The sequence below is a fragment of the Topomyia yanbarensis genome, chromosome 2, assembly GCF_030247195.1.
Source record: "Topomyia yanbarensis strain Yona2022 chromosome 2, ASM3024719v1, whole genome shotgun sequence".
Taxonomy (NCBI): Eukaryota; Metazoa; Arthropoda; class Insecta; order Diptera; family Culicidae; genus Topomyia; species Topomyia yanbarensis.
The window spans coordinates 399,536,114-399,649,549 of NC_080671.1; the positions used below are offsets into that span (position 1 = coordinate 399,536,114).

Here is a 113,436-nt window from a genome sequence, read left to right on the forward strand (position 1 = left end):
GCTGCTATCGCTGGGAAAACGGATGACATCTGTGCTCAACTAAAGATCGAGTTATCCAAAAATAACCAGCAAATTTCGCGCCTCGCTAGAAATGTTTCAACAGCTACTCCAGTCCGGCCAAACTCCGGTACCTCTCGACCACCTCAGAAACGTCGTCGCGAGGATGGCCCTGATCCGATGCTGGTGGTCGAAAGCTAGTCGATAATAGCAACATTGTTACGGTTCCACCTCCCGCACCGTTGCTCTGGATGTATCTTTCCCGCTTTCATCCTAGCGTTAGGAAAGAGACTGTCGAAAAAATGTCTAAAGAAGGGCTAAATTGTAACGAGGAGATAAAGGTTATTCCGCTTGTTAAAAAAGGCATAGACGACTTTGAACTTCATATCCTTCAAAGTTGGAGTTCACCCAAAGTACCGTGATGCAGCTCTTAACCCTGACACATGGCCGCAAGGCATACTGTTCAGAGAATTTGAGGACAGCCGTACCCAGAATATTTGGAGCCCGCCAACTGATATTCCACCGCCTCCAGAAGAAGCATGAACTTCTCTAATGCAACCCGGTCCATCAATGGTTCTGCAGAGGACTCTGCAATGATTGGCCATGCCACTATACCAAGCTACACCGCCCTTGTGAAGGGGTATCGATGCCGATCGCATACTGGGATGCAACGCAGTTGGTACTATGCAAGCCCTCGATCCCCCCGCTACAGTCGAGCCCTTGCCGCCAGCGTTCAGCAGTTGTCCCGGTCCTGCGTGTGTGGGTAGAGAAAGAGTCTTCCAAGCCGCCTTTCTCGGCAAGTATTATACAAATTGTAACGATACAACGGTTGAATCGAATCACGCTTCTAGCTCATCGTACGACTCTCGCCGTAAGCTGCTACCATCCCGTTCCTGCTCTCCGCATCGCGCCATCTGGTTTCAACGCATACTGGGGCGCACCGCAGTTGGTACTGTGGAAGCCCTCGATCCCCTCGCCACAGTGGAGCAATTGCAGCCAGCGATCATCAGTCGTCCCGGTCCTGTGTGTGGGATGAGTGAAAGGGTCTTCCAACCTGCCGTAAATGGCAAGTATACATCTGTTCCGAACACTTCAAGCGCTGATATATTCTTCGCTTACAGTTTCTTGCCTTTTGATCTGATATCTTGTTATCAGATGCCAACCATTTCTCTCGCTGACGACTATAGTCGTATTTTGGGGCGCGACGCAGTTGATTCGGGATGGCTCGAATCCCTCACCACGATACTGTTCGTGCGATTGACGAAAGGATCTTCCTACACGGCAACATGGCTTCTGCTGTACCTAATTCGTCCTCCAACAACATCGAGGTTTACTACCAGAATGTTGGTGGCTTAAATTCATCAACGGACTGCTATTTGATTGCGACCGCGGGTTGCTGTTACGACGTTATCGCCTTGACAGAGACGTGGCTCTACAACCGTATCCAAGTAACAATTGAAGTTTTATAGCACGCTACAAGTGTGTAACCGCTGGTTACAATATTGATTGTTGGCTTCGCCAAAATGAAAAAAAATACTCTAGAGTTCATACTATGTTGCGTTTCGGCTTCGCCTCATCAGAAACCGACACTAACATATTGTCGGAATAGATTAGCGCCGGCTTGACGCAAATCCCTTAAAACTAAAACACACTATGTATTTCAATCAAACGACTGATCAAACGTGATGTCCCGTTAGAGCAGAAGTTCTGTTTATGCCGATGAGACACAAGTGAAGCCGTAACTTGTCTAACGGGACATCACGTTTGATAAGTCGTTTGATTGAAACACATAGTGTGTTTTAGTTTTAAGGGATTTGCGTCAAGCCGGCGCTAATCTATTCCGACAATATGTTAGTGTCGGTTTCTGATGAGGCGAAGCCGAAACGCAACATAGTATGAAATAAGGATTTGTGCCCTCCTGTACAAAGACTGGTTTATACCAACAAATTTTCACCCTAGTGAGAAATTTTGGTTTTTACCAAATTTTCCTCCTTAGGGTGAAATATAGCATAGTACTCTAGAGTTGCTCAATTAGTTCCACCAATCCATCCTAAGTCCTACCCTAGCTATACAGTACTGTCAACTGTGTGAGTGGTAGTCCTCCAAGTCTGACGTTTACGTCTGGGACGGAGGAGTCACTCCTGCAGGAACACTCTCAGTAGTGTACTCAATCACAACGGTGTGATCAAGTAATGTCGCGCAACATGTCATTCATCGATGTTGCAGTCATGGGAAGGGCTGCCAAAAGTGGACAAGGTAAATGTCAGATCGGGTGACATCGCGAAAATTTAGGTTTACTCGGTATCATCCGGCCTTAGCCACACTCAGCTACCGCCAAGAACATTCTTTCTGCTCCCAACGCCCGAAGAAATCAGAAGTGCGCGCGGTTTTACTGAAATTAATGTAGTCCTTTTGTATTTTTGTTAAGTGGTGTCAAATGTTCTTATGATGTTTTTGTTGTAGATCAGATTAGCAGATTAAAAATGAGGCGAGTATACATAGTGATAATTAAATCGGGTCAAGTGAATTAAAAGGTGTTAGTACGGTTAGTTGTCATAAAATTATTAAAATGTATTATCTTAGGGCTAATCGTTAAAATTAAATATATTGTTAAACAGTGTTCCCAATACGAAAAGCATGACATGGAAAGCACGGAGCATACAATTTAAAAAAGAGTCAAAAAGGTAAAATTCTAAAATGAAACGGGTAAAACGTTGGTGTAGGTTTAGGTTGTAAAAACACGTGACACATACGCTAATTTCTACTGGGCAGGTCCCCAGTGGACCTTTTTGTTTCCGGCTTCGGACTTCGTCCGAAGAATATTTTCACAGGAGAGATTCCTCGACCGCCTACTACGCAGCGGACAGATCACGATCGGGAGTGCCGTGAGTCCCTGCAACCAGAACCGAAGGTTGGACGTGCTAGACAATCCGTCACCATATTGTCGTCAGCATCTTCAACGAAGATCGGTAACCAGTTCGTTTCCGGTCAATACCACAACCACGATAATCGACACCCCGGAAGGATCGAAGCGTCCACTATAAGCGGTCACAGATCCGCCATTGCTGTTCTCGTCGGCTATACGCTATGCCGCCATCGCATACCCTACACCAACAAATAAAATCCGCAAGTAAAAATAGGATAATGTGACGTCACTTAGATTTAAGGAAATGTGTTAGGGTAAAATAAATTGTACATATAATTAAGAATTGAGCTTCGTTCAAGATTAACATTGTCCGTATATTTACACCACAATTTGATTCGAGCTCCGGACTCGAAAGGAGTCGTCAGCCCTCGTCTTCAGGTGTTCTATTTGAAAGAAGGTTCAAGGTTTCGCTGGTGTGATCTGTTATGTATAGCGCGTACCTTTTGGGTCTTCACCTTGGTTGCCTGCAGCAATGAATGGTCCGTTTTCCCATAGTTCCCAACGTGAATGAGTCCCGTGGTGAGTATGTGTACGCACAAAACGAGTACCAGCATAATTCCCCTCCAACCACCTACTGAGCTGGTCTAGAGGTTACAAGTGCAATCTAAGTTTTATCAGTGGCTATAAAACTATTATAAAACCACAATTGTTACTAGGGTACTCTGTCTCGCCAGGTCTTTGGTTCAACATTCGATGTCTACCGCTGTGACCGCAATGCCCTCAACAGCCACAAGACATCAGGCGGTGGTGTGCTTATCGCCGTTCGCCATGGTATAAAAGCCCGAATGATCAACGATGACCGGTGGGCGAGCAAGTGTGGATTTCAGTGAAACTTGCCGATCGCAATCTGTTCCTGTGTGTTGTGTATTTTCCACCTGACAGAATTCGTGATTCCTGCCTGATTGATGTACGTCTTTCCTCCGTTTCTTTTATCGCCTCGATCGCTGCTCTGTCTGATGATATTGTTATACTGGGCGACTTCAACTTACCTGACTTGACATGGTGCCAGGCAAGTAATAGTTTTCTACAATTGGATATCGAAAAATCTGCGCTTATTGACAATGCCAGTTGTATTTTGGACAACTACAGCAGCGCAACTCTTCGGCAAATTAATAATGTCACCAACGAGAATGGACTACATTGTACCTCTGCTTTGTAAGTGCCCGGGACTACGCTCCGTACTGCTGCACTGCACCGACTCCTTTAGTCAAGCAGGTGCGCCATCATCCCCCATTACATCTTGTATTCGCTGGTAAACTAGGAGTCAATTTTGAAGACGTCTGTCGTCTACGATTTTAACAACGCTGACTACGACAGCATCGTTAGCACGCTGTTGGATATAAACTGGGACGAAAATCTTAACAATGACGACGTGAACGAAGCAGCAATGACGTTTTCTAGTATTCATAACTACCTTATCGACTGCCATGTGCCAAAACGAACAATTAGTACTGATCAACACCCTCCCTGGCAATCAACCGTCTTTAGACGATTAAAATCTGCCAAACGAGCTGCATTTAAAAAATTCTCGAAGCATAAGACACTTGCATTACGAAATGACTACTTTCAACTCAACCACGAATAGAAACAGCAAAGCAGACGCGCCTTTTTTAGACACCAGCAAAACGTCGAGCGCCAACTGAAATCCAAGCCCAAGTCGTTCTGGAAGTATGTTAACGAGCAGCGAAAAGAATCCGGTTTACCATCTTGTATGTCGTTTAATGGAGTTTTACTGTATCGATTTTGTTGGTTATTTTCGGCAAATTTGAGACTAAGAGAAACGAAAGCAATGAAATTGAAAGACGGATAGGTATTCTAGAGCGAATCAGTTATAAACTTAGAACGGAAAACTAGGACTAGGCAGGCTCATATGGACATGATCGAAAGGAAACGTGAAGAATTCTTTGCCTTATGCTAAGTAGGAGTTGGGCGTTGCACCCAAGTCTACCGCATGGTCTATGGTAGAACATAACTCATCATCATGTTCTACCGCCGACGCCGCAAAAAATTCTTCACAAATCCTCGCCTAGCACGACCATGGTCATTCTTCTCCCTTTCGGAGTTTTAGGCACCGACACTAAGGAAATTTGCAAACTGTTTCCCGACAAATTTTCAAGCGTTTTTTCCAACGAGCGCCTTCCATCACAAGTTGCTGCCGCCGCCAATTTAACTCCTTCTCTAGGACGAACCATCAACCGAATTTGTGTCGATAATGCTGCCATTCTTGCAGCAAATGTCAAACTGAAAGCATCTTGTTCCCCGGGTCCAGATGGCGTTCCCTCGATTTTTGTCAAAAAGCGCATAAGCGGGCTTCTTGAACCACTTCGGCGAGTCTTCGAGCTATCACTCACTACTGGAACATTTCTTTCCAGCTGGAAAGCAGCTCACATGTTTCCAATTCATAAAAAAGGAAACAAATCGAACATTGACAATTATAGGGGAATCTCGTGTTTAAGCTTAAGTATCAAAACTATTCGAGCTGGTTGTTTAAGACCCTATTTTCTTTCACTGCAAACATTACATTGCATATGACCAACACGGTTTTATGCCTAAACGATCGACAACGACAAACCTGCTCTCGTTCACAACATATGTAATGGATGGATTCGCTGACGGATTGCAAACCGATGCTATTTACGTGGATCTATCTGCGGCCTTCGACAAAATCAACCATGATATCGCAATAGCGAAGCTGGACAAACTCGGCATTCATGGACAACTTCTGCGCTGATTTCGTTCCTACCTCGATGGAAGGCAACTCCAAATCATCATTAAGGACTGTCTATCTGCACCATTCTTCGTTACATCCGGCATACCACAAGGAAGCCATCTCAGTTCAGTAATATTCCTCCTCTACTTTAACGACATCAATATCACATTAAAAGGACCCCGCTTTTCTTTCGCTGACGACATGAAAATTTTTCGACAAAACTGATGCCGAGCTTCTTCAGAGGGAACTGAACAGCTTCAGTACGTGGTGTGATCTAAACAGAACGTAACGATTGAGCAAATGCTCAATCGTTACGTTCACGCGGAAACACCATCAGTTTAACTACCATTTCTTCGGCTCGAGCATTCTAAGACACTCTCACATCAAGGATCTCGGAGTCATCATAGATTCGGCACTAACGTTCAAACCACATACTTCATACATCGTGGAAAAGGCATCACTACAGCTTGGGTTCATCTTCCGAATAGCAAACAACTTCAGGGACGTATACTGTCTTAAATCGCTTTACTGCGCGTTGGTCCGCTCAACGTTAGAATATTGTTCTGCTGTTTGGAATCCGTACTACTAAAACGGGATTGACAGAATCGAGGCTGTCCAACGCCGGTTCATACGCTTCGCCCTTCGGCGTCTCCAATGGCGAAACAGATTTCAGCTGCCGAGCTATGAAAACCGTTGCCAGCTAATACACCTCGATATTTACACTCAGCATTCAGAGGGACTGTTCTCGAGCCCTGTTCGTCTCGGACTTACTCTCTGCCAGAGTGGATAGCCCTACAATCCACGGACGTCTGGATCTTCAAGCCCGCGTTCGAGCTCTACGTAATAACTCTCTTCTGCCTGTTCCGTTCAGGAGAACCAACTATGGTCGCCAGAGCGCTCTTACCGGACTCCGGCGAATTGTCAACAGTGTGGCCTTTGACAACCGGACGCGGAATGCGATAAAAGCGAAAATATTGACTATTGTAAAATGTAATTAGTTTAAGCATGGTGATTGGGGCCAAGGGGCCTGTTGGTGAAGGTAATAAACATAAACATAAAACAGATCGATCGCAATGCTGAGAGGCAGTTCTATTTTCCGAGCACTTTTTTGGATCAGATTTAAAACAGCTCGACTATTCTGTTTTAAATTTTCCACAATTTAAAACACGAATAGAACACTGTTCTAAATTTTTTCATTAGTATGTGTGACGACTGACAGCAGAAAAAACAATATGTGTCACATAGGACACAAACAATAACAAAATCAAATAAACAACATTTAGAACAGGTGGCTAAATCATCGCATTGGGAACACCGTGTACTAGATGTATTTTAACAGATTCAAATTATCCGACGGCTTGTCATTTTGAAACAAATTTACATCATAGCATTGCGAACAGCCTAAAGTGTTCTTAAATTGAGAAAATTTAAAACAGAATAGTCGAGCTGTTTTAAAACAGATTAAAAAAGTACTCCAAATACTGCATCTCAGCATTGCGATCGATCTGTTTTAGTTGGTGATGTAAAATAGAACAGCCCATATAGAAAACATCAGCGTTGCGAACAGTCTTAGATGCTTTTCCGAGTTTTTGAAGACGATAATTTTCTTCTAATACATCAAAACTCTAGCTTCTATTGCTGAAAAGTAAAATGTACTTATAATATTAAAAATTTATTTTTTGAAATATCACATTCGCCATTTTTACTCAACTATACCTCGAATCATGACCTCAAATGTGGTTGAAAAAAGATGGGTGGGTAATGTCGAGGTCTAGGACATAACCAGAGTGTCGTGACTACTCGTTTGACTTGTAATTCAAATCGAATGATACTCAATGAAATATGTGGGAATGTTTCAAGTTATTCTTTATAATAATTATGGTGTTTCTAAAAAGAACCTTTGTTGTTGGCGTCTGCGTTGATAGGGGATGCGCTGGATTCTAAGCTCGTTGAGACATTCATTCATGAAATGAACAAATTTCATATTTTCTTGCTTTGAAATATCAATGTAAAAACTAAAAATCGCTCGAAACGACCATCGGAATCTTTTTCCTAGCGTACAGAAATGAACACGCTTAGCGAAAAACTAGGGGCGGGTAATGTCCGGGACATAACCACGATGATCATATTCTTAAAATTCTGCTTGTATCTCTTTCAAATGGCTAAATTTTACGCATTAAGTTCGATTCACCGGGCTCAGCGAAATTTTCCTGGGGATCCCGTTCGTAAGTATATTCAGCAAAACAATTTTATTACCGAGTTCTCCGCATTGAATACAGGTCAATAATTTCATATAATGATTTCAACAAGCAGACAATGTACATGTATAACAGGTGGGAGTGTTCTGAAGTGTTTTAGTGGAGGTAACAACATAAAATCGTGTATTGGACATTTTACAATGATTCTCCTTAACCCTGCAAAACCACGGGGTTGGCAGCAGAGGTTTAAGTTGTTTGGAAGAGATGACAGTTAATATATGATAACTAAAAATATAAAATTGTTCTATAAATTGCAAAGTTATTGCCGCGTTGACCTGAAAATTTGCCATTTCATTCATATAGGAACAATCATTGAAATTATGTCAATTTATGCTTTGCAAGATTTGAAATAAATTCGAAGTGTGGTCACGACACCCCTGTTATGTCATATACATTACCAACCCATCTTTTTCTATTTTTCATTCGTCCTAATAAGGACGGTTTGTAGATAACTATGTTGATACAAGACGAGAATCTTTTGAAACAATTCAAACCTTGCCGACGATTGTTTTTACTGCGTACACGCATATGATCATTCCCCTTTCGCAGCTCACACCGAATGAGCACGCTTTGCATCAAGGCGTTCCTATTTATAAACTTTTCGATGCAGATGAAAGGCCATCCTTTTGTGCGATAAATGAAAATATTTTCATCATTCGTTTTGGTGTAGCTGTCGCTTAGTGGTAGAGTTGCCACATTCACTGATTTTCTTGGAAGGATTTTCAAAAACCTGTTATTAAGGTTCAAAATGTACGTAACACTTTCACTAATATGCACTACTATCGCTTTCTCGCTCGTTCTCGTGCCATGCATGAGCCTCTCCTTTGCGTCCGGTTTCTAATGGCATAGCCAAAACGAATATGCCAGCTTTCCCCCACCAACTACTCTCGTCAAGCAACCCAGTACGAATAATCATAGGAACAAACATGTAGTGGACCTATATTTAAAACTTTTCTTTATTTTATTGTTCGGTTGGTGCACCATATTGCCGGCTCTGTGCGGGATGTGCTGAAAATTTTCACTTTTCCGAGTCGTTTTCGAAAGATTTTTCAAAACACTTTTTTCCGTTGATAATGAATGTCCTACATATTCCAAAATTTAATACAACATTGGTACAAATATTTTCGACAAAATGCCGAAGAAATTGATTAAATCCATTCAGTACAACAAAAGATATAAGCGTTGAAAATCTTACATCATTTTTCTTTCGAAATTTTGAAAAGGGGCCTCTATATTGAAAGGTAAGTCGTTAGTCACGACAAAAGAGTTACATTTGTTTGCCCCAATGAGTGATATTGGTATTACGAAGAACCACATTTTAGGCTAGAAAGTAATTATAACTTTTGAACGATAATAGTTAGATATGTGATGCAATAAAACAAATTGTTTGCCTTAAAGCAAAGTTGTCTGAAGTCTACTTCAGTTTTAAATCAATTCCGTTCAAGTCATTTAAATAAAACAGTTTACTCAAAAAACCCCTTTGCCTTTGATTTTAAATTTGTTGTAAAATTGATAGTTTGACAGATAGGCCTTTCCTACAACTTCAGTGAAGGTCCTATGGCTCTATCAAGAATGATTAAAAAGTTATTTTTTTTTTATCTTGGTAAAATTAGAACCATCCTAACTGTTGTTATGACAAAAACAAGGGACTCACAAAGTACGAAAACTTGTCCAAAGACAAAATAATGTTGTTTAGTTTAAGTAAAAACTCAAAATTCCTGCTAAATTTTCATTCTGGACCACTGTGCACTGATACAAGTCACATCAAAATATTGCCATTTTCACTGTTTCATTGAATTTACAAAGTTTTATTTCGATAAATACAAAAAAAGTTGTATTTGTTGTTTTTTGCATTCAGTTTTATTTGTTTAAACTTTGTTTAGAAAATGTATGTGCAGGAGTGCCTGGTAAAACGTTTGTTGCCTCTCGTCTAGAAACGCAATTGTTCTGTTTTGTTTTTTTTTCCTTTTTTATTTCGACTTTGTTAGTCACATTTTCTTTTTTACATTTTAACGACATTCAATTAGCTATAGATTACTGGGTAGGGAAAGTTATGAAAATTAGAGCCATAGTACTCAAGTGAGAGCAAGGATGTGAAGTAAATAGATCGGAAAACTTGAAGTGGCAGGGTCATTAGAACAGGCTTAATATCGTACGGGCTTAATTTTTGTCTTCTGCTAATGAGGGTCGAGCTTAGGCAGCATAACTACGAATCACTCGAGTTTATAGCATGTGTATAGATAGACATGTCCATCTTTACCGTGACAACCGACAAAAATTAAGCCATGCAAGATCACCACTGAAAACCTGTCGACGATTAGCATCAATCAATGATGATTGCTGCTGTTCATCTCTGCTTGCCTTTCGAATGCCGGGATAGATATTAAGCATGTACTAATGACCCTGCCACTTCTAGTTTTCCGATCTGTTTGCTTCATATCCTTGCTCTCACTTGAGTACTATGGCTCTAATTTTCATAACTTTCCCTATCCAGTAATCTCTAGCTAATTGAATGTCGTTAAAGCTTAGTATGCACCTCTTGCGAAATGAGGTCGCGAAATATTTTTCCTTCTTCCGTGCGGAATTTTGACATTTGCTCGCGAAAACTAGTCTGTGTGTTTGCTGTTAGATGTCGCTTTTGATAACTGGAAAACGACATCAGCTGTTGTTTGTTTATTTCTTTTTTATATTTCTGTTGTCATTTAAATGTTTTAAATGATGTATTTTATTAATTCATCACGGATGTGTATGAAATCGGTAACAATTGTAAACCTATTTGCCATTCATGAAGCTCTCAGGGAAGTGACGTACTCAGCGTGAATCATATTTCGAGAATGATTAATCATAATGCTTATTTGTGACGGTTCCGGATGTCTCGGGGAAGTTCAGTCTGACCAATTTAGACAGCACAATTCCTGCAATCGGAAATTTAAATCATTGGCTGGCCAATTTCTATCTAAATTGGCTGCTTCTACCGGTTCTAGAAGACCCAGGGAAATGATCGAAATTCGCTCAAACCAAATCTATTGTAATTGTCCGAATCGTAAGTCTAAATCGGCGTTTGACCATTAAGAAGCAAATCTGATTGCCTTTACCGCTTTCACAAGTCTCGGGGAAACTACCTTTCGAAACACGTTTCGGAATCCGGAAATATAACGCAAATATAACAACCGACTCCGACTCAACCGGTTTCAGGTCGAACCAAACCCTAGGCTTTAAACTACGTTAAAAATCGATTATGATAACAATGGCTACTACTAAAGGTTCCGGAAGTCTCAGGGAATGCTACCAATAATCAGTACGGATACAAACCTATTTTTGGTATAACAATTGTGAGAATCGTAATTGAAATTTATTGCCATAAGTAATTCGTGGTAATTCTTATTGCATGAAACACTAAGGAATTGCGCATATTGCTACTACTTGTATTACTACCGCCAGAAGCATAATTGTCCCATGTGTATAGGGATTCCCATAGAACATGGGACAGTTTTGCTTCTAGCGGCAGAATACCTCACACAAAAAATGCTGTTCAAGTCTGATATTACACCGAAAGTTAGACGAATTAACTGAATTCTAATTTGATGGTCAAATTGACCCTGTATGTAAATTATGGAAAAGATGTTATAAGCCTTTTACAATCAGACATAATCCAATAATACGTTATAATCCATTTAAAACGAGTGTATTGCTAGTTAGGCACTTTTCAATTAGTTAGGTCTTTTCATAATCAGTTCGGTCATAAAAATCAATTAGGCCCTTTTATAAATTGTTGTAAAATCGCTATCAAAATTCTTCATAATCAAATGTTGCGTTATGTACGTGCTCGGGTAGATATTTGTTAATGGAAAACATGAAATTTCAATTTGTTACATTTTGTGGTTAGGCCCTTTTCAAATGTTTGGATAGAACTGGGTAGATTGTAATTGTAATTGTAAATTTATTAGCTTGCGATACCCTGTTGGTTACATTTGTAAATTAAAAAAATATAAAATTATAAATTCAGAATCAAAACAAGTATGACCAGTAGCTGGTCGAAAACACTTTACGGTGCGATCTTTTCAATTTCGTCCGAGTTCTCCGCGCAACTGAATCTTTTTCCGGAAGTGTTTTTTGATTGATCTGCAAATCATCATGTTTCGATCACTGCCCACTAGGTTGATGGTGATTCCGTTCTGTTAAAGAAGTGGGAAGAAATACAATCTATAGGATCACAAGAATGAGTCACACTTACCGAATCTACCGGTGCGTCTAATTCGATGTAGATACGTTTCGCAATCGGCTCGTCCCTGCTAATCCATCGGCAGGTCGAAGTTGACGACAATGGTCACCTGTTCGACGTCGATACCTAAGACGAAAGAATCTCTCCGTAACCTGGTGCTGTAGCCAGAATCAAGTGGTGGAACTTACCCCTGGACAAAACGTTCGTTCCAACCGTTGCTCCACCGTTAGATTACCGGACAGTACCGCTACCGAGTGACCATCCTGGGACATCCTGCAGGTCAACCAACCGGCCGTTTTTCGTACCTGTTTCGATCGATTAACAGTTCTGAAAATAAGTTTACTTGGACGTTTACAACTGTCCTATACATCATATGACAGAAAATGATCGCTTGTCCGACGGTAATCACACAATTTCTCGTCCTGGTTGCGGAACTTGACGTAGTACTGTTTGATGTTATCGAGTGATTCTTGCTCCCGCGCCTGCCGAATGACGATCGGATTGGGTACGATGTACTCGGCAAACTCCATTACCTCGCGCTCGTACGTGGCCAAGAAGAACACCGACCATAACACCCGCCTCGTCCAGTACAAGAAGGAAAAACTAGGTCGTACGTCCTGAACTTTATACCCCAGTCAATTAGCTTGCCGGGTGTTCCGATGATGATATGATTAGTCAGCTTCGCCCCTTTGACGGTCTCCTCACCGCGAACGGCGTATAGAAGTTTGATTTCCGGACAAAACTTTGCCATTTTGGCAGCTACTTCCCCCTTCTGAATTGCCAGCTCATACGTGGGGGAAAGGCAAATCACCTGCAGATAGTTTTTTAACTGATGGACTCAACTGTGCATTGCCAGCACAAAGGCAGCGGTTTTTTCCTGTTCCCGACTGACTCTGGGCGATTATATTCCGTGGCGGACCGGCCAACAGAGTAGGTAGAGCCATCTCCTGAATCTTGGAAGGGCGTTGAAACCCATCGCATAGACTCCCTGAAGTAATCCCGGCTTCACGTGCAAAACTTCGAAAGTTTTAACCAACCAACCGGCGAAGAAGAATCCTTTCGCTGCACCTTCAGATCCAGCTTTGATTCTACTAGACCTTAGTGAACATCTTTCATTAGCAAACTTGCATCCGCCGGGCTAAAAGATTAGTCACGGATAATTTTAAAGCTGATACTAAATATTTCGGGAGAAAATTTAGAATAGGACGTAAGCAACAATGAGATTCTCTTTGGGGTCTTTCTCTTCTGTTTGTTACTCGGTCGTTTCAATATTTAGTACTCAACTCTTTGCCTAATATTTTAGTAAAAACCATCGGCTATGTACTGGAAAATTAGTGCAAAGTGTTATAGTGACGTCATAATCGAAAGAGAAAGTAAACAAAGAGAGGCTGTCAATGTTCCTTATGTCCTAATCAAAATTTTCTGCAGATTTCGACTTACTTGAATGCCTCTGCATCTTCCGCGGAGGAAGGTGTTTCTCCATTTTCTCTTGCAGCTTGTTTTTCTTCTAGAGCTGCTAGAGTCAGAATTTCCGTAGCTACCGAACTCCAAACATCAGGTGCAGCTTTGGTTCTACTGCCGGTGGACTAGGTTTTTCCGCATTCTTTTTCTCTGGACTGCCAGCCGCCGGCTCTGAATCCTTATCCTTGGTGATATGTACTCAGTTCGCTAACCTATTTGTATTGAAAAGAAAAATTCAAATCCCATCCCAATGATCGCTTCAAAAATAGGTTATAACAAAAAAAAACACTTACCGAGTGCAGAAATTTCTTGATCCGTCATCTTTCTGACCCAGTTATCGGCAGCGCTTGCCATCGTTTCGATCGGGTATTAAAATTCAATAGCAAGGTACAAAGTATGGGAAATCGTCCTGAATCAGCACGGGTACTGTCCCTCGGGTGGTTTATTCCTTGCAATTCGCTGAAATTTTGACCAGAGCGACCTTGCGGAAAAAACGATGCCTTCTTTTGCCTGCTCACTTCCCTGCCATGAAACCGATGATGAGCGCTTATTCCAAACGGTTAGCCGATTGAAGATGACGTGCCATTATGTTTGTTCTGTGAATTGATAAGGACATTTAGATATACAAAGGAATGTTTGGAGGAGGGATGCTACTGGTAAATACATACCGAAAGAGAAAGTCCTTTCCGAGCATCTTGATGTTGTGTTTTCTGTTGGCCCATTATCACTGCGTTTTCTTGCTGGGTGATTACCATGATATTATGTTGTTGGTGTTCGATCTGAAAAAAATCATAATAAAAAAATATCCGTAAATGAGTGAACTCGAGCTTTTTAAAGAAGAATAGGGTATTACATTACAATGTACTAAACACGGTACTGATCCTTTCGAAATAAAAAAGGTAATAAAAATGTCTCACCTTGCCGCACCAACTGAATAAAAAAGTCCTGCACACCGCATGGTACAGTATAGTATGCTGCTGCTACTGTGTTTTTTGCAGTTGGTAAATCTACATTTGGGTTGGATCTATTGCACTAATTGCGGTTGCTGACCAGGTTGTACCGTCGGTTGAACGTTATTGCTACCGACCTTTAGGATGATGGTCATGGTCTGGAAGAAATCTTAATTTTCTGATGTTGTGGTTGAAGGTGGTTCTGCTGCTGAGCTTGCTGTGAAATGTTGGCGATAAGCACTCGAATAGTGATTGCTTGCTGCTGCTGGAATGGAATCACGAGCACTGTGTAGGCAGTGATATTTTCAAAAATAGTGGCAGACATGTTTTAAGGCAGAATGTGCCGATGAAATGTTTTCCGATGTGTCCATCATTCGTAAACTCCTGTTGTTCGTTTGAGCAGTAATTGCTATGTGGTCCTTTTTTGAGGGGCTGTTGCTGGATTTGGAGTAGTTGGTACTGCTGCGGTTGTATCGATTTAATGTTGGTTGGCTGATTGCCAGATCCAGGATGTTGAGACAAGATTAGTTGAGCTGATTTGCTTTGTTTGGGTGTGCTGCAAATAATATTAATTATTTAAATTTAATTGTTTAAAACTAGAAACAATCACTTCCAGTAATATTTTTAAACTTACCATTCAAATTCGAAATATTGAATTTCTAAACCACGAAATTTTGACAGGTTGCGATGAAAAAAATTGCCAATCTTGTGTTTTCTTATATTTTTTCATTGCAACCTGTCAAAATTTCGCGAGCCTCCGTGCGAAATAATACCGCTGACCATTATTTCGCAAGGAAAAAGTTTGCCTTGGTGACAGCGCATAGAAAGCAGCGCTGTCTCGCGGAACTATTATGAAACTTATCGTTTGTCGAACCCAAAGAGAATAGGGAAAGAGACGAATAGTGTGAAGCCAAAAATACCTTATTGAGCAGACCAATCGTGCAATGTAAATAAACATTACTCATGCCTGAGTTGGAGGAGATAAGTATTGTACTTCTATCAAAAAAGAAATTTGAATTTTCGTTAGAATTTAGTTCAATCGTGATTGTAAGGTGCATTCTAGAGTATATGTATGAGTAAAAATAAGCTTTAGAATTATTTCATCTCTTTGTTTCGAAATGCACATCGTTTGATAAACAAATCCATCGATCGACATACGGTTTGTTTTCAAAATATAATAGGAGTCATTTAAAGTGCTGCCTATAGAAGCGGTTGCCAAAATTCTAGTGTTGAAATCATCATAAAGGGCGTGTTGCCGTTTTGACTGATTTTCACTCTTCGTCTCTTTCCCTATTCTCTTTGGTCGAACCGTGTCTCAGCTAACTTCATTTTTCGTTATCGTTTTCGCGAGAGCTGCGTACCGCTTACGAAATGGAAACGAAATTTTTTTTCGCGAACATTTCGCGACGTTTTTTATGCATAGGTTTTGTATAGGAAATTTCATTTCGCAAGAGGTGCATACTTAGCTTAAAATGTAAAAAAGTTCTGTTTTGTTTTGGCCGAATTTGGCATCTTGCCATGACGTAAAAAAGGCCATGGAGTGGTATGCCGCGAACATCATCCATCTTGGCTCCAAGGACATGAACCCCGTCCAACAAGCCAGAGCTCCACTCAATAGAAAAACATATTACACAATCGTCAAGCGGAACCTCAAGAAGGCGTGAAAGACAGTTGTCAGCGAGATGCAGCTCACGGCAAACTGGCGTTCTGCAACGAAGAAAGTGGCCAAGGAGACTATGCAAAACTTGGTGGAAGGAGTCAAACGGAAGGCCCAGAAATTTGCATTTGCTAGAAAGGTAGCTCGAGTGAATATTTTTTCTTTATTCTGTATGAATTGACCTAACAAAAGAAACATGATTTGCTTTTTATAAAAAGTTTAACCGACCTACACGCATTTTTGTTTGACCAATTTTTGATCGTAACACCCTTTATTTGCTGTGCTACAATGTATGTTCCTCTAGGAAATCTACTGTTTGTTTACACGTGGTTCCGTTTACTGTAGAATCCAATCACCCAGATATATGGGTGTTTATAATGATGGTGGTATGATGCTAGACGATCAGCTGTACTGACTGTGAGCAATATCGATCATTCTTGTTGACTTTTTCCAACCCCAATCAAGGGGTGCTAATTGGTTAACAAGCTAGATTCAACGTACATGCACTTATCGCAATCGAAAGTTTTTAACGTTGGATTCAATCGAAGTAAACGACATGAGCATTGTAATTTACATGAATCATAATTTATATTCATCTGAACATCGATCATGCCGGACGTGGTTCAGTGAGATCTGTAGTTTTAGATTTCTGTAGAGGTGCTTTGTGTCAGCATGAGAATCCAACATGATTCAAGCTTTATTCGTTGTACTGGTTATCTTATCCTCTCCCGTTTTCGGTGATGATCACATCACCACCAGTGGTGCGGACGGTATTTTGCATCGTGAGAAACGGATCGTATATACGTTCAACAGTGCCACCGGTGTAAGTTGCTTGAAGCCGTGATGTGACCAGATAACTTGTGTTTTATAGTACTCTTTTCGCTAGGTTTTGGTCGCCCTTTCGATTCCGTTGATCATTCCGGGAAGAAATATTTTTGTTTCGTACAACTTTGAAATGAACTACAATATGCCAACGGATTCGACGGATTACACGCAGGGTGCTTTGAAACGAGTGGATACTCCGGAAATCAACACACGTGATTTGAAAGACCAGGTACAACTAGTGCGAAGAAGTGCCACGTTCACAAGGAAGAAGGCGTACAGATCGCTTGAAATACAACTGAACAAGTAAGTAATGCTAACATCGCTCTTGATTTAATGTAACTAACCACTTTTTTGCTTTTGACTACATTGATTTAGTTAGATATTACTAAATATGAATAGTTTAGAGCCTTGGTACTCAAGTGAATGCAAGCATTTGAACTATACAGATCGGAAAACTAGACGTTGCAGGGTCATTAGGAATAGGCTTAACATCTAACGGACTAATCCTTTGCCTTCTGCTGATAGGAGTCGCGCTTAGATAGTTACTACTAATCTCACGAGTCGCTTGAGAACTGATAGCCCTGCCACTTCTGTGCAAATCCTTATTCTTTCTTAGCTATTAAGGCTCTAAAATTTTCGTAACTTTCCCTAATTAATAAGCTCTAGCGAATTGAAGGTTGTTAAAAGAAAAATGTAATTAAATATTAGTCGAAATAAAAATTGTATATAACTACCACTGATTTTATTAGGATGGGCTTGAACGGTAAACGATGCGTTTTAAGAGCGATTTGTGAAGCCTCAGATGTGCCAATGTACGAACACAATGGAATCTTGGGAGATTTACTTCAAATATTGCTGACGTAGGTTGAAACATTTTGGTTTAAATATTCCGGATGAAAACATTATCACTATTTTATTTCAGTCCATCCCATTCGGCGAACGAAAACCTTCCGGCGGAGTTTTATCGAGCAGAGGAGTTGGGCCACAAACACGACTGCAGTAAATATCGTAGACATTGTCCCAAAAGTATATTAGATGTGATAAGTGTGTTGTTGTGAGATTTTTCTCAATTGTTAGATTAATGATGGAAGTCTCCTGACATTTGGACTATGAATTAAGGTCATTCGTTTAAGTAATGTCATTTATTCGTATTGTAATAAATACATAGAATATCGTTTAAATATTTGGTATCTTAGAAAGGATATATTCCGACAAAGTCTAGAATGTAGGAGTATGTATTAAAAAATATGTATCACCAAGTTTTTTTTGTTTAGATTCTTCAGCTTCTGTGACCAAACGTGTCTAAATACTGATTAATATAAATACTATTTTAGTAAACTGCCCGAATAAATTCAGTTTCTTGATTTGATCATATAAAGATATACATTGTGTATATTCGCCTCTCCGATCATCGGAGAAATGTTTGTAAAATCTATCATCAATCCTTTAAAATTTTACTTATCCATGTCCTCCTGCCCGAGCTGTTTCAGCTCTTCTTCGGGCTGCGTCGGTGAAAACACCGACCCGATTTCCTCCGTACTGGTTGGGTTCAAATTAGCACACTTGAACAGAAACTGTTCCTCTTCCTTTGGATCTCCGTTTCCGATGGGTTCCTGACCAGCATTCTCTTCAAGCTCTTCGGCGTCGTAAATTTCCTCGGTCGTATAGATGTCATAACCGAACTCGTCCAAATAGTGCCCATCGTCGATGAACTCCACCAGTTCCATGTTGGCACCCAGATTCAGCCCCTGGTAGAAATCGTCGTCAATATATAGGTCCTCGGTTGATTTTGCGTTCTGTGAAAGAAAGTGGAATTAGTTCCAAAATTATTTTGATCAAACTGGAGTGTTTTTCGTACCGGGATCGCTGCGAGGGCTTGTCGTGACATTGGGGTGCCAGGGACTGGTTGCTGGATGAATCCTAGGTTGTCCTCGAACATGGATGCTAAACTTTCACGAGGAAAATTCAAATCACCGAATGCGGCCGATACTCCGATGCGACTTCCGGTAGGTACTTGATAGAAAAAAATAAAGAAAGAGAAAATCAATTCTAGTTTTCATAATAAATATGCCATAGTATGCGCCTTACAACCATGATTTGACTAAATTTTGCCGATTATTCAAGTTTCGTTTTGGATTAATAAACAAAACTTATTTCTTTCAATTGAGGCGTAAGTAATCAGTATTTAGTTTGCTCCATTAGTTATTATCAGCTGCATATTCGTTGTTGTTGTTTATATTGGGCTTTAGAGAATAAAGTTATTTGCTTACACTACAGATACTTCATACCCGCAACCATAGAATAACCTACAGAATAAGTTCTTTTAACTTAAATTTAGATACTTTTGAGCTGTGCGTCGCTTTCGCACTTATTACTGTTGTCACAAACAAAACAAGAGATTCGACTCAGTCGAGGTCTTCCGTGCAGTAAGGTACTTTTGAGTTGTTTGAGGTATACTTAAAATTAGGTAAATTCAACTTAAATTTAAGTAAATTAAACTCAAGGTTGAGTTGTTATTTTTGCCGTAGTTAAATGGAAACTACCTTCAACACGGTTTACCTAGTTTTACCGTCCTGCACGATACCACGAGATTGAGTCAAAAGTACTGAATTTTAGGTAGTTTTCCGGTGGCGTGTACACAGACTAGCGAAATGTCAAAAATGCAGCCAAACGAGCATGAAGGTATTGAGAGGGAAAGTAAAGAGGGAAACCCTTGCAAAGCTTGTGGAATCTTCCGTGATGCCAGTAAATATTCAGGGTTGCTAGTTTTACTGTTTTTCTCTCCGCAAGTCTATTTATAAAGTGTCTGTAAGCTTACACTATTGACTAATCTATGTGGAGTTGTGTTAGTGCGAGATTGAGGTTAAATCGGGTAGTTTTTTGCCAAATGAGGTTAAATCAGATGGCGAATTGAAAACATAGCTTTATATGTATGTTGTCTATACACATTGCAACTGTGTTGGTGTCCTAGACGTCAAATAAGTCAATTCATCTCACTTTCTATGTCAATGGTTTTGAACCTTCTTCATCCCACGTCCCCCGTTTCGAAACATTCTCATTTGGCCATATTCTATTTTTGATTTTTGCCGATGCAGGTGACGTTAAAGAGTGACAGTTAAAGATACGCAATTTATTAAATGCGGTTATTGCGTATTACGTAATCTGTTCATTTCAAAATTCAAGTTTATTCTAGAGGCACTAGGAAAGTTTACTGGGGGGGGGGGGCTTGATGCGAGGGGACTTGAGGGGGGAAGGGGGGGTTTAGGGAAGGGAGGTATGTAATGTGTGTGGGGGGTGTAACCCCTCACCGCATACCCCTAGCTCGCCCCTGTCAAAATACAGAAAACCTATATTAGTCAAAAAAAAAAAATGGCTGGGATTAAGTTGACGATGTTTAGAGTGATTGCATAACCTTTCTATAGGACAAAGGCAAAAATGTAAATTTGCTGTGTGACTGCACTCTTCAACCCGTAACTCCGGAACCGGAAGTCGGAGTTAAATGTAATTCAATAGCAGCCTATGGGAGCGTTGTATCTTTCATTTAATACAAAGTTTGGGAAAATCGGTGCGGCCATCTGCGAGTAACCGATATAAATGCACATCGGTCACATACATACACACACACATACATACGCATACACACCCAACTGGAGTACCAACCGGCACATTAGAATCGTAACCAGTACGATCCTAATTACGGCTTACTGGCGGCAGAACACGGATGTGAATAAGGATTTTATCGAAATTTATCCACGGACCGACAGCCACGCCATTCCACTACCACTAGTAAGGATGGGTTACACTTCCCCGAAACGGCGAGAGGGCTAATGGTACTGGCTGCCCCCCGTCCCAATAAAACTTTGGTAGGTCTGTCGCCAAGTACGTTCAAAACCCGACATCTTAGCCGGTGGAAGTAGGCTCAGTTGAAGGCTCCTGACTAGCGCCGATCCGGCTCTGAATACGGTAGCCCATGAATGACCGCGTCAACCCTTGCATGCGACCTCACTGCTCGCAAAGGTAACCATGGGATCATGTGAGGCGACTACTTATTACGGATCTACGCCCGGCTTGGAGTTGGGACCCAAAAAGCATTCAAGAAGACAAAAACAACAAAAATAAGAAAAATTCTAACGGAGCAACTGTGGTGAACCCGTTCGCCAAAGGTGGGCTAGCGAGGTCGCCGACCCAGCATAACGAACAAGTGCAACAGCAAGTGTAACCGCAATAGCATCAGCAGCAGCGAGAGCAGCCTAGAGAGGCTATACCGAGCACGAGCGGCGACAAACGATCTGGACGCCAAGGAAAGCTAGGATTTCAGATGCGCATGCCGAAACCAAGCATTACCTGAGAAGACCAGCAGTAACCCAGACTGCTGGTCTTCTTAGGTACACACTTAATTTGAATTACTGGGTACAGTAAAATTTTGCTGGGGTTTTGAACAGCAAACCGTTCGGTAATCAATTCAGTAAAACAATTCGGTTACCGAACTCTCCGCAATCCGTTCTCTCCAAACGTCAAAAAATACTGGTCAGTCAGCAGTTTCCTCTGAAAATGGCGACTTGACAGATGATTTGCTGTACCTGTTTTGTAAGTTTTTGACGAGGTTCGGTAATGTTGGTACAATTTTGCCGAACAATCAGTCAGTATTTTACTGGATAATGTTTATGTACCGAAAAAACAGAAGTACTGATAAATTCAGTGAAAAATATTGCGGGTTTCAGCAAATTATTCGAAAAATTACTGAAAATCGCTAAAAAGTGAAAACTTTACCGCAATTTTTTAAACAACTTGCTGATAGCTCCGTAAAAATATCACTTTACTGTTCATGTCGTCAAAAGAAATTACTGAACAACTTTTGGCTGGTTTAGTGTGTAAGGAGACAGTTGAGACAACAAATCGAAGAACTCTACGAATTCGTGAAAAGCAAGAGCAACGTGCACGGACAGATCAAGGATCTAGTGATTTGCATCAAAACCGCCGTAGCGGCAGCCAAATGCAAACAGATGGCGTTATTACTAGAGCTAGCTGAAAACTTCGAAAGGGCGCTGAAGATCACAGAAATATCGGAAGCAGAAGCCTATGAGACGCCGAAGGGTGACCGGTCTTCTCGTTCTGGGAAAAGAATAAGGGAAACGCGAAGAGAGGAGGAGGAACTGATGAAGCCCAAGAAGGTCGGTGAAGGACAGCGACACAGGTGAAAATCGCAGAGGGAATGGTGAACCGTAGAAACCGCAGAAGAGCGGAGGAAAAACAGAAAGAAGATCAGGAAAAGAAGAAATAAGACCTTCGGCCACGCCTGCAGAAGCATAGGAGAGACGTTCTTGTCGTCAAAGCAAACGACGGCGTGATGAACGCTGCGATCCTCAAAAGGGTGAGAAAGGATCCCAAGTTGAAGGAGCTGGGGGAAAACGTTATAAGAACCAGGCGTACTCAGAAAGGCGAAATGCTGTTCGAGGTGAAGATAGATCCATTGAGTAAGAGCTCGGCCTATCGGGAACTCGTAACAGATGCGGTGGGAGGAGAAGCAAATATGAGAGCTTTACTTCAGGTCGAGTGCATCTGGACGAGATTACAACGGAAGACGAAGTGAGAAGCGTGCTAATAGAGCAATGTAACTTGGGGAAAGAGCAGATATCAATCAGGTTGAGGCAGGCGCACAGTGGCACACAGACAGCAGTGATACGCTTATCGCCAGCCGCAGCCAACAAGCTTATGTCGACCGGCGAAATCAAAATCGGATGGTCGATGCTCGTTGCGATTGATACCTAGAGCCACTAAACAAATGGAGACATGTTTCAGGTGCCTGGATCTCGGCCACCAGACAAGAAACTGTAGAGCCCCGGACAGATCTGATCTGTGCAGAAAACGACTTCGACAAGAACCTTTACGTGGAAGCACTTCGTGCTGACAGCATCACTCCAATTCCAAGCTACGATGAGCTGTCGGAAACAGTAGCGAGGGCATGTGATGTAACAATGCCGAGGAAAATGCAGCCGTAGAACTACCGGCGTCCGGCGTACTGGTGCAACGAAAAGCTCAGCATCCTCCGGGTTACCTGTCCAAAAATCAGAAGACGCGCAAGATCTGAGGCAATCAAAGAAGAGTGTAAGGTAACATTTCGGGCCGCCACGGTTGCTTTTAAATGCGAGATAGTGCTAAGCAAGTCCACCTGCTACTAGGAGCTGTGCAGAGAAGTAGACGCTAGCCTCTGGGGCAATGCTTACCGTGTCGTTATGGCCAGGATCAAGAGTCCAATGACGCCAGTCGAAATGTGCGCTGACAAATTGAAAATTATCGTGGAGGGTCTTTTCCCGAAGCACGATCTAACCGCATGGCCACCTACACCGTACGTTGATGCAGACGGTGGAAATGCTGGTGACAATCGAGTCTCCAACGTCGAACACCTTATATTGATGAAAAGGGCTGAAAGCGAAGAAAGCTCCCGGACCGGATGGTATCCCCAACGTGACACTGAAGATCGCAATCCGGCGTTTCCGGATATTTTCAAGATGGCCTTACAGAAATTCCTGGACGATGGCTACATCCCGGATAGCTGGAAGATCCAGAAGCTGGTGTTGGTGCTAAAAACAGGGAAACCAGCAGGAGATCCAGCATCATATCGCTGGATCCTATATGCCTGCTGGATACTCTTGGTAAACTTCTGGAAAGGGTCATCCTCAACAGGCCGACGACATACGCTGAAAATGAGAACGGACTATTGCAGAGGCAGTTCGGATTCCGCAAAAGCATATCGACGATGGGGACGCCATCCGCACAGTCATCGCGAGCGCGAAGAAAGTATCGAAGCAAAAGAGAAGGGGTAATCGCTACTGCGCCGTGGTTACAATCGATGTGAATAACGCGTTCAAAAGTGCCTGGGGTTCTGTGCAAGGTTCTGAAAGTTAATTCCGGAACCGAGTACTGGCCTACGAAACGAACATGGGGAAGAGGTCGATTAGGGTCACGGCGGGAGTACCTCAGGGCTCTATACTCGGCCCAAGGCTCTGGAATATAATGTACAACGGAGTGTTAACACTGAAACTGCCCAGGGGACTTCAGATCGTCGGCTTTATAGATGATGTTGTCCTGACGATACGGCGGCTCCCTTGAGGCGAGACCCCTGAGGAGGTTGAGATGTTGACGGCATAGACAATATGCATCGTGGAACCGGGGCGGCTTTCGTCAAGTTGCAGCTGGCTCACCACAAAACGAAGGTAGTGCTGCTCAGAAACCTTAAAAAAATCGTGTCGTGATTAGCGTCGGAGAAATCCTTCCCATCGAAGCGTACGCTGAAGCACTTGGGTGTGGTGGTCGACGATCGGTTAAATTACAACAGTCATATCGACTATGTATGTAAGAAGGCTGCGATGACAACTAACGCATTGGCAAGGATCTTGCCGAACAACGGAGGAGTAAGATGCAGCAGATATCTCCTGGCGGGTATCTCATCCTCAATAATAAGGGCTGGGCTACTACGCTGAACTCAAAGCGGAACTGGACGAAGTTGACAACCACGTGATGCCTAATGGATGCTCCTGTCGCGAGAGCGCACAGAACGATATCGTAATTGCCTGGACAGTCCCCATTCGCATCACTCTGGCTAAGGACGTGAAATGCTACCAGCGGAGAAATGCACGAAATGCAAGGAGACTGGTCAGAGTGGACTCGTTGGCTAAGTGGCAGCAACCGACAAATCCCATATGTGCCGGCGTGGGTGCATAGGAAACATGGAGAGGTGAACTTCCATTTGACGCATTTGTCCGGGTACGGATGCTTCCTGAAGTACCTGCATCGGTTTGGACATGCTTCGTCACACCTTTGCCCGGAGTATGTGAACGTGCAAGAGACACCGGAACACGGGGTCTTCGGATGCCCCAGATTCGAAGAAGTTCGAAGGGGTTTGCCTGGTGTGACAGTGGACAGTATCATCGAAGAGATGTGCCACGACGAGCATATCTGGGACGCGTCAACAGAGTGGTACGCTGCAGAGGAAGTGGCGAAGGGACCAACAAAGTGGCGCCATTGGCTAGAACGTCACCGTGAAAGCACAAATTGGGTTTCGGGAGAAATTCTGCCGCCGGGGAACTCTCCGTCGGCGTGGACTAGATGCACCGCCAGGGACCAGTTGAGTATTACGTGAAGTAGCGCCAGGTTCGGGCACCAGCGAACCGGACGTCAGACTTCATCAGAATCGCCAAACGGAACCTATCTCGACACCCTACCAAGTAGCTCGTGAGTAGGCTAGATCCACCGTCGGGGATTAGACCAAGTAGACCGCGTTGAATAGCTAGTAGTGGGTCTTTGGACCTCAGAACTTATTGGCTGGCCTGTCGAGTTGGCTAGGTCCATCGCCGGGGACTAGATCGAGTAGATCGAGTCGTAGCGTAGCTCCCCGCCAACGAATATCAGTATCGGGAGAAATCTATCGCCGGGGAATTAACGGTAGGGTAGATTCACCGCCGTGGACTACCTGTCAGAATCGTGGTGAAAAGGGGTGCTAATTGGTTAACGAAACAAACACCGGTACCGAGTGAAACTACGTTGCCGGGGAACTCTCAGTCGGAGTAGGGTAGTTCACCGCCGGATTATATCCGTGTAGATACCGATAAAACTGGGAGCGGAATGGCTCAAGGAAGCGGGTATCGGTGTCGGTAGAAATTGCTCCGTCGGGAAACTATCGGGCGGATTAGGGTGAGTTCACGTTATGGGACTAACCGAGTAGATCGTAATAAGGCCGGGAGCTGAATGACTCATAGAAACGGGAGCTAAGTGGCTCATGGAATTAGCATCTAAACGGCTCACGGGAACGAGAGCTAAAATGGTAATGTAATAGATGGAGGCAGAAGCAAGAGAGGAGTGGACAGTTAAATAAAGGCTCAAAGGTCGAGCCATTTCATGAACCAAGTGAGGTTCCGAGATATCGCAGGAAAAAGAGGTGCGACGAATCAGCTGAAAAAGCTCTTCAGGAAGCTGCAGAAAACGCATCGGCCGAAATTAAGGAGACACTGAGGAGTCATTGTAATACTCACTCGGAGAAAAGAGATACGCCGGGGGTGTAAGAGCACGCTAATAGGCAGAAGAGCAAGTTGGAGTCTACCAGCGATTAGCGTTGGGATGTTGGATGTTGACCGTGGCTGGTGGATCGTGAAAAGCCAATAGGTGAACCGGAAAAACGGTAGCAGAAGTAAGCAACGGAGAAGGTAGAGAAGAAAATAGAAAAACGGCAACCTCCTCGGGAGATGTACAAAGGCAATGCACTGACAGTCGATGCGAACGATATAACATCGTACGCAGTTCTTCTCCAGAGAGTGAGAGAGGAATTGTGAGAGCATGTCGTTAAAAACGAGATGAACTCAGCAATGCGATCTTCGAGTAGACGAAGGATCCTTCCATCAATAGCTCGGCCCACTGCGAACAGTGAGGCGAATGCGAAAGTTCTGTCATTGGAAGCCGTGGTCGAGTGCAAGGGGATCACAACCGACGAATAACTGATCGAGCAGTAACCTAGATGTAACAATGACAATCCGGATTAGGAAGTCGTATAGAGGCACTCAAACGGCGGCGATTCGAATACCTGTTGACGGTGGTAACAGGCCGGCGGAAACTGGCTAGAATGGCCACATTGCAAGAGGCTGTATGGAGCAATCAATGTTCTGCGTATAGAAATGCGAAGGCAGGCTAACAATGATGAATTTCATCTTAATCATTGTGACATTCCACAGTAACTGTTGATGCAATCGACAACAGAAACGAAGTGCGACATTGCAATTATTGCAGAGGCGTTACGGGTAACTGGATGGTGAATAGTTCAGGGATGGTGACAATCAAAGTGATGGGTGTCTTCGCTGTTCAAGAGATGGTGGATAGCAAACACGAAGGCTTCGTGATCGCCAAGCTGAAGACGGAGACATATGTGAAAGTGATGAAGAAAGAGGAACTTATGAAGGCGATGATCGTCGAGGTGAAGAAAGTGATATACGCCCCATTTATGCGATAAGCAATCCGGAAGATAGACCCTACGGTCAACACCTTCAAGATGTTCATCGAAAAGTCACTAGGTAAGCAAGCAACCGTATAAGCATGGTATTAGTACTTTTTACAGAGAAGAAGGGGAATCACCGGTGGCAAACATGAATTGGAGAGTTGAAGAAGACTACATGCTTAGTAACACCTGTCAATATGGAACAGCATCGGCTGACGAAATCATGCAGTAAAACGGATGGCAACAATCGGCAAGGGTTGCGTAAACAGTGTCAAGGATCTCTTTGTTGAAGGACTGTCCTCTGGACAATGGTGGAAGAGAACAGCAGGGGGATTGCGACAAAATCACGCCAAGAACAGTGGAGCTACGAAATATGTAGCAATCAATTTACTGGTGGAACAAGATTATCGGCGCCTTTTGCGCTAGGTGTTTTGAACCCAGAAGATACTTTCAGAGAGTGAGTACAGAGGTAGTCAGAGGTGACATAAAACGAGAGATAAACATCATTTTCATCCCTTCCAAAGTAAGAAGTGATCATCTCAGAAAACTCCAATGACCTCAGCTAGGATTGAACACAGACACCTTGGGGTAAGAAACGGTCATGCTTGTCTCCCAACCACTGCCGTGAACCGGGGCTGTTTACGCGTTAAGAGTTGTGATAGACAAAAACAGAGTTCGAGAGCCCCCTACGGAAAATTAAAAGAATTTAAACGAATCAAGCAACAAAGGAGATATTGGTTAGGTGTTATTATGACAATAGTCGGGCAGTCATCGCGGTAGCGCTGCATATTAGAAGGGTGCCTGATTACCTATAAAGGATCTCGATGATCTACTTCCAGAACCGAATTGTGGTGTATGACAAAGGAAACTATCAAATGACGCCCAGTTTTATTGCAAGTGTTCTGCAAAGCTGCATCCCGTGTTCCACACTGGGAAATGGGGTGTAGGATTGTGTGTGTCCATTAAGGATATCTAGCGTACAGTACATGGTAGAGCTAATTATTAAACGATTAAGATCACTTACCATTCAAACTATCAGCTGGCACCATGGAGCTCCCGCAGTTGCAGCACACAAACTTTTCCGTCCGACCGCTCCCGGTTGACTTCACCGGGGTACACATACTTCTCCGTTCGACGCCACGATCCTCGTTAACGCTGACAGATCTTGACCCGCCGGATTCCTCGTTACTTTGCACCAGACGCAGCTTGGTGAATGCTTTCAGCAAATCGTTTCCGCAGGAATGTCGCACCGGGGCCGTTCCATTCGTTGGCGTCAAACATCCGGACGGGGGTAGATCCTCGTCTAAATTGAGTGAACTGGGTCGCGAACTGGCCGGACTGGTTCCGATGTCCGAGGCGCGACGGGAAATCTTCCGCATGTTTACGGTTACTCGAGTCGTGAGTTTCTTTTTGCGTGCACTTCCCGCAGGAAGTGCCGTGCTGGATGCTTGTGAAGTATTGGTCGTGTCTAGTCCGGGTAGATCGGAACTAGAGACGATGCTTTCCCGGTAAACGGTGCGCTGGATGACGCTTGCGGCGTTGTTGGCTTTGCGGCGAATGAATAGCTGTGAGTTTGGGTTGAACACGGGTGTTTCTGGCAGTACCGTTTGCTGCTGATACTGTAGTAGTTCTTCCTTCTTGTTCAACGTATTGTTAGTGAGCACAACGTCCAATCGAGTTACCGCTCGCGGCGGTTCGCTCTCTAGCGGATGCTGCTCGATTGTTTTCTCAAGCTCAAGAACTTTCGTTGGAATGAGGAGATTTTCCTCAACAACAACAGACTCTTCGGAGATTACTTTTCCTTCTGGTGGTTTTTTGGAACAATCCAGTTTTCTGTTAGGGCTGTAGTCGTAGCCGGTATCTTCGAAAGTAGTCTCTATCTTACGTATTGCATCGCGAACTGAAGTTAAATGCGCTGTTATCACAGTGGCCGAAGTATCTGCCTGTCCTTCGTCAAGACTGTCAGCCGAGTGGTGAAGTTTTGAACGCTCGCAAATCTCCTTTTCTTTTTTCCACAGGGTACCTTCAAAAACATTATGAACGGATTCCGCTTTATTGTTAACTTCCCGGGCAGCTGGTTCGTCAAGATCAATGTCCACGATTGTCGGTGTTGTTTTGTTAAACTCTTGGCTGTGCGCTTTTAGTTTTTCTCCCATCTCTGGCGTTCGGATAACATTCACACTAATATTAATTCTCCTCGGTTTGATTTCCTGCATCGACGAGGAAATGTTCAAGTTCAGTGGATTACTCAAACCACCATGGGACCGACTGTCCCGGCCTACCTGGGAGCTCAAATCGTTGAAGAACGAGCAAGTTCTTCGACCTTGCGGTGAAACCGGTGTTGAAGTGTTCTCATCGGAAATGACCAGTTTTTGATCGGAAAGCCAAGCGTGTTTTCGAATCTTGTTCTTCCTAGCGATCGGGGTATCGGGCAGCGTGAAATCTCCGATGGTGAATCGCATTGAGTTGGAAAGTTTCGAACAGAGACTCTTTCGTTTGGTTCCCGGTGAACTGTCGCAGGATACCGCCTGTTGATTTTCGTTTGTGCAGTCGTACGCCGGAGGTTCATCCACTATGATTTCCTTCAAAAATTTGGATTTTTCGCTGTTGATATTCGTTTTTGCTGGACTTTCCTTACAGTAAACTTCCAACGGTCCAATGGTTTCTGGCTCGTTCTGTTTAGTTTGTTGTATGTTTGCAATAGGGACCTTGTCTGGATTGTTATCTGATTCTGTTGTGCTTAGTCTGTGGAAGCTACCAGTTTGGTTGTCGAAGGTTGTTGGCTCGAAAAGTTCCTTAGCTGCACGCTTGCTAGATCTGTCGGGTTTCTTGTGTTTCTTCACCGTACTGGTTCGTCCGTAGACAACCTGCTTCGAAGATCGAGGTGACAGGAATTTGTTGTTGAAATCGAATATCGATTGATAGATAGCCGAATGGGACAGATTGAAGCTTGAACCGAACGGAGACTTCTTCGGTTTGGACTCATCTACTGCTTCCTTTTGCACTGGTGTTTTGTTTATCTTGCGAGAAGGTTTCTTCGGTTGCGGCTTCGTTCGTTTCGGTACGGCACTATCAGCTGAACCGTTCGTCGTTTTGTTGACGTAATCTGGTTGCGTATTGGTGGATTGGAAATATATTTTATCCGTCTTTTCCATTGCATTTTGCTTCCGAATGTCGTTCAGCTCGTTCTTTTTTCTTATCTCCGAAGCGTTCAATTGTTCTTCGTAGTCCTCGGCAAACTCATTTGCCTGGAAGTTCTTATTCAAGCCGTTCTCTATCAGTAAACATTCCAAGGTATCCAATATATCCGTTACAGTTAGTTTTCGCCCGTTGAGATAGGCTAGTCCGTTTTCGAAAACTTGTCGGAAGCGATCACATCGTTCTTTCTCGAACATTGGTAACTGCAGACTGGCAGAAGCCTGTAATTTCTCCAACTCTTGTCGACTGTACACCACAAATGGAACGTAGCCATTTAGGATCTCCCACAGAAGCAATGTAAGCGAATACACATCCGTATTCTTGCTCGGGAAGACGAAGTTGGATTTCGGGACCAGTAGCTCAGGAGCGACGTAGTAGAAGAGGGAAAACTTTTCTCGGTATTCTTTACAGTACGGCAAGTAGCGACTAGTTCGGCAATCGTACGCACCAGTGTCACCTAAAGGACTAATCTGACCTTTTCTGCTTTCGGAAACTTGCTTGGACAGTTTACGATACTTATCCCGTAGAAACTGTTCATCATTCTTTATCAACCGCGAGTAGGTGGTGATCTTCTTAAGTTCTTCGTGTTGCGAAGAGGTCATGGAATTTCGCGAAGATGAGGTACTGCCGTAGCGTTCTTCAATCTCTTTACGAATCGAATCGGAAGCCTCGGTGGTCAACTCAAATGATGTCAGTTTTACTGTGTACGGATACCTTCTCATCAGAATGCAGCCACTGGATATGTTGGAATGAATGTAACCGCACTCCTGCAGGTAGGATACAGCCAGCGAGATCTGTTGCACAACAGTAATGGCGTGTAGTAAGGACAGCCGCTTGTTCTGAAAGAAACAATTTTTTCTAACATTCTGATTAATGTCTAAAATAGAGCGGTCACTTACCATTTTATGAATGTAGTCAAACAGAGTAAAATCGAACGGTTCGAACACCAGGGTAGCCTGGTTAAGACCGGCATCGTAACAAACCGCCATCAGCGTAGCGATTGCGTAGTGCTTGATCTGATTCAGCAGTTCGAAATCTTTTTTGCAAGCTTCCTCGGCAAAGTACAAACTACGTTCCACACTGAGCGAGTATTTCCGCAACGTCACCGGAGTGTTGCGAAACATTCCACAAGAGAATTCCAACGGGGCCATAAAGCTGCTTCGTAGCGCTCCAACTCGGTAGTGAACCTCTTTAGGCCAACAGATCAGCAGCTGGCTGGAGGATCGCTGGAAGTATTCTAGCAACCCCTTCTCGGTAAATTGTTTCTGCAGAAAGTCGTCCGATAGCTGAATACTTTTGCTCCACTTTTCCAGCGAATCCAGTTCCAGTAGAATATCCTGTGGTTCGTGGATTACTAGATCAACTTCATCGAACAGGCCAACTTCTTCGCCCTTAACTGTGCTTTGATTGGATCGATCCAGGTCGGTTACGATTTGAGGTGCTCGTTCCTTCAGGACGCTGATTGGTTCGTGGATCATGCTGGTACTGTCATCGATTACCACGGTGGAACGCTGAATGTCACTGTTCAGGAAGCGGAAATTTTCATTGATGACCTCTTCGCAAGCTCGGATATCGTTGGTGCAGTTCAGTTCCGACTGAGTATCGGTTGTATCACTGAATGGAAGAGCATAGTCCACCAGATCGCCGTGTTTGTTAATGACCGTTTGGTAGGAAGGTGACTTTCGTCGTTCCTTGCTGGCAGGACTGTTGGCAGTTGAATTGAGAGGTTTCATGTCTCCCCGATAGGCGCGTGATGAGATGATGTGCTCGTCGTAGATTGACGACGAGTTGAGGTCGTACTTGCGATAGGAACCAGCGAACGGAGATTCCGAACCGCTACCGATGGTACGGTTGTGCTTCTTTTCCACTAGAACGGGCGGATCGGACGATGGCATCGGCGGTGGAGGGGCTGGTTTGTCCTTGAAGCTGCGGGAGCGAGCTGACTTCTGCAATAAGTTCACTGCTTTTTTCGATGTAGAATCAACAACCGCTGGACTTGTGCGACAGGCCAAACTATTTTTCGAATACGGGCTTGAATTTTCTTTATAAAATCTGCTTGGAGGGCTTTCTACAGCGTAGGTGTCTCCGATTGTATCGTTTGTACGCATCTGTTCAAACTCTTCACGTTCGTTTTCATAGATCGTGTTATTGTTGGTTTTGGAAACGTTGAATTTGATTCTTCCGGGTGTTGCCGAAGCCATCACGGACGGAAGCGAAAATCTCTCGTGAACATTATTATTTTTACCATTGTTTAAACTATGCTCGCCATTCTCCGGAATCCTGTTAATATTTCTATAGAATTCAACTGACCGCTTAGGTTTCTTGGGTACACCTGCGTCCTGACGATGTCTGGTATATCGAGGACTTTTTGGGATATCAAGCCTCCGGTTCAAAACCCTACGTTCCTCGCTGTTGATGTCAATGTCCGAACTGAAGTCACTGACCTCGCCACCTTCGGAGTCCTTTTCCTCCTCAATAACACTCGGAATCCTACGGTCGGGTGACACCAGCGTACATCCCTCACTAATTCTTTCAAGTCTTTGTTTCGCGCGCCATTCGTTGAATTTGTTCAGCTTGTCGATGTACGCCTGGTCCCGGTTGGCGCTGGCACCGCTTTCGGTTATGTTCTTGGTAACCGGTGGTGCACTCTCGCGGCGTCGGTGCAGGTTAGTGTCCCTGGAAAGAAATTCGAACGACACTATTAGGTATGACATTTGTACAAGTGACCAACTAATCTACGATTGCTAGATCTCCGTTCCCATACTTGATAGGGCGTGAACACAAAGCCCAAAGAAAGCTATCCCACGACTGCTACGATCAACTGGAATGTACAACCCAACTTGGGTTAGTTGGTCAGATTCCGTTTTCAACCATTGTTTTCCCATTTTAAATTCCTCATTCGCCTACAACCCGGAGACGTTAACTAGATACGAGTGTGATAATTTTTCTTCGTTCATTAACAAATTACGGCGTACATGTGAAAAACAAAAGACACGTTTTCCACTGCTTCGGAGACATACGTATGTATTTCCATTTTGCGGGGTCAACTATTTCTATCCCATCGCCGGAAGAAGATCGGCAAACAGACAATGGTTCGCTTTGCTGTGCAGCAATCTCGCATAGAAAGCGGACGGAAAATGGCGAGGTTTTCACACTTTCATTTGGCTTTCCCGTCCGCCCGCTTTAATGTCATGATTAATTGGATTGGTTTTTCGCAAAGCGCTTGCTTTGTTCTGTATATTGCTTGCTGCGGCGCTACGCGATCGTCTGTTCGTTGCGTCCAACGAGTCACGCCAAGTCCCGCTGTACGATATGGACCGAATGAAAAAGATATGGAAGGGTGTCTCCTACATTTAAAAACCCGCAGGAAAAAGATTTCTTTTCACATAGGCGAATTCAGACTGGTTGAAAACAAAATACTTATTGTGTGTTCTAAACAATGTCATGACGATTGTATTAAAAAAACAGCTGAGACACCCTAATCAGCATCGTCAGGCAATCGGTAAACATAGTCTCATTAATCGATTTGTTTACCGTCTGCGGCGCAGGTTCACGGGAGCTAATCCTAGCAAAAGCCACTTTACCGAAAACCAACAGTGCGTAGAGTAGAGAAAAAAACGCGTCACTATAAACCTAGCGGAATGTCTCGCAACCGGAGCCTGCCGCACGCAGCAGGCATGGTTCGTCACTTCTGCCGGGCCGGCCGGTACAAATCTCTTGTTTGGTCGACGCGTCGAGCTATTGGGCTCGGTTGTAATCGAATTATCCGATCAATTTGCATTTTTCCTCGGAAGAAAGTGAAATGATACGGGTGTGGAAAAATTGGTTTGCCATGATCTTCGAAATCATGCTCGAATTTGCGGAATTATAATCCGTCCACTCATGTAATCAATTACATGTGCAGTCGCTCGGTCTAAATACGGGCGTCTTATTTAGAGCGTTAGCGAATCTATTTAAAATTAATTGATGTGGTTCGATTCACGGGTAATTGAGAACGCCCACTGTGGTAAGTCAGTCAACAGTTGGATAATGTTTGAAATAATTTTGTATGAGAAATATTTGAATGTTATGTATTAATAAAATAAGCGTTTCATCCAGTATCTGTATTGACAGAAAGATATTGATAAAGATGTTTCAACTTTTTCCTACTGTAAAGTACAAAATCCGGTCACGCAACATGGCTCACCTATTGCAGCAGACTACGAAGCCAAGGCCAGCGTCTCACCTTGGTATAGGCGATCCACGAGATCACAGCATAATACAAGCTACCTTCTAATTAATCACATTTCGCGTATAGTATCAGGGATGGCCACATACCACAGAAAGAGGCCTTTCTTTCAATCTTGCCGACCGACCGGATGCAAGTGATTATCAAAGTCAACATGGGACGGGATCGGTAAATTGGCTTTTTCCGCCAGGGGCGTTGTTAGGTGAATGGAATAGATGCGGTATCAGTCGGTTCAGAGGACGGACGAGCAAGAGTAAATTAATTTCAAGTCAAGATTTGATCCGAATTCGCCAATGGCAAAACAAATAAATTATATAAAGAGAGCTTATTTTGGCATAACACTATTTTATTAATTATTCGGCCTACAATCGATAAAATGCGTATAAAATGGCATCAATATTTGAATGGCTGGCGTCCAAAAGGGGGTAATCCACATTTTTTACAACAATCGGAAAAAACTTTCGCATTTCCAAATTTACAATTTTTTATTCTAAAACACATTTTTTATTAGTAGTTCATAGATTCAAGTTGTTTAGGAAAAATAAAATCATTACATTTACATACTACTTTTCAATTTCCGAGCATTTTCTTAATTCGTGGGGGAGGGGGGTTCCTTATCTTTCTTTTTAGAGTTATATGTCTATGGAAAAGTTGTTGTATAGCAACCAGCGATTTATTTGATCGCACCATATTACTTCTAAATTCAGTCACTAGGGCGGCGCAGTTATCAAGATTTTAATGGAACTAGGTAGAAAGATAGTGTCTACGACGAAGTTGTATGTTGGGTAAATGTAAGTATATCTTCTGAAAATACAAACTTTTATGGTCCTACATCCTAATTTATTCTTGTTTAATTGTTCAGCGTTTTGCTACACTACATAATTTGGGTCTACTATGAGGAGAAAACCACAATGAGTACACAATCAGTTGCGTAGCTAGAAATTCGGTTTGGTGGGGGTTTTGATAAAAATCGATTATTTGTTGAAAATACTAGAATTTGATGACCCCCTCGTAAACGTGCACAGGCGCATTAAAAAAATAACAGTAGAACCCTATTAGTTGTGTTGTGTTGTAATAATTGTAGTTTTTAGTACTAGTGTACAACTGTGTGCTAGTCGTGTGTCTATCTGTGCATGTGGGCGTCTGAGTGTTTGTGACATATGGACCAGAGAATGGATGCAGAACTGGCTTATATGATGGAATAGTGGGTGATCCTTCTTGGGATTCGTTGGTCACTTTTTAATGGTGTTCAATTCGTGCATTTGATTCGATTCATTCGGATTGGATAAATGAAGGTACGATTAATTTACCGACGCACGTCAATCATCCATTCCCGTCCATCATAGCATGAGAAACTTCTAACGGAATGCAATTGTCGTTAATGGTAAATATATAACATTTTCTGGCATTTAGACGATTCCAAGTAGTTTAATTGCATGGTACATGTGTGTGGTTCAATTTATATTCAATAACAGTACTAACTCTATGCTTTATTTCATTTTATTTTATTTATTTTCGGTCTCATGCGTCATATTCCTCTGATGACTTCTCCGAGTTAATTTAACATAAAAGGGCAACATTGCTGTCAACAATGACTATTCGCTGCCATCAGACGTCGCCATGTTTTAGAAAAATTGAGATGTACTTTCATACTAAATTGAATCAGATAAGTAGGAACGAACAACAAACTGCAAGTAGAATATTACACATGTCTTATTTTAACATCATGCATATTTGTATTAACATATTATTTACAGAGTTTTAGGCATTTTTCAATGCACGGCTAGTGACCTCAAAAAATACAAGAAATCCGCTTCAAGATGTTGATTACAATACGCCTCGATAGTGGTGTATCGAGGAGGCCGGGAGGGCTGATATGAGCCTTTTTTTCTGTTCTATACCTTTCCTCTATTTACCCTCTCATAGCCGACAAATAACCAGTAACAAATAGATAATTGAGAAAGGATGTGCTATGTGTGGTGGTGGGCTATTTAAGTATTGGTAGAGTTTGAAGTACTAATGTATGTCTTTCATGTGATGATCATGAATTCAGCTATATCCTGTACCTATCTAATCTATTACGTCTCTCATATGTTGTCCCTTATTTCTTCTTTTCGAGTCCTATACTGCCATCCTACAACCGCCTTCAGCTGGGTCAGCAAAGATGGTGATAATGAACGTCTTAACACTCACACATTCTCAAACGCGGTCTGAAGCGGGAACCTACAAAAATGCCCTCGCGCACGCGATTACGAATCGATCACGTCCGGAAGTCTATCCTTGATCCTAGATCCTGCCTTCAGCTGGACCAATTAAGAAAATACGCTCATACCTATTAGACAACACGTCTCATGGCGACATGACCGGGAACCCTATCGATATAAACGATCCCACTCTCTGCCAGAATTCTAACCGCGCACCGAAAATTTAATATCAGACTCACGGTTCGCGCGACCATTCAAGAACACACGTTATAAAATCACGTTAGCGCACAAACGTTAGAGCCCCTCGCGATTTTCCAAGCAACCTACGCCCACGAACTCGCAAACATGATTACACCCCGGTGATAAGGTGAAAATTTCAGCACTCATAAACTTACCAACGCGATCTCAAGCGTCAACCTACAAACTCCCGCGCTCGCGCCATCATGAATCGGGATCGTCCGGAAGTCTCTATCCTCGGTACCAACAATCTAGGTCCTTGTTAATTATTAAAAAAAATAATAAAATTTAAAAATAACTCCCATATCCACTAGACAAAGCGTTCCATGGCGACATGACCGGAAACTCTAGTGATATGGGGTAACTATCTCCCTGTCAGAATGTGATCCGTACACCGAAAACTAAAGATCAGAATGACGGTCCGCGAATATATGAATGGCCGCAGGGTTTCAAAATCGAACTTATACACGCGAAGTCACATACACGCGAGCACACGCGACAAACCATCAACATACGAACGCTTAAGCTCTTCGCGATCATCTACGTACACCTATGCCCGCGATCGCGTAAACTTGATAACACTCCGGCAATTGTGTAAACGTTTTAGTACTTACGAAGTTCCAAACGCGGTCTCAAACGCGAACCCGCAAACGCGCGCGAACATGAATCGGTCACGTTTGGAAATCTTTAGCCTTCATTCTAGCAATTTAGGTCCATACATTCAGTTGGGCCAATAAAAAAAAATAAAGCTCATATCCACTAGACCACGCGTTCTACGGCGACATGATTGGGAACTCTAATGATATGGAAGAAGCCACTTTCTTCTGGAATCTGAAGCGTACACAAAAAAAATTAAGTATCAGATTCACGGCCCGCGCGCGATCATTCTAGAACACACGCGAATGTGCGAAAGGCACACGGTTATGAAATAGAATTTATACACGCGAAGTTACATACACGTTAGCACACGCGACATACAAACGCACACGCGATCGAGCACGTTAACGTACAAATGTTCGAGACCTTCGCGATGATACACGCGATCGCGAGTCCCTGCGCCCGCACATACCTGAACCGTACAATGAATATCACATTCAGAATCACGGCCCGCTACAATTGGCCTAATGCAGTGTTTTATTGGGCGACATTGCCTGTCTCGTCTGCAAATTGTAGTATGTGATTCTGACGGGGAGCCCTTCCGAGAACCTAGCTCTACAGCTCCAGTAGGACAACTCTCGAAAAAAAATGCTAGAATTTGATGCCCCTTTCCTATGTTGAGGGGTTTGACGGTATTGCAAACATCATCAAGCATATTGCGTACATTAGTGCTACAGACCCTCTGACAGACAATTGCTTACGCCTCGATAGTGGCGCAGGAGACCGAGAGGGCTTATGGGCCTTTTTTATGTTTTGTGTTTCGTCATACTCTGTGCCAGACCATACTAACGCCCAACCACTAGTCTGTGCGCCGCACAGTGTCGCCTAGCCGGACAAAACCTCAACATTTTATTTTAGATTTTTCGTGATTTAACATTTTTCTCTGCTTCTTAACAGGTTGAATAGAGTCATCTCAAAATATTAAGTCCCGAAGACGAGAGTTCAATTTTTACATAACTTCGAAGGTGAAATAGATGATGAATTCTGAGGAAAACTCTTTTCAAACCTAAGTTATTCAAATGAATATATCTTTTTAGTTAAGATTCCGATTGGGGTCAAACTGATTTCATTTTAAGGGTTATTCGCTGGATTTATAGCTGCCATTCGATTTAGTCGATACAAGCCTTTCTTCTCGCTCAGTCATGAAAAAAAATAATAAATCGAGCAATAGTTGAAGGTTATAATGTTCAAAGTGGCTGTACTTTTTTTTGAAACGGTTCGGAAAGATCGCTTGTTGTTCATTATATTTGAAAATTAGTGTACTTTTCGAAAATGAATATCCTGTTTTGCCCCTTTCTGCCCCGAGGTATGAAAAAAGGTGATTTTTCATGATACGTCTGAAGGAGACGCATGGTAGCCTTTGACTACCCAGGGTTCGCAATATAATTTATAGATGTGTCTTATCATTATCAACAATTGAAAAAATGTGTATTCTGCTAAAAAATTCACCGAACCTAATTTTTGAAAACAAATTTTCGGAAATATTGCACTTTAAATTCGTAAATGTTGAATTTTCGAACCACCCTAAGTGCCAAAATTTTGAAGATTTAAAAAACAAAAAATATACATCAAATATGAATTCAGCGTCACAAAATTACCCTAATGTGAAGTTTTCATCAAATTCGGGCCACTTTTGAGGTTTTGTCAGACTTTTGTATGGAAGGTGATCACTGTGCGCCGTGGTGTGGCCGACTGGCGGGTCGACGTAGATTGACTTTTTCTGTGAGCCGTGTTTTATGACATTGTTGCATAGTTTAATGGCAGTGTTGGTGGATGGGGCTCACAGTGTGTCCATTTATCGGTCGACTTCGTCTTCGTGCACAGCCTAATTAAATTAATTTAATGAATACCTAATAGTTATCGTTTTGTAATAATTGTAGTTTTTAGTACTAGTGTACAATTGTTATTACGATTGTACGTCTATTTGTGTATGTGTTCGTCTGAGTGTTTGTTACAGTTGGGTCAGGTAATGGATGCAGAACTGGCATATATGATAGAATAGTGGCTAATTCTATTAATTCGGGAAAGTCGGATTGGATAAATTAAGGTACAATTAATTTACCGGCGCACGTGTATCATCCATTCCCAGTCACCACAGCATGATGCAATTCTAACGAAATGCAATTGTCGTTAATGGTAAATAAACAACATTTCCTGCATTTAGACGAGTTAAAGTAGTTTAAGCGCATGTTAATATGTTTTTCTATTCTTCTTTATTAGTCTGTTTCTTTTGTACTTCTATTAGTTCGCTTTTCCTTTAGTCATGTATACCAAAATAGTATCGGTCAGTGTATACACTTCTAATCAATCTCTTTGAGTCTTTCTTTTTCTTTATTCGGCATGTTATGATTTCTTTTATTACTATATCTCTATACTATACTCTATCTATACTCATATATATACAAACGTACAAACGCCCGCGACGTTCGCAATAATACAAACCTGGTCACAAACGCGACCATGCAATTGCAATCATCTACACATACTTACGCTCGCGATTCTGCCAACATTAAAACACCACGGTAGTTAAGTAAACGTTATAGCACCTATAAACCTACGAATGCGGTCTTGAGCATTAACCCACCGTAACATCCGGAAGTCTAACCTCGGTCTTAGCAGCCGAGACTCATGCCTTCAGTTGGACCAATAATAAAATCTAAAAACTCTCGAGCTCGCACGATCATGAATCGGTCACTTCCGAAAGTTTCTATCCTTGGAATAGACAAACTAGGTCCATGCCATTAACTGGACCAATTAAAAAAAGAAAGCTCTTATATCCACTGAACAACACGTTCCATGGCGATATAACCGGGAACTCTAGTGATATGGGGTAACTCATTCCCTGTCAGAATGTGAATTGTACACCGAAAACTAAATATCAGAATGACGGTCCGCGTGACCATCCAAGAACGCACGCGAATATGTGAATGGCCACACGTTTACAAAATCGAGTTTTGTACACGCGAAGTCACATGCATGCGAGCACACGTGACGAACACGTTAACATACGAACGCTTAAGCCCTTTGCGATCAACAATGCACACCTACGCCCGCTATCGCGCAAACTTGATAACACCACGGTAATAAGATAATCGTTTTAGTACTTACGAAATTTCAAACGCAGTCTCAAACGCGAACCTACAAACGTCCGTATTCACGCGGTCATGAATCGGTAATGTTCGGAAACCATTACCCTCTGTCCTAGAAACTTAGGTCCATACATTCAGTTGGACAAATCAAAAAATAAAGCTCATATCCCCTAGACAACACGTTTCATGGCGACATGACCGGGAACTCTGGAATATGGAAGATATATGGAAGATATGAAGATCTTACTTTCTTCTAGCATCTAAACCGTACACCGAAAATTAAGTATCAGATTCACGGTTCGCGCGCGATCATCCAAGAACACACGCGAATATGCGAAAGGCACACGGTTTTTTTATTTGGATTATACAAGCCTTATAGTCATTCGCCTCTATTCGGGTTAGACAAATCTCTTTAGAAAAATTTATATCCCTATGTGCGAGTTTGGGAATCGAGCCCAGGTGAGGTGCGTACAAGGCAATCGATTTACCAACTGCGCTATGCCCGTCCCCAGGCACACGGTTATAAAATTGAATTTATACACGCGAATACATACACGTTAGCACACGCGACCTACAAACGCACACGCGATTGAACATGTTGACATACAAATGCTCGAGCCATTCGTGATGATACACTCGTTCGCGCAGTTTCTACTCCGGCACATATCTGAATCGTACAATGAATATCCCATTCAGAATCACGGCCTGCTGCAATTGGCTGTAAGCAGTGTTGTAGTGAGTGACATTGCCTGTCACGTCTGCAATTGTAGTATGTGATTCTGACGGGGAGCCCTTCCGAGAACCTAGCTCTACAGCTCCAGTAGGACAACAATCGAAAAATTTTTTTTATCGGTGTTCAGTACCATTCTATTTGTTGCTTAATTTAAAACACGTTTAGAGCTGTTTTTTTATAAATAGAGTGGGACAGATACTCAGAGTAAACTGGAGAAACATAATTTTGAGTTCAGCAACGCTTAAGATATGGCATGCATTTTAAATACATATGAATTTTAAACTAAAAAGAACAAACTACTGCCAAGAGAGTAAGTTCTAGTTTAAAAATGTTCAGTTTTATATTATGGAACTGTCAAAATTATGAATCTAGTACTGAATCACTCTCGGAAGTGTCCTTAGGTTGTTACTTGACTCGAACATATTTTTCTTAATCTATAGATCCTGAGTGTATATGCTGAATATTCTCTATGTATTCAAAACAGTTTCAAGCATATTTCAAATTAAGCAACAAAGAGAACGGCAACATAGACCAGTTATACAATTCGAAACAAAATTGTTCAAAATAATAGATCAAAAAGCTCTGTTGGGAATGTAATTGTTGTTGAAGCTCCCATATAAATTCCATTTCGAAACTCCCATATAAAATTCCACGCTGCTGAACGTACCCTAGGGAATTTGATCGATATGAAATAATAATGTAAACCTGATAAAATCAATCAGTGTTTTCACTTGCTAAGATGGTATTACTTTTGAGTTAACTACCAAGAATCGCTATAGCTCTCGCATTTTTTGTAAACAAATCAAAAGTAAAACTGCTCTGACATAACTCAGTCTACTCGCCCAGCAAAATCTCCAAGTAACCCCTGCCTTTACCTGTAGGCGCAAATTTAGTTAGGTTTGTCCGTTCTTTAGAGATAACTACAGAAGCATGTTTTCAGATGATGAAAAACGTATCACATATATCCGAAATATAAAACGTATGTGCCAATAGACTCATTATCCTACATTCCTGCAAACCGCCGAAAACATCGTCAATCTAACGCATAAAAAAGCATAAAAATATATTGTTTTTCTTAAAACGCAAACTCTCATCTTGCCCACCAACTTAGCAAATCATACTGTGGCACTATACACTACTAGATGACATTGTCGGAAAATTAAAATCACCCCCAATCTCCCACACTCATTTTGTAGCCAGCGGTGATGCGGGTCATACAACTCTAAACATACTATCGAGCTGGATGAACTTCGTAGATTCCACGACGCCCTGTCTAATGATTCGGTACGACAGGTAACTCTTCTCAACTTTCTCAAGGATGCCGTTTTACTTAACTAGATTTGAACTATACCTAATGTATTCTAACCTGGACGATCTTCCTGCGCGTTACATTAGTACAACCTTATCCGCTACACTGATAAAATGAATTCGTAAATTGAACGAAAATATACAATGCACGCATTCATTCGTCGTTTTCAACAACGAAGTATTCTCGTGCATTGTAAATAGTTGGTCTCTAGGAACGTGTCCAATTTCAAATAGACAGAGAAAGAATGAACAGAACGGTTACAATTAGTTTCGTTTTCGACGACAAATTTCGTGAATCGAACACTAAATATTTAAAATTACTAAATAGTTCGTTTTTTAAGTCGCGATTTTTTGCAGCTCGTGAAATGAACAAAACCAACTACATATATTTCATGTTTTGACGTGAGTTATCTATTTTTTTCCTTTTTGCAGGATTTTTAGAACAGACAGAGAAAGAATGACCGGTGACAATTCACCGTTTATTGGACAAACTGGAAAAAGATATGCCCTCAAGCAGTAATCGAACTTGTGATCTCCCAGTCTCTAGTGGGGTGCGTTAAACACTCCGCCATCGAGGAATTGTGATGATGTCATCGCCGCCTCAGACACAATACCTCCCGGTGAACCCATCGAGCTCTGCCTATTACTGGTCGCTAGCAACTGGATACAAATATACGATAATTCATGAAAAAGTGCATGCAAATGTAACAAAAATGATTCCATACATAACATTCCAAATCTTATGAATTTTCATGAAATTTTATGACCATGTACAGAGTAGCATGATCTTGAAAATGATAAGGTATATTTTTTAAATATCACAAGCACGCAAGGTAGTTCTGAATCTACTAGGAATCATGAACCAGTTCACAAATCCTTGAATAATATTTAACGATTTTTTTAGCTATTTCACTGGCACGCATGACCAGTCGTGACTATTATACCAGGAGTTGTGAACCAGTTAACGGATACATAAATAATATTTCATGATTTTGTGAACTATTTCCCAGCACTGATACTATGGGAATCGTGAATTAGCTCGCAAGAATTAAAAGAATTCATGAATTATGTTCCGAATTATGTGAAATAGTTCACGTAAAAATAGCCAGACTGTTCTAATTTTGTGAGCTAATTCAAAACCACGAAAAGCAGGTCCTGGTTAAGGTGTAATAAACCATTAATCATTTTACGTCGTATAGTCGGACTCTAAAAAATGTTCCTGAATCTATACATAAGATCACGAGTCAACTTTTGATTTATGAATATTGTTCATAAAGTTGTGAACTAGCTCACGTACAGAAAATCGGTTTGGTAATGACATGGCGGAAACCGTGGCAGAAGTTCACAAAACAAAAACAATTATCTCCACTAATAAAAGCGTTATGCGGGCGTTACTGAAGGGAAATTGAACATAAATCTAACACACATGACTTTCGTTAATCGTACTGTTTTCGTACAATAAAAACGGGCTTGTTCAAAAATTCATGGCACTTTATCCACGATTTTGGGAACAATTGGTCGGTGTTAAGTCAGATCGGATTAAGTGACAAAATGTTGATTTTGAGAAAAACGATTTTAAAGCTTGAATCTTTACGTTATGATTGGAAGTTAATTTTTGTCATAATTCTTGTTTATTGTTACATATGAGTAAAGCCATGTCAAGTGATCCTCGAATTTTTCGCAAAATCACCGATTTTCATGAGGTATATTTTATTGTATAGGGATTATGGTGAATAGCTTTTGATATAAATATTTCGTTAAAACTCCCTTTTTTCTTTGAGATATTAACCCTTAAACTTTCTTGTATAATAAAATTGTACATTTTATATCTCAAAAACTACTGAAGATAATTGAATGAATTTTTGTACACTTATAGAATGATATTAACACTATCTCACAAAAATATATCTATTGTATAATTGAGTAAATAACGGTACTTTGCATCTATTTAAAAATTTCAATAGCATTTTTTCTAGTGTTCTTCACGCTAAAAATTTTCAGGAAGTATATCAAATTACGCAGCAATCTTTCACCTTCAAAAATCTGTAGTGATAATTTATCATTTTTGTTCCTATCGAAAGTTATGGATGATTTTGTAACGGTGTGTTCCTTCAACGCATGGCCCACTTTGATGCAGCCCGCGAACACTTACATATTGGCAACGCCGCACGTCGCCATGTCCTAATGCGCATCGCTTTGGAAAAGTGTATCTCATGTCCAAAATTGCCATCTCTGATATTAGAGTAAAAATACAAGCTTTTCTTTACGGATTATTGAGGGTAAATGTTTTTCGAGTGATTTGCATATTTTTTAGCGTTATTATATTTTTTGCGAGTTATTGAGCAGTGGACATGTTTGAACCTGCATGGACACGATTTTTTGCAAAGTGACATATTTCACCACTTTTTTGTTAGTTGGTTCTGTCTGAGTGGTAGCACGGTATGTTTGCTCGCATTGTTGTTTATAATGTCGTTTTCGATTGAGAACCGAGACACTAACCCGGGTTAGTTGCTTCAAACAAACGTTTTTAATGGAACTGAGTTGGGTTCTCGCAAAACAGCGGTGGTGTGAGCGAACCCGAAATATTTTTCAGGTTGGAACCCAACTCGGTTTTCAGTTCAGTGACCATTCATAAATTACGTAACTCAAAAATTGCCCAAAATTGACTCTGCCTCTCCCCATGTAACAAATTGTCACAAATTTCTCCACTCCCCCTCTCGTATTACGCAACAAATTCCTAGAAATTTTTTTCTTCTTCGGTGAAAACATGTTACGTAACGATCTAGCTAACTCCCCCCTATGTCATAACATGTCACAACTTGTTGTATCCCCTCCCCCTAAAAGCGTTACGTAATTCATGAATGGTCCCTCAGTGGTGCATAACCTAGGTTCGACACTGGCATCAAACAAACGCTTTAACAGCAGTTAGGTCTGAAACTGAGTTAGTTTGCCTCAAGCAAAAACGACATAAGTAAGATCATTCAGTAAACAAAAACATGTGAAGTAAAATACTGTTGTCCTAATTTGTTCCACTTTCCTGTATAATATTGTAGACAAATAATGAATTTGAATAAAACATAGACGTACTTTGACTTACAAAAGTGTCTTTGAAGATAGCAATAACATAAACTCATTACATAAGTTAAGTTTCGGTTATTTGCGATACAGTTTAATTGTAACGATAAATTATAATAAGAAAGTATTTATTAAACTACTATGATTATTGTTGTGCACTTCGGTCAAAAAAATATAAAATGATCTCAAAATATCCGGAAAACATTCATCTTCGTTAATCCCTATAGAAAAGTTTGTTCTTTTGCAGCAACCGAGAGAGGTAGCTTCTGTTAGTCATGCGATGCACACTTCCAACGCGATGCGCATTAGAACGTCGCGATGTAGGGGAATTATGGTTAAAACCGACACCTTAAGCTTAACACTTTTTCTAAGTTGCCACAAAACCAATAAAATTATAATTTTTATGCAGAATTCTTCTTCAGAAAATTCTTAACTAGACTTAATTTTTTCAGCGCTTCAAAAAATTAATTTCATTAAAAAATATTGGTTGTAAAACTTGGAAAACAAAGTGACTTTTTGTAAGCACTGCGGGTAAAACCGACACCCCATAGGGGTAAGATCGACACCCCCTTTAATTTATTTTCTCTCCACTTTATTAAAATCTTTATCTTTATTAAACATGAGATATATGCGTGATTAATAAAGTGTGAGTATGTATGATGCAAATATGTGCTTTTTATTGCTTCATCATGTAGTGAGGGGAAGAAAGTTCGAAAGCGTAGTACTATAAAAAAGAGTATTTTATGCTATAGGATTATTTATTGATATGAGTATTTCCAAATAATCCTTGCGCACATCATTGCAACCTCCAGTGTCATTTTATTTCATAAGAGAAGATTTTCAAGCGTTCTACGTTCTGCTAATTGGATTCATTCACTTATAAGTGACACACACACACTTCTTAGTAAAACTATCTTTTTCAGATTTGATTTTTCGGACTCTGATCATCAACGATCTATTGGAGTATACATAATATCATTGTCTCATTGTGATAAAATTCGTCTATCACAAACCAAGAGAACACTATAAATTCGGTTTGATGACCTTTTGGCAGAAATAGCAAAAGCTTCGTTAGAATCAGATAAGCAAAAATTCCAATTTTATGATTTTTAAAGAGACTTACAAGAAATAAACACAATAAAAGTATTTCTGTGTGTTTCTGCTAATACTATAGTGTTCTAATAGGCTAATTGAAGTGTCACAAAGATCCCCAGTATTTTGAAATGAATCGCAACTATACACAACCATCTTAACAGGGTGTCGGTTTTACCCTAACCATAGGGTGTCGGTTTTACCCCAACAGTGCACATTTTTTTATAAAAGCAATTAAAAATATTGAATTTTTCAAACTCGTCTTCAATGCACCTAGTTGATCATAGGACAGGCCGATAATAATAGGTACTGAAAAATGGGGTGATTTGAAAAGCTTTCGTTCGGTTAAAACCTTAAAATCTACCAACGAAATTTTACATCCAGACGAGTATGAACGCTGCTGTCGAATGTTTTGTTAATTTTTATGACATTCGGCGCACTAACGTAAATCCAATTTTTCTTCAAATGCTCTAAATAAACGTACTAATAATATTGTATCATAATGAAATGAATAAAAATTTGATTTCTAGGAAAAGTTGTGGGGTGTCGGTTTTACCCACAGTGTCGGTTTTTCCCACAATTCCCCTACGGCGTTGCCAATATGTAAGTCGTCGCGGGTTGCATTAAAGTGGGCCATGCGTTGAAGGAACACACCGTTACTAAATCATCCATAACTTTGGATAGGAACAAAAATGAAAAATTCTCAATACAGATTATTGAAGGTGAAGGATTGCTGCGTAATTTGACATACTTCCTGAAAATTTTTAGCGTGAAGAACACAAGAAAAAATGTAATTGAAATTTTTAAATAGATGCAAAGTACCGTTATTTACTCAATTATACAATAGATATATTTTTGTGAGAAAGTGTTAATATCATTCTATAAGTGTACAAAAATTCATTCAATTATCTTCAGTAGTTTTTGAGATATAAAATTTAGAATTTTATTATACAAGAAAGTTTAAGGGTTAATATCTCAAAGAAAAAAGGGAGTTTTAATGAAATATTTATACCAAAAGCTATTCACCATAATCCCTATACAATAAAATATACCTCATGAAAATCGGTGATTTTGCGAAAAATTCCAGGATCACTTGACATGGCTTTACTCATATTTCAAATCTTGTAAAAGTCGAATGTAGCTGTCGAAATTCTTTATCCAGTGCTATCATTATCTCATTTTTTGATGTTTTGCGGCTTAGTCCGGTTAGACTTAACACCGACCAATTGTATTCGTGGCTGATTAGAAACATCTAATGGACTGTCTAATTTCTATTTGTGTTGGCTAGTAACCCGATCAGAATGCAATAACAAGATTATAACAGAATACAATTTTCGTTGTAGTCTGTGTTATAAATTTGGTCTCGTTAGTAGTTAAAATAACAGAAAATTATAACAAGTAACAACATGAGATGCAGTTTTGAAATATTTTTGTTATGTGTTTCTGATCGGGAACGGTTCGTCCGAAATTTCTTAAGGCTATGGACAATTTGAGTAATTTTTTACACTATTGGTTAAAAATTAGCAGTAGGATAGTTATTTTCCCTTGATAGTTATTTGAAATTGATAAAGTCATGAATTTGTCGAAATTTAAATACTATTTTTTTTTGCTTTTAAAATTAAATATGACAGACGTAACGTTGAAATATAAACAATTTCATCATTAAATATCGCAAACAAAGCTACACGCCACATGTTTTTATTTTCATCTTTCCACTTCATTTTCTTTTGATAAAGAAGAATTAAGAACAGAAAAACGACTATTTAAGCATTTATTAGTATTTTTAGAGAGCGAGTTACTTATTCGTACGAATTAGAGATGGGCGAATGAATCACGAATCGATCAAAAGAATCGACTCTTCAAAAAGAATGAATGAGCCGCGATTCATTTTCAAAGAACTGCCATTCTCTGAAAAAGGGACTAATTATTATGAGCCCAATGAGATCCAACAAGAACCGAATGAGTCGATTTCACAGTTTGCCATGATTATGCATCTTTAGAGCGAATGAAACAAAATGAATGACAAGTATTAAATACTGTTTGTCTACACGGAATAAAACATCAACAAAACAGCTGTTATATCCGACATAATTGTCAAATGTTTGTTTCAATTCAATTAACCGAAGGTGAAGTAAACTCCTCTCATGGTTTCCAAATTGGCACAGCTACTGCTAGATGGAGCATTTAAAAAGATTTTGACAAAATCGTGTTTAAATGGGAAGTCTCGCCAAATCCAACGGTTACAGTTAAATTTGAGATTGTCAAATAATAGCATAACCTATTCTCACACTCCCATGTGATCTAACTATTTGATGTAAGGAAAGAAAATTTGTTTACCCTACTCTTTCTCAAATTATGCTAAAATACTTATACGTACCTTTAACGTTAACATTCTCTCTAATAGTATTCGAGAAACAAAATGAATTGACTTCATCATTGAAAATGGAACTATGATAGAAAATTACTTGAAATATGTGTAGCACGAAAGCGTTTCTTAAAGCCTTGGATTTTTTCTCGTTTTATCTCAAACAATCATTTTTCAAAGTACTCAAACAAGTCACCGAATCGAAAAAAATGGTGATTCATTTTAGCGAATGAATCGGGTACGGTTCACTCTCCAAACTGAATCGGTTTACCCATTTCTAGTTCGAATGCACATGATAATAGTGAAGCTGTTATTTACATGTGTACTAGTGTCCTCCGAGGGGCAGACTAATACCAATACTCAGATAACATTGATTTCACCCATTTCTATTCCCAAGTTTGGCATAGTGTGAGTTTCTACGGCACAATCGCAGTGTCATACGTTTTCGTCCGGGACCAATATCGCATTATATGCATTTTACCGTTTATAATTCAAAATTTGCATTAGAATCATGCTTATTTGCATGTAAATCATACGATTCGTGTTTTGGGTAGAGTTTTGTTGGCTTTGCCCGACAATATGACTTGTTTATCGCTGCTTTGGTGGTAATAATAATTTCGTTCGTTGGCTTGATGATTCTTTCTTATATAACAAGATATCGAGTTCAATTCCCGATCAATCTAGGATGTTCCCAGATAAGAATATCTCTGATTGTCTTGGGTTAGTGTGAGATAGCAATCAGTGAAGAAGTCGAATGTTGATGATAGAACTCGAATTGGATCTACACTGCCACTAGGCTCGTTACTTTCCACTGATGCAGCCCCCGTTTTTGTTTGCCCCCGATTTTGTCCACTTTTCGACCCGATTTTACCAGCCACATATCAAAATATGCTTGGTGGGCTCTGGCAGGCGCATCAAGTCAAATCCGAGTAAACCCTTTCTTGATTATGTTTTTCTTATCTTAAAGATGCAAAATATGGAAAAAATACCAACATTTTAATTTTTTTCCAATTTTGCATTGGTGGAAGGAAAATTTATTCTAAAATAATCAGAAAGAGTTCTAATACTATGTCTAGGGACTAAACAAGAAACAGCTTCGGTTTATTAAAAAGAAAGTAGACGATATGTCCCGATTTAGTCAATGTCCCCTTTTTTCACCCTAAATTAAACCAAGGAGCTGATAAAAAAGGAACTTCACTGTACTACACCAGGCAACAGCCAAACATGACTAACAAACGAAAAGGAAAGAAGTCCCGTTTCAAAAGTGAACTACTTACATACACGGGAAATGGCATTCGATGACAGCTAATGTTTAGTTCAGCCGTAGAACATACGGCAAAACTGGGGCGTGCTACAGAATATAATTATTACAAAATCATTTTCTTCAATGATAATGGCAGACATCATTTGACATGCTTTCCGACTTCTGCATCTGCTATAGTGAACACATTTCTCTGTTTTATTTTTTCTCACTTGCGCTTGAATGCCAAGCCCCAAAACCGTAACAGCGGAGATTTTTTAAATAGATTAACTTGTTATTATGACGCTCCAGTAGGATTTATCGTTGTTTTTGCAAAATAAACATTTTTTCCCTAATCGATGCAGTCGTGGGACCCCAGGGAGCTGCACAATTTCAGTGATTTGTGAGGAAACTTTTTACTCGACAAAACGGAAAACGAACCCGGCGATTCCAGCAACCTGTGCTAGTGATCCACGGACCAAATGGGAACCATGCCGAAAAAAAAGAGTAATCATAAGAAAGGCTTATTAATCTAAATTGCATTACAAACACTTGCGCAGCATAAATACAATTTCCAAAGTGTTATGGAAGCTTAATTTCTTTTGTTTTGATTCTTCACGCCCATTCCACTCTAGACAGGTATTTCCGATGCGGCAACGCCCGGTGGATTGATGGTACCGGGAGAACGAGAGCAATTTTACCACCCCTGGCAACCCCGCCTATACGTATACATAGGAGAAGTTAAAATGCCGAAGTCGAAGAATGCCTGCATGGTATAGGTATAAAAGGCATTTCGCGCTCTGCGATGTGATGAAAACTAGGTGAAAAAAAAATTAATTATGGTTGTTTATTGCTTCTACTAGTACTGTTAGGTATGCGAAATTGCGGAGCTATTGGATAGGTTTGGCCTGAGTGCATATAAGGAGAGTGACGACACTGTCAAAATTGGAACAATTATTATTTGTCAGTGTCATTCCAAACGAGTCAAATTCATGTATTTTGACAGGTCGTTTGTTCGTTTGGAATATCACTGACGGATAATCATGACAGTTGTCTTCACTCTCCTTACATACACTCTGGGTTTGGCACAAAGAACTATAAACTAAAAACTATAAAGGAAATGCTCAACCTACCAACGGGTTGTGGAGTATGATGGTGATACATCACCGACCGTATCAGCAATCGACTAGATGGTCAGCAACGCCGACGTTATGTAAATAAGTCATAAAGCGATTAATTTTTGTATAATATGTCGATACTCATATCATTTTTCAAAGAGGGTGTAATTCCGATTGTATTGATACTGGCGCGGTGTATCTACCGACACTGACCTTCGATCGGTCTAAAGACGTAGGATTATCATTGATATGAGCAGTTTTGTGGACATTATAATGGAATTTTGCTTGAACCCGAAACTGAGCCAGGTTCTAACCCCAACCGCTGTCAGTTCATACATTTTGACAGCAATTGGGGTTAAAAACTGACTCAGTTTCGCTTCAACCAAAAATGACATAAGAAAATAGTGAAAGTTAGATTTTAAACTATGATAAATACGTAATGAAACGGCACCAAAAAGTATACCCACCCTAAGGATCAATAGTACAATTAATTCGAGAATGATTAAAATAGGAACGCCCTAAAATGTGCTATCAAATCATGGGAGCTAATCTACATCATAGTTTGACCTCTAAAACATCGAATATAACCTATCTTTCCGGATGGACGATCCCGTTTCTCGCCTCTGGAATACTCCACAAAACCAAAATTTGACCGCCAAATCCAGCCATTCACGATACGCGCCACACAAACCAACCGCCAGTCTAAGCGTATACACATAATTGAATCAATCGGCCGCGTCTGAACGATAATTCGTTTCAAATCACCCACTGCAACCAGAAACATCGGAACGGCACAGCCGAGCTTAATCAGTGGACGATCGAATTTCCGTTCCCCATCAGATTCCCAGATAAAGTAACTATACACATACAGAGGTACTCAAATGGGCCTGGCGCAGCGTTCTTCCGCTGGTTGAAAAACCATCTCAAATTATAGACTTCGGTGGAGCTCTGCCAGTACGATGGGAACTCGATAAGCACATATGGGTTAGATGAGATTTATTGTATTTGGGTCTCAGGAAGGGAACCATTTCACAGGTAATTGACGAAAATGCGTAGTTATTGTTGTAGAGTTGATTAGTTAAATTTTGGTGTTTTACTGATTGAAGATTGTATTCAGTTGGCATTCGATATTACTAAAAAGTAAATCGATGCGTAACCAAACATATATTTTTAAATGGCTGTAATTTGCAGACAAGCAAATTTTCAGAAAAAAAATTTCTTGAAATATTTCAAATGGTTTTGCTACTCAGGTCAGGCAATTATTGTATATTTATTATGCTGAAATAAACTTATTATTGCATCTAACTGCTGTCAAAAGGTACGTGTACCAAAATCCTTGTATAGTTGTGTTTTTAACAAAAATTAAATAAGATAGCAAATTCTTCTCCCGGTAAGAACACGAAAACAGTAGCTCTAACCATTGATACAGTGTACATTGTATCAGTTTGACATTGTACTTGTCAATTTAGAAACGAACAACCTAAACGTTCAGCCGTGTAATGTATTTAACCGGTAGATCACCACATAAAACAATATACGGAAAATGGAAGTGCACAAGGCAAAAAAGTGAAATTCGCTTCTCACACTTCGCATCCATGCCTTAAGGCACGAACAGCGGCCCAACCATGAGCTTCAGGGCTTCTGCTTCTGCGGCCGCCTGCGCACTTTCGGTGCTTTGGACGAAATGTGTAATGCGATGTTGTATAAATGTACGTACATCATCAATGGGCTTAGGCATAAGTAATAAACCATCTTCTGCACGAATTTGCCGTGGTAGCTAAATCTGTTGGATATTTAACACTTAGTTACCAGAGTCTATAGTAAACTGGGCGATGCCGTGCTGGGAAATGGGTTTATTGTGGAAAATTGTAACAGCTCAAGCGATGAGGCTCGTTAACGGAGAAATGGCAAACGGCGGCGCAGCTCTGTCGAAGTGGTTTCACCGATGGTCATTTTCGGATGAGCATCCGTATTAATCACTTAACTGCGGTACCTGGCATGTCTGACTGGATGACTGAGTGACTAACAACCATCACGATGCTGTTCGCGCTTGCTCGGCAGGGTGGACACCGTATATTGACTAAGTGGGTAATGCACAGGTGGTCTCAATTCGTTCGAGAGCTTTGTTCAAAAATATCGGAACACAAAAGATTGTCTCCATCTTCATATAGAGGTAGCGTTGCATTGCTCAACACATCAAAGCTGTTCGAAGTTACCTGTCCAATTTGGTGATTGTATTGTTTTTGCATTAACTGAACAATGTGAAATTAGGGTGGACATTCATTAGCCCTTGAATTTTATGCCATTTTATGTTTGAAGCGAAACTGAGTGAAGTTCTAATCCCAATTTCTGTCAAAATGTATGAACTGGCAGTAGTTGGAGTTGCAACCTGACTCAATTTCTGGGTGAAGCAAAAACGGCCTCAGACTGTGTGCATATAATAAATGTCAAGCAGCGAATATCGAAACAAATCCACAGAAACGATTGCACTAGTTTACAAATTTTGGGTTAATTGCATGAAGTTAAGAAAAAAGGTGTTTTCTAAGTCAATTTTGGGTCACTGAGCACGAAAATCATATCCATTTTCTTTTTCAAAGAACCGTTTTTGTGATTTTTTGAAAAAGGTGTTTTTGAGCACTTTTTGCAGTTTTTGGTCAATATATCAGAAACAAGTCTTCCGATTAACACAAATGACTCACCATTCGAAAGGTATTGATGTACCCATTCCAAAAATGTGTAACATGTTAGGATAAAATATCAACAATTTAGGGTTAAGAGCAACCAAAGTCACAAAAAGTAGTGTTTGTTAAAATTACTAATTTTTAGTTGATTTTTCATAAAAAAAATAAATCAGCAAAAAAATCTTTTAAAATCTTATGTGACAGTCAAACTTCTCACGTGAATTTCAAGCCTAAGATCACGAAAATCCGACAAAAACTGGTGATGTTATTAAGCACCGAGTGAAAATTTCTCTGTTTTTCACATATCTCTTTTGGTCTAATCTATTCCGACAATAAGTTAGTGTTGGTTTCTGATGAGGCGAAGCCGAAACGCAACACAGTATGAAATGAGGATTTGTGCCCTCCTGTACAAAGACTGGTTTTTACCAACAAATTTTCACCCTAGCGAGAAATTTTGCACTATGCTATATTTTTACCAAATTTTCCTCCTTAGGGTGAAATACAGCATAGAGATTACACTAGTTTACAAGAAAAATGAAGTTACGAGAAAAATTGTTTTCTAGATTAATTTTGGGTCGCTGAATACGAAAATAATACTATATTTCTCTTTCAAAGAAGTTCGAGTTTAAAAAACCTGGGTTAATCCACCTAGCGGCGCCTTTCTCATTTCTCTAAACTATGGCACGGAGGCTTTTTATGTTCAACATAATTGTGGAAATGTCCATTACATTCTTAGTCCACTTTGCACTTATACACAATGGCATGTCAGCCACGAACTTGATGAGCTACGTGTCGACGGTGAAACACTTGAAACAAAAAAATATCATACTTCATTAGCCTAATCAGCATTAGATCAATGTTATCTGCTTGCTAACTCATTTTGTCATGCGGGGGTGGGTATGTGAGGAGGGCGAAAGTCCCATGAACGAACGACTCCCCAGCTTAAATTGGTATGCTTTGTGATATAGTGGTGGTTTAAAGATGATGGGGTTGAAAGGTAGGGGTATGAGGGCTGGATGGGGTGGTGGTCTGAGGGGTGATTTAAGGAGATTTTTAAGGGAGGGGAGTGAACAGTAGAGGGGGGGTGTAACTCCTCTCCGTAAACCATCAACTACGCCCCTGTTAAAATCCAGAAACCTTATGCGAGTCGAAAAAAATTAGGATTAGGTTGACGTTTTTCAGAAGGATTGCATAACCTTTCTATATAAGAAAGGCAAAAATGTGCCAAAATCCAAAAAAGTGAATCGTCGTCAATTTTTTTTTTCGAGTTTGCATCAAATCTCGACGTTTCATGCACCTTGAACACATTTAGCATCAAAAATAAAAATTCTATTTTTAATTTTTCCTATAGTTTATATGATAAATTTCTGTGTGGCCGCACTCTGAAACCCGTAATTCCCGAACCAGAATTCCGATCGATCCAAAATTCAATAGCAGCCGATGGGAAGGTTGCACCTTTCATTTGAGACTAAGTTTGGGCAAATCGGTCCAGCCATCTCTGAGAAAAATGAGTGACATTATTTGACACATTCGCACATACATACACACACATACACACACATACAGACTTTTTCCGATCTCGACGAACTGAATCGAATAGGATATGACACTCGGCCCTCCGGGCCGGGATTAGGTTGACGTTTTTCAGAGTGATTGCATAACCTTTCTATATGAGAAAGGCAAAAACGTTTTTCTTTTGCTTTCGCTTTTTTATTTTGGCTCTATTTTTTATTACAGAAAAATAATTTTTCATATTTTCAACAGATTTTAACAATTTTAAGGTAATCGCGATAAGCTAAGAAGAAATGTGTTTCCTCAGTTAATTTTGGATCGCTGAATACGAAAACCAAGTTCATTTTTTTTTTCAAAGAAGCATTTTCAAGATTTCTTTGAAAAAGGTGTTTTGGGCACTATTTTAGTTATTTTAGATCTTGTTCAAATAGGATCCGATCGAAACAGTTCGAAAGGTATTGATGTGTCCTTTCCGAAAATGTATAATATGCGTAGATCAAATCTCGACAAACATATGATTACGGCTTAAAAGCCAACTGTCAAAATTCGCTTTGAAAGGAAATTGTCACAGATGTTTATAGTAAACAAAAGAAAAAAGTTTTCTCTTGCATTAACTGCTATGAACTGCGTTTAGCCAGTAACGGTTTGCCCGGAATTTCCTTTCAAAGAGAATTTTGACAGTTGGCTTTTAAGCTGTAATCGTATGTTTGTCGAGAAATGTACATTTATTATGATTACAACCGACCAAAGTAAAAAAACCTGTTTTAATCCACCTAGCGGTGCAATTGTGCCTTTCTCATTTCTCTAAACTATGGCACGGAGGCTTTTTATGTTCAACATAATTGTGGAAATGTCCATTACATTCTTAGTACAATTTGCACTTATACACAATGGCATGCCAGCCACGAACTTGATGAGCTACTTATCGACGGTGAAACACTTGAAACAAAAAAATATCATACTCCATTAGCCTAATCAGCATTAGATCAATGTTATCTGCTTGCTAACTCATTTTGTCATGCGGGGGTGGGTATGTGAGGAGGGCGAAAGTCCCATGAACGAACGACTCCCCAGCTTAAATTGGTATGCTTTGTGATATAGTGGTGGTTTAAAGATGATGGGGTTGAAAGGTAGGGGTATGAGGGCTGGATGGGGTGGTGGTCTGAGGGGTGATTTAAGGAGATCTTTAAAGGAGGGGAGTGAACAGAAGAGGGGGGGGAAGTGTAACCCCTCTCCGTAAACCATCAACTACGCCCCTGTTAAAATCCAGAAACCTTATGCGAGTCGAAAAAAAATCCGGGCCGGGATTAGGTTGACGTTTTTCAGAGTGATTGCATAACCTTTCTATATGAGAAAGGCAAAAATGTGCCAAAATCCAAAAAAGTGAATCGTCGTCAATTTTTTTTCGAGTTTGCATCAAATCTCGACGTTTCATGCACCTTGAACACATTTAGCATCAAAAATAAAAATTCTATTTTTAATTTTTCCTATAGTTTATATGAGAAATTTCTGTGTGGCCGCACTCTGAAACCCGTAATTCCGGAACCAGAATTCCGATCGATCCAAAATTCAATAGCAGCTGATGGGAAGGTTGCACCTTTCATTTGAGACTTAGTTTAGGCAAGTCGGTCGAGCCACCTCTGAGAAAAATGAGTGACATTATTTGACACATACGCACATACATACACACACATACACACACATACACACACATACACACACATACATACACACACATACAGACTTTTTCCGATCTCGACGAACTGAATCGAATGGGATATGAGAATCGGCCCTCCGGGCCGGGATTAGGTTGACGTTTTTCAGAGTGATTGCATAACCTTTCTATATGAGAAAGGTAAAAAATCTAATGTTCGACATATTTGCATATTTCTAGTAAATTTTTTATAATAAATGAAGGACAGAAGAAAATTCTTTTAGAATCTAATGAAATACATATTCTTTTCGCATAAATTTTAAGACAATGGTCACAAAAATCGAATGAAAATGTGGATGGTATGAAGCACTGAGTGAAAATTGTAACTATTTATTTTTCGCGCTATCATACTTTCGGCTGAAGCATCCTTCTATACTTGATAGTTATTGTTTGTGTTGGGTACCGTCTTCTCGAGCTTGCATCCATCCATCCTGCGGCATTTGAATGGTATTGGATATTTCATTGTACAACCAAGTGCTCTTTTTAAAATGTGGAAATATCGTTGGAAAAGTTTTGTTTTGTCTGTGGTGAGTACATATTTAACAAATTAAAGGAATTTTCGCCTTCTGTTTCAGCAGGCTTCACAGCAGATTCTCAGTTCACAGAATATTACGTGGCTAGTGCTTCGATCCCACTGATACTCCTTCCCGATAGGGACTCGAATATTTGACTGGCTTCTGAGACCAGTGCTACATCCTCTAAACCGCCGCACCATATCCGCTAAAAATAAAAATTTCCATTCCGCTCAATATGCCATAGCATCAACATTTTCCATCCGATGTTAGTGATAAGGCTTAAAATTAACGTAAACATATTATCTGTCATCTAAAATTCTAAAAGGTCCGAAAGAAAAATTTGTTTTTCGGTAAAAAAATCATTTAAAAATGATTAACTTTTAAAAATGGTCAAAAATGCACTTTTTTTAAACTTTGGTCGCTTGCAGCACTAATTATATGTTTTTGGAAAGGGCATCTCGGAACCTTTAAACCTGCATATCGACTAAATTAATTGAATGATTTTGACACGAAATATTGACTAAAAACTACAAAAACGATTTTTTTTGAGAAAATCACAAAATCGCTTCTTTGAACAAAAAAATGAATATTGTTTTCGTGTTAAGCGACCCGAAATTAGTCTAAAAAATACTTTTTCTTGAAGCTTCATTTTTCTTGTAAACTAGTGTTGTGAATGGCCACCGCCAATTTGGATCACATAAAATATGGGATTCGGTATCGAGTGAGATCGCTTTTAATGTTTTGTCAGATCAATTATAGCAAAAGAATCGATTATCTTGGGCTACAAGTGCTGTCAAAATGGCATCTAAATAAAGAAAGTACAGCAGAGGAACAATGCAGATAGCAGGTTCAGACTTGCGGGTCCCTTGTATATAACACAGTTATAGCTATCAATCACCTATTATAATATTTAATTTCAATTCAAATCCTCTAATAATAATACGTTTTGGTCATCAATTTTTTCTTTAAATAAAAAAGTTAAACATTTTAATGACAATGATATTTTTTTCGCCCTGTAAGGTTTCGGAAACGTTAGCTACTTAAGACCGGTGACCTTTAAGTTTGTGCTCTTTTCTAGAAATCTTCTTCTTACGAAATAAACCATTTTTTTCTCATGTAAACACGTTAAACTTTCCTAGCCATTACAAACACACGAATATTGTGTTTGAAACAAAGTTACAAAAATTCTAAACACTTTCGGGACAGCATGTTTTCCGAGGTCGATCAACAATAAATTCGCATTTAAGGTAGCAACATCCATCGCAACTGGTGTGAAAATGGCAAATTGTTTATAAAACCCGAACTCGTCTGCGGAACTGACATCCACGCAGCTTGGTTATTACACTACATTTTATATCATCCGCCGATAGGCTAAAGTATTACACTAACCAACTGCTGGCAGGTCGGGCTGGGCTTCATTTGAACCGCGTGGTAACGTTTTAATAAGTGCGTCGATGAAATTTACTCATTGGGCTTACAGGCTTATTCGTGAAGGAAAGCTTTCATTTCAATTTATAATTTGTAACCGGTCGGCTACGTTTCTGGTCTATGGCACATGAACTGGGATGGGCACGCGGATGTTGCGCAGCTTATGATGATGGACTCTTTCTCCTGCAAAGTTCCCATAACACACGTGATGTTTTGGAAAACGTGATCATCGTTTGAAAATGGGCATATAATGAAAGCTCTAGTTATGGCATATGTAAGTAGTGAACTTTTTTTCGGTTTGATCGTAAAATGGACCTGTCCGTCGTCTTTGGTATACACACAATGCATTGAGTTAAAAGCAAGGCTCGTTCCCAATATGTCGTAATGAAATTTACTCATATGAACTATTGCCCAAACATGGATTTCCTTTTTTGAAACTAGCTTAACGGGCATTGCGTTAATGCTAATTGCAAGGGTAAACTCTTCTTCAAGCTCAGAGCTAGAGCTGGATGTTATGTAACGTCTAATTATGGGTAAATGTTTTACATAAAAAAATCGGCATATTTACAGTCTATTACGAAGCGTACATTGCAATACTGGCGCTTATGATACAAAATAGTCAGCACATTATCGGTAAGTAAAAGTTCTATTAGCTTTTAATTTAATTAGATTATTTTTTTCCTTTTAATCCTGAAGTTTGAAAGTTGCACTGAGAACAATTTTGTCGTTAAGTTGGATAAAGCACAAGATTAGTTTTTGGGCTGCATCCGAACATGCCAATCATTGGCATAGCTTGCTTCTTTCAAACAAAAACTCTTTTACCGGATGTGATTCCGAATTTGTTGTATTTTTCCAAGCACAATTGCAGTACTCTGCACACTCCACTGAGCTCGGCAATTTCCCAACAGTTGTGAAGTCAGCAAATCTGCAAACTGATATGTCAGCAAAGTGATATTTGTTTACTGATTTTCGGTGAAATATTTTTCGAGTCTCAGCAACCAAATGTCACATTTACTGAGATCTCAGCAAAAAAATATGTTAGCTGAGATCTCAGCTGTTGAGATTTCGGTAAGCTTTAAAAAAACTGAGATTCGGTAGAAAAATTAAGTGTGTAGTCAGGGCACTGACTGACTGGGCATTGCAAACTCAATTATCACATGACTACTATACAGCGTGCTAAGTATTCTTCGTGTGATCTTTGTGAATCCGATTACGGAACTTCATATCAATTGATATGTAACTGCCCTGTAGTAATGCAATTGCGTATCCGGATTTTTGGTTCTCCATACATAGATAAACCTATGTACAGGGAGCTAAAATTCAAGCACATGCTATTGCTTCTAAGTTAGTTTGTAAAAGAGCAATAAACTTTATCAGTAGGGTTCGTTAGTCCTTCGGGAGTGAATCCAGTCTATTTACTGTTTTGAGTTATGATTATGTTGTGTCATCATTTTTCATTTCCCTACCTTTTTTTTCTTTTACCTCCCTTTCCTTTCGCACCAATAATGTGATGAGGCAACATGGCAAGGAGCAAATCTCCGAATAATATAGGTAACGTGCCAATCGAACCAATATATTCTGATTCCTGATCCTCTCGCCATACCCGTATTAAGGCTGTCTGTATAATACAAATTACTGTTTTTACATGCCATCGAAAATTGTTCAGAAGGTATAGTTTTTTATACCCGTTTGCATCAATTCGTTACGTAAGCAGGAGTGCATCCGTTATACGGTAAACAGAAATCGTAAGCCACAAGTGAATGCTGTTGTGATTCCTTTGGATTTACTCCAGTTAAGCGGTGTAGCGTATCAATTAGCATCTAGCTCAATTTTCAAATTATCTTTGTTTTACTATGTAGGTTGATGAAAAATGCATTTTCCCGTTTTCTGTTTTAGTGCTCACATAGACAATATTAAATATAGTACGCAATTTAAATTTATACCACATAGTGAAGAATGATGAACACGAGATAGCTCTAGAAACTAACGAAGTCCGCTCGCTCCAATTCCTAGAACCAATTGCGCTTATTTTATGTTCAAAATAAGCATTAGATTTTTTAAATCGCATTGATCAACTCAGATGTCAATTTTGCCATATACATGAAATGCATGATAGTCAAACTGTATCTAAACCGTTCACCATCATACCTGTACTGATGTATCGGTTGTTTAATTGAAATTTATTACGGTTTTCTTACCGTTCGATAGTGATCTGATATCTTTATTTACGACCTATGCTGCTTGTCGAGTAAGTTTGGCCTTTCCGTTGCGAAATTTCCGTTAACCGAAAAGATTAATCTACTGATAGCGTAAGTATAAACTCTAGACGTCTTCCATGAAATGTGACCGCCCTACAATCTGTTCCTGTCGGAAGAGCCATAAGCAGCATCTTCGTATGTTCTTTGTTGCTACTTACGTGTGCAAAGGTATTACTTATTTCGTCACGCAATCTCCGGCACATTTTGAGCTCATATGTAATATACTTCAATACGCTCGTTGGATGTTTGGTTTCGAACGGACCAATAGACCACCGACCGGGAGCTCCGATTCAAACGGCAAAACAGTAATTATACTCCAATCATCGGAGTACATCATCGATGACTACAGCTTAATCCCTTATTGAGACCTTCACGACAAGTCAGAGCAACGCAACAACTGCGAATCAGCCAAACAGAAATTACACGCGGAACAAAAGTAAAAGTTTCTTCCACTGCAAGGTCCAACAAATATGTAGATGAACGTACCTCGAAAAGCCCCCAAAAAAATTGAAGCAATCAAAGGCACCAAAAAACCATTTCACTTTTGTTCCGCCCGGTGATTCCGCCGTGCCTATGACCCAGAGCAGCCATCATCCGCCGAACCGAAATAGATTCCGGTACAGAGCGGCGGTGGCGACGGTTCAGCTATTTCAGTTTGGTGGCAGCAACAAGATTGCAGTGCCGGCTTCTTCTGGCATTGTCGTAATTGAATAAATGTAATAATTCGCCCAAAACTGACTTTCGATTCCGCCATGGCTGACGCGGTGGTTGTGATCCGATTCTCCGATGATGGGTGGCCCATCAGGTTGGGTTTTTTTTGGCGCATTAGAGAGGATTCGGTCGACAGACTGATGGTTTCGAGCGAACCCTGCGTGCCAACAACTCATCGGTGAAACTAAATGGCAAGTGCATCATCAATCAGGCAGCTGACGATCGATGATTGTGGGGCGATACAGGGCGATGCTAGCGCATAGTGGGACGTTCCGCAAGAGATTCGGAAATATTCGAATAACTGAATGAAAAAAATGTGTTTCTTTCCTTGGATAACTCACCATGATTTCGGGAACTGTCATATTTCTATTTTATGAAGAAAGAAACAAATTTTGTGAAACAGGATCGCGAACAAAACTCATATTTGGGATAACTTTTTCTTTCATATCGCCTGCATATCGCTTTTTTGACGAAACCTATGTGTTAAAACATATATCGTCATAAAAGTATAATGCAGAAAAAATGCTATATCACATCAAACTATTAAATCTATAAGATGTTGAAATTTTAAATAAAATAAGTATTCCTTTTGATACCTTGCCAAAAAAATAAAACATAAAAAGTCTTCCAAAAAACGTAAAGTATGTAAGAACATCAGAATAAAATCCATATTCTTGGTGGTTTCGAGATACTAAACGCAGCAATTATTGATTGGGTGGCTATCTGAGGTTTGGCAGCTGGTGTCGGTGACTGTTTTCATGTTGATTGTAGTAAGTAAGTCTTTGGTTGGTTCAGCGTATGGTTACAGAAGGAGTCTCACTGGGATAAAGATGCTTGCTTGTTTACGGATTTCACAGTCAAATGTTGGAAATAGCTGGGAAAAAGTACCTCGAAGTGCAATCCCTAACGTTGTTGCTCGGGTAGTATCGAAATACTGAAAAAGCTAATTTCAGTGAATAGGCCAAAATGTTCACATATTACATCCGGCGTTCTGCGTTTCATTTTTTAGTTTTTGGACCAAAATCAAGATAAAAAGTAGCCATGTCGAACCAAATAGAATGAATTGAAATACAATTTTTGCCTTCAATCGAATAGAAAATCTGTATGCGTCAAAAGTTATAAATTTCAGAAATAAGTAACGCTTCATATCAGCCACCCTGTCTACTGTTTATCTGAGGAATTTATTTGCCGAAAATAGCCAACAAAATCTATAGAAGATAATACCAAATTCATGCGAGACATTTAACAGTTCATGACAAGGCCTCAAATAATCGTCCGACAGACACACGAGCTTTCAGTTTAAATCCAGAATCAGCTATCTTAAACGATTCGATTCAAAATTACTTGTACGAAATTGTACGACGAACATCTAAATTCGGCACAAATTATACTGGGAACGCCAAAGTTAGTTGCGTTAATCAGGAAAAATCACCTCTTATCTATCGTCATTGCAAGTGACCAACAAACTAAGTTGAATAAGTTGTCCCACTGTGCAAAACAGCGAAAAGATCCATCATCGTGATTTCGCTGTTTCCGCGCAAAAAATCGTATACGTTTGAATCGTGTGAAATGCGTTGCCGGTGGAAATTGCGCTAAATGCGCGAAGGTCGATCTTCTGCCATAGAGTAGTACAAAAACCCTACCTACCGATATAAAGAGAAATTCGTTGATAGCACTCGACTATCGCACAATTAAGTCATTTACTATATTGATAGTAATAGAAAGCCAAATATCTTAAATTCCTTCTAAGAAGAAAACGGCGAAGAAGAAGAAACGAAAGAAGATACATTCAAATGATCAGCATAAAATGTGATACACCGCACCATTTTGCTCCACTCAGTTCAATTCAAATTGAATTTTTAACCAAAAATATATCATAGACGAGTTTTATTTTTTATGCTTAAATCGTTTTTATGATTTTTTGAATATAATATTTTTCAACTATGCTATATTTCTCCTAGGTGGAGAAAAAGTTTTGGGTAAAAAACTATTTTTTTCTCTACTAAGGAGAAAATTGGTTTAAACCACTTTGGTTTGCACGCAAAGGACACAAAACCTATAACTAAACTAGTTATTGGAGGCATTGACAGGAACTCGAAAAACGCGTGGAGAAAAAATAGTTTACCACCCAAAATTTTTTCTCCATCTAGGAGAAATATAGCATAGTGCTTACTGCATTGGCCTGCTAAGCTGCTTCTCATCAGCTTAAAAAGAACTTCTTTTCTTACGGGATAGTTGGACTAGAGGTTTGCTCAGAATCACAGAATCGTGTTTTCATTTTTTGGAGCTAGCGTCAATCTGGCGCTAGCTTAGTCCGTTAACTAAGTTAGTGACGGATTCTGATGAGAGGAACTCGAAACGCCTCCAATAACTAATTTATAATATTTTTCTAGATCATTAATTAGTGGAGAAATTTTATGCTTATGTCGAATCGGTGGGTAATTGATATCCGGGGATAATAAGTCAACTTACTTTTTAATTAGTTAAGGTGTTTGTTCTTCAGAACCAACTATAATTAGTCAATTACATTTTAATGTTTTATTTCTACGTATTGTTAGTAAAATCGTTGCACAATTTAGGCATACAGCTTTCCCATTAAATGCTATGTTGAGTAGTCTGTTGCAATAGGAGGTCAAGACTCACAACGGTTTCTAGTTGAAAGGTATTGTTTTACCATGCTACTATGTAGGTTACTTGCGAAGCATAGTGCCCCTTATTTCATTATATTTAATAGGAATCTTAAGTGCAAATTATGTGAGTAATCATATTTTGGTGCACTTCAAGTTACGGTTAGAATGCTTAAACCAAGTCTGCGCTACTAACTAATGGTGGGATTCTTGTTTTGTACAGTTTGTTGAACTTGCAATCTTTCTGACCCAAGGCAACTTATTTTTATATTAATTTAGAGCACAAAGCAAACGTCAGTGAGTAGGAAAGTAATTAAATGAGGCCCTCCACCGGCGTACAAACACGGCAAAACACGGCCATCGCCAATTTTTCACCATCATCATCCGATATGTGTGTTCCACCTCATGGCAAAAAAACTTGATTCGCGTTTTTCGTAACAAGGTACTGCTATGAACCATGCCCACCATGTTCACTCGGTCAGTTGGCCCCAGTTTACCTTTGCTCTATTTAACGGCTTCTGTACCTAGCAGCGGTAGGCATTCTGGCATCCGGGAACCGTTATACAAATAGGCATATGAGAATTATTCAATTGGAGTACTTTATTTTTGGAACATGAGCTATTTTTTGATCTGACGAATTACAAAGGCTAAAACTCGGTCGAAACAATTCCCAAAAATCAGCAACACGTTGTGAATTTTCATTCTTCGGCTTCTAAAGACTAAAGCATTTAGAACGTTTCTACGAACACCCCAGCTATTGTTATTGTACATAGATACCTTCTACATTGTAGAGGTTCACAAAAAGCAAAAACGACAGATCCGAATCGGATAGCTGGACTCATCTGTATATAGCAACAGAACGAACAGAACGATTCAGCATTGTGACGAGCGTTAGTTAGTCACTCCATTCTCGAATCACTTGAGAAGATGGCGTAAATTTTTGCACCGTTATTTGACGCTTTTACCGTGTTTTTTTGTGCTGAAAGAATGATGGAATTCAGTTTTAACAGCCAATTAAAGCGAACGGGCATATAATTGAAAAGTATTATGGCATAGATGATTCCCGCTGAAGAATGAAATTATATATCAAATTAAACAAGTGAAAGCCGTTCTCGAGAGCCCATCACGGGTTCTGAAAAAGTTTAGGAAAGCTCGGAACGGCAAATGGCACTGCTTTCAATGGGTCTGCTAGAGATTGCTATCTGATACATGTCGAAAGAAATAAACAAGGCGTCGGTACGTGCTTGACACACACAGAGTGCACAGCTTCTGCAAGAATTATATCTGAAACATAGATGAGCACGTCATGAAGTACATTAACGGCTTAATTGTCCGTCTAGTTTACCCTAGCGTGCCTTTTTTATTTGGTTAATAACTGTGGCACTGTGCCAATTTTATTTTTATGCCAGATGAAAACATCAATTTTCGCCATCCAGGGCCTGGCTTAATATCTCTAACATAATCCCTACATAATAAATTAATTTTCTCCCTTCCCTGGGTCCCAGGATATCGTGGGCGTGGCCTTAGGATTAATGTAAAATCATACTTTAAGTTAATATTTAGCGTTTCGGATTATCCTCATCAGTAACTGGCACCATCTTGGTACCAATTAGAGGCCAAATTTAAGCTAACGCCAAAAATTGGCAATAGTTTAGCATCTAACTGGTGCCAAGATAATGCTAGTTACTGATAAGGAGAATCCGAAACGCCAAATACTAACTTTACGTTAAGTATTGTGCCCTTAAGCACTAAAAAACTTTGGTCATTAAAAACATTTTTTTCATTAAATCATGCTGGCTACCAGGAATGACAGCGCTAAGTAAACTATGAAAAAGGTGTGCTTATGTTCTTTTTGTCATGAAAAAATGGATAGGTGCAAGGTCGTAGCGTGGTCTTCTGGCATCCTTGGCAGAGTCCCAGTTTTGCGCCCGTTTGGAGATTACTTTGGCTTTCTTTTTTAGTTTGATTTTCGAACCATAATTTAGTATGTACATGAAAATGGCACACTTATCCTAACTCATTTCATGATTTATCCTTACTTAGTTTAGTTCACTGCAGATTTGTCTGTAATACCGTCGAAGGCAGGTGTTTGAAGATGACGGATGGAGAATTTTCTCTGGAGACTTTGTAAAATCAGTTGACACTAAATTTATTTTCGTTGGTTCGAAATCCGATTTCCAAAAGATTCGACCGAAGTTTGCTCATATTTGACTATCGCTGCTTTCATCATTAATTTCAAATTCCAGCCTCAAATCTAAAACTGATCTATTGCTGATAACATATTCTTCGAGCCAGTTTCTCAGGAAAAGTGTGGCATCTTGTCATACATAGAGTGAAGATAGGTGACAACATTTTTGCTTTTGTATGCTCTGGCTTGCTTTGCAATTTATTATATGTTCAGTAACTATGTAGTCTTCAAAAACTCACTTGGCACCGCCGGTCTCAAAGCCTGTACCTAAATAAACTCCCCTGAAACGACCCAGCTGATGGTAAAATGTCCAACAAGATTCGACATCAAAAACTCCGACTGCCCGTTTAAAATCATACACATTGAACTCGATCGGAACATATCTGATCTTCTTCCGGATCAAAGATAATCCGCTAAGTATTCTAAAGAGTTCGAAAGAACGGAAACAGAAGTATTCAGCCGTGACAGATATCTCAAATGTTCGCAAAGATAAGATCAGAATTGTGATATTCTTTCCAAAACAAGAAAATAACATTACCTGCAGTAAGTCTTTTATGAAGTACTACCACGTCTACAGGCCCGCTCACAATGTTGAAATCAACGGTGCGGTGACCTCCTCGAGTTAGTTATGCGTGGATCTACTGAAGCACGACCCTGGCAATTTCAAGGAACCTTTTCTCCAGTGTGCGAAGATTTGGAATGGTAATGACACTTCTTTCACTAACCATCTCCTTTCAAATAACATTCATATTGATGGTAGCTTTCGTTGTTTGGTGGTAATCGGAAGCCACCATCATTGTTTTCAAAATAGCCTCAATCATTGATTTACATCTTCAGTTGACCACCCACTTTACAATGACACCATCATTGATGATAGTTTTCACTGTTTGTGGTAACCGGAAACTGTCATCTTGGATTTCCAAATGGCATCAAAAATCTATTTCTGTCTTCTACTGACAACCCCTTTCCAAATGACACCCATATTGATGATGGTTTTCACTGTTTCATTGGAACTGAAAGACACCATCTTGGTTTTGGAAATGGTGTCACTCACCAATTTTTGCCTTTTGCTGTCCACCCGCTTTACAAGGACACTATTATCGAAGGCGGTTTGCACTGTTTCGTGGGAACCGGAAGCCGTAATATTGGTTTTGAAAATGTCGTCAGAAATCAGTTTCTGTTTTCTACTGACCATGCTCTTTCAAATTATACCCATATTAATGATAGTTTTCACTGTTTTGTAGTAATCGGAAATTACCAACTTGGTTTTCAAAACGGCGTCAAACATCAATTTCCGGTTTTTGCTGACCATCCCTTTTCAAATGACATCCATATAGACGATGTTTTTCACTGTTTTGTGGTAACTGGAAGCCACCATCCTGGTGTTCAAAATGGCGTCAAATGCCCTCATTTGACTCCATCCGGGGCGGAGAGCTAAAGGACCGTATGATTGCAAGAACTTCGCATTTCGCATAAATTTATGAACACAAAAGGCTGGAATGATAGAAAAGAATATTAATTTTCTTTGGTTCTCCCAGAAAAGTTTTCCTGCGGCCATGGCTGATCCAATTCATGTCTTTTGTTAAGGATCAATGGAAGTAGCGCATTTCAAAAAAAACAATTATTTAAATTTATGACATGTTTCTTCAAAACTCGTCCGTCACCCCGCTGGGATGCCGGCATATACCCCACGGGCATCCAGATTGATTCCGGAACCGGTCTAGGGATTTGAACACTACTATATACACAGAGACTGGATCAAATTCCAGATCTTTCAAAGCCAGTTTCCAAATTGGTCAAAAACTGACGAAATGAAAGCAAAATTAAAATCAAATTTTCAGAAAAAATTATAAGCTGATACTGTAAAGGTTAAGGACGAATGAATAACGGTGCGAATATCGAAAACGGAATAAGCAGTTTTTTTCTACACCGTATACCAAATATTCACTAAATTCAGCAGTAGCGTAACAGCAAGCGGAACTGATAAAACGGGGACATTGAAAAAATCGGGACATATATTTTCTTTCTTTTTGGAAAACGAAACTCTTAAAATATTCTTCTTTAGTCCCTAAATATAGCCTCATAATCTTTTCTGATTATTTAACTTAAAATTTTCCTTAAGCGGGTCTTCCAGCGCGAAATTTAAAAAAAATTAAAATTTTATTTTTGCATATTTTGGATGTCTAAGATAAGAAAAATTTGCTCAAGAATGGTTTTACTCGAATTCAACTTGGTTCGTCGGTTAGAGCCCATCAAACTACCAACTATCAATTTTCATATGAAGCTGACAAAATCGGGTCGAAAAGCGGATAAAATTGGGGGTAGGCGAAATCGGGGCTGATTAAATTTGGCGCTGATAAAATCGGGTCTTCACTGTATTCGAAATATGGGGTTTCAAAACATGCTAAGAAAATCGAATTTCAGACGCCTAGTTAACAACGAATGGTAAATGGGTATGGCTTATGCGATGAAATAATTTTATTTACTAGACGCAAAATTCTCTACACTCTAGTTTTTTTTTCGAAAATTGGAAACGGGGTTGATTCCACAGTAGTAAATATTCGACATCCATATTTTTATGAGAATTCTTGTATTGTGGAGAATAAACAATTAAAATATGCCGATCAAAAGCAGAACTTTCTTCTACTGTTGAAATAAAATAATTTAAATATTAAATTAACAAAGTTAGATTCAAAATCGCAATTAACGGACATACGACAAAAGCTAAGACAAACTATGAGCCGTTGGCATTGAATTGGCATCGATTGTAGAAAATGTCATAGGGTTGAGTATGGTGATTATTATTACTTTCCATATGTACATAGTTCAGTCCACTTTTACATTTTTCTGAGCAGGCCGCAAACACCAGGATTGAAAAGTAAAATTCTCTAGGGAATCAGCAGAATATCCATTGATTTCAAGAGTCAATAAATTCGGTCATCCATTATCGAGTTGAGTATGTATTGAAAGAAAAAATGTGTCCTTTTCCAGAGTTAGAAATTGGCTGTGTCAAGCAGCAACATTGTACTGCTTATATTCAAGAAGCATGGGACAATACTAAACGAATCAGTGGAACCGCCTACTATTGTGAGTCCAGTGGCATAAAAAATAGTGAATTGATACCTGTTTTTCGTATGTTGTCATCGTGTGATGTTGTAGTACATTGTCAAATGGAGAGTCAAGCAATTACATATGCACTTTCAATTTTAGTGAGCTCAGTCCGATGCAAAACACAACAAATGACATTGTTGCGGTTTATATCGTGTCCATAAAAAATTTATTTTGTTTTAGAAGTAATAGAAAATGCCACCAGCAATTGAACGATAGCTCAATTGAACAAGGTCAATTGTGATAACAAAATTACTGCAGTGATAGACTTCTAAAGTAGCAATGTTCGCCCATCTGTTAAACTCAACCTAAAGGCCATGAGGTATCCGACGGCATCTTGAAATCAAGTAGTTGTACGTGTTTGCATTTTTGAAACAAGTATACTAGAACCTCCATTTACGAACCAAACCAGGGGTTCGTAAATTGAATTAGTTCGTAAAAAAGAGATCCAATATGGTGACTTCTAGTTGAGCAATATTGTCGATAACTCTAGCAATATGGATTTTTTGGAACGGGCTTGACGAGTAAATGTTTGGCGCCATTTCGAAAACCAAGATGGTGACTCCCGGTTGAGCGAAACTCTCTTTAACTGTAACCATAAAAATATAATTTTAATTGACCTTCAGAAATCGATGTCGGAAGCCATCTAGCATTCTGAAAAAAACATTCTAAACCGAAAGTCGCCATTTTGGATTATGAAATGGTTTCAGACTTCCGATTTCCGATTTCCGTCGTCTACTCATCAGTTACATTCCAAAAATACCCATATTGTTGAGCTTATAGAAAACTTGTATAAAACGCAAGTCGCTATTTTGGTTACATTCCAAAAATACCCATATTGTTGAGCTTATAGAAAACTTGTATAAAACGCAAGTCGCTATTTTGGTTTTCAAGATGGCTATCGATTTCTGCGATGTGCCCATCTACCCCATTGTGAAAATATCAATATTCTTGATGTTATAGAGAATTTATCTAAACCGGAGTTTGGCAATTTTGGATTGTGAAGTGGCTTCAGACATCGATTTCCGTCGTCTCCCCGTCAACTACATTTCCCATATCGTTAAAGTTATAAATAATTCATCTAAACCGTTTTTCAAAATGGCTTCCGAGATCGGTTTCTGCTATGTATCAGTACTTATCAGTACTTATCATTACTTATCATCTCATCTCAGTAATCATCATCTATCAGTACTTATCATCTCATCTCAGACCAGAAGTTAAAAAGTTGATAAAGGTGAAAATGGAGCTTGTGTTTACAAAATTCTCACATACCACTACATTATACTCGTAATGTAGTATTGATAATGTTCAATTGCTTAGTCGAGACAGATTTCGCAGGGCAAAACAACATTCAACACAACGTCTAATATGAAAACGCAAAACCAACGTCCCAGTATCTATGGACAACGATCTGATAGAAATTCGCCATGATTTGACAACCCGCCCTACGGGGAAATAAAATCAACGCACGGAGCATGAAACAACGCGCCAAGGATAGCCGGCAGCGACAAAATTGTTTTTTACTTAAATTGAATTTATATGTTGATCATTAAAAAGAAGAATTGTTAAAACCTTAATAAATTAATGATAGAAAAAATAATAAGAGAATCAGCTATTCATTTCCAACTAGTCCCGATCGATGACGGAGTAACATCCAGGGGTGGTCGCACAAGCTCAAACTCCAGCGATACATCTCGCACGAGAAGAAGTTCTGATGAGATGAAGTCGATACATAATTCATGATTTTTTTTCAAAGGTGTCACCCCTTTGTTCGAGAGGTCATAATGATGTGCTTTGATCGAGCTTTGTTTTTGCATATGTGGGATGCTTATCGAGGGAGTTAAAAATAGGAGATATACCTGCTTCACTTGTAATCGAATCATTGAAATTATTCATGTAACCTTGAAACTATGACGATGTTAAAAACGTTGTAGTTCTTTGAAACATACCAATAGCGGCGAGTTTAAGGGTATTCGTAGAACTGCAAGCCAGATGTTTTAACTTTTTGGGGGATCTGAAATTTCTATCATGTTCGGATTCCCTAGACAACTCTACTCCAATATGATGTAGTTGAAATTCATGTATTCATCATTTTAACAGTAATTTTGTGACTTGTAATCGGTGAGTAATAGTTCGCATGAAACTTACTTTCAAAATACTTATCCGATTACAAAAAAACATGAGAATGGCAAATAAATTGGACAAGATAGTCAGAAATCTTTGTAGTTTATTCGGGTCTTTATATTTAGTGTTCCATTAAATACTGCAATTTAAGTAGCCACGAACAAATAACGTTGAATGATCTGATGTTTTTTGATTGATTTCCTTGCATCATCATCTAATTCCCAAAAAGATACATTAGTGAAACCATACCTTTCGATTTCTTCCTTGTTTCTCGTTTTATGCTACAGCTTAATACTAATTGGTGCGCAAAAAAAATAAACGTATGTACAGCGGATTGATACAATTAATTGATGTCTGGTGATTGCTAGGAGAAAACAGTGCGAAAATGAACAATCGCCGTCATCGTCTGTATAGCACTTCATTAACGCTTCCCGACTCAAGCGGCTACATTTATTGTAAAATAGTTGATTGATAATAAGCATTTTACTACCCCCGCTGGATACTTCCACTTTTTACCGCTGCGCTCTCGTTGGTTACTCGGTAGTTTGACCATTTCGGTTATCTTTCCGCTTTTCTAGCGTTTTCCACATTTTAAGTTTTGCGCAAGCCAGCCTAGCATCTGTTGTGTTGGGGCAGTAGATTGTGGTGAAGAAGAAAAGACGGCGCGCTTTTCCTTTCTTTTTTCTCTAGTATAAAAAAAGAACGGCCCTCACTGCCGGCCACTGTGAATGGTGGTTTATCTGCCACACCGGCTGATAGCACTATAGATCTACTATGTCGAAGAATTTGTAGCAAACGGAGTAGAAAAAAATATAACAGACGCCAACCGACCGGCGTATTCAGACTGTGAACCAGGTTATGGAAATGATGATGATAATAATGATGTATAACTTGGCGGGTGTATGATATTTTAATTGATCGCTTCGAACCGTTCGTATGAATGGGCGGGGGAAACGTGAATATTCTACTGCCGATGTTTCCGGTGGTTTAGTGCCTAACTTAAAAAAAAACGACGGCTTTGGCGGTAATCGAAAATTCATTATTTCCATTTTATTCAAAAAAATGAACGACTGAAAATAAAATCCGCAAGGACAGAACATGTGTAGCAAAACCCGTTTGGATTATACATATTAGAATGTAAAACACGGATAGAAACGTCAAACGTAAAAATCAGCATGAACAATTCGGTAAAGGTGAATTCATTATAAAAACTGGCTGCAGCTAATCCGATAGACGGTACATTGAAGATTAAAAATTGGCTAAAATAAATACTTCGTAAGAACCGGTTAGATTTTTGTCTTAATTTATATTGAATGTCGATCAAATGTACGGTTATCTTCTTTCAAAAAAAAGGATTCACAATTTAGTTAACACGAAGAATCTAATACATTTTTTACATAATGAGAATTGAACCGTGACAAAAACCGTGAGTTTCGTAATATTATGTTCAGGAGTTCTCCCGCCATACGGATGCATCCTGTTATTTCTTAGGTTTGTAAATGACAACCTATAGTAGGGTGAAGAGTAGAATGGTTCAATTTTTGACTATCTGCTCCACCAGGCTCTACTGATTCCTTTTATGATCCTTAGTAATTGTGTAACATTTGGTAGCGACCGATTGTGTCTACGGACACTCCAAAAGTTTATATGGAATTAGTATGGAAAATTGGATAGCAGTGAAAATAAATTCTGAAAAAATCACCCTATTAATGAATTATTAAAAAGACTAAATATTTCTAAAGGTTTCCGTCTAGTGAACATATTCGTAGAATATTGAAAGGTTGTGAAAATTCGCTGAGAAAAGTTATTAAGTAAGGAAGTAGCACGACTTCAAAACAAGTAGATTTTATCATTATTCATCATACAGCCCTATTTGAATAGCTGCATCTGCCATGCGCTAGTGGTGGGTGGTGAGCGTTTTTTACGCTTGCATAAAGTTTTGAAATAATTTTCAAAGAACACTTTATTCGCTCCGAGAATAGTTTTGCCGAGAGTAAACTTAAACTTAAAAAATATTTTTTTTTGCGGAATTGTTTACATTTAAATATTGCGTATTAGCGGCAATTGCCATGTTTTAAGGTTCAAAGAACTTTCGGTGAGCGTCTACACGAATTGAACGCTTGATAGTATGCGTTGGAAAAAATGCGTTCAACTTTGTCACCGGTTTATCCATATAAAGCATTTATTAAACTCTAAAAGAAGAAAATCGGTCGATTTATTAGAATATCAGGATTCAAATCATGCAAAAGAGTTGGTGAAAAACAATTGACCGGGCGGATAGTGAAAAAACCACAGCCACTTTTTCAAAAGCACCATCCCGCCCGGTCAATTGTTTTTCCACCAACTATTTTGCATAATTTGAATCCTGATAATCTAATAAATCGACTGATTTTCTTCTTTTAGAGTTTAATGAATACTTTATAAGAAATAATAGGCGGCAAAGCTGTACACAATTTTTCCTACGCATACTACCAAGCGTTCAATTCTTATACATGCGCAAAGAAAGTAACTTGAGCCTTAAGAGGCACTTATCTTATTCTAAACTAAAAGCACCTAAACCATTTATTTTTGTGGTGTCTTTTTTTTAATCTAAAGATTTATTTGAAACGGCTCAATGCGTTAGCACAACTGAGCCGTGGGTCTTTTAATTTTTTACAATAGGTAAAAATAAAAAAAAAATAAAATGCTAAGAATGTCGGTCTTGTTGACGCAGCTTGTTGCTGCGTGTTGAGATCTTTTTCCTTGGCGGTGAAGCCGCTTGGGGGTCATTCAGTCTGCCTTCTCTCGCGTTATCGTTCCCGTCCATGTCATCATCGGTACTGCTTTCGTGCTGTTCATGATCAGAGGTTCTTATTTGTTTCTTGTTCTTACGGGTCGCTGTTCTAAATCCGTCTTCATCGGTATTTTCTTCTTTATTGGCGACGCTAGTTGTTGGTTTGGGAGCGATTGTCGTGGTCGTTGTACCTGCATTATTGGTTAATTGGATCGTTATTTTTGGTTTAACTGAAGGTGTCGGTGGCTGCTTGTTAGAGATGGCTGTAGTAGATGAGTTTTACCTAGTTGCTTCGACGCATGTTTTTCCGTGGTGGGCTGTATGGTTACAGAATTGGCATGTTGGGGTCTGCCCGGAATATGTGATAAGTGTTGTTTGCTTACAGGTCACGCCATCCTTCGGTGATTTGCATTCGATAGTCATGTAAGAAGGTATTGGTTTAGTCACACGCATCCTCACAATACGAACGCCGTTGGGAATGCCGGTGAAAAAATTCTCCAGGTGTCATTCGTAATAGATTCTACTACTCCATATTGCGACATGATTTGTTTGATGTAATCTTTCTTAGTGCGCGGGACCAAATTATGGATACGTACGTCCACCATGTCGTTTTCCATATGTACCGGGATTTTTATTCTGGTATTATTGAACTCGACCTTGTGTTGCATGTTGTTCTTTTCAATGAAGTTTTCTGCTTGTGCTAAACTTCATGATTAATAATAAAATCCACTTTTTTTTGAAATCGTGCTGATTCTTTACCCCCGGCACTCACGCCAAATTTTATAACACACGGAACTCGCGTTGTGCTTTGTAGAAAATAGATAGTTTTATCGCTAGCCCTTAGAATACCTCGCGATCCTTATCATTTGTAGTACCTCCTTCTTAAGTAGATTATGACTTTTTGGACGAGCGAATGAATATGTTGGAATTCTACCGCCAGGCGGCGCTAGTGTTTTTTTTTGTTCTACTGTATCTTAGGTTGCTGTTTTTCTCGCAGATGCTGTTTAGGAAATCAAAACCCACGAGGTGGTATGAAAATTAGTTCGAGATTCTGCCACTAAGCAGCGCTATTGGTGTTTTGCCGCCAATTACCAATTACCTTCTGCGACATCTAATAGCGTAAACAAGATAAGGTGAATGTTTGTGTGTTTTTCATATCTACGTTAAGTGATTTGATATAATTTTTTGATATTTTTCCTCAACGGGTGTTCAATAAAAAATGAGAATGATTTAATACCTTTCTGTAATTAAAGTAAACAGTGTAAATTTTTTTCTCTCCAAGCGGATAGCTCTCTGGGCTCCTTAGGCATGTTTCTTTTTGCTCGGAAGTTTTCAGTTCAATCGAAGATGGCGTCGAAGCAGCATGCACTCAGCGAGCGTGTTCTACGGTTTTACGAAACGCACGGTCATCGTGGAAAAAATTTACGGTAGACATACCTTCGAGATGAAAACGTGCCCTTGAGTATAGTTTACCGGATCCTAGCATCCCTGAGCGTGAAGCGAAAGGCCGGTAGCGACCATCCGGCGAAGATAATGTCGAAGAAGAAAAAGAAAGAAGCGTTGAAAAAGTTGTTCGACAACAAGGACGGAGCGAGTTTGCGTGACGCCGACCGAAAATATCATTGCTCCCATACCTTGATTCTTCGAACCGTCAAGATTGAGGACATAATCTCGGAAGAAGAATTGGTCCTCCGAGTACACGGACGAGTAGATAGCGATTGTGAAATCGCAGTGCCGGTGGATGACGAAGAACTACCGCGGGACGTCGTTCGTGCTGGACGACGAAAGTTACTTTCCGCTCTCGAAGACCCACATTTCAGGAAACACCCCCGAAGTAAAATATAAGTTTAAGAATATATTTGAAGAAAACAAGTTATGCTGTATATCGCCATATCGGACAGAGGGATTTCAAAGCAGTGGTTCAAGCCGAGCGTTCTGGCCATCAATCAACAAGTGTACCAAGTGTCTTGAGAAAATTCTTCTGCCGTTCTCAAAGAAACATTATGCGGATGGGAAGTACGTCTTCTGACCGGACAAGGCGTCTTCCCATTACGCCAAGAAGAGGCTGGACTATCTTGAGCAGAAAAAGATACCGTACGTGCCGAAAGAAAGGAACCCGACCAACTTGCCCCAATGCCGTCCTATTGAGGATTTTTTCGGCTCCCTAGTGTACAAAAATAATTGGCGGGCCAAGGATACGAAGCAATTGAATACCAGGATCCAGACTTGTATCCGGAAGAAGGAAGTCAGTGCTGTCCAGGGATCTTGTGTGAGCATCGCGACAAAGTTGCGTCGTACGGCTGATCAGGATCCCTTCTCCAATATTCATTGATGTTTTTTTTTTGAAGAATAAACATTATGTTTTTAATAAAAAATACTGAATACGCTGAAAATTTTTTGTTTGTTTTTTAACTACATAACAGAAAAAATTTTCATTTTTTATTGAACATCCGTTACAAAGTGCAGAGGGCTCCTAATCGTGATGAATGGCAAAATAAGGTGGGAAAGTTACGGGCCCGGAAACTGTACACTAGACTAGTTCAATTTTTGACTTTTAGCTCCACCAGGCTCTACTGATTCCTTTTATGGTCCTTAGGAATTGTGCAAATTTTGGTACCGATCGGTTGTGTCGGTTGGGTTGCTATGATTAATAATAAAATCCACTTGTTTTGAAGTCATGGTACTTATTTAGTTAATAACTTTTCTCAGCGAATTTTCGCAAACTTACAATGTTCTACAAATGTGTTCGGTAGAAGAATACCTTTAGAAATATATAGCGTTCTCATGAATTGATTGATGAGGTGATTTTTTAAGAATTTATTTTCAATTTTAACCGATTTTCCATACTAATTTCCATATAAACTTTGAAATTTTTGGAGGGTCCGTAGACACAACCGATCGGTACCAAAATTTGCACAATTACTAAGGGCCATAAAAGGAATCAGTAGAGCCTGGTGGAGCTAAAAGTCAAAAATTGAACCAGTCTACTGTACACCCAGGTGCTGACAAAGCCTCATTGTCTCATCATGGATGATGAGACTTACTTCAAAGCGCACTTCCGGCAGCTTCTACGGATACTGTTCTTCACCGCGCAGCACAAGTTTTATGTTCCGAAAGAAGTAAGGAAGCAGAAACTTACAAAGTTTGCCAATAAATACAATATTTGGAAAGTGATGGATTCATGTGGCAAACGGAGCGCGTGACTACTGGGACTATAAACGAAAAGATCTACCTCAAGGAGTGTCTACAGAAGCGTCTGCTTCCTCTATTAAAACAAAACGAGGGCCCTACGATCTTCTGGTCGGATATAGCTTCGTACCGCTATTCAAGTGTTGTTCTGGAGTGGTACGAAGCTAACGGGATCACTTTCGTATCCAAGGACATGAATACCCCTCCCGAATACTGGAGCTAAGGCCAATCGAAAAATATTGAGCAATTTTGAAGCAGGTACTACGGTAGCATCACAAGGAGGTCAAGTCTGAGGAAGACATGAACGTGGGAAGAAAACGTGGGGTTCCGTACAGAAGAAGCTGCAGCCAGACGTTGCACAGAACCTAATGAGTGGAGTTAAGCGTGCGAGCGTACGGTTGAGGTATTAAAGTTGAATGAAATAAATATGCCAAAAGCTTAATAATGTGTTATATTTAATTGTCTGAACGTTTGAAAAGGATCGGTCCACTAGGTAATTTTCTACAATGTTTTTCCATGATAAATATGATTTGGGACACCCTTTATCCACTCATCGAGAAGTGGGAGTGGAGAATAATTCCGTGTTGTCTATCTTTCTCTGTGTCGTTATTTTGCTTACCCTAACCTTGCCACTTACCCAATCAGCCCCATCAGGAAAATAATGAAAAGACAAATCAAGGTAAGGCACAAATCTCAGATCCACGCGGAACGTGTCATTTGATCCAGTCACTACTGATTCTCATACAAACACGTTGGTCCGGTAGCTAGACTTGACTGATTTGGTTCAAATTTGGCGTAGACACTCCTGATGGGACTAAGAATAGACTCGAGGGTGGCTCGATGGATTTAATTTGTTTCTTGTCACTTTACTATGAATCTACCCATGCTGGAATGGTAAGGCCGTTGGGAAGGACGGAATCCCAGCCAAACTTCTAGAAATCGGGAGTGACGATCTGGTGACTTCGGTGTGGTTGGATGAACTCATATGCCTTATCCACAAGAAGGGTTATAAATTCAAGTGTAATAACTATCGAGGCATGGCGATCCTCAATGACGCATATAGGACAATCTACTCTGTGTTCTGCTTAGCAAACTGCGCCCGTTCTGAATCCTCTTCGACGAATTCCAAAGTGAACTTCGAGAAGGACGTTCAACGGCGGACCAGATGTTTACTCTTTTTGGATAAATACAACTTGAGGGTAAACTATCTGTTAATGGATTTCAAGGCGGCGTACGATTTAGTGAAACGAAACGAACTGTGGCAGATAGTACATAGCTCATCGACATAACTTATTAAGCTAATTCGTATGACGCTGGATGACTCACAAACAAGCGTCAAAATATCGAGAGAGACATCTGACTCTTTCGCGGCGTTATATGGATAATGCAAACGATGCAAAATCTAATGTGCAAAGTAACGGATCCATAACCTCGAGATCTCACATGCTTCTTGGCTATACGGATGACATCGACACCATTAGCGTCGATCACAGAGCAGTCGAAGAGGTATGTGTGCCTTTCAAAAGCGATGCTGCGAGAATTGTACTGAATATAAACTCTGACGGGACAAAGTACATGGTAGTTGGTAGGTGGAAATTGATGAGGTACGGCACGAGCTTGTCGATGAGTTCATGTATGTATCTTGGAACACTGGTGACATGTATTAACGGTGTTAGCCGTGAGGTAAATAGACTGCGGATTGAGCTTTCTATGGTATAGAGGAGTTTTTTTACCCTATGAACCCCACCTGCGCACGCAAGTGGTGCTCTACCGATTTTAATAGACCAGCTAGCTCTTACTTGTTATTATTGTTGTGATTATGGAGGTCCTACCTGTGGGTCATTGGCCTCATTTTTCGCGGAATTAGACAATTCACTAAGTACGAGAATAAGTATTTGAAGTTTGTTGTGCAGAACGTGAGTGTTCTACCAATTACACTTTATCACGACAAGCCTGACATTTATTCTAAAAAAACCTTTAAATAAAGTTAGTGCCCTTATCTCAGTATATTCCATTAAATAAATTCGCACAACTTCCGAATAATTATCTGCAGTATTACCTCGTAAACGACAACCTGATCCACCACGGGAAATATAACAATAGTCTCACACCTGCCGGCAATCATGATGTGTAGGTGAGTTAAGTGATAGAATCAACCAACATTAGCACCATTATAGCGTTTAACAACAGGACAAAGAACAAAACTACCGAGTCTAATGGGAGTGAAATTTTTCATTACACAAAAGAATACCATGTCCCCTTCCTACCCCGGTAGGAATCGAACAAACAATTGGAAAACCTTAGAAGACATTTCATTCACCATGAAGTTGTCGGATATAAGGGGTTGACGGAGTAAAATGCACCTGCGATGCCAAGTACCTTTCATACTTTCCTCATGTTTCTGAAAAAGATTGGTGAACAATCCTACTATCCGTAAGTTCGCCATAATTAACCTTCATGGTAAATGTTTGACAACTATCAAATGCAACCTAAGATATAAAAGAAAAATTCATACACGGAAAAATAAAACAACCCGCAGAATAAGTTCTTTTAACTTAAATTTAGGTAGTTTTGAGTTTTGCGTCGCTTTCGCACTTATTAGTGTCGTCAAAAACAAAGAGAGAGATTCGACTCAGTCGAGGCCTTCCATGGAATAAGGTACTTTTGAGTTGTTTGAGGTATACTCAAAATTAGGTAGATTCAACTTAAATTTAGGCATATTTAACCCATTCATGCCCATGCTGTTTGTGGACAACAACGTTTTTAAACAGCTATAACTTTTGTTTGAGGCGAGATTTCTTTACAAAAACAAGTAAGGCTAATAAATGTGACTATTGCCCTTCATTTGAGTATTTACAGTTGCAAGGATCAGCTCTAGAACTGATGTTATTGCAATTAGTCTGATTGAATTCCGATGTAGCAGTGCTGCCAGGGATAGTTTATGTTGATGACGGAAAATGAATTTTTCATATATCTTCGTTATGTTGCAATATTTTTGAAAACTGATAAAACTTATCAATTTATACTGTCTTTGGCTACGTTTTCCACACAATTGGACTATTGTAAATATTCTAGGAGAATTGCCTTGAGCATTAGAAGGTATAAATTGAGCAGTTACTAGCACTGCGAGGGAAGCACCTATCTTTATGAAAAAAAAATACTTTTCGTATTTCTTGATCCCACCGTTTTGTGTGTGTGTGTGTGTGTGTGTGTGGTAACCATCCTAACTCCCACTAGCTGGTAGTGATTTACAGAAAAAAGATGTTTGCATGTATTTTAACATATCCATGCAAATAACTTGGTTCAAGGATTTAGGTAGGTGTTAGCTCAATTGATTTTCCGATGACCCATTTCGTGTACAGTGCCAGACATGTTCCGAGGTCATCGTTCCATCAACCAGACCCGCCTTACTGTAATGTTTGTATCAAATGGATTATAACATTGCAATAAGACTTTCGATTCCTTGCATGAGGTAAGAAATCGACGCGTATTTAGTGTATTTATTTGATTTTTGTATATATAAATTAGAATATGTCTGTAGAAAAATATACCAGTTTTTCTATTTCCTTCCTCATCTCCTACTTACGCGAGTGACTGATACTTGCTTATCCATTTTTCGTTCCATTCTAAACCTTCTCCAGATATTCTCAAAATCTCCAACTTCTTTCTCACGCATCAAACAGCCCGAGCAATCCTTTCTCTTTCTCACATTTGCAGGTACAGCGCAATCCCTCCTTCAGTTTCCGCTGGTTTCTTCAAAACCAGTTCCCGTATGGTATATTCCTGTGGGGTGGGTTGGCCATCGGCATCCGTCCATCTCCCTAGAAGCTACCTGTTTCTTTTATTTCGCTGTCGGCTGAGACTGTTACTTTAACTGGGTAGGATGATCAGAGAAGCAGGGTGAAAATAGGCTCACTACCCTATACACCCAAAAATCACATAAAACGATCTCACCGACAATCAATCAATCTATCCCGGTCAAACCATTCGGAATTTGATTCGGAATCCTAAATGGAGTCAGTATGGACTCCAGCTCAAACGCAACAACCGATGCCGAAACCGATTGATTCGGAATCGGTTGCTGCATCTGAGCTGGAATCCATTCCGACTCCATTCAGAAATCCGAACCGGTTCCTGAATGGGTTTAACTGGGATGCCTTTCCTTTGCGAAATTTTCTCCTCTATCATCGATCAACCAAAGCGATGAACCTTAAAGTCAGATTTAGATGGCGCTGCAGGCACTGAGTAGAACGAACGGGAGTGTATTTTAGTGGCTAGAATCACACCCGTACTTGGTAAAATAACGAAAAAAAATTTTTTTGTTGTTAAACTACACTATTCTCGCGACATTTTCACCAACTAATACACAGCTTAATGGTAGACACGACCTAGTGAATGGTTGGTTTCGTTTTTCGATAAATTACACTGTATTTCACTCAAAAACTTTAAAAAAGTTTGTACAAAAACAAAAACACCTTCTAGCGACTTGGCAGTGCTCTGTTTCTTGATCCCACCGTTTTTAAGGAAAAATAGTTTTGAAACCCTACATGCACTAGAAAAAATTTGGGCATGAAAGGGTTAACTCAAGGTTGAGTATAAAAACCTGTCAATGAGTTGTGGTTTTTGCTGTGGTTAAAGGGAAACTACCTTCAACACGGTTTACCTAATTTTACCTTATTCCACGATACCCCGAGATTGAGTCAAAAGAGCTCAACTTTTGATAGTTTTTCGTATCCGTGTAGGCAATCTTCTACCATTGTTACGGCATTTAATTAGCAAGGGACAGGAAGTACATACTAAATTTTGATTACCGAATATCAGCAAAATTTTGCTGAATTTTGCCTTGCTGAAATATCAGCAATACTTCCAGCAAAAAAGATTTCGCTGAAATTACAGCAATTCAAAACTGTCAAAATTTGCTAAACTGTCAGTTTGATTTGCTGGAACTCAGCAAAATTGCCATTTTTTCACTAATTGTTTCAGCAATCAAATTCTATAGATTTGCTGATTTTCGTCAAAATAACGGGCTTTACTGGAAATCAGCGGAACAAAAATTGCAAAGCTAAACTCGTAGCAAATCCAGTTTTGCTGAGAAGTTTTGGCAAAATAACAAAAAAATGGTGTGTATATTTTTTAATATTAAGAGCCATAGTACTCAATGGAGAGCAAGGAGTTGAAGGAAGAAAGTTTTAGAAAAGCGTGGAAAGGGTCATATGAGCAAGCTTAAAGTTTACCGGCGACTTAACCCTTTGACTGCTACCGCAGGAGTCAGGATCTTTTGGCTTTCGAAATGCGAATCACCTGAGCCTACGGCATGTCCAAACGAGCGTAAAGTAACTGCTGTAGCCTTGTATCCAGCTCGGGTGCCTAAATTTAAAAATCTTCGGGATTTTTGGTTGATTCTCCGTATTAACAAGGTCCAGATCGGGTTTCTCGAATTATAAATTTTTTGGTTCTGGTCGGGTTCCGATTTATAAATATTGAAATTATCGGGTTCGGGTAGGCCTCGGGTTTTACAACATTTTCATTTCCGAGTTCGGGTCGGGTTCGGATTTTACAATTTTAAAATGTTCGGGCTCAGATCGGGCTCGGGTTTTTCAAAGTAGAAATCTACGGGAAGTAGAGACAATCTATCAACGATGGCACTCATATGATAATGTTATAGTAGCGCCACAATCAATTCAGTGGTACATATATGAAACAAGCACTTTCTGTCAGATCGTCGTTGGGCTAGGCCGTTGCATGGTCCGAATTCCTTCATGAAAATACAAGAATTTCCACTATTTTAATAAATTTATCGAAAAATATTGTGTGTTCGGTTCGAGTCATAAGCAAATTTGGAAGTTTGGAGTCGTTTCGAGAACTCCATTGGAGATGTCGAAGTATCTCTACTGGCGCGCATACCGTACTAGCTAATGATGTGACATCAAGAACGCGTCAGAGAATCTTGATTGACACCCTTCGACACAAGTTTAAGTTCGACCGTACCAATCAGTAACGCGGGTGGCGTCGTGTAAGCTGTCGTATACGATTTGCCAATTGACAGTGCCTTATTTAATACATGTAATAAACTATACAACACTACTCTTGCAGGAATGGTTTTCGATAAAAAAAATTAGAAATTTTGGTTAAGTACGACGGGCAAAGTTATTTGAATCTGTCATGCCTCTTGTTTCCTCATGCGTTAATCGCCGATTTATCTTTATTTCCGGTTAAGATAACGACGATTTATAAATTTCTTAAAACATTACAAATGCTATGTGTAATAATAGTAAATTTATGCTAATTCCTCTCGCCAGTAATTCGTTTTGCCATAGGCAAATATAACTCGACACCTATGGCGCTACTTCAGGCTCGCGTGATTATATAATAATTTTAGATGATTCTTTTGGATGAGCCTTGGATCAAGCTCGGGTGCCTAAATTTAAAAATCTTCGGGATCTTTGGTTGATTCTCCGTATTAACAAGGTCCAGATCGGGTTTCTCGAATTATAAATTTTCTGGTTCGGGTCGGGTTCCGATTTTTAAATTTTGAAATTATCGGGTTCGGGTCGCTCTTGGGTTTTACAAAATATTCATTTCCGAGTTCGGGTCGGATTCGAGTTTTACAATTTTAAAATGTTCGGGCTCAGGTTGGGTTCGGGTTTTTTAAATTTTAATATTTCGGGCTCGGGTCGGGTTCGGATTTTTCAATTTTCAAGCTTTCGGGTTCGGGCTCGAAAAAATTGAAACACGACCATCTCTAAATATAATGCGTTTTTCGACAGATCTTTCTCGAATTCTAATGGGAAGTAAATGAAATTCAGAAAATTTTGTTTTGATCAATGATATCAATTTTCGTCAAACATATGATTACGGCGCAAAAGCCAACTGTCAAAATTCATTTTGAATGAAAATTCCGGGCAAACGTTGCTAGTAAAGTAATGAGAAAAGTTTTCTCTTCCATTTAGTGTTGTGGACTGTGTTCGGTCAGTAACGGAATTTCTCTTTAAAGAGGATTTGGACAGTTGGCTTGTACGCCGTAACCATATGTTTGTCGAGAATTGCATAATTTTAGGCGATTTTAAGCGAACTTTTGTGAAGTTCCGTGTGAAAATAAAGCAGCCTGGCAGAGTTAATGATCGTTTGTGTTGCACCATACCCCGTTGTTGTTGTCCATTTTACCACTGGTTCATTTTCAATTTTCAAGTGGGCCATAATTTTTAATAACCGAATGTTCTCGAAAAATTTTGCTAAATATTATGATTGTAAATTTACATATGAAACTGTAGGTTAATAGATATGATTCATTAAGTTCCCTAGTAACAATTCTAGTTTTATGATACTCTTGTAGGCTTTCTTAAAACCTAGATGACACTTGTAGTGTGCTATAAAACCTCAATTGTTACTTGGGTTCTCTCAATTAACGATCTGCAACTAAGTAAGCATAATTATAATTCGTTAAAGTATGCATTTTACTCCGTATTACCCCTATGTAACAATACATCTGATGACATTGATTCCGGCAGCCAACTCAACTGCTTGTTTCTCCAAACAAACGTCAGCTTCCATGGCGAGGTAGCATAGGTAGCTGGCGGATCATAATAAATCTTACTTGGCCTGATGGGCCAGACTTTGCGCAAGCTATGCACCACTTTTCAAACCCTCGAAGGAATCACGGTTCAGAGCGGTTAATCGACAATGTTTTATTGTACTTCGGCACAACCGTACCAGCACTCTGTGGCACCGCCGTCGCGCCCCCCGTGCTGTGCTAGACGAGAAGCCACAAACAAACGCGAATAGAAAGATTCACCAGAAGAAGTGTTCGGGAAATAAATAGCTTGCTGAAACCTTGATTGCTACTGAGAATCGCAATAACTGTGGTTATATATAGTAGAGCCATCTTCATTAGCGTCATTAACTAATTTCAGCGGTTTACATGGAAGGTGATGGTTTATTTAGATGGTCCCATCGCGAAGGTGGTTTGTATTGTAACATAGGAAATGACGGGGAGTTTCAGGTGTCGAGGTCATTTCTTTTTAGACACTGGGAGCTGATTATTATTATGATAATTTGGCAATTGTTTTATAATACAATTTAAAAATAGATTTGTTTAACAGGTGCTACAAAGAAAAACCTTGAAAATGAAAGAGGGAGGAAATCGGTTTTGGTTTAGTACTTTGTGGTTCGGTTCGGAAGCTCGTTCGCTCGTGCCAGTAGTAATCGGTCATGCGTGACAGTTCTACAGGAACGAACGAAACAGAACGCGTCGCCAGCAGATGCTAGAATTTAGAATCAAACCCAAAACCGGCTGGGTGGAAAACAATTCAGGGGTATGGCACACATACTAGTTCGCGGAGTTCGCAGCAGAATGCGTTCGATTGTTTGCACTTGTTACTATCGCACATAATACCACGCGGTAGTCAAGGGGGAAATGACCCGCCTGCTATAGTACAAAGCGATCAAGTGGATGTTGGTTAGAGCTTAACAACGCTGACATGACACTGACGGTCAGACTGATCAGTTTGGGAGATTGTGGCGCCGCCGGTGTGGTGTGGTTGTTGCATTGCCATGCAAATGTACAAACTCGCACGTTTTAGGAATGTTTTTGTTGTATCATTCTCGCTGTTTTTTTTCCTCTCGTAACAGTACAACCTCCCATGTAGAACACGGGGATTCAGCAGCTGGCTACCAAACAATTTACCTCGGGTGGCCGGTGAACATACGAGGAATTTTGCGCCGGCAAAGTGCAGAAAGCACAATACTAATACATGGATCAGTGCGCGAAACAATGTGAAAACGCAACCGGGTCAGCAGGAGAGGAACCGTAATGGGAAATGTAGTGGAAATTTATACTGGCTTTGGTGCATGAAATGACTCCGTATTTTATATAGGTAGCCACGGCGGCGTGGAACACAATCACGGTCTGTCTGGCTGGACTTAATTTAAATAGTTTTAGCATGGAAAACCGACCGTGGCTTACGGTGATGTCATGAGTCTGTGCTGTGGAAAATGTAGTTGCACTCGATAGGCATTTTTTGCAAACCAATGACTCTGACGATTGACGGTTATATTTGGATGTGTTGGTTCAACAGGAAATGGAAAGATTTTAGTAGAACTAAATCTGATGACATGGGGTGATGAGCCTATTTTCACCATGTTTCTATTATCACCCTACCCATTTGAAGCCGTTGGTTAGAGCAGTATCTGCCATCTTTGGTCAACGCATTGAGTCAAATGGTAGCGCAACAATAGGTGTACTCGATTCGAGTTTTCATTGTGCTCAAACACGAAAATTTTACTGTTTTCAACGCATTTGTTTTATTATATTGGTTCTTAACAACGAAGCAAAGCGGTTGATGTCGATTTTTACGCATTCCATTGATTATAAGGCAAGAAATTGCCGAATTAGTGAGGCACCTTGCTTAGTATGGCGAAAATAGGCTCATCACCCTACTTTGATGTGAATTGATTGATTGATAGAATCTCAAATGTGTATTCGAAAAGCAAAATATACACAAATTTGTTTGTATTTTTTATTGCTGCGGATAAAAAACAGACAATTTGATCAAAACTAGCGTTTATTTATTTTCTACGTAAGTTCCCACTGAGAAGTACAAAAAATTGTTAAAAGGTCATTCGACACGGGTCCAATAATAATAGAATTATGCGGAACGATCTATTGAATGTCGTCTAACGTTGGTACATCGAATGTCTCTCATTGGATGACTTTTAATTATTCCTTCGGAGTTATATGGCGAAAACCTACTAGAGCCTTTTAGTTAGAAGGTGCCCAAGAAGAAGAGGAAGTGTCCAACAGAGCAGAAATGTGACGTGTCTACAATAGAGATACGTCCGATTTCTACTCGTTTGGATACTTTATTCATTTCGATTTTGGAGATGTTAACCTTACGGTCATTCGCCTCTCTTTTTCGGGTTAGAAAAATCTTTAACCCTATGTGCGGGGTAGGGACTCGAACCCAGATGAGCTGCAATGCAATCGTTTTACCAACTACGCTATGCCCACTTTCTCGTTTGGATCAGTCCAATTCATCTGGGACAGTCCCTTACTAGAAGGTACCTAGTCCATACCGTAGCAAATCACTCGTAAATAAATTTTGTGCACTTATTTGAAGCATCTCATTGGTGAATCGTTGAGAAGATTTGAGTCGTCCATACGCCGAATCTCATGTGATTAAAACCTTCTAAGAGCGTCTGGCGATCCAAAGCAAGTATGGAAATGACTGTAAAGATTGTCACTCAAGGTGATCAAGAACATTTGGTAGAATTCAAACACCAATGCCGCTGTAAAATCCATGGTGTCGGTCGAATTTATTCAGAAAACAAAGGAACGTTCTGAACTATATTTCTACAAGATGCATAAGGAATCAAACTGTAATGAAAAGTCAAATGTCACAGCTAAACCCCGTGCCCGGAAACATATCATCACAATTCACTGCCAAATAATGTTGCCTTGTGAAGGCTGATGAAACACACATCAAGGCCGACTTCAGAGGAGAAGAATTCTTCGCAAGAAGAAAATATCGAAGTATGTCAAAAAAAAATCGGATCTGGCGGTCGATTTGCGGATGTGGTGAAACCAGAGTTCTCTGCCATACTCCTTGTTTAATAAACTGTGCCCTTCAGTAGAGAGTATATTCGCTTAAAAAGAACGATTCAACTCTGTTTTGACTTGTATCGATTTTGTTGGCTATTTTCGGCAAATTTGGGACTAGGAGAAACGAAAGCAATAAAATTGAAAGACGGATAGGTATTCTAGAGCGAATCAGTTATAAACTTAGAACGGAAAACTAGAACTAGGCAGGCTCATATGGGCATGATCGAAAGGAAATGTGAAGAATTCTTTGCCTTCTGCAGAGTAGGAGTTGGGCGTTGCACCCAAGTCTACCGCATGGTCTATGGTAGAACATAACTCATCATCATGTTTTACCGCCGACGCCGGCAAAAAATTCTTCACAAATCCTCGCCTAGAACGACCATGCGATCATTCTTCTCCCTTTCTGCTAGCATCAAGCCGTGACGTATGCATTTATCCGACACCAAGCTATCGGTGTCGCACCGATCCTATTGTGATTGAACTACTTATTGATTTTTTCGTTCCGCACACACGGATGGCTGATAGCAATTAATGACACAGCTCAGCTAGCAGAAATCGAATTTTTATCGACTTTTTTACCAACTAGTTTATATGTCTGTTTTGACTTGTTTGTTTTTGATTCAACTCGGTTTTTGATCTAGCGTCCTGCAAATGCGCTCGAAACGTGCCAAACTTTTCTTTTTTGTATGTATTAAAATTATTTAGGTAGAATAACTGTGCTCTGATTCATCTTAGCTTTTGCATTCATCCCACCCATTTGAAGACAATAGTTAGAGCAGTGGCTGCTATCTCTATTCAACGCATTAGGTCAATTAGCAGGATAAATGAAAATTCGTTGTGCTTGAACTTTTGTTTCACTCAAACGCGAGTATTTTACATTTTCTAAACCAGTTTTTTATGTTACTGCTTTTTATCTACTTAAGTGCAATCCAAACACTGTAATCCGAGTTGCAATCGAAATAATGTGACATCCCTACTAATGAGATTAATAAGAGTTCGTCTACTCTAAAAAGTTTATAATTGGTAGTTATTTTAAAACTAATTTGAATTGAAAGTTTGTTTTTTTGTGTTTCGGATTCTCCTCATCAGCAACTCCGTTAGAGAAGTCCAAACTAGCACCAAATTAAATCAGTTATGGAATTTCGTTTCGACTTCGTCTCATCAGTTAACGACACAAACTCAGTTAACGGACTAAGCGCCGGATTGATGCTAGCTCCAAAAAAACGAAGACACAATTTACGTTCCTGAGCAAAACCCTAGTCAAGCGTGATGTCCCGGAAGAAGAGAGGCTAATTTTAAGCTGATGGGAACTATTGAAATCAAAACATTTGGTTTGGCTTAGCTGGCCAATGCAAGATGCACTATGCTATATTTCTCTTTAGTGGAGAACAATTGTGGTAAAAACTACATACCAAAAAACCTGGAGAACCAAGAAGGCCCCGGAACCAGTCGGTATTCTTAACTTGGCTCTGAGTACTGCAATCCTAACGAATCCGGATATGTTTTGGATCGCGTTGCAAAAATGTATCAACGAAGGGTACTTCCCCGACATCTGGAAGAGACAAAGACTGGTGTTGTTGCCGAAGCCGAGCAAGCCCCTTGGAGATCCTTCAGCACACCGGCCGATATGCCTGTTGGATACAGTCGGCAAGGTGCTTGAGAGAGTAATCCTTAAAAGGCTCACAACATACACGAAGGCAGAGAATGACCTATCCAATATGCAGTTCTGCTTCCGGAAAGGTATAGATCCACTGTGGACGCCATACGAACAGTCGTGGAAACTATAGAGGCTGCGCAAAAGCGAAAGAGAAGACGAAACCGTTACTGCGTGTTGGTCACGCTGGACGTAAAAAACCTGTTTTAATCCACCTAATGGTGCAATTGTGCCTTTCTCATTTATCCAAACTATGATTTAATGGCTGGTTATGTTCAATATAACATTGTGGAAATGTCTATTTCATTCTTATTACACTTGATGAGCATATATAAGTGCACGACTGTTACGAACCTGATAAGCAACATGTCGATACTGACACACTTAAAACAAACAAAAATATAATATTTATATAGCTTAATCAGCGTGTGTTCAATGTTGTCTTCATGCTAACTTCATGGTGGAGAAGGGAAGGGATATAATTAGTGGGAGGGGTAGGATGCGTCGGGAATCATCTAAATTATTTTAGTATACGGGGTGAATGAAGGGAATGCAGGAGGGAGGTTGGTCTGAGGAGGGGGGGGGGTGAGAGAAGGGGAAGGGGGGTTGAGAGGTAGGAGGTGGAGGAGTAGATGGAGGGTTGAACACCGAACTTCATATTATACCATCCATTTGGGACTAGTTTAGTGAAAATTGGTTCAGTCATCACCGAAGTGGCTTTAGATCAGAAATATGCCCGGAACCCGGGACTTCCGGAATTATCGATAGTGGACATTATATTCCAATCATCTTTGATTCACCATCAGTAATCTAGGCCTGCGAATCGAAGTAATTTGATGTTCATTTCAATAGAATTTAAACCTGTGAGGTATTACGATTGTACCGGTTCATATGAGAAATTACTATGTGACCGCAATAACCAACCTGTAAATCCGGAACCAAAAATCAGAACTGAATGAAATTCAATAGCAGTCATTGGGAGTATCAAATCTTTCATTTGAAATTAAGTTTGTAAAAATCGGTTATGAGTTTGTTGGAAAATAGGTGTGACATAAGCTCGGGAACTTAACGAGTTCCCCGGGGGCATTGAGATCCGTCATAGGTGACCAATGTGGTCAAAGCTACTTTATTTGGTCATCAGTGATCTAGACTCGCCAATCCATGTAATGTTGAACGTATTTGAATATGTATTACATCATTCGGACATCATAGGGTTACCAGTTTATATGGGAATTTGCTGTGTGACCACACTCTTCAACCCGTAACTCCGGAGCCGGAAGTCCGATCAACTAAAAATTCAATAGCGTCTTATGGGAGCGTCATACCGTTAATTTGAAACTTGTGCAAATCGGTTCAGCCATCTCTGAGAAAATTGAGTGACTTTATTTTGACTCACACATACATACACACATACATACACACACAGACATTTTGCGATCTCGACGAACTGAAACGAATGAGATATGACACTCGGCCCTCCGGGCCTCTTTTCAAAATTCGATTTTTGGAGTGATTGCATAGCCTTTCTTTATATGAGAAAGGCAAAAATATGAATTTTTTCGTTGACGTAATTTCAAACATGACAGAATTTAACAAAACCGTAATTCACGAAATGACGAAATATAACAGTGCTCCGTGTAATTTTACATGAAACATATACATTACATGCGCAATTACATAAAATTACACTTACTGTCATTCATAACAAACGCTATATGTGGAGTGAAATTACGTGATTTACGAAATTCAACATCATGTAAAATGAAAATCCAGTTTTGATTTTTCCTTAAGATCACTTTAGAAATACTTTCAGATATTTTGAAGGAGAACAATTTGTCTTAATATATTGAACCTCTAGCTTCGCTCGTTAAAAAGTTATATATACTTTTTACTAAAAATAAACAATTTTTTGAGTAAATAGTGCAAGATATAAAAAATATCGTATTTGCCATTTTTGGTGATCTATACTACAAAGCATGCTATTTCATATGAAAGCAACAGTATTCAATGTTGAGTGCCCGAATCGAAGATAATTCTATTTGACAAAGTTATATGTTTTATATAAAAGTTCTTATAACTTTCAAACGAAAAAAGTTAAGTAGTTGGTAGTTTAAAGCAAATTATGTGCCCTGAAATAATCTTTAAGTTGTCCAAAGGGTACTTTAGCGTAAAATAAAAACTTCAAAAGTTATAGAAATAAAACCGTTTTTTTTAAGAAACACCCTAAAGCTTACATTTGAATTTCTCGTGCAATGGAAAATATAAAAGCTAGAGCTTGCATGTCTTCAGCAAATTTGTCTAAAATGTTTTGCTCTACAACTTCATCGAAGACAGTAAAGCTCTATCTCAAACCGTTAAAAAGTTCTATTGTAAATATTGCTAAATTTAGAACCACCCTAGCATCGGTTTAAACAAAAAGAAGGGCTTTGCAAAGTATAACAACTTTGCCAAACATGTTGTAAAGCTAAATCATTTAATTTTAACAAAAAGTTAAAATTCCTGCTAAATTTGCATTCTGGACCACTGTGCAATGAAAAAAAATACCATTATGGTTACGGTTATAAACAATTTCGCTCAATCGGAAGTCGCCATCTTGGTTTTCAGAATGGCGCCTAACTTCTTTTTCCGTCATCTACCCTTCAAGCCTCAAAAATATCCATATCGTTAGGGTTATCGAGAATATTGCTTAAGGTTGAACAGAGAAGGGGCAAAAATCGAAAACGAAAAAAGCATTTTTTTCCACACCGCGTGTTAGATCTTCATAAAAATTAATCAGCAGTACTGTAACAACATTCTACATAAGCTGATTGATTTTTATGAATATCTAACAAACGGTGTACAATAAAACTGCTTTTTTCATTTTCGATTTTTTCCCATTCCCTGTGCAACCTTAACCGGAAGTCGCCATCTTGGATTTCGAAACGGTTTTAAATATACATTTTCATTATCTACTTGTCAAGTCCGTTCCAAAATGACTCACATTGTTATGTTATTCATTCATTGTGTAGTGCTTTGACGAACGATTTGAAATAAGAATGTGAAGTAAACCTTTTCACGAACTCAATCACAAATAACGAACACTTTTTTACGAACCCCAGGATTGCTTCGTAAATGGAGGTAAATGGAGGGTATATTAATAGCAGACAAACTCGATGATAAACCGTGAGGGTCCGCAATAACCTGGGATGGTTTTAGAGGGATCCTAGGTCAGTGCCTGATACTGATGAGACGAATCTGAAACATAATGCATGCCTTACTAAGCTATAGGTATTGTAGATTCGAACTTCAGGTTTGTACTTTTTCAAACCAGATTTTTTTTAAGTTTTCATGTCAGTACCAAAACCTTATTTAAGATTTTCTGGTGTTAGCTAACTGAAAAACTGATCGAAATATTGAGTTAAACGAAAGCAATTACGTCCAAATAAAAAAAAAGTTCAATTCAAATGGCGGGTTCACTTCCGCCAGACTCTGTTAAATGGACGATAAATAGAAATCAAACAGTCTCCATTAGCCTGTCTCCGACCGGAACCCGAAATCAAATCAGTGAGACACCAACTCGAACCTGTGGTCTCTAGCGGTGAAATTTAAACAGCTCAAATGTGTTGAGTGGCGATGGGTGGTTGTATGATCTCACTTTAGAGGCAGTACGAAAATCACTGTCGCAAATGCGATAATCATGTGTTATTCCGGGGACCTTAAGCCAGCCCAGAGATAGCATAAGGGTTAATGTATTGGGTCGGAAGCCCAAGGACTCGGTTCCTGCTTCTGGGCTCATTTTTCACATAATACATATCTCTATCTGTTTTTCTGTTGTTAAATACCAAAATGTTAGGATTTTTAAGACAATTAATTTAAATTCAAGCATTGCGTTTGAATCGGTAAAATGTATCAAACCCACTCCCCTTACCAGACAAATTTATTGTTACGCTACTGTAAGCAGATGACGGGTGCACATGTGAATATTTTATCTCACTAGGGCTACGGTTACTTAGCGCCAATCAATTGGTCGGTGTTAAGTCAGACCGGACTAAGTCGCAAAACATCAAAAAAAATAGTTAATGATAGCAGTGGATAAAGATTTTCTTCATCTACATTCCACTTTTACCAGATTTGAAATATGAAACAATAAACAAGAATTACGGCAAAAATTATTTTCCAATTATAACGTAAAGGGTGCTGCGATTCAAACTTTAAACGCGTTTTTCTCCAAATCAAATGCACTGTCACTTAGTCCGGTCTGACCTAACACCGACCAATTGTTCAGCTACTTGATTTTTTACAGGCTTATAATGTTCTAGAAAAGTTGGATCATGTGATTGCATGTAACTTTAAAAAAATCGTTGTCGAATTTTCTATAATATTACGATTAATGATAAGGCAATTATTCATTCAACAACCTTGAGCCCCAATTTTTTGGTTGCTTAAAAATGTACTGCAACTTTATGTCATGCAAGATGCACATGAAAGAAGTGTCCATAAATTTACATTCAATAATATATAAAATGTGAGTTGTTTGCTTTTCCCTAGGTTATTCAGTCGTAGTTCCACATCATAATAATCTTTCACATATCAAAATATGTAAAATTCTATTATGAGACAGAAACAATTCTCTGCGTCAAATATAATATTCGTTTTTTCTAAGTGCGGAACCCTTGTGGCGCATTGTCAAGTAAAACCCGTAGGGTCAAACAATGACCTGTTTTCATTTTTTAGATAATCAATTGAAAATTGTTATCGAGTTTGACATATATATTAGGTTTGTTCCAGTTCACGGAAGTCACTCTGGAGTAAAGAGGAGCAAAAAATACTTGCTCCTTTTAACTCCGGTTTGCTACCTGAAGAAGAAAAAAGAGAAGAAGATAGTACAGGAACGATTTGGTCGGTGTTAAATCAGACCGGACCAAGTCGCAAAACATCAAAAAATGAGTTAATGATAGCACTGGATAAAAAATTTCTTCATCTACATTCCATTTTTACCAGATTTGAAATATGAAACAATAAACAAGAATTATGGTAAACATTATTTTCCAATTATAATGTAAAGGATGCTGCGATTCAAACTTTAAACGCGTTTTTCTCGAAATCAATGCACTGTCACTTAGTCCGGTCTGACCTAACACCGACCATTTTCTCCGGAGTACTTCCAGTTTCTCCTGGTACTGGAACAAACCTATTGTTACATTTTGTACTCTATGGATGCATGTAATAAAACAAGATTGTTTCCTTCATTCAATAACTCAGTATGATATGTAAATTTTGATAGGTAATTGAAACCAACCGTGCAAACTAAAAGTATGCGTTTATTAGTAAGAGCGAAAAACTCTTATTTTCATCTGCCTATATTGTGGTGCAATTAAAGGTCAATCGGATTTTATTCAGTGTTTCTTAAACATTATCCTGCTAATGCATCGAGAGCAAGCAAGACAATTGATGTGTACACCACATAAATAAAATAAACTTGAAACTCAAATGAGATGCCGATCTTTCAAAATCATGGCCTAGCTATATCCCGCGGTAATAATATTTCCCTTATAATTGAAAACTTTGCACTGTATAGTCTACATGAGGAATAAACTTTGGTTTAATAATTCAGACATAATAAATCCTGCAACAAATAGGTATGTACTTACTTTTTTATCCACCCGAAAAGACCCATGGTTATGGTTCGTTGACGTATTCCGTCCTAGAGATGCCTACTAGTGCAAACAATAACCCACGTCGTCTATCACTGTTTTCCACTTTCGATTCCACACTTGTTAACACAGCATCAGTTCCACAATTTCAGGATTATATTCGGCCCCCATACCACGAACAATCAGCTAATCACCGCAAAAATCTGAAAATATAACGTCACGACATGCAACAACCCATTCACCATATTGTGCCACTTGTTCGATACAATCAACGTGCATTTATGTACAATATCGAATAATAAACTCAACTCATTTCCGAATGAACCAATCGAAGGATGTATCACTTTCAACTTGAGTATAGAAAACACTGGACAATCGCCACAAATCAGTTCCCATGTGCATATGTAACCGGTAATTGGAAAATGATCACTCTCTTTTTGCCTCGTTCAACCATTATTGAAAATTAATAATCCACTTTCATTGGCACTGTTAATAAAACGATCCGTTCGATCATTTTACAGAAAGAAAAAACCATGCTCGTCCGGTGACAATTCTCAGACTAAACTGAAAACTGTTATTTTCGCACAGTTTAACACCTGACACAACCACAACGAGCTGCACTATGAATTCTATTGTTATTCACGAACACATTGTTTAACTCTTTAAATCAATCACAGTACGCAGCGTCGATCCTCTGTAAAGCGGTACGCTACACGCGCCAGCTGTCTGCCGCTGTTAAAACACGTGCTATTCTGCGATGCTGTTGCTTCGTTTGCGATTGCGGTCTGTTCGACGCCACCGTCCATGCGAGGGCGTCTGTCTCCGTCAGCTGTCAAAACGCGAATGGTTCGGGTCTGCGTCTATTTTTTTTTACTTCACGCCGGCGCGGGCGCGGCTTTGGGTTTGTCCGAGTCCGTTTTATTTACCTGCGCCTCCAATGATCGCAGCAGAGCAGCGCACACCTGATGCGCGTATGGGTTTTTTATGCTCGTCTGGTTTTTTTTCTTTCGATTTTATGCTCGACATTCTACCTATGGTGAGTGGATCTCATTGTTATGTTGGCCGTACCCTACGTACTAGTTGGGCTACCCTAAAATGAGCGCGTTGAGGGTAGGGAAAATTACGAGAAGTACGGAATTGTGTTTCGTAAAATTTTTAAGTTTATCGTACATTTTGAGCAAAAACGAGCTGTGTTTTATAGGCGTGGATAGGCTAAATGATTCTTTAAAACAATTCTAGTATGAACTAAAATAACACCTGCGGCTAATCGAGATTACCAGTTCACGAAGAAATACTCACAATTTCGTCGTACGTTGTGTACTAGATTTTTTGAAACAGTACTGAAAGCATGATCGCTTCAGTTCTGCCAAGTTTGACCGACCAGTCATATGATCTACCTTTGAGCAGATCCGATAGGTTGTTGCAGTTATTTATTATTCGTTACTAGGATCGTTACTGGATGCATCTGTTGTTGATTATATGCGTAAATGTCTTGCAGTTTCACATCTATGCAACGCCAACGAGAGCAAAGGAAACCGGCTCGTAAACTCGCCAAGGGAAATTATCGGAAGATGTTTGAAGCAGAGGACGTTGCTAATCTTGTAGGAGGTGTTGAATTTGAACAAGTAAAGTCCAGGCCAGCAGCTATAAGCATTTTACTCAAAGTAATTTGCCATTGTAATGAAACTTTGTGAACGGAGACAGGCACACAGCCAGAAATTTTTCAAAACTAAATTTAAAAACCTGTTTTTGGTAACTTTTTACAAAATTTGTAGCTAATTCGAGTTGAACAAATTCTTGAGAAAAAGTTGAAGAAGACTATTTCCAACCACCAAAGACCATGGTTCTGAAATTCAGTGTGCTTTATGCTTTTGCTCGAGCCAGTGCGAAGCGATATTGTACACGCCAAAAATAGTTACTTTTACATTGTGTGCTTTGTCTGAGGAAGAAAAGAAACTGTTGCTGTAATTCTTGCTCTAGTAATCTGTCGAGATGAGTGAGTAGCAGAAGCAAGAAGTGGTGCTCCGGCCAAGTACGATGTTTACAAAATTATTGATGACTCCCATAGAACCGAGCATTCATGATGTGGAACATTTCGTGAAGAAAAATACTAGTATCTGATTGATGGTGAAAAGTAACAGTTTTTCATTATTATTTTCATTACAGTGGAATTAAACAGGTTAGACTTTCGGAAGCCGCCTTTATCGAGTTATATCATGTCAGGTATTCAGCACTCATAGCGCTCAACAAATTATCCCAGACGAAACCATTCATTTCGAAAACACATGGTTGTGTTTGACAATGTTATAATTAAGATCTTCCTATATTTGGACGATGAGAAAATGAATGTTCCGCTACAAGATCGGACACCGCTTACTTGCAGATTCTTGTCACATTTGGGATAAATAGAGTCAATTCCGAAGGGCACGTGTACCCAGTGACCAAACCCAGTCACAGTGGCAAGCAGAAAGTTAGCAAAAGTTGAGCAAGGCGAAATTGATTCTAGCAGCGTTTCTGCCAGTATTTTATGCGATTTGTGCGAGAATTCTGGCAAAGAATTCGCTCAAATGCAACAACTGTTTCTGACAGAAGCGGTTAAACTAACCGATGCTGCCCACTTTTAGCCAGAATCCAGCCAGTAATGTACGGTCAGGGTTTCTGTATGCTACCTGCCACATATTTGTCAGATGCTTTGCTCGATTCGTGCTAAATTCTACCAGGCAGGAATTGCAAGGATCTTTGCACGGTTTATTTCCGAGTTATGCCAGGGTTTTGCTCGGTTCGTGTCAAAATTTGCCAGAAAACGCAAGCGAAACCGAGTTCGCCCTTGCTCAACTAACCCGACAGGATGCGCGCAGAAATCTGACAGGGCGGCCAAACCAAGACTTACAGAAACCCAGCAGAGCAGTCTCTGCCAGAAAATTTGGTGACTGGGAAGCAGCTAAACTCAGCCATCTACGACCCAACCCTACACGAGCACCGCTGCCAGCACCACACACCACCGAAAAACTACCTAAAATTGAGTACTTTTGACTCAATCTCGTGGTATCATACAGGAAGGTAAAATTAGGTAAACCGTGTTGAAGGTTGTTTCCATTTAATTACGGTAAAAATCATAACTCAACGTTGAGTTTAATTTACTTAAATTTAAGTTGAATTTACCTTGTTTTAAGTATACTCCAAACAACTCAAAAGTACATTACTGCATGGACCCAGTTAAACTCATTCCGGAACCAGTTGGATTCCGAATAAAATTCTGAATGGTTTGACCGGGGAAGATCTCGACTGAGTCGAATCCACAGACTAACAGACATAACACTCAAAAATAATTTTTGGCCCACTTTAACAGTCATTTTAAATATATTTGTAGTTGGGGCTGTGGCCGCTTTTGAAATTATGACGCCACTGATATATGAACAAGCATATGGGGGTAAACCACTATTGAAAAAATGTTCCCAAGCCTAAGGGGTAGCCCACCAGCAAACGAGTGTTTGGGACCGTGAATAAAAGGGGGAGCTAGTGTTCTGGGAAAATTACCGGATCGATATTTTTAAGGGAATTCCTCATAGTGTTATATCTGTTACTCTGTGTCGAATCTCTCGTTTTGTTTTTGACAACACTAATAAGTGCGAAAGCAACGCACAACTCAAAAGTACCTAAATTTAAGTTAAAAGAACTTATTCTGTGGGTTGTTTTATTTTTGCGTGCAGGTTCGTGAATACGCCGCTGGAACAAACCCTGCGCGCAGGTATGTGATTGTGTGAGTGTTATGGCCATACACGTTTAGTTTTACGAACCATTACTAGCAAACCGTAACATTGACCTTTGCTATTCCGTAACTCGCCGAGAACAGATTTTAACATTTTATGGAAGAAACAAAATTGTCTTTTGTCTACTGCTAAGATTTATAGTAGGCGACTAATGGTTTGTCCGGAATTTCCCCTCATAGCAATTTTCACAGCATGCTTATTGGCCCTTTTCAAAAAAACACGCGAGAAATAATGAAATAGACGTGATGTTTTCCTAGTAGGTACGTTTTGTGTTAGCTAACACTGCCACCTTGATCCGGAGTACGTTTACGATGTTGGAAGGAATTTGTTCGCTCGCTTTTCGATTGACAAGAGGCAGAAAACTCTAATCCAGTGTTTTGAGACGGTTAACTTCGTAGAATGACACGAAAGCATTCATTTCCTTCGGGAGAATCTGGCTAAATTGGTAAGTATTCGTTGGTTGATTGGAATTGATAACTCAAGCGGCCGTTCGTGATTTGCCTGACCATTGAGTCAATAGGGATCTTTAATTTGGAAAAAATGTGCCAGTTTTTCATATGTATTGATAGCAGGTGTCCTTACGAGTGCACTAATATCAGTCTTAAACCTTAATTATTCTTTTCTGATTTTTAAATTAAAAAAAAAAAACAAATTAAATTAAACCAACAAACCGACAGATGTCCGACTAAATGACGTATCTGCAAATATCTCGTACGCCTCATTGTTAACCGGGACAGCAACCCACACAGCATGATCTGGTACTTTGTCAATCCGCTAGCAACCTGCCATCCCAAGTTTCATCTGCAAACTATGGTATATCTGATAAGGAAACCTATAGAGTCGTGCAAGTCGCATGGGTTTGGATGTGTTATTGTCATAAAAGGAAACAAACTAAAAAATGTTTTTTCAATAGTTTCGGGCCTAAAAATTAAAAAAGGACTGAGATATTAACTCACGGTACTAATCTGCATAAGAATATGCGTTAACCGGCACACCCCTAAAGATCCCTATTATCTTTAAGGCCGGGCACCGCTTACTTGCAGATTCATGTCACATTTGGAAGAAATGGAATTCATTCTGAAGGGTACGTGTAGGAACTACTTCCCGGTATTCCAAATAGTGTTTATGTGGTGAGAAAGTCGGTGGGCCGACTTGGGAAATACTACATGACCATGCAGTACAAAACATAATGCGATAGTATCATTACACAGAGAATTCTTTGCACATATCAAGGTCAACTTAATACGTGCCAGTTCTGTGAACAAGACGGCACAGCTGCTCAGGTAATATTGACAACAGCAAAAGCTGCGACAAGTACCTCAAAATTTACAACCAGTACCATCATTGGGCAAATTCACACTCGTAAGGACAAGAAGCAAGGAAGAAATTAGATATTCGCGATCATAAAGGCAGCAACTACGATGATGACATGGAAATGTACAATAGCGAGATAGCAATGAACAAGCCCCAAGGAAAAAACATATCCTCACCTCGTAAGCAGGTTTCCACGTGCAATGGTTAAGCGTTTGCGCGAAATCTGCCGGACAGCCATTCAAACTCGTTTTATTATTTTTATTGTTTACATAATGGAAATATATAAAATACCCACGGCTTTTGTCATTTGAATGATAAGCTTTTGAATTGAATACAATTTTGAAATTTGTATTAGGTCAGTGTACACTGTGCACTCTGTACTCTTAGTACAAACACCAGGCATCACATTCAAGAGTGCTACAAAAAAAATCAATTTATCTGAGAACGATACAGCCTAGTGGACAATTTTTGTTTCGCGCCATTTTAACGCAATATCATTTTTATTGACACTTCATTTTATTTTTACGAGCAATTCGTTCCGTACTAATACACTGTTAAACCGCGAAACCGTGATATCTTTAACAAACGTGTAACAAAATTCGCTTAAGGGTGGACAAACAAAAAGTGATAAAACATAAAATATACATTGCTGTTAGGCTAAGTTCACACGATACATTTAATGTTGCAATCAGTAGCAGCATTTTAGTCGTTTTCTATGGTTTCTAATTTACGTTCATGTAAGTATGAAAATAACGTGACAATACAGCGAACAAACATCAATAGGCAATCACGAAGAGCAACTAAAATGTTGCGACTGAATCTATTAGCCACTAAGTTGGGATAAATGCTTCAGTATGTGACAGTCTTTCGTTCTATTTTTGCTCGTCATGGATTAAAATGACAGATATAATATTAAATCCGAGAAAAAAGAGAGGAAAAAAGAATCAGCCAATCGAAATCGACTCAACAGCACCTCTTCTGTATCTTTTCTATACACCCAACACTAGTGCTTTCGGAGCTGCGCTCTGATCTTTTCGTTTCGGTTGGTATACAACGACATTTCCGTCTTCATTATCCGTACAACTTTGATGCGTTAGGCGCACAACTTTAATTGAAACTATTTCCAAAATAATGGTAAAACAAACCTGCAATCAAAGAAACATTACAATTTTCGATTCTGTTGTTCCGACTGTCTGGGTTATGATCTTATTGAAATACGGTCCTTGAAAAAGACTAGAAAATATAGTCGAAACGTTGGAGAGAACATCAAAGCCTGGTCTGCATAAATTTTAAGACTGATGACCGCATTTCAATAAGATCATTACAATTTTCTTCAAGAAATCATACATCTCTTCCAATCTTGATGATGATTGTAACAAACCAATTACTGAGCAGATTAGTGTCAACATATTTGTTTAACGGATTGACAAAAGTTTTGCAAAAGTTTCACGGGAAACGGATAATTTGCTGTAAATTAAAAACAAATAGCAGTTGTCTGTTTTTAAATTACAGCAAATTATCCGAGTTATTCTTAAAGAAACCCTCTCCGGCAAAGAAGAAGTAAGTGCGACGTTTTCTCTTCCATGTGTCGGAAGCAAGTGATGCTGAAATTATTAAGCTCATATTTATAGTTTCTAGTTATTTTGGTGGAGTCATCAATGTTTACCTCTGTAGATTAAATTCTGGGTAGTTTCCATTAATAGATTAAATCATAGAAATATAAAGGTTTACGTTTTACACCAACTGACATAACCCCATAAAATGTGTCAGATGAACTTCGTTTGACAATTCTCGCTGGTTTGTTTACATGGGAGTTACGTGAGTTCGAATTTGACAGATGAGCACCCGTTGCACTCGAACTCACGCAACTGACAAAGTAAACAAACCACCGAGAATTGTCAACATGAACTTCATTGTCAAACATCTTGTAGAACTCAATTTAATATTTCACAGTGACGTTGTAAATGAACTCCAGTTCGCTTGTACTGTTCACATGGACTTGGCGATTTGCTTCGAGCGAATCTAGTGGTCTTCAAAATTTTTCTAAGTCCATGTAAACAGTACTAGCACACCCGAGTAAAAGAAAATAGCTTAATAATAACAAATTGTATTCTCTGGTTATCACCAGTTTGATAACTGAATTTATTATCAATTTGACTGATTTAACAGCAAACATAACAAAATAATAATAAAGTTTTGTATCTTGGATATAAATATAATAACAAAGTAAGTTATCATTGATGCCATATTGATAACAAATTGTGTTATGCATTTTACGTTATCGAATAATTCATCCAGTTACCATTTTCATAAAAGTCCTTATTGATGATAACTGGTTGTCGTGTTTTCGTTAGTTGTTGATAACTTGATACCCTGTATTCACAATTATTACTAATTAGTTTTGATATATTCATTGGAAATGGGGGAACCCGCGGTTATTGGGACCTATCTAAGCAAATCTCCCTTTCAGGTGGACAGATGTGAAACAATTTTTCGGTTAAAAGTCCTAATTATGAGTTTGAAACCTTAGCTACATTTTGGAGCCATAAAACTCATTTGCACCACTCCATGGCAGTGCTAGGCAACTCTACGTTTTTCCATCCTTTTACAACGCAGGTGTAATTCTGGCTACCCTACGGGGCAATTCAGACCGCCATTTTTTTACAATGAAATTATGTTTACCTGTGAAATCTTTATTGGAGAAACTCCTTAAAAAACAAAAAACTTTTTTTAAACTAATCTGGGTAGTCACAGATGTCGATTGGCGCATCATGTATTTCTTTGCTGAGGCATGTGTGCAGACGCAAGTCGCTGAACGGTGGTTGATGGAATAGGCAGTCCGAATAGCCACGTACGCGCATTTCGCATAAAAGTAGTGAACGTCTTGAACATATTTGTAGTTTAATCTTAATAAAAATTATTCCATAAAATAGGAGCCTCAAGCTTTCCCTAACACTTCCCTGTTATTTTTTCACTTTTATTTGTTACTTTAATCGCGGTTTTACCATTACAATGATTTTTGTTTTGAGGATGGAAAAAAATGAATCGCGTTGTATCTCCTATCTACACAAAACTGAAGAATGAAATTCATCTGTCAAAATTAATGTTTTACACACTAAATTTGGATTGCCGAATATCAGCAAAATTTTGCTGAATTTTGCATTGCTGAAATATCAGCAATACTTCCAGCAAAAAAGATTTCGCTGAAATTATAGCAATTCAAAACTGTCAAAATTTGCTGAACTGGCAGTTTGATTTGCTGGAACTCAGCAAAATTGCCATTTTTTCACTAATTGTTTCAGCAATCAAATTCTATAGATTTGCTGATTTTCGTCAAAATAATGGGCATTACTGAAAATCAGCGAAACAAAAATTGCAAAGCTAAACTCTTAGCAAATCCAGTTTTGCTGAAAAGTTTTGGTAAAATATTTTGCTGAAACAAAATACAAAAAATTGGTGTGTAGAATGGCGATTCCACGAATATGTACGACAGTCAGCAAATCTTACGATTCTAAGAAATCGAGGAGGTCCGAATTATCCCTATGGTCTTAATAACCCCAGGTTCCCCTACTAAGACGTTTAAATCAGTTTTATATATTTACAATGAATTTCATTGTGCTCACCACCCTGCATAATGTCCGAGTAGTTCAAAGTAGCTTAGTAGCAGATCAATTCTAAAGTTCATTCGAGTAGTTACGAAACAAATCGATCCATTTTTATGGTAGAAAAATAACGTCGAAAATAGTACCAAAGACAAATAATTGCACTCTGATACCAATTTGAGCTTACCAAACTACCTTGGCTCAAATATTGTTTTTATCAACTTCAGCAGTCCATCCAATTTGATTTTTTCGTCATAACATCACACCATTTTCCTTTCTATTCTATGTACTTTTGAACGAATTTGAGTCGGTTCTGTTTGTTGAAGACTTTTTGTTTCGGTTTTCCTCAAAGTTTCTAGCTGTAAATGCACGGCGCTTTTTCTAGAAAATATCTCTGAGTATCGTTGGAACATCAAATTTTTCTGCATACCTTCTGTAATATCAATATACTTATCGAGAATCCTGCCCTTATTCAAACATGGCGAAGTGATTTCTAGCCAAACATGTCAAATGATCCTAAGTGAAAATGACAGTTTCTCTTTGTTTACTTTCTCTTTCGCTAATAACTCGTCCGTGTATACGATAGTTCATTAACTCTTAGCATAATATGCTAGTCGAAACCAGAGTTTTTCGATATATCCTGAAACAATATTGAAAAGTTTTATGCTGATGCCGTAATAATCGAAAGAGAAAGTAAACAGAGAGGATCTCATTTGCACTTAGGACCATTTGACATGTTTGTCGAGATTTGTCACAATTTGACAGTAGCGATCGCTTCGTTTCAAAACAATCGTTATTTTGTATGGGACACTATTAGAATGCCTCTGTCACGTCAGTTCGTCGGTGAGGCTACACCATCCTCTCGTATAGCTTTAACGAGAAACTGTGAAATAAACAATACTATGCAAGTTATTTAAATAGACCTTTCTCGTCAGACCTAACACCTGTTTTTCTTATTTTTAATCGAAAGATTACACAATTATAAGAACATTTCCGTAAAAATGAGATTTTTAGGAGCTATCATGATTTTTTAATGATTTTTTAAAATTTGAAATATGCAAGAATGTTGAATATTTTTTTCACCTCAGCAAGAATGGTGGGACTTAAAATGTGCGTTTGGGCAGCACTGTTTTGAATATTTTCACTTAAGTTCTTGGCAACGCGGTAAATGAAGTGGTGAATCGCAGTACAAAATTCATTAGCAATGTAAACAAACTAAAATGAACCTCTCGCTGTAGAACATTGGATGCATTGGATGAAAATGTTTAACCTCACTTTTTTGACATTTCGCAGAGCTTGTTTACATAGGCTTAGAATTTTTTTTTTTTTCGACCGCAGTATGAGAAACTTGATTTGGTTTACGAATATTTTGTATTAACAAGCTCGCTAGGCTTTCATTTTTATTTGACATCATTAGGCAATGTTCCATTAAATTTGGCATTTAGATTTTTCTTGTCCACGATTCGTTGAAGAAAGCGATTTTATTTGTTGCGATCAATTTAACTTGTTTTGTTTTTTTGCTGAATTACAACATTAGCCACAAAACATTTTGATGATCTCTGGTAATTGGTAATCTCTAGTAATCCTTGAAATTATATACATCGCAATATAGGTCCGCACCAGTTGCAGCCGCTCCACCTCGCCAGAATCGAGTTAGCCGATGGTCCAGTCTGCGTCACACTCGGCTGTCGCTGCACCAATGGTAGCTCCCAACCAGGCCTTTGGATTAATTGCTCAAATCGCAGCTACTGCTGGTAGTGTAGCGATCGGCTTCGTCGGTAACACCGTTGGACATGCCTTCATCGGAATGTTCAGCGGTTCCGATTCACAAGAGGCAGCCTCGCTAGGACAGGCTGCCCCGGTATCGGGCGAGGCAAACACTCCGGCAGAACCATGCTCGTGGGAGATCAAGCAAATATCTTGTACCCAAGGCCAGGTCGAGTGTGATTCGGAACAATTACCAAGTATAGAAGTCCATATATATAGCGTTCACGTGATACATTTTCCTTAAAGTTGATTGAATAAAAATAGTATAAATGTTGGCCAAATCCTGCAGCACTATAGGATCACAGATAGAGCACTAACACCAACTCACTGTGCTTCGGTGTTTTTTTTGCAAACGAACTATCAGGTCTATGTTTTTATTTAGTAAATATTTTAATAAATATTAGTTCATTAGGAGTATGACTTATTTTTATTTTGATGGCGCGGTGAAGGGGTGCTTAAAGTGCGAGTCGTATCTTTAAAATCGATCACTTGAAAGTAGTATAAATAATTATAAATGCAACAACAATAAACTCATAACCTTTTTAATGGTTATTTAGCCATAGGTAACGAGGAAATCGGTATGTTTTATTCATGTACATCAAAAAATACTCAGCAATAATGTAACTTATTATTAATTGTTACGTAGTATAAATGATCATAAAATGCGATAACATAAGCTCATAACCTTTCTAATGGTTATTTAGCCATACTGCCGTGATACGCATAACTGTCCCATCTGCATAGGAAACCCAAATGGGACTGTTATGCGGATCACGGCAGCATAGGTAACGAGGCAATCGGTATGTTTTATTCATGTACAACAAAAATTACTCAGCAACAATTTAATTTATTATTAATTGTTACGCGTGATTTTGTCTCCAGTGATTGGCCAAAATTGGTCGCTTTTAGAATCTGGTGCTCTAAGCATAACTGTCCCATGTTAATAGCGAATCCCATAACACATGGAACAGTATAGCGACCATACAGCTGCAACAGCGAATTTAGCATTGACATCAATATAACCAGGTTGGTTGCAAGCAGAAAGAACAATACTAGCTGGGCTGCTAGCTGTTTGCGCTACTAATAACACTTGCAGTCTGTCAAATTAACATGATTCTATGATCTAGCTTCAATGACGATGGAATATAGCCGAATCCAAAGCCTAACCCATCAGCGCATTTGATCATGTAATGGATATTATAAACTCTGAAAGAAATACATTTTATTGTTGTCTGTTTTTGAGGTTAGAACTTTTATACTATTGTGAGAATGGTCCTCAGCAACTATCCTTCCAAATCAAAAACTCGTGCTAGCAATGGCTTCGTTCAGAAGCGTCAGCATCACAAGCGATGAATATGCATGACTGACGGTCATGGTGTTGAGCGGCTAACCCTGAAATCTATCCCAAAACCGTATTCGTTCGTTCAGTCCGAGCGATGTTGCGTAACTCGGGGAACAGGCAAGTACGACGTCATGTCGTCATGGGCTTCAATTTTGTACATACAGGCACCTATAAATAACCAATCAATTTAATTATGTAGATTTAGGCCATACCGTAAATTTGGCTGACATACCCCGTATCAAGTTCCACACACATAGCACACCATCCTGGCAACCAGATGCGCCCATCTCGGCCTGCCACTGGTCTATGAAAATACATGTGATAGGACCGTAATGGCCGTTTAGGGTGAACTGCAATAGGTGGCTATCAAGCCGGAACACGTTAACAGTGTGGCCCTGGCTGCCAGTAATGACTGTACCGCCCGCCACTTCCAAACATGTCACCGGTGACCCTGCTGGTGAAACTCCAGGATACATCGAAGCTCCTCCTCGGATGCGTGATGTTGAGCTGGCAACGCTGTGGACGGATTTGAGCCGGCGAGTTGCTGAAATAAACTAATGCTTCCTGCCGAACCGCTGCGTACGTGGGCTAAAAAGAAAAAGAATTAAGGCACTTGATGACATACTCATTACAGACTGAAAATTAAATGACTTAGAATATACAGTATTTTAAAAGAACAAGTAAAATCTGTCTGCGCCCTAGGTGAGCTTAAAAAATTGCTTGAAACATAGAACTTACTTCGCCCATATGCAGACGTAAATCCCCAATCGATCTGAAAACCTTACGTGTACGTTTCCAGTCTCAGAAAATCGATTCGTTCACTCAACCGTGCGACTATCACTTTGTCACCGGCGAGGTTTATGTTAGTTACCCCATTGTTGTGGTTGTTTTCAGCTTCATATATATCCTGCAATGAAACGTCCGTCAATAGTTGTAATAAAAACAAATGACTTCAAACAATTTACCTAAAAGTTACCAGTCGTTCCCTCCCAGAACTTTAAACGCCCATCTGCACACCCAATCTCTATGAGATCATCAAAAAAGTCCAGATACCAGATCGGCGAAGTCTGGTAACATTTCTTCCGCGCTGAACTTCCTCCTCCAGGTGGCTGAAAATATTCCCCAGCGCTCATCTGCTCTCGGGGTGGGCAGTTCCGGCATCAAGTGCAAAGCGTCGATAGTTTTAACCGAGTATAGCGTCGAAAAAGGATCGTTTCGCAGCACCTCCAGTTTTAATTCTACTAGATCTTTGCGAATAATTTCAATTAGCAAACTTGCATCCGCCGCGCTAAAAGATTAATCGGATAATTTTAAAGCTGACACTAAATATTTCGACTTACTTACATGCCTCTGCATTTTCCGTGGAGGAAGCTGTTTCTCCATATTCGCTTCAGCTCGTTTTTCTTCAGGAGCTATGGACTAGAAGGTTTTTCCGCATTCTCTTTCTCTGGACTGTCAGTCGCCGGTTCTGATTCCTTGTCCTTGGTCATACTCAGATCGCTAACCTATTTTTATAGAAAAGGAAAATTTAAATCCCATGGAACAATGATGGTTCCAAAAATAGTTTAGGTGGTTATGACAAAAAGAACACTTACGAGTGCAGAAATTCCCAGAACCTCCGCCTTTTTGACCCAGTTATCTGCATCGCTTGCCATCGCTTCGACCGGGTACAATGTATGGGAAAACGTCCTGAATCCGAACGGGTACTGTCTCATCGGTGGTTTATGCCTGGCAAATCGCTGAATTTTGCTCAGAACGATCATGTGGAAAAAAACGATGCCTTTTTTGTCTGCTCACTTCGCTGCCATGAAACCGACGATGAGTCCTTTTTCCAAATGAGTCACACGGTTGGCCCGAGTGAATATGTGCGTGTAGAATACGCTTCCATTATGTTTGTTCTGTAAATCAACAAGGACATCTAGACATGAAAAAGAATGTTGCAGGGGGAAGCTTATGGTAAAAACTTACCGAACGAGAAAGTCCTTTCCAAGTATCTTGCTGTTGTGTTTAATTTTGACGGTAACGAAGTCGGAAGCGACTCTGACCTATGAGATTTTTCTGTCCCCGAGCGCTATCAGCGGACACACTACGAATTTAACCGTCAAGTGGCTTTCACTTTTGCTGAGCTGGAAGCGGCCGCTCTGAATCTGTACAGCGACATCCTTTTAAACCACTTCGGATTCATGAACTATACACTATAATTATATTATACAATGGATTTTTTCATAAGGTTTACTATTCCCTAAAATCACGAACCGTTCCAATGGGTAATGATTGTGTAGAACTAGGGGAAAGTAATAAAAACATGAACGACAGCGAGCAGGATAAATTCGAGGATTTGAACAATCAGTTAAGTCAGCTGTTGCGGGGTAACACATAACGGGCGCGTTCATCCGAGGTGAGATATAATTTCAAACTGTAACTGGTGCCCGACGTCGACAAAAATCAGTCGTTAGTTTTCTGAGATTTTTTCTGCAGAAAACTAATGGCGATTTCGCTTGAACCTGAAACTGAGTCAGGTTCTAACCCCAACTGCTGTCAGTTCATACATTTTGACAGCAGTTGGGGTTAGGAACTGACTCAGTTTCGCCTCAAACGAAAACCACATAAAATATTTAGAAGTGTCAAACAATCAAAAACAAATCTATCAGTGCAGCCAGTTTTAGCACAATTTCATCAAAGTATGCTGTCACTCTGACAGTGTACCTTTATGGGTGTGCCTGGGTCATAAAATGTGTCCTCAAAAAATCGTCAGAGCATTCCGTATCAACATATTTGTATTTGGTAACCTGGCAGATTGCTGAATCAATTTCCGGATGATTTGATGTGGAAAGGTGAAGACATTTTCTAAAAAGGCCCATACGTAACAATATTGATCTTATTATATCTTATTATATGAAAATCGTGATTTTTTGGTAAGAAAAAAGAAATCGGTATTTTTAGTAACATTATTGGTATTGAAATTAAAAATCGGTTTAAATATCGATAAATCGGTATATTCTGCAACACTGTTTTGGGGTTCATCTACGTCAAAACAATGTTTTTGACAAATTGGAATGAACTCTTGGAGTTCATACCCAGTAAACGAAACGGCGAATAGCCAGATTAAAACAGATGCCGGCTAGCGGTAGGCTACTGGAACTATGTTATAGGCTACCCGGCGTAACTTTATTTCATATTCCCCACTCGAAGTTCATCCAAATGGTGAAAAAGTATGGAGAATCGAGGTAAAATAGGACAGGGGAATACAGAGTAAAATGGGCAGCTCGAAGAATTTTTGATTTTTTCAATAGTTAGAGACACCAAATTAACGTGACAGTATTCAGAATTGATCCAGCGATGAAAACGGAAGCTGTTCTGCATATAAATTTTTTTGACGAGAAAGGTCTATTGCAAGCTTGTTGGATTTATTACAGTTACAATTGTAAACAAATATTGATTAACAATGCGCAAAAATTATTACGATATGGTTTTTGATATAGAATAAGTGACTCACGTTCATTGGCGTAGTATCGTGAAGGGGTAGGGGGTATGCGGTTGCCTACATGACGTCACATTCTGTATACGCGTCGCCGGTAAAACATGATGATGAGTTATGTTCTATCAATGACCATGCGGTAGACTTGGGTGCAACGCCCAACTCCTACTTAGCAGATGGCAAAAGACTATTCACGTTTCCTTTCGATCATGTCCATATAAGCCTGCCTAGTTCTAGTTTTCCGTTCTAAGTTTATAACTGATTCACTCTAGAATACCTTTCCGTCCGTCTTTCAATTCCATTGCTTTCGTTTCTCTTCGTCTCAAATTTGCCAAAAATAGCCAACAAAATCGATACAGTCTTTATCCTTAAGTTGGGTCGACTGTAAACAAACAATAATTTTCGAAATTAATGGAAACTTGCCTTTGGAACCGTGTTTTGGACAGACGTAGTATTGGCTAAGGATGTTACGTTTACAACCGCACCTTGTTTGTTTCGGTAACTCATCACAGTACATAGAAAATTCTCTCTCTTGCATCAGACAGTTTTCGTAGGTAGCATCAGACGGTTTTGAAGACAAAAAGAATATAATCATTGAACTGAATAATATGGGAGGGGATCATAGTAGCTGAGTAAGTGAGTAATATTGAGTATTCCAGAGTCAATCTGAGCGTTAATGATTAACTCTTGTCGCCCAAATTTCTCGAACGAGGGTCTTTGACAGGTCTCGTGCTCGATTGAAATAAAAAAACATTGACAGATAAATGATAAACAAACGATAAAGATTGCTAGTCTTTATCCAGAGGGATTCTGCGTCGTTAGTTATTGAAAGTGTAAGGGCTGCTAAAACAGCACATGTCAACATCAAGATTTAAAATTGCTTACATTCACATTTCCAAAATATTAGATCGAAGGCTACTCCCTACTGTCATGTCTTGTACTATTGAAACAGTGATTACTTTTTAATCTCAATAAACATTTTCATTTTAAATAATTTTGTGCATTGATTTCAATCAATAATTATTGGAAACAGGAGTGATATTTGTTACTGAAACAATTGTCCTTACTGAATGCAATAAATAAATGTATTTTACGGCGAATGACCCACAGAGGTTAAAGCCACGAATAAACAACAACAACAAATGTATTTTCTGTATGATTGCAAAAAATATACAAAACTTGTTTTTAGCGTAATAGGGATCTTTAATTTGGAAAAATTGTGCCAGTTTTTCATATGTATTGGTAGCGGGTGTCCTTACGAGTACACTCATATCATTCTTAAACCTTAATTATTCTTTTATGATTTTTAAATTAAAAAAAACCAAATTAAATTCAACGAGCAAACTGACAGTTGTCCTACTAAATGACGTATCTGCAAATATCTCGTTCGCCTCATTGTTAACCGGGACAGCACCCCACACAGCATGATCAGGTACTTTGTCAATCCGCTAGCAACCTGCCATCCCAAGTTTCATCTGCAAACTATGGTAGATCTGATAAGGCAACCTATAGGGTCGTGCAAGTCGCATGGGTTTGGATGTGTTATTGTCCTAAAAGGAAACAAACTAAAAAATGTTTTTTTTTCAATAGTTTCGGGCCAAAAAATTGAAAAAGGACTGAGATATTAATTCACGGTACTAATCTGCATCAGAATATGCCTTAACCCGCACACCCCTAAAGATCCCTATTCTGCCAGAAAATATTAATTATCATTGATTGGTTTTATTGCAATGCGAAGTAACCATAATGACAACTACCGGTGTGTAAACAGATTGTTATTTTGACTACCTTTTTACTAACGACCGGTGCGAATCCGGGTGTCTAAACTATAAATATAATATTATCATTTGGCGTAATAATATTATAAGCGGCCCTTACACGTTCAATATGTTTATCAATACACGTATTGACGATATTGT

General features: G+C 39.6%; 3 protein-coding genes and 1 long non-coding RNA gene across 10 annotated transcripts; 2 read left to right on the forward strand and 2 right to left on the reverse strand.

Moving 5' to 3' along the window:
• Window positions 1–11,832: 11,832 nt before the first annotated feature.
• LOC131684908 (uncharacterized) lies at window positions 11,833–15,392 on the reverse strand. Of its 6 annotated transcripts, XR_009304705.1 has the most exons (7): window positions 15,159–15,392; window positions 14,492–15,080; window positions 14,243–14,353; window positions 13,868–14,170; window positions 12,302–13,786; window positions 12,126–12,239; window positions 11,833–12,066 (listed from the first exon to the last, which is right to left on the reverse strand). It is a non-coding gene; the product is annotated as an uncharacterized LOC131684908 (long non-coding RNA). The 6 variants fall into 6 exon arrangements; XR_009304706.1 differs by having other exon boundaries at window positions 11,833–13,786; window positions 15,159–15,183; window positions 15,261–15,392; XR_009304704.1 differs by having other exon boundaries at window positions 11,833–13,251; window positions 13,554–13,786.
• Window positions 15,393–16,760: 1,368 nt separating this feature from the next.
• LOC131684907 (uncharacterized) lies at window positions 16,761–18,388 on the forward strand. The gene is made up of 4 exons (XM_058968156.1): window positions 16,761–17,004; window positions 17,068–17,309; window positions 17,756–17,866; window positions 17,929–18,388. Exons 1-4 carry the CDS (start codon window positions 16,867–16,869, stop codon window positions 18,062–18,064), a joined length of 627 nt encoding a protein of 208 aa, XP_058824139.1. The 5' UTR covers window positions 16,761–16,866; the 3' UTR covers window positions 18,065–18,388.
• Window positions 18,370–96,842, reverse strand: LOC131684905 (uncharacterized). Of its 2 annotated transcripts, XM_058968153.1 has the most exons (6): window positions 96,554–96,842; window positions 96,242–96,447; window positions 31,086–32,862; window positions 28,013–31,025; window positions 18,865–19,019; window positions 18,370–18,802 (listed from the first exon to the last, which is right to left on the reverse strand). In XM_058968153.1, exons 2-6 carry the CDS (start codon window positions 96,265–96,267, stop codon window positions 18,461–18,463), a joined length of 5,313 nt encoding a protein of 1,770 aa, XP_058824136.1. In that variant the 5' UTR covers window positions 96,268–96,447; window positions 96,554–96,842; the 3' UTR covers window positions 18,370–18,460. The 2 variants fall into 2 exon arrangements, with proteins under 2 accessions (XP_058824136.1, XP_058824137.1); XM_058968154.1 differs by having other exon boundaries at window positions 96,242–96,842.
• Window positions 96,843–106,590: 9,748 nt separating this feature from the next.
• LOC131680849 (hemiasterlin resistant protein 1-like) lies at window positions 106,591–106,941 on the forward strand. Its single transcript, XM_058961561.1, has one exon. The coding sequence runs from the start codon at window positions 106,591–106,593 to the stop codon at window positions 106,939–106,941; it is 351 nt and encodes a 116-aa protein (XP_058817544.1).
• The last annotated feature ends 6,495 nt before the right edge of the window (window positions 106,942–113,436 follow it).

Bases quoted from the DNA above. Each gene is read 5' to 3' on its own strand.
- LOC131684907 (XM_058968156.1), top strand. From the start codon at position 16,867: ATGATTCAAGCTTTATTCGTTGTACTGGTTATCTTATCCTCTCCCGTT. The intron at 17,310-17,755 runs GTAAGTAATGCT...TGATTTTATTAG, and splicing joins CTTGAAATACAACTGAACAA to GATGGGCTTGAACGGTAAAC. The intron at 17,867-17,928 runs GTAGGTTGAAAC...ATTTTATTTCAG, and splicing joins TTACTTCAAATATTGCTGAC to TCCATCCCATTCGGCGAACG.
- LOC131684905 (XM_058968153.1), bottom strand. From the start codon at position 96,267: ATGGGTCTTTTCGGGTGGATAAAAAA. The intron at 32,863-96,241 runs GTAAGTACATAC...ATTTCTTTCCAG, and splicing joins CTTTTCGGGTGGATAAAAAA to GGACACTAACCTGCACCGAC. The intron at 19,020-28,012 runs GTAAGTGATCTT...TTTTCTATCAAG, and splicing joins GCCAGCTGATAGTTTGAATG to TACCTACCGGAAGTCGCATC.
- LOC131680849 (XM_058961561.1), top strand. From the start codon at position 106,591: ATGGTCCAGTCTGCGTCACACTCGGCTGTCGCTGCACCAATGGTAGCT.